Source organism: Rosa chinensis, chromosome 4, assembly GCF_002994745.2.
Source record: "Rosa chinensis cultivar Old Blush chromosome 4, RchiOBHm-V2, whole genome shotgun sequence".
Taxonomy (NCBI): Eukaryota; Viridiplantae; Streptophyta; class Magnoliopsida; order Rosales; family Rosaceae; genus Rosa; species Rosa chinensis.
In genome coordinates this window covers 20,615,380-20,757,240 of record NC_037091.1, presented here as the reverse complement: position 1 = coordinate 20,757,240, position 141,861 = coordinate 20,615,380, and the positions used below count along the sequence as shown (strand labels likewise).

General features: G+C 39.7%; 7 protein-coding genes and 6 long non-coding RNA genes across 49 annotated transcripts; 6 read left to right on the top strand and 7 right to left on the bottom strand.

Moving 5' to 3' along the window:
- The first annotated feature begins 10,691 nt into the window (after positions 1–10,691).
- On the top strand, positions 10,692–13,304 carry LOC121052440. 3 transcript variants are annotated; one of them, XR_005809076.1, is made up of 4 exons: positions 10,692–11,255; positions 11,332–11,417; positions 11,494–11,583; positions 13,223–13,304. It is a non-coding gene; the product is annotated as an uncharacterized LOC121052440 (long non-coding RNA). The 3 variants fall into 3 exon arrangements; XR_005809077.1 differs by lacking the exon at positions 13,223–13,304 and having other exon boundaries at positions 10,692–10,900; positions 11,026–11,255; positions 11,494–11,701; XR_005809075.1 differs by lacking the exon at positions 13,223–13,304 and having other exon boundaries at positions 11,494–11,701.
- Positions 13,305–18,655: 5,351 nt separating this feature from the next.
- LOC121052628 lies at positions 18,656–19,588 on the top strand. The gene is made up of 3 exons (XR_005809647.1): positions 18,656–18,798; positions 19,153–19,252; positions 19,510–19,588. It is a non-coding gene; the product is annotated as an uncharacterized LOC121052628 (long non-coding RNA).
- Positions 19,589–29,536: 9,948 nt separating this feature from the next.
- On the top strand, positions 29,537–45,530 carry LOC112196705 (nuclear pore complex protein NUP160). Of its 5 annotated transcripts, XM_040518031.1 has the most exons (28): positions 29,537–29,654; positions 29,917–30,216; positions 30,298–30,430; positions 30,502–30,745; positions 30,902–30,962; positions 31,661–31,818; positions 33,162–33,247; positions 34,130–34,231; positions 34,339–34,436; positions 34,715–34,850; positions 35,667–35,849; positions 35,965–36,157; positions 36,290–36,861; positions 38,575–38,737; positions 38,833–39,107; positions 39,216–39,403; positions 40,290–40,366; positions 40,467–40,813; positions 41,012–41,080; positions 41,171–41,489; positions 41,928–42,056; positions 42,987–43,095; positions 43,177–43,248; positions 43,395–43,488; positions 43,980–44,087; positions 44,259–44,399; positions 44,856–45,029; positions 45,125–45,530. In XM_040518031.1, exons 2-28 carry the CDS (start codon positions 30,026–30,028, stop codon positions 45,173–45,175), a joined length of 4,473 nt encoding a protein of 1,490 aa, XP_040373965.1. In that variant the 5' UTR covers positions 29,537–29,654; positions 29,917–30,025; the 3' UTR covers positions 45,176–45,530. The 5 variants fall into 5 exon arrangements, with proteins under 5 accessions (XP_040373965.1, XP_024192890.1, XP_040373966.1 ...); XM_024337122.2 differs by lacking the exon at positions 29,537–29,654 and having other exon boundaries at positions 29,683–30,216; positions 41,171–41,456; positions 41,931–42,056; XM_040518032.1 differs by lacking the exon at positions 29,537–29,654 and having other exon boundaries at positions 29,683–30,216; positions 41,931–42,056.
- A 2,625-nt stretch (positions 45,531–48,155) lies between these two features.
- Positions 48,156–50,321, bottom strand: LOC121052649. The gene is made up of 2 exons (XM_040518033.1): positions 50,202–50,321; positions 48,156–49,795 (listed from the first exon to the last, which is right to left on the bottom strand). The coding sequence occupies exon 2, from the start codon at positions 49,572–49,574 to the stop codon at positions 48,429–48,431; it is 1,146 nt and encodes a 381-aa protein (XP_040373967.1). The 5' UTR covers positions 49,575–49,795; positions 50,202–50,321; the 3' UTR covers positions 48,156–48,428.
- An 8,495-nt stretch (positions 50,322–58,816) lies between these two features.
- Positions 58,817–63,801, top strand: LOC112196196 (two-pore potassium channel 5). 2 transcript variants are annotated; one of them, XM_024336503.2, is made up of 3 exons: positions 58,817–58,959; positions 60,007–60,456; positions 62,307–63,801. In XM_024336503.2, the coding sequence occupies exons 2-3, from the start codon at positions 60,032–60,034 to the stop codon at positions 63,016–63,018; spliced, it is 1,137 nt and encodes a 378-aa protein (XP_024192271.1). In that variant the 5' UTR covers positions 58,817–58,959; positions 60,007–60,031; the 3' UTR covers positions 63,019–63,801. The 2 variants fall into 2 exon arrangements, with proteins under 2 accessions (XP_024192271.1, XP_040374070.1); XM_040518136.1 differs by having other exon boundaries at positions 60,000–60,456.
- A 4,936-nt stretch (positions 63,802–68,737) lies between these two features.
- On the bottom strand, positions 68,738–72,084 carry LOC112200397. Of its 13 annotated transcripts, none has more exons than XR_005810109.1 (11): positions 71,797–72,084; positions 71,505–71,624; positions 71,295–71,335; positions 70,945–71,031; positions 70,158–70,335; positions 69,913–70,072; positions 69,693–69,811; positions 69,454–69,590; positions 69,281–69,375; positions 69,125–69,161; positions 68,738–68,975 (listed from the first exon to the last, which is right to left on the bottom strand). It is a non-coding gene; the product is annotated as an uncharacterized LOC112200397 (long non-coding RNA). The 13 variants fall into 13 exon arrangements; XR_005810111.1 differs by having other exon boundaries at positions 71,295–71,330; XR_005810112.1 differs by lacking the exon at positions 71,295–71,335 and having other exon boundaries at positions 70,945–71,036; positions 71,797–72,083.
- Positions 72,085–73,731: 1,647 nt separating this feature from the next.
- On the top strand, positions 73,732–75,201 carry LOC112198964. Its single transcript, XM_024340041.2, has 4 exons — positions 73,732–73,789; positions 74,291–74,388; positions 74,700–74,771; positions 74,886–75,201. The coding sequence occupies exons 1-4, from the start codon at positions 73,732–73,734 to the stop codon at positions 75,075–75,077; spliced, it is 420 nt and encodes a 139-aa protein (XP_024195809.1). The 3' UTR covers positions 75,078–75,201.
- Positions 75,202–78,802: 3,601 nt separating this feature from the next.
- Positions 78,803–84,321, bottom strand: LOC112198336. 2 transcript variants are annotated; one of them, XM_040518086.1, is made up of 11 exons: positions 84,001–84,321; positions 83,580–83,631; positions 82,067–82,123; positions 81,367–81,434; positions 81,020–81,109; positions 80,601–80,663; positions 80,258–80,431; positions 80,055–80,144; positions 79,353–79,403; positions 79,193–79,262; positions 78,803–79,103 (listed from the first exon to the last, which is right to left on the bottom strand). In XM_040518086.1, exons 5-11 carry the CDS (start codon positions 81,102–81,104, stop codon positions 79,085–79,087), a joined length of 552 nt encoding a protein of 183 aa, XP_040374020.1. In that variant the 5' UTR covers positions 81,105–81,109; positions 81,367–81,434; positions 82,067–82,123; positions 83,580–83,631; positions 84,001–84,321; the 3' UTR covers positions 78,803–79,084. The 2 variants fall into 2 exon arrangements, with proteins under 2 accessions (XP_040374020.1, XP_040374019.1); XM_040518085.1 differs by having other exon boundaries at positions 78,803–79,262.
- Positions 84,322–84,457: 136 nt separating this feature from the next.
- LOC112199465 lies at positions 84,458–94,956 on the bottom strand. 15 transcript variants are annotated; one of them, XR_005809767.1, is made up of 8 exons: positions 94,648–94,956; positions 94,462–94,545; positions 94,155–94,329; positions 93,776–93,841; positions 93,631–93,686; positions 92,412–92,514; positions 86,113–86,188; positions 84,458–84,805 (listed from the first exon to the last, which is right to left on the bottom strand). It is a non-coding gene; the product is annotated as an uncharacterized LOC112199465 (long non-coding RNA). The 15 variants fall into 15 exon arrangements; XR_005809766.1 differs by lacking the exon at positions 86,113–86,188 and having other exon boundaries at positions 84,463–84,805; positions 92,412–92,442; positions 94,648–94,947; XR_005809771.1 differs by lacking the exons at positions 84,458–84,805; positions 86,113–86,188 and adding an exon at positions 88,768–88,782 and having other exon boundaries at positions 94,648–94,952.
- A 376-nt stretch (positions 94,957–95,332) lies between these two features.
- LOC121052640 lies at positions 95,333–96,404 on the bottom strand. Its single transcript, XR_005809691.1, has 3 exons — positions 96,280–96,404; positions 95,929–95,985; positions 95,333–95,544 (listed from the first exon to the last, which is right to left on the bottom strand). It is a non-coding gene; the product is annotated as an uncharacterized LOC121052640 (long non-coding RNA).
- A 6,424-nt stretch (positions 96,405–102,828) lies between these two features.
- LOC112200663 (ATP-dependent DNA helicase Q-like 4A) lies at positions 102,829–105,303 on the bottom strand. 3 transcript variants are annotated; one of them, XR_005810341.1, is made up of 7 exons: positions 105,230–105,303; positions 104,454–105,137; positions 104,200–104,373; positions 103,966–104,093; positions 103,664–103,807; positions 103,239–103,343; positions 102,829–103,128 (listed from the first exon to the last, which is right to left on the bottom strand). XR_005810341.1 is itself a non-coding variant. In XM_040519123.1 (5 exons), exons 2-5 carry the CDS (start codon positions 104,814–104,816, stop codon positions 103,792–103,794), a joined length of 681 nt encoding a protein of 226 aa, XP_040375057.1. In that variant the 5' UTR covers positions 104,817–105,137; positions 105,230–105,303; the 3' UTR covers positions 103,350–103,791. The 3 variants fall into 3 exon arrangements, 1 of the variants encoding a protein (XP_040375057.1); XR_005810342.1 differs by having other exon boundaries at positions 102,905–102,991; positions 103,085–103,128; positions 103,966–104,373; XM_040519123.1 differs by lacking the exons at positions 102,829–103,128; positions 103,239–103,343 and having other exon boundaries at positions 103,350–103,807.
- A 743-nt stretch (positions 105,304–106,046) lies between these two features.
- LOC112201165 lies at positions 106,047–107,078 on the bottom strand. The gene is made up of 5 exons (XR_002936620.2): positions 106,810–107,078; positions 106,594–106,710; positions 106,389–106,473; positions 106,194–106,280; positions 106,047–106,061 (listed from the first exon to the last, which is right to left on the bottom strand). It is a non-coding gene; the product is annotated as an uncharacterized LOC112201165 (long non-coding RNA).
- A 9,873-nt stretch (positions 107,079–116,951) lies between these two features.
- Positions 116,952–118,217, top strand: LOC112198962. Its single transcript, XM_024340040.1, has 2 exons — positions 116,952–117,421; positions 117,830–118,217. The coding sequence occupies exons 1-2, from the start codon at positions 116,952–116,954 to the stop codon at positions 118,215–118,217; spliced, it is 858 nt and encodes a 285-aa protein (XP_024195808.1).
- The last annotated feature ends 23,644 nt before the right edge of the window (positions 118,218–141,861 follow it).

Below are 141,861 nucleotides of genomic sequence, written 5' to 3'. Positions count from 1 at the left end.
CGTTTCGAATTCGATCAACTAGATCAAATGTAGTTACTCATATAAATCTATATTTATATATCATACACTCCAAAGAGCAACCCCTATCAATTCAAAGAAAATGGAAAAACTGACCGTTGGATGAGTTTATTACAATAAATTATTAGTGTGGTAAAAAATGTAGCCAATTTCACCATAATTTTGAATCCGATCGGATTGGTCAACCGTAGTCACTTATATGTTTTATTGGTTGACCGATGCCGTGACAACTGCGAAACGTGCTTATTTTTTCACATCACGTTTGTATATATTCCATCAATGGATGTGCGTGGATATAAGATAAAAAAAATTAATTTTAATTACAAACACATTGGTCTATACCAATTTTATTCCTATAGTTGTATGACTTATACATTGCATTTAAATTGTTTAGGTTCATTCAAAAGCAACCATGAAGTAGAAAATGAATTCGGAGAAACCAACCGCTCGATGAAGAGATTGTAATGTTTTATGGTGGTTGTAGAAAATTCAGCCAATTTGGTTCTCGTTTCGAATTCGATCAACTAGGTCAAACGTAGTTACTCTTATAAACCTATATTTATATATCATACACTCCAAAGAGCAACCCCTATCAATTCAAAGAAAATGGAAAAACCGACCGTTGGATGAGTTTATTACAATAGATTATAAGTGTGGTAAAAAATTTAGCCAATTTCACCATATTTTCGAATCCGATCGGATTGGTCAACCGATATGTAGAATATATATATGCACATATTTTATATAGAAGTATAATAGTATAAGAACTTTCACACACACACACACACACACACACACACACACACACATATATATATATATATATATATATCTCTCTCTATATACACACACATATATATTAATATATATATATATATATATATATAAACACACACACACACACACATATATGATATATATCTATATATCTCTCTCTCTCTCTATATATATATATATAAACACACACACACACACACACATATATGATATATTGATATATATATATATATATAGATATATATATATATATATATATCTATATAAACACACACACAAATATATATCTATATGTGTCTATATATATATATATATTTATAAACACACACACACATATAGATATATCTATATATATAACACACACACACACATACATATATATATATATATATATATATATATATATATAAACACACACACACACACACACACACACACACATATATATATATATATAATATTTTACTGGCTTTTACGGGCCGGGTTTTTGAGGGCTTTTTTGCGGGTCTCCATCGGCCCTCCAAGGCGGGCTTTTGCGGGTTTTTTAACGGGCCGGGCCGGGCCAAAAGCCCTGCTGGCCGGCGGGCCTCCATCGGCCCACTTGATCCGCGGGCTTTTTGATGAGGCCTAGACTAAAAGCTCACTTAAACATGAAGCCCAAGCCCACTATAGTAGCCACTTGGCGTTCAGAATCGAAGACTTTTTAAAATAGAAATACGTGTAAAAAAATATAGGACTCTACCGACGGTCTTGCTACCGTGAACAGCACCCAACCACCGTCTGACAAATTGGCGCAAAATTTCCTCAAATATTTCCCCGAAACAGCTTTAACAGAAGACTATCAGAAATATTCAAGGAAACGACGCAGGTGTTCGATCTTGGTCTCAAGAGTTGCCCGAGTGAAATAAAATAAATAAGAAAATAATGAACAATTGGGACACGAAATCTGCAGGCCAGATATACAATGCCAAGCAAGCTCTGCGCACCAGCAGGAGGCAATGAAAAGGAGATTCAGACCCTTCAAACCTTGCGGCTTAAACGCGGTTTAGAATTTATCTGAGAAAAGTTATGCAAGTTCCTCCGAATCGCATAGCAATTCCTGCAAGAACTACTATAGATTTTCCCGAGTCTTTTATGAATATGTTTCTGGGTCTGTGAAGGGTAGTCGAGTAGATAGAACTTGTTGCACTCTCTTTGGTCGGTCGCTCTTCACCATTTCTTCTGTACGTCATTTGAGATCTCATTAGTTTAGTATGTCCCAATCAATTCCCTAGCTTGTACGTGTGGATTTGATCAAGGATGGATTCGTGTGCAGTGCAGCTGTGGGCTAATCCGTATTTTCCGGTCATCTTTATCAACCGACTAGTTTTGAAGTCAATTAATAACATTAGTTAGTTACAGAAGGAAATTCAAATAACTGATGTTCCCAAGGAAGATTATGAGAAATAAGAAGGAAAGCGGGCACCATTAAGAGAAGTAATTTTTCAAGAAATTATGTAATTCTGTATAATTTGCGTTGAACTGTTGAAAACCGGATAGCTAACCATATCTATTGAAAACTGGTTGTTATGACTGTTTGGGTTCATTAATAAAACTCTCTATCGTAAAAGCAATTGAACTTTCTGTTCATTAGGGTTACTCATTATAGTAAAGTTTCCCGTCAAGTTCCTGAACTAATCCCCCAGTTACTAGCAACCCTCGATTAGCTATAAATATCGATCACATATCGGAGAGAGAGTTATTTATCTCCAAAACGAACATCCTTTAGAGTTAAGACACAGCTTAAATCACAAAACCAAGTTCACAGTTAAGCATGCCTTCCGCTCAGGACATTTTTGCGAAGGGTTCGGACGTACAAGGTAGCTCAGGAAACGGTAGTCTCTGTTCTCCACCATCTGGTCAACAGGTACAGGGCAAATGAAAACGAAAACCAGGCATGGCAATTAAGCCATGTTTTCAGGTCTCTGTAGCCTGTTCTTGTTACTTCTGTGTGTGTGTGTATATATGTAGGTTGATCAAACATACTTGGATTCTTGGTAGCCAAAAAATAAATAAATTGTTACCATATGTGTGTGGGCTATATAAACATATTACATTTGCATTTATAAATCATTTATTCTTTGTACACATTTCAATTCGATTCAAAGGCGTAAATATTTAGTTTCAGTTGTTATACATTGTTGTACTGTGAGAATCCCACTTGTAATAGAAAGAAGAAATACAATATATTTATTATTTCATTTTGTTATAAACTACGTTGTTGTTGATTCATTTCAAGTATGAATGTCAATCTATGCCTCTATATAATTTGTATCCTGGCCTCTTGCATGTCATCCACGAAAAGCAAGAGGAAGATCCATTCTAAACTTCTAATCCACAGGAGGTTGACAACGATGGAGGGATTTTATTTAATTTGGACCACATGACATTTTTTTATATGATTCTAGCCGTCTTCTCTCCATTATTCCATCAAAGGCCGTATCGTGTGCTTCTTGGTTTTGATTTTCAAGTTGACATTTTGTTTATGGTGGTCATGACTCGTAACGTTCATCCAAATGCCAACTTAATTAGCCTCAATGGTGTACGTACCTACGTACATAGTGTTGTTGTACGAGATTAAACTCATCAATTTTATATACATCTATATACCGTGTGCATCTTTTGACATAAAATTTCTTAAGACACCTTGTAATTTGAAACATGTATAATTATTCGTCATCCCAATTATTCGTGGATCTCTCTAGTCGTTTTACGGTTTCTAATTTCAAAGTGCAAGATTTTTTTTTTTTCATTCTCAAAAAAATAATACCTTGCACTTTGAAATTAGAAACGGTAAAACGACTAGAGAGATCCACAAACAATTGAGTTTCTAATTAACAAACTAAGGATCGATTAGAAAATTAAATTAAATTTTGGGATAATTAATCACATCGAAATAAATTGCAATATATGCACTAGCCTCCTCCCGGACTTCCATGCTTGCGGTTTACTGGTATCTCTTTGTATCATCGGAAGTGGACCAATTGTGTATTTTTTTTTTTAATTAGTTCGGAGAAGTGGTGTCTATCAATTTTTGGTAGTGGCAGCTGTGTTTGATGGACTTGCGGACAAGCTAGTGTAGGATTCAAAGAGGTGGGACGCGTCTCGTGGCGACATAATATTTTATTTTCTAATTTTTTTAGGGTTTCAATTTTTTTGTTATTTGTTAACTCATAAAAGTTTCTACTTGTTAAGCGAAGATTACAGAGTTAGTTGTGCAGATAGTTTCTATTGGGGATTTTAGTCTGAGTCTTAATTGTGGTCTTTTATTGTATGTTCTGCGAACTTATTGTTTTATCATTGATGTGTTCTAGCTTGTTGTCAACGTGCTTTTGAGCCATCCTCGCACGTAATCTTGAATTTTTGGAAAACAGTGTGAAAGAGGATGAAATTCGTCTCGATGTTGGCTACTAAATCGTACTATATATTAACTATAGGGTATAGTTAGATATGAATTTCTTTTGAATTCCTTGATGCATGAAACCGTAATGCAAATCAATACCATAATTGTAATCTACCAACACAAATATCTTTGACAAAATTAAAAAAATAAAATTGCTTTCCAGATATAAAAATCAAAATGTGCACATGCATGATTAAATACAGTAATTGAGCTTGACTAGTACTCTCATATTTGCACACTGCTATTCCTCATGTTATTCTTATATAGGAGTAAATTTCAAACTATGATAGCGTTGTGAGGTTTTGACAGTTCTTACTTTTGAAGTTTGTCATTAGTCGTTAGTTCTGTCCAAAATAGGAGAGCTAACATTTTTCCTCACCAAAAAGAAGAAAAAAAAACATGAATAATCATTAGAAAGTCTCACTGATTACAAATAGTTTACAAATCTGAGACTAATTTAAGTCCAGAGAAAAGTAATATGTGGCATCAGGGTGGCTTTCATTTTTGATCAGGTTAGGTGATAGGTATATTTTCCTTCACCCGGTGGTAGTTTTAGATGTGCTCATTGTCCTTTAGAAATGTTGGATTGCTTACGTAATGATTTTTTTGATAGTTCTTCACGAGTGAGTTTTACGTATAATTTTAAAACAAAAAATTTAAAAAGAGTCAAGGAAGGTTTTTAATTTCCCATTATATTCCCAAAGGTTGGGAACAAAATACGCGCGAACATAGCGAGACTTTTTCAAATAAAAGCATACGTGTAATACAATATGGCGGGATTGGCTATATTAATAGGTGCTCATCCTGGGTTGCGTGAACAACACCCAATCAACCACCCAGCAGCCATAGTTCTCTTATACTTTGCCGAAACAGGAGACTCCATCATCAAAAGGCAGGCATGCCCTATTTTTGATCTTGTATGTACGTCAAACCAATTGTGTTCTTAACGCGGTTTTATAAACCTCTTAATAGATCCTTCAATACATAATATTTATTCCAGACGCTGTGCTATATCTGTCCGTAGACATTCACAAAGTACGACCTTGTACATCTGTCTGGTTAATTTTCTACGTCCGTGCATATAGAAATTGTTGCTGTTTGGTCGGTACGTCTAGATTAATTCTTTTGTAATATGAGATCTATGTCGATCTACTATTTTGTTTTAGTACTACTATTTTAAAATTTCAACAGTTTCCAACCTAGCTTGCTTCTAGGATTTTGATCACGATGCACTTGTGATTTGTGTGCTGATTTGGATAACGTACATTAGTCAATTACAAGGTTTTGAAAATTCAAATAATAATCTGACTAAGGAAATTAATGAGATGTATGAGAGAAAGCACCATGAAGAAGCTAGCAAATTTATCACGTCGTTATATTTTTCAGCCTTGCATTGCATCCCATGAGAACGTCCTGGTTGGTAGGATAGTTTGGGTTAGTTTTACAAAACTCATCGGAGCAAAATAAGTTGAACTTTATGTATATTAGGGTAGGTAACTCGTTATTGTAAAGTTCCCCCTAACTTCCCTACCAATTAAGCTCATTATATGTATAAATAGGCACATGTTTAAGGACATATGATTTATGTGTCTGGCCCAAACTTTAGTAACTTGTCCAAGTTGTAATAGGGTTAGCCTTACAGATATCTTCGGAGATATCCTAATCATTGTACGATTCAGTTTCCTTGTAAGACTTATATTCTCTGCTTGTAATCCTCTATATAAAGAGACCCCTATTATCAATGAAAGCACAAATCATTCTCTCCCAATTTCTGATTTCCTAAAACACGTTATCAACACGAATCCCTAACCCTGAAAAAAATAACCTAACCCTGAAACAAATAGCCAAACCCTAAAACAAAAAGCCAAAACCTAAATCCGAATACAAAACCTTGCAACCCTTTTTTCCTCCACCACGCACCTTGAAGACCTTCAACCCAGGAGTCCAAAACTGGTGGCGGAATCCCAAGAACTAGCCAGAAAAGTACTGAACTGGCCTCCGGAAGCAGAAATAGATCCTCTACCAGTTCGCCGCCTTCCAGACCTCCTATTGTCACCAAACTTTGTCAACAGCAGCGTCTCGACCTGATGATTTCAGAACTGGCAGTAAAAGCACCGAACCGGCCGCCAAAGCCACCAATCAAGCTGTGTTAGCCTCGCCAGCACACCCCTGTGTCTGTCTCCGCACGCACCCCTGCGTCCCTCCCTGACCACTGTGTTAGCCTCGCCAACGCACAAACACCTCGCCTGCAGACCCCTCCATGACTCGTTTGTTAGCTTCGCCTGACAGGACCCGACCCAGATTTCACCCTGAAATCTGAGGTGGCTCTGCGGGGCCCACCTGAGAAGAAATTCTTCCAAAAATTTGGCAAAATTTCCCCTAAAATGGACTACCCAAAACCTGTAGAAAGGAAATTTACACTTCTAAATCATTCATCCTTATTCTCCTGGAGCCATCCTGCTCCCTAAATCATAACGTTCTCCAATTCACAAAACACAAATCTCAACTTAACAACATTAATTCCACAGGTAACCAGAGCAATTCAACATAAAGGTAAATAAGGAAATCCTAATTCAAAAGCAAACGCGGAAGCCATGCTGCTGACTATGCCTCAACTCCATGTACGCCCGATCTCAACTAATTTCGCCAGCAAACTAGGCATTTGAAACTGAAGGGCCCAGGGGAAAGTATTTGAAAACACGTTAGTGTGAGTGGACAAAAATAAACAATTTTAAACAAAAGGGATTTTATACTTTCCCACATTTATTTCTTTAAAAACTCCCGATGCATGCAATGATTAAGGAAACCAAAACGAGAGAAGTTCTGCCCAAGAAAACCGACTAGCCCCGCTAGTCACAAACAACTGAAAGAAAAGATTGAAACTCCGATAGTCAACAAAACGAGACCAGCCCCGCTGGTTAAACGAAAATCGGACTAGCCCCGCTAGTCAAAATAGTATAAAGAGTAGGGGAAGATGATAGCCATACGAGTGAGCCACCCAGGCTCGGGTGATAGCCTCCCAGGCTAAAGTACTCCCATTACTCCCGTAATATACCCTTACGCCACTATGTGTAGCTATAGGATACTGGGATTTAGAATTACTGTCACAAAGATAGTAACTAGCGCCACAAAGGCAGAGGGCTTCGGTGATCCCATCATCTCGCCACAAAGGCGGAAGATCAATGCTAGCAATGATAATAGTCACCCAAATTATGGCAAAAAGAAAATCCGAAAACCACATAAATCCATAAAGCTTCCCCCAAAATCTCACAGTAAGCTGAAAATATCATCGACGTGTCCCACACGCCAAAAGTATCTCAAAACAATAGCGGAAGGGCAAGATCAAACAAAATCATAATTCTCAAACCGAAATCGTTGTTAAGGCATTCCCAATGCCAAAACCAAAGGTCGAATAAATAAACAAGGAATAATTTCTTCGAAATCCCATTTCGAAAATCTTTCAGAGATCTCAAATCGGTGAATGAAAAATAAATATGAAATTCTGAAATCACCTCAGAAAATAATTCGTCGAAAATCAACATAAGTTATAAATTCGAATCCGAGCATAACAAAATAATATCCGAAATTCACAATCGGAATAAATCATAATCACTTCATGAAAATCATTGTTGAAAGCAAATCCACGAGATAAATCGAAATCAAATTCCAAAATCAATTCATATGCTCGAAAACTAATATGTTAATTAAATAAAGTATTAATTCAAGAAAAATAAACGCATGCATCATTATTTAAAACAAAAGTCCACTCACAGTACTATTCTGATGATCACGTATACGAGTTCCTTCATCGAGCCAGAGCTTAGTACGTCGCCCTATACACGATTATATTCCGTAAGCGACAATTCGACAATTTAATACGAATCCCATAATCAAATCCTCACAAATCATACCTCCACTTGTTCTCGGATTCAACCCAAATGTTATCTCTAATACCAATTCATTATCTTAAAGGTTCCAAGTCAGAACCGAGAGATATCCGACGATCGGATTCTCGTAATTCTATAATCGAAACCCTAAACTTCAAAACTTCATAGTTAATTCCAAGCTTCTCCAAAATTCACCAAACTTCACATACAAGTTCTACAACATTTCTACAATTTAATGGGCTAAAAACTGGAATTAAAACACTGCCCTACACGCCTCCACGCGCCACCAACAGTGACAGCGCGTGGGCCCCACGAGCCACCGGCAACCACCTCCGATGTCCACCAAAATTTGGCAGCACCATCTACTCAACAAACCCAACCACTTTCTCAACTACAACAAGTTCCAATTTTACCTGGAAGAGCTCCAATTTGGCCGGTGAAAAATTTCTAGAAATTCCAAGAACCCTAGAAATTGAAATTGTTAATTCGACCTCTACACTGCAAATTGAAATGAAAGACCTTAGGGGAAATGATCTATGTCAAAAACCGAACCTTCGATGCCAGTTTGGTGGCCGGAGACTGCCAGAATCGGAAAATATCGGCGTTGACTCAAAACTGCTACAGTGACCGTCCTCTTCTTCTCGTTGCTGCACCTTCCACAGTTCATATTAAGCTACGAAACGAACCCATAAATGAAGAGAAGGAAGAGAGCTTTCCAACGACATCATATACGTCAAAATCCGTCGCCGGATGGAGGAGTTATGGCCGGAAGAAGGTGAAGAGGTCGGAGAGGAAGAGAGAATCGAGGAGAGAGAAGGGAGAGGGCTCGGTAAGTTTCCGAAAATGGAAACTTACCATAGTAACTCGGCTATTTATAGAAAATTACCATAAATAGTAACTTTAGTATTTTGGCCATAACTTTCGCATATGAACTCCGATTTTTACGTACCATATATGCACGCGCTCGGTTTAATGTCCTCTACAACTTTCATGAAGAACATTTTCTCAAATTTTGACCCAAACAAAAAGTCATATTTTAGGGCCCCCTAAAAGTACTTAAACAACAGTAAAAGTGAAAGTAAATGTCATTTACCGTCCTAATGATCAGTAAACAGGTAATTTAAGATACGGGGCGTAACATCGCCAGCGATAGCCCCCACGCACGAATTCAGCAGCTCCCACGCAGCCTCACTGACCCCTCATGTCTGACAACTTTTTCCAGCGACCTCTTGTGACTTTTTCAGGCCAATTTTCCGGTGACTTCAAAAAGAAGTATTTTTTATTAAACGTTCCTGTTTTCCGTACTTTCAATTTGTTTTTTTTGTCAGGGACTTGCAACCTCCCTTCTTCTACCCTCCGCTTATTCTTTTATGGGGATCCCTAAGCCGAATTGCGGGGTTCATGCTATCTCCAAGATTGGAGCTTGTAGAGATCTCCAAATTTAGGGTTTGTTGAGAAGATACGATCGACCACATATACATCATTGTTTTGATCTAATCCAATACCTCTTAGAATCAAATTCCTAATTTCTTGGGAGCGATTACGCTCAGAAATTTCTATTGTTTTCATGGTAGCCTTTTCTCTCTGAAACTAATCGTTTTCTTGTTCCATTTCAATATGAGTAACCTGAACAAACTGGACTTTGCTCCATTAGGAACAACTATCTCTGGACATCACAAGTGGGTTCGTCCGCCAGCACCTCAAGGCCCAAGGAATTTAAAAGAAATTCATATGGTATTGATTTGCTGAGGGACAATGAAGAGGGGTGCCGAGGGAAGAAGAGGTGAAATGCCCCGGTAGCCAAAGATGGGAACCTGACTCGAGGTAGAAGATGCGGAGACAAAAGCTAAACCTGCAGATTCTTTTAGAGACAATAGAAAAAATTGTTTGAACCTAGAAGGGCAACAGTTCCCCCTTCAAACTTTCTTTTATTACGTTCACTCCACATGCACAAAAATAAATTGCAAATAGAAATAAACCATAGCAATCTTAATGATTGATTAAGGGTAGAGAGGGTAGCATCAAGAAACAAGTCATGCATCGATGTATCTGGAGAAATATGAATCCTGAATATTTGTTGGAGCCAAGCCCAAGATGACACAACCACCACTCACTCAAGAAATAAGTGGCATGGTTAGTAGTTTCAGGGTGTCTCCGGCAAAGATAACATCTTGAACAGAGGCTGGTACATTGAGCCCCCGGAAATTTTAAAGGAGCTAAAGTTTCATTGTTCCAGATTTAATTTGTAGTCTTGATAAATGTTAAGGACGTTCGGAAAATTTTTCTGAATTTTCAAGGAAGTGGAATTTCTAATTTAAAGGTTCGACAATAAAGTACGTGACATGACGAGCTCGTGGTAATTTTCTTGGAATTTTTCGGACGTCGGAACTATTTATTACGAATCTCGGAAGTTCAGGAATTAACAAATTCATTTGGAATAAAAGAAAATATGTGGAGCGATCTGAGCCGTTCATCGTAATCTTATCAATCTGGATTGTTGATTTCAAATATATAAAGGATCGAGATTGGATCAGCGACCCAAAAAGCCCCATTCCAAGTTAGAGCTCTCGACTCGTTTACACGACCTGACGAACTGCGTTGTGATCGACAGGAACCTCTCCATTAGGCGACGATAGGGCGGCGCACCGGTACCGTTCAGTTCGTCTTGGCGACGCCGACGTGCCACTTGTCACAGATCGTCCATGCAAGGAGCGAGGAGAGAAAATCGAGGCTCGAAAGTTTCTAACTTTCTGCCGATCGTTTGTTGATGCATGAGGTATGAAACATGCTCTTCTCTTCGTGCTCTACATGTTGGTGTAAATGGATTTTGAAATTGATCGAGTTTTGTTGGATTGGTGTTTCTGCTGTTGTCGGCTGATGTCGAGGCTACTGTTCCGGCAGAGTGTTCCAGAGTTCTTTGATTCAATTTTGATGATAATTCTGGTCCTAGAACGAGCAGCAAGAGGTGGGTTGCATTGAAATTCAAAATTGGTGTGGTGGAGCACAGTCGGGTAGCAGAACAAAGAGTTCGCAAGTCCGTGAAGTTTGATAGTGAAAAGTCTGGTTTTGTTCGAATTGGAACAAGACATAGACATGCAAAGGGAGAGAGATTCAGAAGCTTGCCAGAGTTGGTAATTGGGTTTGAGTATTCCTCGGTCAATTCTTAATCCCAATTGGTTGTGCACTGATCTTTTGTTGTGCTTATAGCATAGGATTTCAACTTGGAGGTTTTAAAGACGAATTGTATGATTGGACGAGGGCTGTCCAAGTTCATTTTGAGTTCCACGGTGAAGGTAAGGAATTACTCAAATTGGTTCTATTGCGTTGTGTTAATTAAGTTTGGTTCTGAAACTTGTCTTCTGGATTTAGAACGGGAGTGATGGCGAAATGTATAAAGGATGCAGAGCCTTGGTGCGTGGGCTAAGAACTCCAACAATTGCAATGGAAGAGGTATTCATGGTAAGTTGGGAGTTTGTATGTAATCCTTAACTAATTTAAGAAAAGTAGTAACGTGATTGAGGAGGAAAAATGATATTTGTTTGGGAATAAGTTGTGGACTGTGAGATTAGCATTATTAGTTGCAAAGCTGCGGTTGTGGTTTGATAGTTGGAAATTAAAAAGAAAGAAATTGTCAGAGCTCATGTTACCTTGCACATTAAGTGGCTGCAGTTTTTATTTCAATTATTGGTTACAAGTTGTTTGTGATTAGAAGCTAGAAGTAGAAATTTGGGCATACAGATTATAAATCGGTATTGAACAATTACAAGATATATTTGACCTGGGTGAAGCTTTGTGCTAGTGATGGGCTTGTGAATTCTATAATTTATCGATAACTATGTCGTTTACATACATTTAAAGGATTTGGGTTTCTTGACATCTGTGAATGTTGGAAGTGCACTGAATATATATAGAAGTGATTATAAAGCTAAGAACTTGACAATTGTCAAGTGTTTTCCAAGATAAGTGTATGAGGTTGGTTAATTGATTGATATATATATATATATATATATATACACATATCCTATCCAGTGCGGAGCTCCGGTTTGAAATTAACGTGTGAAGTTCGAGTTTTTGGTCACTTTTCGGTTGCATATCCACATCTTGATCGTTCAGTTTTTAGGTACTAGTGTATAGATCGTCTCTGCAAATTTTCAGCCAAATTGATGATCATTAAGGTATTTAACTCGCTTAAACCAATGGACGGACTGAATCTGTCAACCTGAACTGTACTAGCTTTAAGGCAGTTATCAATACCTTAACGATCATCATTTTGGCTGAACGATCTATACACTAGTACCTGAAAACTGAACGGTCGAGATGTGGATATGCGACCGAAAAGTTACCAAAAACTCAAACTTCACACATTAATTTTCAAAGCGGAGCTCCACTTTGGATAGGATCTGTATATATGTGTGTGTGTGTGTGTGTGTGTGTGTATATATATATATATATATATACAGGGCCCTTCTAGTGAGGGATCCCTATTTTTGGTCTTTTTTAGATCATATTTTCACATCTTAACCGTTCAGTTTTTAGGTCCTAATGTATAGATCACTTTTGCAAATTTTCAGCCTATTTGATGATCGTTAAGGCATCCAAAACTGCAATTTACCATTATAAACATGAACGGTTCCAGTTCGATAGATTCGGTCCGTTCGTGTAAATTGCAGTTTTGGATACCTTAAAGATCACCAATTTGGCTGAAAATTAGCAGAAGTGATCTATACATTAGGACCTAAAAACTGATCGATTAAGATGTGAAAATATGATCTAAAAGTTGGTATAATGCCTATCCCTATAAAAGACCAAAAAAAGGGATCCCTTAGTGGAAGCCCTATATATATATATGGACCAAACCAATTGTAAAGATATTTGATTTGGATGCCTTTCTGGGATGGTATCTAATCATGAATTTGATCGAATTTTAATTTGAAGATGGGTGTCCATAGTAAATTTGGACATGTCTGTGGTGCATTGGAACCTCAAAACTTTAGGAAAAATGACTATTCGAATATCTTGGTAAAGTGAAATTGGTATGATCATATTACTGTCGTCAATTTCAAATATTCAAATGACAATGAATTGTTGTTGGACTTAGGGACTCCAGTTACCCGGAACAAGAAAGATTGTGGTGTTGGCCTAGAAGAGCGAATGGAATCAAAGCTACAATATTCCAGGTAGGGGATTTTGGACTCGCCTCAGTTAGTAATTTTGATGCATATATTTTAAGGAAATTATTGATGCATGAAAAATGTATTTCAATTTTTCTATGAGTTAATATTTGATGACCTGAGAGTGAGAGGAGCGTAGCTGTAACGTCCCGAACCTGAATCCACCGGTTTACTAGTCATTTGGACGGTAAACGACAACTACTTTCACTTTTACTTTCGTTTCCGTACTTTTAGTGGCCCTAAAAGTTGACTTTTCGTTCGGATCAAAATTTGAGGAAACTTCCTTCACGAAAATTGTAGAGGACGTTAAACCGAGCGCGTGCATATGTGGTGTGTAAAAATTGGAGTTCGTATGTGAAAGTTATAAGCGAAAGATTAAAGTTACTGTTCATGGTTACTGTTCATGGTAAGAAAATTATATATATAAGGAAAATTACTGTGGTAGGTTTCCAAAACCGGAAACCCACCTTTCTCTCTCCTCTCCCCCGATTTTCCCCTCTTTCTTCTTCGGGAAATCCTTCTTCCCTTCGATTGGCCGCCGTCCGACCATCACCCGGCAGAAAGCCGGCCACCACAGGGTCGCCTCCTCCCCCTGGTGTGATGCCCCGGAAATTCGTAATTATTTTCCGAGGATTTTCCGGAATTAATTTTATAACAGTTGGATGATTTCGTGGCTTGTGGACGGAGCGGAAGTGTTTCGGACGAATTTTTATTCGAAAAGTATGGTTTTAGGGGGTTTGAAAAGGTTGACTTTTTATACGTTGGGATTCTCTGAAAACTTCCTTCACGAAAGTTGTAGAGCGCGTCGATACGAGTTCGTGGATATGTAGAACGCGAGAATCGGAGTTCGTATGAGAAAGTTATGGCCATTGGAAGGAATTTCCATTTTAGTATAAATAGAAGTTTCCCAAGTTGGAAACTTACTATTTTCATTTCTTCCATTTTCGGAAGTTTACTTTCTCTCTCTTTTCTCTCTCGGCTGCACCTTCAGAATCGAAATAATCCGACTGACCCGACCCGGACCCGGTCGATCCGACCCGACTTTTCCGGCCAACTGCGGCGGTCTCCGGCGACGAAACTTTCCAGATAGGATCGTCTCCTCCATCTGGTCGTCCCTGTGGTGTCCTCTAGCACCGATTCTCGGTGGTAGCGGCGGTAGAAGGTGGTGCAGGTTGGTGTTTTCGAACCCGGCCGGAAAACACAACTCCGGCGACTTCATGGCTTCAACGATTCCTTGGTTGAGCTCAGAATAGCTTCGCCGATCGATCCTTGGTGGTTGTTTGGATCGATTCACGTGAAACTTCGATCAACTCGGATTGGATTACTGTTCACGGCTTGTGAGGTAGTTTTCGACCCCTTATGCTTGTTTTCTGACTTCGATCCAGTTATGAGAATTCACAAGCATGCTTAGATGAAGCTTTTTGATGTTGGGAGTTTTGTGAAATAATGAGTTTTTGGCCGGCGGCGGTGCACCACCGTTTGTGGTGGCGTTCCGGCGGTGTTCCGGCCACTTAAGGAACTGGTTTTGGTATTATATATGTTCTACTCGTTGATACGAGCGTTTTGATATATATTATGCAAATTTTGGAGTTCGTATGGAATTGTTATGATTTTTGCAGTTTCATACCGATCGATTTATTCGATCCTTGAGGATTTGAGCATCCGATCGACTTGTGATTTTGACATATCGATTGTATAAGTGTTCCGGAGACATTGGATGGTCTCGGAAGTGGTTTCGCCTCATTTGGCGTCACTTTGGGAATCTTGGTTCGATTTAGGGTTTCGAACATTATTCCTTGTGTTTCATTGACTGAATGAGAGCTGTAATTCCTTAGGTACGTGACGTAGTACTCCTTGGACGGCTATTTTGTGGATTGGCTGCCTTGTCCTGAATTGAAGACGCAGCGGGAGTTTCGAGGTGAGTAATCTCACAAGGTTCATAAATGAACGAATTACCTTTATCGTTTGGTGAGTAAATCTCACGATATTTGTTATGAGTAGGATCGATATTTGTTATGAGTATGGTTGATATTTGTTATGAGCATGATTACCCTATCGTCTTGGAGTTATTAGGATAACTATGACTATAGTTGGTATTAGTGGTTCTCTGTGTGGATGGATGACTATGTGTGTGTGTCTATATATATATATATATATATATATATTATGGGATGTATATATATACATATATATTCATGTATTAGTGGCTTCGTTGTAAATCTATGTGATGATCGCTATCTATGTGATGACCAGCGAAATCTATGTGATGATCGCTATCTATGTGATGACCAGCGAAATCTATGTGATGATCGCTATCTATGTGATGACAGACAAAATCTCTGTGATGATCGCTATCTGTGTGATGATTGGCGATATCTTTGTGAATCTATGTGATGATCCTTGAAATCTATGTGATGATCAGTAGGATGATGTAAATCTAGGTGATGACCGGTGGAAATCTGTGCGATGATCAGTGTGATGACTGCTCGGTAGCGGAGCTGAATTGTTATTAAGTTAACAAAGATCGAGAGGACTGCTGTGATGGTTGGGGCTACCTACAGACGTCAGAGTGTGGGACTTCGATGACTACTTTGTCTTGAGTTGCTTGACTTAGTGTGACCTCCTGAACTAAATTATATGCAGGGGTTACTATGAATTGTTTTGCTTGTTTTGATATGTGATTGCCTTGATTTCTCCTTGATTCTATTGATTGATGGTTTGATTTACATTAAGAGCCATAGCGGTTATGAACTGTACTCTGTAGTGAGGATAGGAAGGTGATTCATTGTTCTTCACCTTTGATGTCATGTTGATGACAAAAGCTCCTAGGGGGGAAATGGGAAATGAGTGTGATGTTGGAATTCGCCGTAGTGCGTTAGGATGACGTTAAACATTTCTTGAGGAAGTCTTGTTTGACCGAAATTTGTGTAATTGGATGCTAGGATTGAGGTTATGAGCAGAAGGCTTTTGTGAAATTTGTGTAATTGGTTTTGAGTTACTCATACGAGCTTCATAAGCTTACCAGGTTTGTTGTGTGGAACCCGGTGCACTATTCAATGGAATGGTGTTGGGGTTAATCCTGCAGGTCGAGGAGATCGTGGCTGAAGCTGAGGTGACGCCTGTGCAGCTTTATGGTAGGAAGCTATCTTTGTGACTTTACCGTTGATAAGGACTTCCGTTGTATAGTTACTCTGAGCTGCATTTACGTTTTATTTTGTTGTTGACAATTTAATTCGTAAGCATTGTAATATATAACTCTATGGAGCGAGTTTATATTAACTTTGAGGGTTCAGGGCATCAATATCTGTGTAAGTTAAAGGGAAAAAGATTCCAGGTATTTTGTATTGATGACTGGACGTTCACGCATATATAATTATGGGGTTATATATATCGATTTTCATGTGTGTAAAATCAGGGGCGTGACACCTGGTCACGCTAGTGCCCTTAGTTTTCGACGATTTGGCCGGAAAAGCTCGGATCGAAGCAAGGTTTGCTCCGGTTGCAGTTTTGGGGTTTCGCCGATTTCCGGCCATTCCGGCCACCAGGTTAGCATCGAAGGTTCGGTTTTTGATGGTGATCATTTCCCCTAAGGTAGTTCAATCCAATTTGCAGTGTAGATATCGAATTGACAATTTTCCATTTTTAGGGTTCTTGAAGTTTCGAGCTTTTCTTCACCAGCTTGATTCGACCACTTCGAGGTAAAATTGGATGATGTTGTAGTTGGGAAGTTGGTTGGGCTTGTTGTGTAGATGCTAGTGCCGGAGTTTGGTGGCCATCGGAGGTGGTGGCCGCCGGCGCGTGGGGCCCACGCGCTGCCACTGTTGGTGGCGCGTGGAGGCTTATATGGCAGTGTTTTAATTTCAGTTTTTAGCCCATTAAATTGTATATTGTTGTAGAGCTTGTATGTGAAGTTTGGTGAATTTTGGAGGAGTTTGGAATTATTTGTGAATTTCTGAAGTTTGGAGTTTTGTGAAGGAATTGTGGGAAATCCGGCCGTCGGATTTCCCTCATTTTCATTGTGGGATATGTAAATTGAGGAAGTAGTGTTGTGGAAGAGATTTGGGTGGAATTTGAGAAGTAATGGAGATAGGGATTTTCGAGTTTCGTTTAGGTTCGTATTTATTTTATCGGATTGCCGTTTACGGAAACATAATTGTGTACAGGACGACGTACCGAGCTATTGCTCGATGAAGGAACTCGTTTGCGTGGTCGCCCAATAGTACTGTGAGTGGACTTTTGTTTTTTTTTTTAAATAAGTGATGCATGCATTTATTTACTAAAGTACGTTCTATTTAATTAACCTATCACTTTCCGAGCATATGAATTGATTTTGGAATTTAATTATGATTTATTTCGGTATGACTTTCGGAATTGGTTTTGGAATATATGATTATTATTTGGAAATATGATTTACGAGATTTTTCGACGACTTATTTTACCGAGATGATTTTTGGATTACACATTATATTTAGTAGTCAAGTTTGAGATATTCTGGAATATTATTGGAAATGAGATTTTTCCGAAGGAATTTGGGCTCGTACTAATTTTTGGGTTTGGTTCTGAATTTGAGAGTATTTGGCGTGTGGGGTCACGTCATTGGAATATATTATTTGTTTTCTCGTGAGATATTGGGAAAGCCTTTCGGATTTTATGGATTTTGAATGATTTCCTCACCATACTCGGGTCATTCGATTAGGTCTCCTCCTCACTTACTTTGCGTTTGTGAGTGGCAGTTGAGGTAGCTTATTCTCCTCCTCACTTACTTTGTGTTTGTGAGTGGCAGTCGAAGTGATTTATTCTCCTCCTCACGTGGGTGGCAGTCGAGGTTATTAGTTCTCCTCCTCACACAATCTATGTGTGAGTGGTAGTCGAGGGTAGGTTGAGCCTAAGGGGCTCCTTTACCCGTATGGTGACGTTCCTTCCCCATATTCTACTATTTGTTACTTGACTAGCGGGGCTAGTCCGATTCTTTTAGCCAGCGGGGACTCGTATGTTTTCACGAGACTTCGAGTTTTAATGACATACGTTTTATAAATGTTGCATGCATCGGGAATTTTTTTTAAGAAATAAATGTGGGAAAGTATGAAATATTTTTCTTTTTAATTTGTTTATTTTTGTCCACTCACGCTAATGTTTTCGTCTACTTTCCCCTGGGCCTTTCGGTTTCTAATGCCCAGTTTGCAGGCGTTATTAGTTGAGGTCGTGCGTACGTGGTTCGAGGCATAGTTGACGAATAGCTTCCGCACTTCTTTGTTTGGCTCTGATCTATTGTGGGTTACTGTTTTGGGTAGTCCACTTTAGGGGTGACTCGACCAGTTCTCGGTAGAGTTATCACTAAGGTGGGCCCCGCAGGGCCACTCCGGATTTCGGGGTGAACTCCGGGGCGGGTCCTGTCAGTAGCGACTTCCTTGGGCTTCGATCCCCTAAACCTCCGGAGGGGCTGTATGGACTGAAGAGTGTCTGACATCCTTTGAAGTGTGGCACTGCTTCTAGGTGATACGACGTAAGTGGACACTCTCGCTACACCTTGTCGGTTTAAACGATATTAATCGTGGTAAGGTTGTAGTTGGCATAGTGATCGGTCATCAGGTCTGTTTCATTCTTCTGGGCCCTAGTGTGTGTGTGTGTGTGTGTATATATATATATATATATATATATATATATATATATATATATATATATATATATATATATGAACAACGGTTTTGTGTTTTCGAACACGTTTGTTTATATGCATCGTTTTCTCACTTACTTTGCCAGCACCATTGTTTAATTATTTTTACACCTAGCTGAGGTAGAGTCTTATTGAGCTGCAGCGAGGACGAAAGCTCACCCCTACAACAATTTGTGGATGCAGGTACTGTGTATGAAGACGGGATAGCTGGACGACGCTGGGTGTGGCTTAGTTACATTATATTTCAAATTATTTCATCGACGGAGTTAGATCCGCATGACAGGTTTTCTTGTTTCCTGTACTCCCTCACAATTCGTTTATCGAGTTCATAATTGTTCATAAAGTACCCCTCTTGTAAATTTTTCGGATGGTGATCTTGAACCGGACTAATATTCAATAATTGTTTTTAAAGGACTTGTATTTGTTTTTAAAGAATTTTCCGTTGGTTTTATAGTTTTCACCTCCCTTAAACAAACGCTTCCGCGCTCAAATTTTTGTAGTGCACTTATTAAAGTATTTTAATTTCCTTGTTTTGCCTAGCGGGTTCTTAGGATTTGAGTTAAGAATCTTAGCTTGAGTTCTAGGAATCCATAGCACTGTAACGTACTCGCTTTGATGAGGTGCAAATCAGGGCGTTACAGGTATCACGACACTGAAGTTGCTCATCTATAGAAACTCTATTAAGTAAGGTTTTCCATGATACTATGCTCTTTCATGGCAGAATGGCCTGATGCCAAATCCGCTTACACCAAGGAGGTGCTGGTATGGGAGGAGACAAAACCTGGTATGCCTCCTTGGACGGCAAAGTGCCAGATGATGTCTCAGTCCAGATCAGCTGGTCTGAGGCAAGTTCAGACGATATTGGGACTGTACTAATAGCTTGGGCAACTTGGGGAAAGACCCTGCAGAAGCTAGGAGGGAGATTCCACTGACCATTCAAGATGAAGTCACCAACCTTGTCATTTAGGAGGTTCTTGACTTCTTCTTCATAATTTGTGGAGTGAATTAATTCCTCACCTGACCATTTATCTTTCCAAAACCTTATTGTAGAACCATCTCCCAGGATCTATTGCACCCTCATTAGGAGCATCGGCCATAATTTTTTTATGAACAAGCCATATTGCAGATTTCTTATAATACGAACAAGGGTGCAAACCCACTTGCAGAAAGCGATCATGGAGGAACCTTGCTGATGTAGACGACTTTGAAGCCTCCTCTGAACAACGTTTTAATAACAATGATCTATTCAATGCAAAAAGATTCTTTAAACCCAACCCTCCTTGAGATTTTGGAGAGCATACTGTGCTCCAAGCTACTAGGCCCAGACCCATTCTAGAGGATATGTAGTATTTACATGTAAAAGTATTTTGTTGTTGGAGAAAATTATATATACTTCTAATGTCAAATCAAAATCAATTAGAATAAAAATAAAGCATTGAGTCAAACTCTCATTTGGTGTCAACGTTCATTGTCACGTGGTGGTTCAAGACTACATAATAATTTCTCCAAATGGTGGGCAACTCATTGGCAACTTTTACGATTCAATTTGGCCATAAACATGGTAAGCTACACATGAATTTTGATATATACCACGAAAATTGCACCATATTTGTGCATTTTATTCACTTAAGTATAAACTAATTAACTCAGACTAATGAAAATAAGAAACTAATATAAAAGCTACTGATATGGAAGACCTCCTATTTGATATCACCCCTCTACCCCAATGTTTTGAGTAGGTAATATATTTGTTTGTTCCTAGAAAATTTAATAAAGTTGCTCACCTTATGGAAAGCCATACTACTAGGAGAGAAAATTTAATAGTGTCTGCCAAACTGCCCCAGGGTGGATTTCTTGCAACTCCCCCCACATCTAAATCGAGATCTAGAATTAGAGCCACTACTCTGCCCACTGCCAACTGCCAACTGAGGGTCCAGAAGACCAGAACCAGATGTGGAGGCAGCTTTCTTAGATGGACCCTGGCTGGGGTCACTCGTATCTCAAGGTCGATTACCAGACAAAAACATAGACTCTAGTCTCAGAGCGACGTTAATTGGCTCATGATAAGTGTAAAATGGTATAGCTGCAAACTATAATCCGAAATCCGTCAACTATAATCGGTAATCCTCTCCAAGTCCCTTAATGAATCTAGAAATCCTGTCCTCCTCAATGCTCACCAAGTCTGGTACATGCTAGAACATATGAGTAAAGTGCTGCTTGAACTCCAACACTGTCATATCTCCCTTTTACAGGTTCAGGAAATCATCTTTCAACTTGTCACGAATGGCTGGACCAAAATAGCGCATGTTGAAGTAAGTCTTGAACTGGTCCTAAGTCATCTAACCAGCATTCCCATGATCCTGACTGGTCTTGTTCCACCAATCAAAAGTAACACCTTCTAAAAAAATCCACTGCCAAGCCCACTCTCCGGTCCGCAGGACACCTAATCTGAGTGAAAATTCTCTCCATCATGTTTAACCAATTCAATGCATCTAAAGGCTCTTGGGGAACAGAGAAACTATAAGCTCCATGTCTCTTTACCCGTTCCATGCTAAAGTCAGAACTGGAGCTAGGGAGTGCTGCAGTAAATCGATGAAAGAAACGCTCAAATGTACTCACAAGACCACTAGGTGCATTCTCTTCATTATTCCCAGAAGAAGTTTCCCCACATGTTCGGCGATTACGAGGCATATCACTTGAAGCAAAATGTAGATTAGAAGAGTTCACAATACAGAGACACTATGATAGCTATCTTATATACTTGATAAACACACTAGCATCGAAGAGTAAATGATGGCCGATATTAGGTGTCATCAAGTACATAAAATAGCATAAGAAACAGAATCGGAAAACCTAATGCTCTGATATCAAACTGACAGGACCTGTCCCGAATTTCACTCTGAAATCCGAGGTGGCCATGTGGGGCCCATTTTTCTAGAAAATCCTGCTGAAAATTCTGCAAAACCTTTCCTAAATGCGGGCAACCCAAACCTGTGAAAGGAAATAAATCACACTTCTAAACGTTTCCACCCTCAACTCCTGGAGCCGACCTGCTCCCCATAATTATCAACTTCATCGATCACGAGATTAACATGCATCCAAACATGTCCAAACTGATAATTTAAAAAGATCACATCCAACAGTTCAAGTCTACAATATAATCTCCAGAAAATTCTAAGTCGGTCCAAACCCATAATTTACAAGCATTAATAAATAACATCCCATTGTCATCAGAGTAGGAAAATAGAAAAATTACACTAAAGCACATGGAGCATAGAGCATTATAAAACTTGCATCCAGCTTCAAGCATAAAAGAGTGAGATAGCTAAGGTAAAACATTATTTGGCTAGTTACAAATCTTTCATCATTGTACATAGTTTTAACTTACAATTGTGAATGGAACATATACAAATGGGGCGCGGGGGGGGGGGGGGGGGGGGGGGGGGGCTTTTACATTCTACACACCCTTTGCATTTTTTTAATATTTCTTATCAATCCACTATATTTCTCTTCCAAAACTACCCTTCTCTCTCTCCCCCTCCCTCCCTCCCAGTTTCCACTTAGGCAACCCACACTTAAGCTTACTACTTGAATTTTCATCATCAAAACGAATGGTGAAGGCCAAATTCAAAGTACTACTAGTCTCCGAATTCAAAACAATCTTTCGATTCTTCTTTCCTTTTCCCCTCTTAGCTGGTGTCAATGCAATGCTCCTAAACAGCTAGCCCTCCATGAGCAGTATATACATGGCCATTTATAATGGACGTAAGAGGAAGCCTTTCAAAGCATCCCAGGCATTTTCTATACACATGTTTACCTACTTTATCTTTACCATCGTCATCTCTATACTTGACTAGCACTTCCTTCTCAAACCCATAAACAGAAGTACAGTACTTGGATTCATGGTTACCTCTCAAAAGATAAACGCTTTTCAGCATCAACACTTTCCAAGCCAGTAAAATCAAGAAAGTCTCAAGACCCCAAGCTCCTCTGTCAACATAATCCCCATTGAAGACAAAGACTCGATTCTCCGAAGGGTACCCAGCATCCTTCAGAAGAAAAAGAACGTCGTGCAACTGGCTGTGGACGTCTCCGACGACGGCGGTGGAGTTAGGGCCGCAGTCGTCGATCTTGACACAATTGGGTTCTTTGTGGAGAATCTTGGAGGCGCAAAGAGCCAAGGAATCGAAAACTCGGACGGGAAGAACCTCCGAGAATTAGGTTGGTGTTAGATTTCTTGAAGACCAATTGAAGACGGACATGAGGTTCTGGACCCAGTCCAGGCTGAGATTCCCGTGGGGGGGCCATTCGATTGGGAAGTCTAGCTCCGACGGCGGCGGCGACGATGATCCCAGGATCGCTGGTTCTGCAACTTCCGGGACTTGGTTTGGAGATAAAGATTGTTCTTGATGTTGGGATGTGGGTAGCGGAGGATTACAGTGAGATGGGTCAGACTCAGATTCAGATTCAGATGGAAACCGGGAGGGAGGGAGGGGGGGGAGAGAGAGAGAAGGGTAGTTTTGGAAGAGAAATATAGTGGATTGATAAGAAATATTAAAAAAATGCAAAGGGTGTGTGGAATGTAAAAGGGGGTGTGCAAATTTCACCCCCATACAAATAAGATAGCTAAGGTAAAACATTATTTGGCTAGGTAAGTAAATCTTTATGTAGGGGCGGCCGGAGTCGGATCCGCCCACAAACTCTTTTTCCTCCTCCTCGATCGTATGTGTTAGGGAGGTGACCCTAACAGTGGAGAACTAGAGAGGAAGCTACTGAACGAAAGAAAATACTAAGGCAAAAATGATCATGATCCATTTCTTCACAGGTCTACAAGTAGATAAGGGCCAGCTACAATACACATGTCAAATGGACATGGAAGACTTCCACCTAACATATTCGCTAAACAATGATTTAAACGGTGCGTATTGACCAACCAATAAACTAAACGACGACTCTTACTTGGAGTAGGAATAGTAATTCTGGTTTCCTAACAGTTCATCCCCCTACACAAATAACTTGTCCTCAAGTTAACACAACAACCATCACACGCAATAGTACCTCCCAGTGCTCAATGAGCTAGCATGAGCTTCACTATCTGGATCAAAGTTTGGAAATCGCAGCCGGATCTCATCAGCCATTTCCTAGGTAGCTTCATCTGGTGAAGTACCAAACCCATGTATCAGCCACTGAACCATATTCAAATTATGTTTTCTGATGACCCGACTTTGGAGCACAGCAGGTAGTTCCCATTTGGGGTTGTCAGGATCCATAATGACTGGAAGGGAATATTCGATAGGTATTGAATCACCCAACTTCTTTTTTAACAAGGAGACATGGAAAACATTGTGGATTTTAGCTGAAGCAGGAAGCTTGAGTCTGTAAGCAACATGTCCAATGTGGTCCAATACCTCAAATGGTCCATAGAACTTGGGGGACAACTTATGAAAAGCACCTTTGTGTACTGAGTGTTGCCTATATGGTTGAAGTTTGAGATGCACAAAATCCCCAACTGTAAACTCCCTTTCAGTGTGTCTTTTATCATAAAAAATTTTCATTCTCGATTGAGCTAGCTGCAGATTACGCTTGAGCAAGGCCAATAGTTCATCCCTACTTTGCAACTGCTGATCCACCAAGGAAACTGAAGTAGAACCTGGCAAATATGGAATGATGGAGGGTGGAGCAAAACCATATAGAGCCTGAAAAGGGGTCATCTGTATAGCTAAATGATGGGCAGTATTGTACCACCATTCAGCCCATGGCAGTGCTTGTACCCAAGTATGGGGCTTCTCTCCTACCACACACCTTAAATACTGCTCAAGAGTCCTGTTGAGATTCTCAGTCTGGCCATCAGATTAAGGATGATAAGCTGATGACTTGCTTAATTTAGTACCTTGAATCTGGAAAAAAGACTCCCAAAACAAACTGAGGAACACTGGATCTCTATCAGAAATAATATTCTCAAGCATACCATGTAATTTGAAGATTTCATGCACAAATAGTTAAGCCATAGAAGAAGCAGAATAGGGATGTGCCATTGGAATAAAGTGTGCATACTTGGTGAGTTTATCAATAACAACCCAAATGACAGTCTTACCTTCAGAAGCAGGTAATGCATCAATAAAATCCATGGAAATGGTGGACCAAGCTCTATCAGGAATAGGCACAGGTTGAAGCAAACCAGGAGGCAGTACAGTTTCATAATGATTCTTTTGGCAAGTATGGCACCCTGCAATGAAGTTCTTGATGTCTTTGAGCATACCTGGCCAACTGAAAGTTCTATTAACCCTTTTATATGTTCTGGCCCTGCCAGCATGCCCCCCCATTAGGCCATCATGGAGTTCACTTATTATCTTCACTCTCCAACCATCAACCTGAGGCACAAAAATGCTATTTTTGTAATATAATTGATTATTTACCAAAGAGTAATGCCTTCTGCCCCCATTTCCTTGAGATAGTTCAGAGATGATAGTTGTAGTATCCCTATCTTTCAAGCAAGCTTCCTGGATATCAGACACAAAACTGTGTAAAGGTTGGGATATCCCAGTTACGTTGAGCAATTCTCCCTTCCTAGACAAGGCATCTGGGGTCACATTGTTTTTTCCTGCTTTGTACTAAATGGAATAATCATATCCCATTAATTTGAGAAGCCATTTCTGTTGAGAAGGTGTGGTGATCTTCTGTTGCAGAAAGTACTCAATTGTTCTGTGATCTGTAAAAATCTTGAAATGATGTCCAATCAAGTAAGGTCTCCAATGCTCAACAGCAAATACAACTGCAAGCATTTCCTTGTCATAAACCGATAATGACAGGTGCTTTGGACCTAGAGCTTTACACAAGAAGGCAATGGGATGTCCCTCCTGAGATAAAACAGCTCCAATGCCCTTATCTGAAACATCACATTCCACCACAAACTCCTTGTTGAAGTCAGGTATTGCCAATATAGGTGTAGAAACCAAGGCTTCTTTGAGTGCCTCAAAGGCTATTTCTGAGTCCCTAGTCCACCTGAAATTGTCCTTCTTAAGCATATTAGTGAGAGGCTTGGCTATTATTCCAAAATTCTTAACATATTTCCTATAATAGCCAGCCAACCCCAAGAATCCTCTGAGTCCTTTCACTGTCTTTAGTTTGGGCCAGCTCTTGATACAATCAATCTTGGCTGGATCAACTGCAACACCATTAGCACTGATGATATGTCCCAAATATTCCACTTGGGAAACCCCAAAATAGCACTTGCTTTCTTTTACCTTAAGTGAGTGTTGCAATAATCTCTCAAACACTAACTGTAGATGGACCAAATGACTTTCCAAATTTGGACTATAGATCAATATGTCATCAAAGAATACCAGCACAAACTTTCTCAAATAATCCCTCAAAACATCATTCATAACTGATTGGAAAGTCGAAGGAGCATTAGTCAAACCAAAAGGCATTACCGAAAATTCATAATGGCCTGAGTGAGTTCTAAAAGCAGTTTTACCAATGTCCCCTTCATGCATTCGGATCTGGTGATAACCAGACCTCAAGTCCAATTTGGTGTAGATAGTGGCCCCATGTACTTCATCAATTAGTTCATCTACAACAGGGATAGGATACTTATCCTTGATTGTGGCAGCATTGAGTGACCTATAATCTACACATAACCTCCAAGTACCATCTTTCTTTTTCACAAGTAGGACTGGTGATGAAAATGGAGACACATTAGGTCTAACAATGCCATTATCCAAAAGTTCTTGCACTATTTTCTCAATTTCAGTTTTTTGAAAATGGGGATACCTGTATGGCCTTACATTAATGGCAGAGGTGTGAGGTAGTAATTCAATTATGTGGTCCTGCTTTCTTGAGGGAAGAAGTGTTGTAGGGGGTTGAAAAACAGCTGCATAAGTATCCATTAGTTTGTTAATGTCAGAATGAACATTCCTTGTCGCCTCCTTACCTGCAACTATGGGACTTAGTTGTACCATTATTGCTTCTTTTTCCTGTCTAAGAAGTTTGATCATTGCCTTACAATCAACCACAGTAGCATGGGAGTCAATGTCACCTTGTAACAAATATTCATTGCCTTTGAAATGAAATTTCATCTTCATGGTCTCAAAGTTCCAGATAATATCTCTCAGGGTCCTTAACCAAGTTGCTCCCAAGATCAATTCACTTCCAGATATTGGCAGTACATGGAAATCAGTAGAGAACAAGAAGGTTTGCAGTTGTATTTCCACTGTAACCAACCCTTTGGTTAGCATTATTGCGCCACTGGCTAATCGAACCCTAAGAGGATTGGTGTCCAAATATTGCACTTTTTGATTTTTAAGCAAGGCAGGATGTATGAAGTTATGAGTGGTAGCCGAGTCAATCAAGACATGCACTGACTTTTTATCGAACACTCCCTTAAGCTGCATAGTAGTGGTATTGTTCTGATCCTCCAAAACCTGTAACTGAATGATAGGGTCTTCATTAACCTCCTATGGCTGCAGATTTGGACCAATATCATTTAGCACAGGCTGAGGGAGTACAGTTCATCTTGTTCAACTTCTATTGCCATAAATTGACCTCTTCTACAGTTATGACCTGGTCTAAACAACTCATCACAGAAGAAACACTGGTTTTTGGCCCTCCTCTCTTGATACTCAGCTTGTGACAGCCTTCTGTTGCCTCTATTATGGCCCCCAGGTGTTACATTGTTTGGGGGAGGAGCTCTAACAGGTTGATGCTGAACCCGGGGCACATTGTTGGCACCCCCCAATTGATTAGTCTGTGGCAGTCTAGGTGTGGGACCAGAGTTGTTCCTAACTCCCAATTGTATCCTCATATGAGATTTGTGGGAATTCTCCTTCTCTTCATATATCCTAGCAAACTCATAAGCATCATAGAGTGATCTAGGTTTCTGTGCTTTAACATCTGCCCTGATGCCATCTTTAAGACCACCCAAAAAGCAAGCAAGTAATACCTGCTGTGAGAAACCAGGTGCTCTTCTAGATAATTTGGTGAACTGCTCCATATACTGCTCAACCGAGCCAGTTTGGCTCATTCTAGCCAAGGCAGCCTGGTAATCACTGAGGTTGTGTCCACCAAACTCTCTCATGAGCAGGTTAGCCAAGCCAAACCAAGTTGGTGGAAACTCATGTCTGAACATGAACCACCTATCGGAAGCTTTATCAGCCAAATGCATGGATGCAATAGCCAACTTTCGATCCTCAGGTATTTGGTAGAAGTCAAAGAACTGCTCAGCCTTATTAAGCCATTCTATAGGGTCACCACCACTAAAGCTGGAGAAATCAAGCTTCATCTGCTTCATAGTTGGCAATGTCTGATCAAGCATATGGTGAAGTGGAGGTGGAGGTGGAGAGTGTTGTTGGAATCCAAATTGTAGTGGAGGTCCTTGTGACATGGTATAATGTTGGGGAGTCTGAGAAGCCTGAGTTGCCACAGTAGAGTAAGGATGCAGTGGAGGCCCTTGAGACATGGTATAATATTGGTGAGCATGTGAGGCCTGATTTGCCATAGCAGAGTAAGGAGATGTTGTATGGGTGGAGTTGTGCATGTTCAAATAAGTAGGTACTGCAAATGGTAGTGAGAACTGAGGTTGTGAAGGAAAGTTGAGTGGAGTATACTGGCATGGCCCTGAGTAGCTCATAGTGAATGGGTATGTGTCACTATAGTGTGTAGTAGGTGCAAAATGGAATGCAGACTGAACTCCACTAGAACAAGGAGCATTAAAGGGGCCAACAAAGTGATTAAAGGGTTGGGAACCAAAACTAGAGTGCTGATAATAATGATGCTGCGATTGCTGTTGTGGTTTGCTGATCATCTTATCCAACTCACTAGCAATATTATCAACAATCGATTTTGAGATCATAGCACCTAATGATAGTGTAGAATCTGAGGTTGACACCATCTCAGCACTAATTTCACTAGCATAGCCCAAAATAACATCACTATCATTTAGATCTAAGCCATAAGTAGCAGTAGGTCTAGAAATACTACCCCCATTAGTTGTAAGTCCAGTGGTAGCCATAGCCATGGTGGAAGATTCAGATCCGGAGGCTGCACTGAAGGTTGGAGGTTGAACTGATGCTGGAATCGATCCAAACTTGAGAGGTGGTGGACCTTGTAGCTCCTTCACAGCAGACCGCATAGACCTCTATCTCTTCGAGCATTTCCGAGCGGATCGAAGCAAGAGAGTCCTGCAAAGAAGTTTGTAGCGCACCCAGTTTTGCTGAGGTTTCATCCTTATGGACTTGCAGCTCAAATTCCATGTGGCTCAGCTCACCAGAGGAGTGAGGAGGTACCCCACCCCCCTTTTGCTTGACCATGGCTGGTCTCTGATACCAGATTGTTAAGGAGGTGACCCTAACAGTGGAGAACTAGAGAGGAAGCTATTGAACGAAAGAAAATACCAAGGCAAAAATGATCATGATCCATTTCTTCACATGTCTACAAGTAGATAAGGGCTAGCTACAATACACGTGTCAAACGGACACGGAAGACTTCCACCTAACATATTCGCTGAACAATGATTTAAACGGTGTGTATTGGCCAACCAATAAACTAAACGACGACTCTTGCTCGGACTAAGAATAGTAATTCTGGTTTCCTAACAGTATGCTTCTTCATGGTTGAAGATATTGATAGCTAACTGACGGGACGGTAATTGAAATAAAACCTTCATCAGGCACCTGGCTTGTGCTTGGGTAAGGGCGGCAAGAGAGCAGCTAGTGGCAGTTTTTATAAATATTGTTATATAGATAATGCGTGACCTAAATTATCATAGGCTATTATATTTTTACCTAAACTATCATTTGTATCATCAAAATCACATCTTTTATAATTTTTCCGAAAACCAAAAGAGAATCAATTTTTCAATTTGCCCCTTTGGCATGGTAATTTATTCTGTCATCTAATTTGTTCTGTATAGCCGAAAAGAAAAATATATATATTTTTTTTCTGATACAGAAAAAAAAAATTTGTTAGTTCGGGAAGTGAATAAACCCCAGGGTTTAGTGGGGCGAAGGGAATAAACCCTCTGGCCTGGAGCGAATTCGGGTTGAGGCCTTCGGCAGGCATGGAATTGGATCCGGAATCGGTAGGCATGGAAGTACCAATCCTCGGCAGCGATTCAGTGGAATGGATCGAGGTCCCTATTCTTTCATCTAATGAATTGGCTGCCACCGCCGATGCTGATACTTGTGCCCCTCTCACTCACGATTGCGCTTCTTCCATCGCCATTGGAGACCCTCCTACATATCTCATATGGTTCTTTCTCACTCTCTAACCTCTTTCAAATTTCTCCCACTATATGATTATTCATTTTTTTTTCTCGTCTATATGTACCAGGATAATCCACAAGGATTTCCCCCGTACTCTCGAATTACTCGAGCTCTCTGCTAAGAAAGAATTTCCAAAAGTCGGACTGCGAATCAATTTTCCAGAAGCACTCTCTTCTTCAGTTTTTCTTTGCAAAAATGAGGTATTCATGCTTTTAACTTGTCTTTTTCTCAGTGGAGTGCATCAGTGACTCATACAATATATGAATTGCAGATTGATATCGGTTCCAGGAGCCACCCCTATTTGCTATATGCATTGACCGTGGCCGGAGTCGCTTACCTTTTGAAACTTGGGACCACCTCTAGCTATGCACCCAGCTCTGTTATTAGAGAGTTTAACTTGCATCCCTACGGACCTATTAGCAGTGCCGCAGCAACGCCGACCGGATGTCTCGTTGTAGGTCAGAATGACGGTTCTCTTGCTTGCTTTCAACTCACACTTGAATCCACTGCCCCTGGTATTATTCTTTTGGCTCTCATTCTTGTGTTGTTCACCTTTGCGATTGTTGAAATGCTCTTAGTTTGACAATGTCGTCATGTTTGTATTCTGGATTTAGTAGCATGCTGCTTTATTGCACTCCCTTAATTTGACATGTTCTTTCCTACTTCCGTAGGTTTTCTGCAAGAGCTACGGGATGATTCAGGAACTGGTAGTTTCTGGGGTTTCATGTCAAGGTAGGTTCACTTAACTATAATACCCTCAAAGTGGAATTCTTGACAAGTAGTTTGATACCATTTATGGTGTCATCCTAGCTTTCTGTTTTCTTGATGAACTTTGAATCTAAGTGTGTGCTCCCAATTGTGTGGTAGACTTGGCATCCGGATGCCAAATACCAGAATATGCAGGCTATTTGTTTTTCTTCTCATATCTAATTCTCAGACTAACAATTCTATTCTGCCATACCCAATTTCAGTTGTGTGGGGGCAGGGCTTCAAAATTCCCCACTCCTTAGATAAAATGATTTCCACATCGTTTGCACTGTGACGAGAGAGAGTACATATGTATTTTAATCAATTTTATCATCCAACGGAAAAATAGGAATTACTTGAAATAAACAATCTGTGTATACAATTTCCAGTTATATGTTCATTAGTATTTCATGTTTGGAAAATGTTATAGGTTAAATGACACGTAGAGATATTGTAGTGACTGAACTAGGTGACTCCTCTTGAGAATGAACATCTGAGAGTGCCTGAAATGGTAGTTGTGTTGTGTAAGCAAATGATTATTCCTGAAAACACGAGGATCATGTTATTCATTTGCCTTTAACCACATTATTTCTAGGCATATATCGTAACATACCTTCTTAATTATTCTGGTCTATCCTCGGGCAATGATATTCAACAAATGGTATTTGAAACATATATTGCAGGGGTAGGACGGTAGGGGCTGTGCAGGACTTGGTTATATCTATGGTTCATGGGAAACCACTTATATTTGTGATTCATACGGATTGGGTGTTAAGAGTATGGGATCTTTCATTTCATGGCAGGCTCTTTGCCAATAAGATGAACGGTCCAACAGTGGCAGGCAAGTACTACTATTTTTCTCATTCTTTTTGTGATTGTTTTTATGTTATCCTTAAGTAGTCGCTCCTCATTACCCTTAATAAAAATAGAGATATCTCAAACCAAAACTTCTTATTTTTAATACCCTTGTATGGTACTTCTTGTACATGAATGAACTTCTTAGCAAATACTTTCTGTTTGTACAATCAGCACTTTATGCTGGAGAAATACTATAGAGAATTATATATACTATGGTCAGCAGTTAAATCTGATAGGGATACTTTTAACAGGTTTTTGGGTTTGCAGTGTCCAATGAGTGTGTCTAGGATACTCGCTGACCAGTAACATATTAAGAACGGATGGGGTTTTTGGGGTTGTCTCATGTTTGGCTTATAACTATAGTATTCTGTTTTACAGTATAATTGTTAACCATTTACTCATCTTAAGGATTTGAAGGTATTGTAAACTGCTATAAAAATTAGTCATCTTTATGTGCGTAATTAAGCGAGCAATAATGATGGGAAAATGGCTGCTAAATGTTTTCTGCAAATTATGTCAGTAGAATTCGTTAGACATAATTTTCACGTCAAGTTCCATATTAATGATTGATTATGGTGATATAATGACAATGGAAAGCTGGGAAGCCTCATATGTAAATGAAGATTGGTTGTAAGAATGAAATTTGGAGACTATACAAATATATGTTGGTTTTCATGTATAGTTTACGGGAATGGCTACATGTAGTGTTTGGGCTGGGATACCACAACCTGTATCTGGTTGATCGACTTCGATACATACTGAACCCTCCACATGTTTTCTCTAAAATCAAAACGTTATCCAGGTTTTTATTTTCAATTCCACAAACAAATAACAAACTTAATAAAGGCTATTGATAGATTGACTTTTAAGATATAGGTACAAGCAATATATATACATCTATAAAACATTGGAATCTAATTGACAACATCTCAAATCTGTCCCAAGAGAGCAGAGGTTGGTTTAATTAATTAATTCTGAAATTTCCTGGCATGGAATTTGGGCAATGAAATGATTTGATCATGACCTAAAGGTTTTTTGATGTTTGCTCATAGGTTGTATAGTTTTGTAAGATCATATTTTTTTTTTCCTTCAAAATTTCCCTTTGAAAATTCCATAATCTATGCTCTTCAGTGACAAGAAAAAAAAAATCAATAATCTATTGCATGCATTATTTATGTTCTTCACTTAATCAGAACATTCTTGTTTATTCAAAATTGCAAAATGATCCTCTACCCGCTTGTGTTCCCTTTTAAAATGACAAAACATTCTACTTGTATTTTATGATTTTTTTTCTTTTCTTTTCTATTTTCTATTTGTATGGTGCAGGAGCTGCATCGGTAAGGTTGTGGGTTGGTCAAGCTGACAATGACTCGAGCATAATTCCTGTGGCAATCTTGTACAGGCATAATTCGGTATGGAGACACAATACTATTGCTAAGATTTTAAATTTTCTAAAGAAGGCAAAATTTGAATGTGATATGTCTTCCATACCCTCCTTCATTGACTTGTTTTTTTTGTATATGTGGGTGTTTCTATGGATCGTAGTTGGTTAGGATTTTTCTATTTAACTTCTCCTCATCCTCAAGATAAGCTTAACAAATGAAATATAAAAGAAATATGGAGATATACAGAAAAGTCTGCTTGAAAAATAAAAAGCTAGTTGATTATCTTTTCCCATATCTTCTTTAATTAAATCTTTGAAACTAGTGAGAAACTGGGCTTGAAGTTCTGTGTCTTCCATTTTTGAAGCGATTTCTAAAAACTCATTTTTTGTTTTTTCGGGAAATCATTTGAATTTTTAATTTATTTTTATGGAAGTGCACAGAAAGATTAGTTGTGATTGTGGCCTAGGTTTGGCCTGGTGCTTGTTTGAATGGTGGTGGCTTAATGTAAAAGCACTCCACTTCTTCATAAGTTCTTGCAATTCATTTTCTCCTTAAGCACTACATAAGAGATCACATTCTAATATGATGTCTGAATGTGGCATGGCACCCACAGTATTTGCAATTCTTATTACTTCCAAGCTAGGGATCATTTCAAATTTCGCCAAGTTGACATTTAGGATCAAAACTGCTTTAAAGCAACACGCAGCAGAAACAATGGTGGATCACATATGCACCCTCCAAAAGATTAAAGTGGCAGTAGCTAACTTGGTGAAATTTATCATTTTCATATTAAACCATGGTTCAGTTCTAAACTGCAGATAGAAATCAGTAATATTCCTCTAGCATGCCTGATATTATATTTGCATTTTCGGCTCTTGTTTTTATTGATTCCTTGGTGATTTCGTGAAGGATATTAGCTCAGAGACAATCTACGTATATAGGCTCCATTGTAACGTGAGAGACAGAATTGAATTATTGATATATCGTTCAAAACAAATAATTCCTATTGAGGTAAAGATTTTTCTTTTTGTCCATCCACTCTGTGTTTCATAAGTTTTGTGTCTGTGTGGAGCTATATCTCTTACACCTAGAGTGTTATAAATTTTCTTTTTCCATAGGATGGATGGATTGATGTCAAACTTATTTCCAACAAGATATGCATATTGAAAAATCACGGACTGGTGTTTCTCAAGTTGTTGCATATAAATGCCGAGACGTAAGTGAACTCACTCCTATTAATTTTATTGACTATGGTTTAACCATTATTTTTAGTTTCCTTTTTAAGTGTTTTAATCTCAACCCTTGATGTTAACTACAATGGTAGGTGACCATGAATTTTTTGGTCGCCAGGTGACTGAGAACAGTTCACATTATCAATATCTGTTTATCAGGAATTCTTGTCATTTTGTGTTTGGGTCCACTATACAGTGTACGTGACTATTTTAAATTTAGATGAGTGCTCTCTTCCTTTCTTATTTGCATTTGTATTTGTAGGGTAGATGCAGTTTGGGTAGATGCAGTTTGTTATCCTTTGCAAGAGGACTTTGTTGCAGATCAACTCTTTCAAAGTTCAAAGCATTCTTCGGATGACCTTCTTTTGATAACTCATTCAATATTTTCATCTTCAAGGGTATGCTGTCTGAGTCTGATATTGTTTGTTTGTAGACTAGCATCCTATTTCCTTCACAGGATGGTCTGATTCTTGTTCGAGAATCTCAGATTTGCCCTGCCTGAAAATCTGGTGTACATGTAGAGATGAATTTGAGCTTGTTTGCCAGTATTGACTAAAAAGAGGTGGTTAGGCTAGAATAAAGGTCATTATCAGTTTAATTATGGCTCCAATTAGGACAATCAACATAATCTGGGAGGGAGCCGAAGACATTTTACAGAAACTCTTATTCTTTTCTACTTTTGCATATCTAATCTAATTCTGGATAATTTCAAATATAATTTATGTAGATGACACACAAATTTGGGATTGAGGATGTAAAAGCGTAAGGGGGTTGAGTTTAAACATATATATACAAGGCCCTTCTGGAGAGGAACCCTTTTTTTGGCCATTAAGGCATTCATAACTGTGATTTACAATTATGAACATGAACGGTTCAGGTTGGACAGATTCGGTTCGTCCATTGATTTAATCTTGTTCGATACTTTAACGATATTCAATTTAGCTGAAAATTTGCAGAAATTATCTATACATTAGGACTATAAACTGCGCAGTGAGATGCCCAAATGTGATCGAAAAGTGGGTCCCACAATGGATCCATTAAAATGGCAAAAAAAAAGGATCCCTTAGTGGAAGGGCCCTACACACACACACATGTATGTACATGTAAAATAAACGTTTATGAGCTTTTTAAAAATGCATGCTTGTTCTAAGCAAGATGTTACTATATGTTAAAAATGTTGCTTACCATGCTTTGATTGATGTGAATTTGTGCAGGATCATATTCTACCTGTTGTATCTTCCATTTTCTTACGTAGGCTGCTTCTTCCTGGCATTCATCATAATGCTGCTTTGCGCGCAACTTTGTTGGATTATAATAGGCACTGGACTGAGTCAGATTTCCACTCCTTAACTGCTGATGGGTTGAAGAAGGAAATTCTTTCCCTGATTGAACATGAGGTTTTCCTAGTGGTTTGAATTGATTATTTCTCATACACACGCACATGCACACACTGGAGGAGGGAGGGAATCACTTGGATTAGTAACCAACTGCTAAACTTGTATATTGTGATAGGCTCTGACTGGTAATTCATCGTCAATATTTTGCTGCTGGGAAATTTTTTGTGCTCGCTATTTCCAAAACTGGTGCAAGAGCAATGCACCATGTGGCCTGCTTGTTGATTCCTCAACCGGCACTGTTGGTTTAATTAGAAAGAGTTCAGTATCTTTTTTTCGTTCTTTGGAGGATATTGAGCGGGTTAATGATGGTATCTTACTGATCCTTTATGTGAAGTAGAGTCAATTCTTGCTTCTGTTTTTCTGAATTTTCTTTTTCTTGTTTAATTTTTTGTCGTCTGTTTCAAGATATGGTTTCTCATATCCAAATTCATGCTTGATAGGCTCTTTGGATGAACTTGGCAATATTCCAAGCTTTGGGTTGGATTCATTTGGCAAGGCTGATTGTAAGCTACTAGCTGAAATGCTCAGGTGTGTCACTAATGTCAGCCAGCAATTGGGAAAAACAGCTTCTGCTATATTTTACGAATTACTCATTAGTGCACCACCAGTTATCTCATCTAAAGAAATTATTCCACGCCTATTGAAGATATTAGAAACTGGATATAGTTCAACAGCAGCGGCGCTTTGGATAGCAGATCTTGGAACTGATCTTGCCTGGGAGAAAAATCCAGCAGATCACAAAAATTTGAGGAAATTTTCTTTTGACATGATGAAGTCTCTTCATGCTTTGCACGAGAAATCTGGCACATGGAGCCGTATTTTAAGTGTGATTGAGAAGTATCTTAAGTATCTCATACCTCGAAAAATTATACAAAAATTTGATGCTGAAGTAGCATTGGATATTAATGCCTCCATCTTGGTCCCAGCTACGTTTCAAGTTGCAAAGGTTATGTTTGAGTCTGCATTGGATATTCATCTGTTTCTAAGCTATCTAGTGAGCATTAGCAGGCAGGTCAGTTCTTTCTTTAATCTTTTTACTTAGTAAGTTTCTAAGATTCTTTCACTTTTGGTCAATAATGAGCACTTTAATTTATCAAAACTAGAAATTCCCACACACCTGATGGGTGTGAGAGTGGAGGTAGTGATACGAAGAAAGTGGATTGTTATGCAAATTCTAATTATCTATTTTTATTTCTTTGCTATTTGTGGTCTGACATTTTTATCCTTAATCAGAAATTGGTATTTAAAGCATTTTTAATATTTGAGGGGTACTTGTGTAAAAAAAAAAAAAAATCTGTTTTGGTTGACAAACCCTCTTTTCTTAAATAATAGTATAGATAAGTAATGTATGTTCATAGATGTATGCTGCCTGTCTCTGTAGTATGCATGTAGCCTGTTAGAGGTCTGTCCTGTTCAATGTATTGTTCATCCTATTATTACCCATCTTCTGTTTTCACTCCAGCTTTGTTTTGATCAGGGTTTTTGTCCTAGTCCTTCCTCCTTTGGTTTAGGGACAGTGTAAGGCTGTAGCAATCCCATAATTCGTTAACTGATGAAGAGAATGTTAGTGCTTCAAGGTTTTTTATATTAAAAAATTTCTTTATCGTTTTTCTGTAATACCAGGTGCGAGAATTTTACTGCTTCTCTTGATAGTATTGCTTTGAAGACTAAATTTGTTATGTGAATAGGATAACCATTTTTTTTTACACGTGATATGTATGACTTGATTGATGTGTTTTTTATTGTAATTTCCCACTTTGGCTTCATTTAACTGATGAAAATGTAGTTTGTGGCACAATTTTATTTTTGCTTTTGTAAAGTGACTTGCTATCGAGCAATATTTCACTGTGCTTGCACAATAAGTATCATACAAGTTTTTGTTTTTTCCTGTGACCACTAAACTTTTATGAGGTGGTGATAGCCTAAAGCCATTGATTACCGGCTGTGATTTGCTAATTGTGTTACCACCAAACTAACCGTCAACTTAGTAGCGAGGGTTGTTGAAGGGGAACGATTGTGGTGGTCAATAAACTACTTCTTCCAGAAAATGGTCTACAGTGATTGAAAGGATAGGTGTTATATGGTTTACAATATTAGAAAACAAAAAATAGGTAAGAAGGATGTGATGTGTACTTTTCATGATTTTAATGGGGTATATGTTTCTGATGAGTTTGGTGACAAATGTCTAGAAGGGCTTGTGGAAGGTTTTATCCTTGGCATTGATCGACATAGGTATATACTAGAACGATTTTGGCTTTACAAGGTGTCTGTTACTGGATTTGGTGTTATTGGATTTGGTGGTGGTGGTGAAAGAAGTGCTGGAAGAGTATTTTATGAGAAAAGACGAAGGGTTTAATGAGTTAATTCTCTAAGATTTATGTTGAAAGGGCGTACAACTGTTTGGGTGGAGGATCTCTAGATCTGTCTCCTTCCACATATCAATTGATTTATAAGTCACTCTGATGTTTGCTTCCTCAACTTTAAAAGTTGATGTACATAATGGTTTGCTGTCTATTCTCTTGCCTTTAGTATAGTTGCACTTAAACGAGAGGACAGAACATGGAGACATTGTGGTCCCTGAAAGTCAGCCAACTAAATAACACATAAAAGAGAGTTTCACCAACTAAAATATTACAGCAGTTTAATTTAATAGAATCGATTGAAAGATCAATCCAGTAAACTTCTAATAGATTTTTTTTTTTTGGCCCTTTCTTTTTGCATGCAGATCAATATGCTACATGATGATATATCCAAAATACAACGTGAGTTGGTGCCAATGATTCAAGAAGTCATTTATGAGTGGCTTCTCCTGCATTTCTTTGCCACCACACCATCTGAATCAGTTGCATTTGAAGATTTCAGCTCTCAACTTTCATTGTTACAAATTGGTATGTTAATGCCATTGCTGGATCCTTTATAAGCTTTAATCTAGTGTTGCTAGATTTATTGTTGCCCTGATGATTATCCAATGTTTATGGTTCAGATAGCAACACTGGTAGAAGATTATGTAATGAGAAGCTTGGGAAGTGCGAGTTCACTCTGGCTTTTATATTCTTACTTAATGTTAGAAGTTCCTCCAAAGACCAGAACCACTTTTCTCCAAGAAGCATACCAAGCGTTGAGGACATAATTGATTCAGTACGAGAGTTTGATAGCTGGACCATGTGGGGCCAGGATGGGGAATCCCTTACTGTCCTGAAGCGTGTAGTGGATCTTGCATTGATCCTGCTAAGGCATGGGCAGTATGATGCTGTTGAGGTTATTTCTCTACATACAGTTTCATACTAGTAGCCCAGCTTTTATTATTGACGAATGCTTTGTTGAACTGTGTACTTATTTCAACTGTTATTTATGTACTGTGTAAAGCACTTACTCACTATTGTGGAGGCACATTTAGAAAAGGAGGAGACTTCTCACGGTATTAGAGCTACAGATGGTGGATGGTGCATACTTCACCATCTTTTAGGATGCTGCTTCCTTGCTCAGGCACATCGTGGAGTACATGGGGTTCTGAAAGAGAGGAAAGTTCATGAAGCTGTTCGTTGTTTCTTCAGGTATTGTTTTCTGTGTTCTGTATCTATCATTTATTACCTCTCCTAGTGAGTTATCCTCTTAAAGTGGCTTTGGATTTTTTTTCCTCAAAACGAAACGGCTTTTATTGATCAGATCATAAAAAGCAGTAACAACAAAGAGTTATTTATTTTGGCCTTAATTATATTCCTCATGTCACCTCTTGCGTATATGCTTGCACCGAATCTTCAAAAATCTATTAAAAAAAAATTATTGAGAAAAGAATAAAGGCAAACACTGGGATATTGTTGGAATGTGGTCATATAGTCATTGATGTTGTTAGGGCTGTAGCATATAACACACTCCGGATTAATAGAATAGGGAGTCCACACGCACATATTTGTGTTTATGTATTAGGGCCCTTCCATTAAATCTTTGCACATAAAATATAAAAGAAAAGAAAAAAATTATCAACAATCAGTCCTGTTCGTATCCAGAAAATTTCATGGATATCAAGCTGTAGAGCTGAAAAAGAAATCTATAACTTTTTAATGTCATATAGAGAGCTGCTTGGTGTGCATTTAAACTATTCTACAGCTTACTCCTATTGTATTTCCCATTACTTGAATGTTCATGTAATAAAGAAGAAGTTTTTAGTTTCGAGCATTTGCCTCAACAGGTTTTTAGTTTCTAGCATTTGCCTCAACAGCTCTACTCTTGATCGCTCTTGACCATAGTATGAATGAAAAAGTATTTTGTTAAACCAGAAAAGGGGGGAAGATAATGTGCATGCAAAGAAAATAGTGAAGGTTCTATTAGAATAATCATGTGTAATGCTGTTATTTGCTCTTGGGATTATTAAAGGTCCAATTTCCAAATGCTAATTTACTTAACTCTGATGAAAACATATATTGTAATTTATCTATTCAGAGCCGCATCTGGAAGCGGGTCAGCTCATGCTTTACAAAGCTTGCCTCAGGAAGCGTGGTTGCCACATCTTGGTATCGGTGAGTTTATTACCTTTATGCATTAAACAATAATTATTGTTATGAGTTCTGTGTTTTTCCCTTTTTGCTGTTTTCTTTGCATTACCTTTCTTTGGTTCAGATGGTAGCGTATCAGATGCTGCATGGAGGCTCCATTACTATCAGTGGGCAATGCAGATATGTGAGCATTATAATATTAGTGAAGGTGCATGTCAGTTTGCTCTTGCTGCGCTTGAGCAAGTTGAGGAAGCTTACAGTGCAAACAATGATTCCCATGACAGAGCTCCATTTAATGAATCAGTATCCACCATCAAAGGAAGGCTTTGGGCAAATGTTTGCCAATTTACTTTAGATCTCAATCTCTATTATGATGCATATTGTGCAATAATTTCAAATCCAGATGAGGAGAGCAAGTACATCAGCTTGAGGCATCTTATAAATGTTCTTTATGAACGTGGTGCCATAAAGGTCTCCAATCACATTCCTAATTCCCTGTTGTTTGCTTTCAATATTTTTTTCCTTTCTACTTTACTAGTTTGAAAGTACAGATCCCTTGAATTGAAATTAAGGGATTGCGGCAGCTGATTTCTTATTTCCACTTGAGCTTGCAATGTATTACTGGCTATTTCTTATATAAAGTTTTTCTTCTATTTTCATTGATTGCAGATTCTATGTGGTGGTCAGCTACCATTCATTGGTCTTACAGAGAAGGTAGAACAAGAGCTTGCATGGAAGGTATAACTTAGTAAGACCTGTTGGGTATTATGTTTTATATAGATCCGTATTTTTTTTTTTGTTCTGTGATCATTTTTCTTTCTTTTACAGGCAGAGCGGTCAGACATTTTAGCAAAGACAAACTTATATAAGTTGCTTTATGCATTTGAAATGCATCGGCATAACTGGCGAAAAGCAGCAAGCTACATGTACCTTTATTCTGCCCGTTTGAGAACTGAAGCATCTCTGAAAGGTTACCAACAATTGTGGCGAGTACTGAAGGAGATACTGAATGGGCTCTCTGCGGCTATCAACGCACTTCATCTTGTTCATCCAGCATATGCTTGGATTGATCCTCTGCTTGTGAGAAGTGCTCTTCACAACGAGCAGTATCCAGGTAGAGAGATTAGAATAACAATTGAAGACCAGCGTAAGTGATGGAACAGCCAAGAAATTTTGATTTTATTTTTTTCTTGTCTTCATATCATGATAAAATAAGTAAACTATATGCCCATAGTATTGATCCTCAGTTTTCTGAGGAACAGAATAAATGCTCACCAACTGTTAGATCAAAATTCAACGGCTGATATTGAAAACACTAATTACTACAATTCTATATTTTATTCTTTTGAATGGAATTTGGCCCTCACTAGTAATATATCATTTTTTGAAAGATAATGAATGTACTCACAAAATAGGAGACATGAATGTACATATATACACACATACATGGAATCCCTCAAGTTGTGCAATTCGAAGGATCAGATACTGGAAGCTCTGTACATTTTTGTGATGCGTGTTTGTGAATATATAGATCCCTTGTATAAAACTTTCTAATCTAGTGCTTTCTTTTTGTTTTGTATTGCAGCAGCAAACAATGATGTTCATCCTCGAAGTTGGAAATCTTTTATGGATATTCAGAAAATTGAGAATGAGTTTGTGCTTACTTCAGCAGAACATCTGCTTTCACTGGCACATGTCAAATGGACAAATACAGGTAACTTTTTGTGCTAATTAGGTTATATACTTTTTCAAGCAATTAACCTGAGATGATCATAAACCATAATCCCCACCCTAATTATCTTCAAAGAAAAAGGAAGTACAATTATATAATTTATATATATACCTACTTGAGGAAAAAAGAAAAGGAAAAAAAAAGACGTCTGAGTCATTTACTTTCCTAGTCTCTCCCTAGCCTGTGTGTTTTCCACCCTGCTAGCAAAGCATTAGGGAGGGAAAGATAAAGAACAATCAAGTAACTACCTCCTAGAGGACCCACTAGTGATCTAAATAGTCAAAAGTTCTCTTGGAAATCTTCCGGTCCTCTTCTTAGCTTTTGTCTTCAAGGTCTTGAAGAATAAATGAAGCACAACTACAACTTCATGAACAAGATCAAAACTCTTTTATAGAAACTTTTCCTGAATGTGATGTAAGTTTGGATATGGGGTTATGGACCGATTGTAGTCATGTGCTCTTCTGTTTACAGCAGTACAATAACACTGTCAGTATTAACCCAAAAGAAAAAAGAAAAAATGCTACTGTTATGAACTAGTGATCATAGTTTATTCATCACATGGTTAGCAGCTATCATGAATTGTCTTTCACTCTTTCCTTTGCCATTCATCATATTCTAACTCTAACCCTAGGAGGAAAATAGAGAGCAAAGAACAGCTTTTACAAGCCTTCCTAGGTAGATTGCCCATCCCTTTCGTTTTTAAGTTGGCCAATATGTCCCAACCTCTCTGAGCACTCCTCGTAATTGAGATAGAGATCCAATGCTTGAAGTAGGAATTTTGATGTCTACATCTCATAGTTTGGCTTGACGAATTTTGTTGAAATGTTTGCTTTGCCTTTTTTATTCACTTTTTATTGTTTTGATTATATTTTATTCTTTTCTTCAAGTTGAAACCTCCTTGATTTCTTTCAGGAACCCAGACAGCACCATTAGAGTTGGCTGATCTTTTGATCCAGACAAATCTATATGATATGGCATTTACAGTTCTTGTAAGATTCTTCAAAGGTTCAGAGTTAAAGAGGTACATGTCTATATTATTTACAACTACAACTTGTATTTCCTTTATATCCATTAAATGTAATCTGAGGTTGACTTTTTTCAGGGGATTGGAAAGAGTTTTCTCAGCTATGTCACTAAAATGCTTTCCACATATAGTTGATTCTTCAAGGGTTGGGTAAGATAAGTCTATTCATGCCATGCAATTAGCTTCAGTACTTTCAATTTTTGTTCAATCAGGATCATGTGACAGTTACTTTGTTTTACAGCTAGGCTACATAAGTCTTAAAATTGAAGCTAAATGATGCAATTCCTAACTTTCAGGGATGATCCCATCGTTCATGGTTCACCAGATATGTCTTCAGCAAATCAACAATCCAATGGAATAAATCAATGGGGAACTCTCGAGCTTTATCTTGTGTGTAACTTGTGCATCTTTTCTTCTCCATGTTTGGTTCATAAGATGAAAATCCAAATTTGGGATTTTAAATGTGTTGCTACACAATATGTAGTTGATCACGGACTGGCCAAATTTTTGCAACGAAAAAAAAAGAAAAAAGAAGTAAACTGTGATTATCATTCCAACCCATAAGAGTATTTGGTTCTTGGTTTTTATTTGAGGTGTGATCTGCTAGCAAAATTTTAAGCGTGCAAGTATCCTAACATGATTAGAGGTTGTGAACTTATGATATTCTCAACACAAATGTAGGTCAAAGGTTAGCTACCTTTTTTCTTTGTCAAATTAGTCATGTAAATATATTAAATGAAACCGGAACAATGTATGGATATTCCATTTTACAGGCTACAATGTGTTTTGTTCATTCTTCATGTTTTCTCCGTTCTCTCCCTTTGCTACCTATATGTAATCTTCTTCGTATTTTTAAATTGTTATACATTCACAATATGCAGGACCGGTATATAGTGTTCCATGCACGTCTACCACTAATTGTTGCCGAAACTCTTCTTCGTACGGATTCTCAAATCCAACTGCCTCTTTGGTTGGTTAAATTATTCAAGGTAACTGTATAGGCTGAACGGGACCAAAAAGATACACTGGAGGCTGTATATGCAATGTAGTTCATCGATTTCCAATTAACTATGTTTTCTTGTTCTTTCTTAATGGGATAGCTTCAGAAGACACATTCTCTTAACGTGATTGCCTTATGACATGCCCTTGAGTTTTGACAGGATGGCAGGAGGGAAAAGACATTGGGGATGACTGGCCACGAATCAAATCCGGCATCGTTGTTTCAATTATATGTTGATTATGGTCGACATGGAGAAGCTATAAATCTGTTGCTTGAGCACGAAGGGTGTTTTGGATCCATGGTAAAGTCCAGCCTTTTTCTATCTTATGTTTCTGAATTCTTGCTTAGCTGATATTATCTGTACCTATGTTATATCATTAGATATTTTTGTGTTTGTTGCAATTTGCAATATGAATATGGACAGTTGATCCAAGAGACACAAACAGTAGGTGTTGCTTTCATGTTGTTTATATTGCTTTTAGAGGAGGATATTTATGTCCATGGTTATTTGATCATGAGATATCAGTAGATATATCATATATTGGTGGCTCATTGTGGGTTATGTAGACAAACTTGAAAGGGCACTGTCACATTGAATATGTAAAGAGCTTTCAACAGCTCACAAAGTGGTAGAAAATGGGTATCTTGAATCCTCCACCAGTTAATGGCCCATTATTTGCTTATGCTGAACAGGCATTATAGCAAGTGTGTCTATGATTCTTGTCAGTTGTTTAACTTAAGATGTTTCCATTAACAGAGACCAGCCAACATCATGAATCGTAAAAGACCATTTGGAGTTTGGTTTCCGTATACAATGATTCAGCGCCTCTGGTGCCAACTTGAGGAAATGATAAATTCCGGTCACATGGTAGCTCAATGTAAGCAGTTCAAAGATTTGCTACACAGAGCTTTGCTGAAACATCTCCAACTGGTAATCTATATTCAATCTTTAGCTACTCGAGGGATGGACATTTAGCCTTGTCCCCGTGTATGAAATGCCCAACATCTTTCATCTGTTGTTTTCAGGTAAAGATGGACTCGGAAGGACTTTGTTTTATTTCAGAAAATAAGATGTAAACACTTCGGATGCAATCTTGAAGACGAGCATCAGTTGCTGTAAAGATATGCATCAGCTAATACCTGGCAAGACTAACAAGGCAGTAGTGGGCCTCCTCCTAACGTAGAATATGATATGCTCGACTCTTGGTACTCATTAGAGTAACTGAAGGGAGCCTAAGTCTTCTAAGGCTGAGAAACACTAGAACTATATAACAAATTGCATTTTCGATTCCAGCAAAGGCATAAAACCCACCTTTCTGTGCTTTTTGTTGGTGATAGAAAACTCAAGACGTAATATCAGATGGACATATCCCCCCTCCCTTTCTACATATATATATATATATACTCACAGATTTGCTCACTTTACGTAAAACTCAGATGGACATATCCCCCCTCCCTTTCTACATATATATATATACTCACAGATTTGCTCACTTTAGGGACAGTTTTAAGGGACTGTGAGGGACAAATGTATCTCAAACACATGTATTAAATATAAAAGCATAAATTAAAACAACTTAAAACTGTGCATTTATTTTCAGCCGTCAGATTTATTTGTCCCTCACAATTCCTTAAAAACTGTCCTTAGGAGAGCAGACCTTTATATACTCATTACATCATGAAATCTATATTAACTATAGATGGGGAATATATTACAGGATTATTTGTGTACTTCTTGGAAGTTCGGTTTATACTGTTTATACTGGTAACAAGCACTTTCTTTTGTTTTTTGTTTTTTTTGATTAAAGGAAAGTTCTCTATTAAACTCAAACAAGTAATACAGGGAAAGCAAATACAATCTCAGAAACTGAGATCAGCCCCTAACATCATTTGTTGCCTCAACTAACTCACTAAGCCAAGGAGGACCACGCTCCCTGCAAAACATGGACTGGACACTCTTCAAAGCTGATCTAGCCAATTCATGAGCTACTTGATTGGCTTTTTTACGAACATGTTTCCAATTCACGAACTCAAACTCCTGCAGCAGTAGACGAACTCCCTCCAACACAGCCCCAATCTCAGTCAAATCATTTTCAGTTTGTGAAAGTGAATTAATGATACATAATGCATCTCCTTCAACTTCCAAATTCCTGATTCCCAACAATCTGGAGTACCTCAGCCCTTCCTGCAGAGCCAAAGCTTCAACTGCACTTGGTTTCAAAGTCGCTGCAAAAGGCACTGCTAAAGCACCCACCAACTCACCCAACTCATTTCTGATCACTGCACCCAGCCCAGAATTTCCCCCATTAGCCTCACAAGCTCCGTCGAAATTCAGTTTACACCATTGCGGTGGGGGCCTTTCCCATTTCACCTCCAACTGATTCTTCGACCTAACATTATGCTTGTGTGCTTGTTTCTTTTCCCACACTTGCTTCAGTTCTCTCTGCCAATCACTACATTTTCGAAGCAGCTCACTTGGGTCCAAAGATGTTTGCCTATGAATAAAGTTGTTTCGGTCTTTCCAAATCCACCATATAAGGAGCCCAAACAGTTCCACCTGCTCAGCTTGTTCTGAAGCCAACACGTGGGCAAACAGGTCCATAAATGAAGGTTCCTTCCAGATCTTGTAAACTGGCCACATCCAAGATAATTTCCAGATTTTTCTAACCACCCTGCACTCCCAGAGGCAGTGAATCACAGTCTCATCCGCCTCTCCACATCTTGCACACACCGATTGGGAACAAATCCTGCGTTTCACCAAACGCTCAACACAAGGCAAGAACGAGTGGCAAGCTCTCCATAAGAGTAACTTGACTTTAGAAGGAACTTGTAAGCTCCAGATCTTACTCCAGAGAGAATTGGAGTTTGAAACACCCATTCTGCCACTACTCCCTGCTCCCAACTTCATCTGCTTCCATTCCATCCCCAACCAGTACCCAGATTTGACTGTGTAATGTCCAGTCTTAGTGTAATGCCAAATAACAACATCCCCAACAGCTCTGCTACTCAGAGGTATAGATAATATCTTCTCTGCATCAATAGGTAAAAACTTTTCAGAATGTAGTTAACGTCCCACGTACCTGGCTGCAGCATCAGCCTCTTAACCCTGGTGTCCCTTGGTAAAAAAGCAGGTGTTATGATTTGAAAGCTCCAAGGTGATGGAAGCCATTTATCCGTCCATATCCCAACTGCCTCTCCTGAGCCAATCCTCCATCTAGTGCCACTGCAAATCAAATCTCGTCCCCATAGCAGACTCTTCCAAATAAAAGATGGTTTTGCCCCCATTCTTACTTCCGCCCAGCTCGAACCAGCAAAGTATTTGGCATAAAGAATCTTGCAAGCAAGCAACTCTGGGTTTAAAATCAACCTCCAAACAGTTTTAGCCAGAATGGCCTGGTTGAAGCATCCAATATCTCTAAAGCCCAACCCCCCATCGTTTTTATGCTTACAAAGAACCTCCCAAGTACTCCAATGAATTCCACGTTTACCTCCACTGTTACCCCACCAGTACTTAGCAACTTTTGATTGATACATCCGACACACTCCTTTGGGCAGCATAAAAACAGACATAGTGAAAGTCGGAATCGCCTGAGCTACTGCCTTTATAAGAACAGCCTTGCCCGCTTTTGAAAGTAGCTTGTTCTGCCACCCCTTCAAATGATGGTCAAGTCGTTCATGCATCCACTTAAACATTGCCTGCTTATTCCTTCCTGCTACCGTTGGTAACCCTAGATAGCGCTCATGGAAAGGAACCACTGGAACACCCAACATCTGTTTAATTTCTTCTTTCTGGTCCTCCAAGACACCAGGCCCAAATGCCAAAGCTGATTTTTGAAAATTAATTCTTTGCCCTGCCGCACTCTCATAAAGCAACAGACATTGTTTAACATGCGTCACCTCCTCTAAATTAGCTCTTCCAAAGATTAAGCTATCATCTGCAAATAAAAGATGTGAGATAGACGGTGCCCGAGCAGCAGCTCTCACTCCACGTATGAAACCCTCATCATCCGCCCTTTGTAGCAAACCAGATAAGTCTTCTGACACCAGTAGAAACAGGTGTTAAAATTCTGAAAGCTGAAGAAATCTAGAAGAAAAGCTATGGAGGCTATTGAGAATGAAGAAGAAGAAGAGAGAGAGAGGGAAAAACTGATTATTGGAAATTCAAGGTAGTTTTAAAAAAGATGACATCCCTACAGTAAAGCAAAGTTCCTATTTATACTAACTTGATGTTGACCATTTCTACTTTGACCCTATACTCTTAACATCCCTCCTCAAACTAGTGCTTGGAGAACCAAGAACTAGTTTGCAGCAGAGTCCTTTGATAGTAGTTTCAACCAGGAGAAATGAGTGGTAATTGCCATAGCTTCATAGGCCGACAAGCCTGCCTACAGTTCAGTAGAGGTCTTTCAAGAGAAGTACAAGGAAGCTGCCACGTGCCTTGTATCAACAAAGTGTCAATTTCTTTGAGTATAGCTTGTTGCCATTTAGAGGGAATTGAATATGGAGGGATAAATGCCTTGTTTTCTGCAGCATCCTTATTCAAGTCACTATTTTCTTTCTCCTCTGATCCTGCCCTAGAACATGAACAGATTGATGTTGTAGCAGACGAATCAACTTTCTTGTTTTTGAGATGTGACAACCCAACTCCTTGAGTATTGTGTTTACTGTTCAACAACTTGAAATGATTCAAACCCAGCATCCCATCATGATCTCGGACAGCTTGAATCGCTTCCCATCTTACACCATTCACCTTGTGGGGCTTGTACATGTCATTGCTCATACTACTGGAGCTGCTCATATCACTAACGTCATTAATGGCTTCACTTTTGTAGACCTGAGAAGAGTTTGCATCTTGGATTCCAATTTTTGAGTCCATCGGCTTACTAGAACTATCAACTGCTGCACTTAGGCTTACTCCATCAGCTTTGACTTGATTTCGCTCAACCATATCCTTGTAATCAACCACTGTAATTAAGCTATCCTCATCAGGCAAGCAAAGTTCAAATGGAAAAGTGTCTTTTTCATCAGAGCTCTCCTCCATAAACTTCTCTGGCTGATTTCCCTCATCACCATTCTCACTTTCAGACTCAATCTTCTCCTTAGAAACCTCCTTTGAAACCACTTCCTGTTTTTCTTTACTTGTACTCACATACTCGTCTTGTGAAACATTTTGAGTATTTTCAATATTGGTTTTACTGCCATTGTCATCTTCTCTTGTTACAGGAATCTGAGAGTAGCCCTGCACTTGAGGACCACCATAGAGTACTTGCATTTCCCCCGGTTTTTCACAAATCTGACAAACAACTGAGCCCGAGTAACTTTGACCGGTGTTGTAACTTTTGTTGTTGCTGATGTGTGGTCTACTGAAGCTGTTCTTGCCATTGTTATCAGAATAGCTTTGCTGGGAGTAATTCTCACTATTAGTGTAGCTCACATGTGGGGAGAAGTTTTGATGTGAGAAGTCATGTTGCTGCATTAGTCCTCTATTGGGTTGAAAATTGTGTTTTTGCTGAACACTTGCAGTTTGTTGAAATCCTCTAAGATTGAATGCTCCATTATGTTGAAGTCCACCATTCCCATATCCATCATAAGGCAGCTGCACACTTTCACCATTTTGAGCAATAAATCCAGTGGGTTGAGCAAAACAGCTACTTTGTTGACTAAATTGAGATGACAGGAAATCAGATGTATTGCTAGCTGAGGCATTATTCATCATATAGGTAGGTGAGGAATTGGCAAGACTATTTTGTGCAATCATAGCAGCAAGAGAGGATAATGACAAAGCATTATGCTTTAATTCAATCTCATACTCAGCAGATAATAACAAACACCTAACTTCCTCCATTTCAATATCATTTTTGCCTCTGATAATCTGTCTAGTGGGACCATATTCAATAGGAAGACCGGCAAGAATCAAACCTTTAACATCTTGATCTGATATTGTAACACCAACAGAAGCTAATTGATCTCTAGCACTCTTAAATTTCAGCAAATATTTTTCTATACAGTCGGAACCCTTCTGAATACTTTGCAATGTAGACTTTAATTTCATAATATGCAACTCTGAAGTACTAGCATATCTTTGTTTAAGAGTAAGCCATACCTCCATTGATGTCAGACAACCAACGACTAAAGTAAGAGCGTCCGGAGAGAGTGTAATGATAATCAGAGAAATAGCAGAACTATCTTGCTCCATCCATTTTTCTCGAGCAACAGAGTTATTCTTGAGAGAGCCATCATCAATAACAAGAAATTGAGGTGGACAGGGATGAGAGCCATCCACAAACTTTAAGAGACCATGACCTCTAAGGTGATGTTGCATCTGAAAGACCCAAGTCGGGTAGTTGGTCTCATCCAATCGGACTGAGATAGTATTGCAAGTTTGACAAGGAGACGCCATTTCTTCAGAACTTAATTGATCTAAAAGATTGAATCTTGATGAAATTTTTCTTCAATTATCACAAAGACCCACTAATTGTAGCATCAAAATTGCTCAAGAAGATTATGAATAGCCCCAAAATCTCGATTCATGAATACCTTTCCTTGAATTGAAGACAAACAGAGAAGATCTAAGAGTATGAATGAGATTGGCGAACTGATACAGATAGCAGCGGAAAAAAAAATGGCGGTGAGCGATGGTCAGGCCTCCATGGGCTCTGATACCATGTTAAAATTCTGAAAGCTGAAGAAATCTAGAAGAAAAGCTATGGAGGCTATTGAGAATGAAGAAGAAGAAGAGAGAGAGAGGGAAAAACTGATTATTGGAAATTCAAGGTAGTTTTAAAAAAGATGACATCCCTACAGTAAAGCAAAGTTCCTATTTATACTAACTTGATGTTGACCATTTCTACTTTGACCCTATACTCTTAACAACAGGTAGGGTGATAATGGGTCACCCTGGCGTAAACCTCTGGAAGGATGAATTAATCCTACTGCTTCTCCATTCCATAAAACACTGAAGGACACTGTAGAAACACACCGCATAATAAGGGCTACCCAACTTTCTTGGAAACCCAACCTTAACAGAATCCGCTGAAGGAAACTCCACTCCACTCGATCATACGCTTTGCTGATGTCTAATTTGAGTACACAAGTAGGATCATCCTCCACTAAACCAGCCCGAATAGAGTGTACCACCTCAAACGCTGCCATAACATTATCATGAATGCATCGACCTGGAACAAATGCACTCTGGAAAGAAGAAATAACCTTCGGAAGAATGGTCTTCATCCGATTGACGATTGCTTTAGCAACCAGCTTATAGAGAACATTGCACAAACTAATAGGTCGATAATCCGTCAGCTGCTGTGGGTTCTCTACCTTTGGGATCAAAGCTATCAGAGTATGATTGACCTATGTAATGGCAGCCCCCTCATTTAACACCTGTAAGCACCACTTAATTACTTCCTCCCCTATTATCTGCCAATATGTTTGAAAAAACGGGACTGAGAAACCGTCAACCCCAGGAGCTTTGTCTGGAGCCATCTGAGCTAGAGCCTCCTCAATGAGACACTTTCTTTTGTTGGTAGAATGAGAGAGTTTTATTTATTTATTTTACTACTACTACTATCATCATGATCATCATGATCACCCACGTGCAATGTCCATTTTTCCAGAGTTTTAGCGCGGACTAGCAGGGGACCAGAAAAACTTTCGAGGAATAGAACCAATGGGGGATGTATGGTGACGATTTCGAATCCGTTTTTTAATGGAGGATGATCATTTACTCAATTATAGCTTAAAAATTGCCCATTTATCCAAACACTTTAAGAGATTATTTCCCTATTATCCAATTAAGTAATTTTTTTTTTTTGGGTCAATTTTTCCCTCTCCTTCTTTGTCACTAAGAGAGAGAAGTGATAGGAGACCTTGCGGGACTCCGATGACCAGTGGCCGGCTGCAGACTTCGACGACCGGTGACCGGAATCCTGAATCCTACTAACGGGACCGGTGACCAGATTCCGGCGTCTGATTTTATTACCCCCCCCCCCCCCCAAATAATACCCAGTAATCATATTATTACCTCCCAATAAACATATTATTGCAATATTGCTCCTCAATAACACGGTTATTGGGGATCAATAATTAGTGAAAAATGAAGATGTTTTGAATTTTGAAAGCTTTCGAAGGTTTATCAAAATAAATAATTTTATTATTGCCCCTCAATAATCTTATTATTGCCCTAATAAACATTTTATTGCCCCCCAATAATATTTTTATTTGTTTTGTTTCGGGTTTTCATGGAGGCGGTGAAAACAGACCGACACCTCCTTCAATTGTTGCCGACACCTCCATCCTGGAACACTTCAGAGAGATAGAAACAGAAGAAGACTATCTAATTCTTAGAAAAAAAAAAAAAATTGGCCACCTAGATATTGCTCTGGGCACCAGATCGGATCCGGGGACGAAGACACTAGCGAACATCTCATAAGCTTTGATAAAAAAAGGCTTCTCCTCCTAAAATCTTGAAAACCCTTTCTTCATTCTCACACTGACCGAGTATGGGAGACCGAGAAAGAGAGCGAGACTGGGACCGAGACAGAGATAGACGCCGTGATAGAGACGACAGTGATCATGACCGTGGCCATGATCGCTACCGTACCACTCACGCTCCCTCTCCCGTTCCCCACTCCAGAAGACCGCTCCCATCGCAGCTGCCATCACCACCGCAGCCCCTCCCCACAGTTGCGGAAGCTTGCACGGCGCGAGTTGATGGTGGAGGACAAGAAGGATCGGCAGAGTGTGGTGTCAGAATTAGTGGAGGGGATTGCGAAGGAGCAGTAGAAGCAGAGCAGCGGTGGAGAGGGCGGTGCAGACGAGGATGAGGTTGAGATGATGAAGAAGTTGGGGATATAACATGGCGGCTGGAGAGAGAGAGAGAGAGAGAGAGAGAGAGAGAGAGAGAGAGAGAGAGAGAGAGAGAGAGAGAGAGAGAGAGAGAGAGAGAGAGAGAGAGAGGAGTGTAATTTGTTGATTAAAATGAGGGAAACATTGTCAATAGATGTTAGATTGGGTAAATGGGAGCACAAAACTCTTAGTGGAGTAAGTGAGAAATTTTTAAGCTGAAATTGGGTAAGTGGTCACGACCCATTTTTTAATGTGTATTGAATGAAAATTAAGATGAGAGGGTACATGTTCGGTCTTGCTTTGTTTAGCATGTAGTAAGCTAGCTACTACTACTCAACCCGATAGTACAGGCTGGGCCCTATTTTTTTTCCAGACAAAAAGGTTTGAGCCGGGCCTTAATTCTCACATAAACGGTTCGGGCCGGGCCTTGAATTTCAAAAATGAAAAAGCCCATTAAACCTGTATTAGATTAAAAGAAAGACAAGTGTCGCTATATTACTGGTTATAAGATAAGGCTCAAAATCATCATAGGTATGATCTTTTTGAATCTGATCTTCAACCCTAAAGGCCCAAACCTAATTTCACTACTTCACTCCACTCTACACATCTGTTGAACCTAGCCGCCTCTCCAGCTCTCCTCGACTCCTTTAGTCACCACATTCACCGCCTAGTGTAGCTGCGCTGCGATTCCATCGAGCTCCTCTTTCGTCAATTCCATACATGCGCAGTCGATTCCATCGAGCTTAGAATCCACATTCAATGGCCTGACCTGAACCGCCTAGCGTAGCTACGTACCTGGCCTCTCTTCGGTTTCCCCCTTTAGTCGATTCCATACCTGAGATAGTTCCATATAAGGTATCCAATCAAGCTCCTCTTTCCGTTTCCGAGCTCAATACACTTGTGAATTCTCTCTGCTTCGTTTTGGTTCGGTAACTTTTGGTTCTCATGCTATTTGTTCCTAATCTTACAAGATGGTGTTGTCATTCCAATTATGCAGTACATTTCGATTAAGCCTTTGGGCGATAGAGTGCTTGTGAAGATCAACACCGTGGAGTAGAAAACTGGTGGTGGGATCCTCAATCCTCAATCCTATTAGGATCCCCAGGATCCAAGCCCAAAAATGACATTGCAAAGGAATGGAAATAAGAGAAAGCTAAGGGAAATAAGAGAAAACAAAAGCTTCAATATTCTTCAATGATCCCTGTTACAAGTCCTAGTGGTTATTTAAGCAAAGAAAATATCTAGAAGTAGTGGACTCCCGAAACATAAAGCCCAAATAGGCCCATACAAGAATAATGGCCCATATAAAGGTATAGAATCATAACATTTCCACCTGCTCAAAGAACAGGCTTGACCTCAAGCCTGAGTTACCTTCCAAAACTTGTCCATGCTTCATCGTCTATATCACCAAAAATTATCTTTGACATATGAGGATCCAGAATTGTAGATATTGCTAACAGAGAGAAGATTTTATCCCAATACCTGTCAAAAGCATGGAGTGAAGTTCCAAGAGCATAATCAAGTATGCTGACTAGTTGGATAGCCATCATATTGTCAAAAGCAGCCCCCCAAAAACAAGAAGCAACCATAAATGGAGATAGTAGAGACAAACTCAAAGTAGAAGATGATCAACGTGATACCCCAATGAAGAAAGTAAGGGAACAAGTCATCTTTCTCTTCAAGGTTGGTCATTTGTGTGGCCCTGAGAACATAAGCTTTGTCCCCCAAGGAATGAGATACTTTTACTGCATCCACATTCACAGTTGAACATTCAGAGTGAGCCTGGAGCTTTGATAGCCAAGTAACTACTATGAGGTTTGCTTCACCATTAGTTAATAAATGGAGAAAAAGATGAAGCCAAGCAGCAACACTTGTGTTCAACATTCCAACAGTAGTGGTGTTAATGTAATGAAGATCAGCATTGAATTGGACAAGTCTTTTTATCTCTCCATTACCATAATTACTTAATGGTGTATGTGCATTAGCATGATTGAGTTGAGAGAAAATTTCAATGACCTTGTCATGTAGCATCTGACCTTGAGTGGTAGGTCCTGAAACAACCATATACTTAAGATCCACTACTTGGTTCAATTCCTTCAGAGTTGCAGCTTGCAAAAAATAGTCAACTCCCACTATAGTATTTGCTGCAATATGGAGTTTGTTCCAATCCCATCTGTCTAAAGACTGCAATATCCCTGACGCTGTAATCACTTCAAATTGCTCCTCATACTCATTAACAAGACCTCCGAAACTCGGTTGCCCACTGGACACATGCGGGTTGCAAGTCTTCTAAGATATTGTAGAGATACCAAACGTGAAATTTCAGAAATTTCAGAAACTGCAATAGTGATAAGTGCATGGGGCCAACCTTGGTGACCTTCACAGATCATATAAAGTTTGGTGGCATGCTTGCAAATGTTTCCTTGCATCGACCACACATAGTCACAGAAGGAAAATTTCGATCCAAGAATCCACACTAGATGTATAATGTTACTGTTCTTCTGGCTTGAAACCTTGGCAAAGAGACTGCCTTTATCATCCAAGGTAACAGCAGAATCAGAAATTTGCAGGGCCCTGTGCCAAGAATTAGAAGCAATATCTTCTTCATTGATGTTTTGAAAAGAATCACATTTATCAGCATATTGATCCAGCCAGTAGCGTGAGTGCAGCTCTGTTATCAGCTTGTGTACTAACGAATCAACTCTTTGGAATGCCCCAAAATGTGAATCAACAAACAATTTCACTTTCAACTCTACGTGATATGCTTCAATAGCATCGGATGCCTCCTGAATTGCAATATTAACTACAGGTGCGAAAAGAAAGTGCAAGATCTTCAGAACATCCACTTTACATTCAACTTGAGGCACAATGCCAAAATCATGTGCTTTTTGAAACTTCGCTTGAAGCATAAGAAACATCATTTTCTTGTAAAGAACATAAATATCCACAATGGCAAGGTAAGGTGTCTCTTGGTTGCTCAGGTCATCAATTTGCAAATTGGTAGTAGTATCTGTCAAGGCTGCAAGTTTCCTATCTTTTGGTTTCTCTAAAAACTCAAAAATGAATCCATCTGTATACATCAAGGCATGTATAGCATTCCAGCCCACCATCTGATCATCAATAAGATATGCCAAGCTTGGTATTACACTTGCAGCTTCTCTCTTAAACTTTGTATTAGGAAATGCAAGCAACCAAAATAAAAATGAAATTCCAACGCCATCCATCTTGACATGTAACTCAATGGAGTCAATGCCCTTTCCACATAATGCAGCAAAAATTGTATCCATTATACTAACATTTGAACTCACGCGCTCCTTACTAACACTCCTGAAAAGTATATTGGCAAGCACGTTCACATATTCATGAAATAACTATTGGCATTCCTTACCATTATCCCAAATGTGTCATTAGGAAGCAAATTCCCAGCATTGTCATCAGAAGAGACAACAATGCCTCCACTTAAATGACTTGACTAGAAGATGTCCAATTTCTCGTTGAAATCAGGTCGTTTGACATCATTTTCCTTATCATCAGACCCACAACCATGTTCATTAACACCAAACTCGTACATCCTTTTTCACAAACACCCAACATTCTTGACAAGGAATCTGCACACTCTGTTTGTCCTATCAAAAAATGCACACTGCACACAATGAATGCCATATTTTATGTAATCAGTTTGTTGGCTGCATCACCAACAAGTTGTGTCTTCATTTGGCGGCAGAGATAGGCAGAAATTGCTTCCTATATATTCTTGAGATTCCTATCAAAACCAAATTCATGGAATTGATTCAGAATTTTTTTTAGCATAACCAATGAATAAAATACCTCTTTCCAGAAAGGAATGACAATTTCATGAAGAAAACCATGAGTGACAACATCAATGGTAGACTGCAAGGTGCTTTCATTAACTTGTAATACACTATTGAAAATGCTTGTGGAATCCTTTCTTCATGACTTTGATTTCAACTAGCAACCCTAAAGCTTGAGCTGCTGCACCCCACAGTTGCTGTTGACGTGTTACCATCAGTTTTGCAACTCTAATAAGAGGATCATACATCTCCGAAAAAACTAGCTTGAGTTTAATAATTGCTTTCAGAAGTGTAAGAGCAACAGATGAGGGGTCCTTTTCAATATCAACAAATGACGAAGCAGAATGAATAGAAATCCCTCTCCTACACATCAGCTTAAACATTTCCAAAGCCTCCGCAATTTTGTCCATCTGCTTTAACCCCTCCATTCCAAGGATATGGCATTTCCTACCCTTTTCCACATCAAACCACCTTTCACACACATTGAACAAAATTGCTAATGTAAAATGTGTAGGCACCATTCCCTCCAAAATCATGGCATTATAAACATCCAATGCCTTTTCCTCCTGACCATTTAGGACCAAGGTACTAATCAGAGTCTTCCAAGAGACAATGTTCCTCTCAGGCATTTTTAGAAACAATTCTCTAGCATCCTCTATAGTCTCCAAGCAATTTACAGAATTCATGGCAGACCTACGACTTGAAAAATTCTCATTCTTCTCAACAATCAGAACAAAATCAAGCGACGACAAGCACTCATCAATTCTAACAACTGATAATGGTTGATACTCTGATGGTGCTCTAATACCTGATGCTGGAATCGCCACTGACCTCAAGCTCATCCAGTAGGCTCCTCCAATTTGAGGTGAAGACTGGCGGTAAATGGCGCTGTTAGGTACTTTGTTGTCGACAACCGCATCCACTAGGATTGGAGCAGGCTCGTCATTCTCATCCACAGTGTCCTCGTCTGTTAACTCCTGGAGCAACTGAACGTCTGTAAAGTTCTCATCCAAGACCGGTGAGGCACGGTTGACCTCCTCGGTTAGGGTGACGGAGAGAGGCTGGCGAAGTTTCTCAAGCTCATCCACCATAACGGAGATGGCGGGTCTGGAGTTCAGGACCTCATTTTGCTCCAGAACATCGGAAATTAGTGGTGGAGAAGAGGAAGAACCAAACATTAGCTGAGCCTGAAATGGCTATAGATACAGTTGGCCCGAATGGGGATGAGTTAGCACCCGAGGGCTGCGTCGATGAGGATGAGCCAAACTCGGACTTAGATGGGGTTGAGCCAAACATGGGCTGTGATTGAGTTGAGCCGAGGGAAGGTGTAGAAGCTGCGGTGGTGGTGGTTGGGGCGTTGGAAGATCTGACTCCGAATGATGGAAACGGATTCTGAAACTGGGTTTGGGGTAAAAAGGTGGGGACTGGTGGTGACTGAAATATTGGAATCAATGGATTCATGTTAGATGCAGGCTGAAATGAGCGATAATCTGGGTAGATGGGTTCGACCACAGATTGAGATTGTGCGTAAATGGGTTGACTGGTGGACGTATCTGTTGGGTTGGGGAAAGGGAATTGTTGAGGAAAAACATACCCATTGATGATTGTTTGGGAAGGTGGTGGTGGTGGGTAACTTGGTTGGAATGAAAATTGAGAAAGAGGTGGTGGATAGCGTGGTGGCAATGGGAATTGGGAAGGAGGTGGAGGGTGAGAAGCATGCGTGCTGCAAGAAGAGCCGAGGATCCCACCGCCGTACCCCGCCGGACTCACTGGAAACAGGCCCAGTTGCGGGCTCTGATACTAGTTGTTAGGATCCCCAGGATCCAAGCCCAGAAATGACATTGCAAAGGAATGGAAATAAGAGAAAGCTAAGGGAAATAAGAGAAAACAAAAGCTTCAATATTCTTCAATGATCCCTGTTACAAGTCTTAGTGATTATTTAAGCAAAGAAAATATCTAGAAGTAGTGGACTCTCAAAATATAAAGCCCAAACAGGCCCATACAAGAATAGTGGCCCATATAAAGGTATAGAATCATAACAAATCCCCTCCTCGCTAGCGGCTCGTTTAATATCACTCTTCCCCTCCTCGCTGAGACCGAAATCAGAATTAATCTCAGGGCTTATTCTCCTCGCGTCCTCGGTTTTTTTTCTAGTTCTCCTCCATAGCAGCAAGCCAGCAAAGCTTCAGTTGTGAATTCCAGGTTAGGTCTTGCTAGTTTAAGAGATTTCATTGTGCTTTTGTTTAAGAGATAGTATTGTTTTACTTTTATTCTTGCTAATTTTTTGTTCTTCTGTCTAATCTGCATATCAATACGCATACATTTTCCCTACATTATGGGGTACAAAATAAATTATTTTTAGGAAGGAAAAAGTATTTTCGTGAAGTGGGTTTTGCGATTCATGTGGTTTTTTTTGTTTTGGTTAAGCATGTTGGGATTAAAGATCGTAGTTTTGTGGATTTGAGCAAGTGCATTTGAGTTTTGAGTTTTGATTGTGGGATTTGTTGGAATAGAGTTTGATTCTGTGTTAATTTTTGCAGAGGGGTTCTTTGTTTTGTTAACTTGAATATGAATGAGATATTCTAGTAGAAGATGTAGAAGGAACTGATCATCCAATTACTTTTGGTTTTCGTATCGAATTCCTTCAATGAAAATGCTATCATTTTGAAAATAAAGGTTACTGAACATCCAAAACAAAGAAAGCTAAGTTAGCTACAGAGGTTAACTCGCTTTCCCTGTTCCGATTTCTCCCTCTCTCTGATATCAAAACCATCATATTCAGATTTCCCTCCTCTAGGATTTTTGAACAAGTTGAGGCCAAATAATTAAATTAAACTTTGTAATTGTTTTTTATGTTCTGGGTATGTTCTGGTTAATTATATTTCTTACTTGTGATGGAAGCATTGGCCATAATTGTGATTTGTTAATGCTGATGCTAGGAATAGTTTGCACACAAATTTGACAAGTATAGCTAGTTAGTGAATGAGGGTCTTGGCATGTTTGGATTTAATTATTTAGTTTCGGTTTGAGCTCAGTCAAGAAGAAATGAACATCTTTTCAAGTGGATTAAGAAGAAAAGTAACTATTGGACACTAACTTGTTGAGTTTGCTGTGACTACCTGTTGAGTTTGCTGTGAACCTTTCTGCATGATGTTTTAATTGCTATGAACCTTTGTGTATCCAACTTGTTTTGCATTTCAGCCACAAAGGCTCTCCCACTTTGTGTATCTAATTTGTTTAAGTTGCTAGGATTTTTTTGGAAGGGTCCAGCGTGATGATGCCAGAACAAAAGCAGCCTGATGCTTGGGAAGGGGAGCGGGCTAACCTTAACAGCCAGATATCCGTGTTGACTGCAAAGGTGAAGAGCTTAGAAAATAAGCTGGTTATTGATAACAATGCATGGGCAGCGCAGAAGGTTCGCAGTGAGGGAACTTACAAAGCCCAAATAGAGAATTTGGGGGCTATAAATCTGAAGTTATGTGGGGATATACGCAAGCTTGAGCAGAGGCTAGTGAAAGGTAGTAGCGATGCTGCTCAGCTTTATAAAAAGGAGAAGAAGCTTGAGAAGATAGAGGCGCGTCAGAAGAGGGAAGAAGAATCACTTGGGGACAGGAAAAGGGTTCTTGAGCATCAGCTTAAAGCATTTGAGAGGACGACTCAGGCGGTGCGCTCTTTCGCCTTCTTTGGCCGTGATACCCCGTAAGTCTTCTTCTTTAATTATTATTAAGATGGTGATTCTCGTATCTGGTTTAGTTTAATTGCATAGTTTTTGGTGAATTACTATAGCAATTACTACCGTGCAAGAGTTACTGCTGTAGATTGTTAAGGTCTTTGATGCTTAATTTGAACAAAAGATTCTATGTTCTGGTTCTTGGCTTTATTAGGTATTACAAGTGATTAACTCAACTTAAATGGTTAGATTTTTGTATAGAAAACAGACTTTTAATGGCCTGCCATGTAGATTCTCCATCATTAGAGCTTAAAACACAGATTTTGTAGGATTGAAATAGAAAATATGAATTAGGTTGTATTGGCGATTGTTGTTGTTGCTCTATTTTCCACTCCTTGAACTTGGTGAAAACCTCTTATCTCCCTCATTAAGTAGACCTAAATCTTCCTCGAAAAATCATATAGAAAAGTAACAATAAACTTGAAGCCTCTTATAGACCTTACTGGTGTCGGGCCCCGTACATCTACGTGAATATAATCCAGCAATCCTGTCTTTGTTCTCATGGTTTGCTAACTTGAATGCCGCCTTCTGCTTCTCAAGACTACAATCCTTGCAAAAGTTTTGCATCTTCTAACTTACTTTTCTTGTGGAGTCACTTCACTATTCATGTTGTTTTGTCTTCTTCCTGTTTCAATTTTAGTATTGTTATAACGACCGTGCAACAGTATAGGATGACGATGTGAGATACCACAACAAGATAATAAAGAAACCATGACACACATGAATATAAAGTTTTATAAAGGTTCGACAAAACTTAGCCTACGTCCTTTATATGATGTATCTTGAGAATTACTAGCACTATGGAGAATAACAACTTTGATTACAAGTACTTATTGAACTCCCTATGTTAATATGTTAATCCACAACACCTTTGCTAGATCTCTCTATCACCCTCGTCTCTCCCTGCTCCTGTGTTTGTATGTAACTGAGAACTTTCTATTTGATCTCTTCTCAGATCTGAGAACACATTATGTGACCTCCTAGCAGCCTATTTATAGATTATAGGTGCTAGTTCCGATCTTGTCACATTAGGATTCTTAGACTATTAGAAAAAGGAAAGAGAGCTTGCTTTCTTATTCCTTATCTTAAATGGGAATAACTCTTCCTCTTCCAAATCCATTAGGATATTTGAAGAATTCCTTTAAGCGCTAATCTTCCTTTACCCATCTGGTTTTGCCTTAAGGAACCAAAAACACAACAAACCCCATTTCGCCTAAGTTGCTTGAAGAGTTGCTTTCCAGCTAAACGATCCTTCTCCACAAGTAATAGCATAACATTTTGTAGACCTCCTCCTATCTAAGTTTCGCTTAATCCGAATCAACAAAACCAGCCACGTACGCTACATCTTGTTTTCTCTCAAACATGATCCTAAGTTGCCTAGTCCCTGTTAAGTAACTCCTATTATGGTCTTTACTGTTTCGATTCCCATAATTCTACAAGGCCCACCAACACCTTTGCAGTGTTTCTCTCTTCATTTGTCGTACCAATCTCTAGGTGCGCACATATGAAATGTGCAGGCTGTATCCAATATCCGCAAGAAGTTCTCTTTCATCACTATTATCTCCAGTAACGACATTGGCCAACTTAGAGCAATCTTCTAATATCCGTGCCTTCTTCTCTTTCCCTATTTTGCATTTCCTTTTTTAGTGGTTGGGTGAAACACATTTGAGGAAACCATTTATTTATTTATTTTTTACGCTTTACCTTAGATTTCAACACCCCTCTTGCTATTATCATAAAAAAAAATGTTTCTTTTTAAAATTTTATACTTTTACCTGACATTAGTACATCATATTTACATTACATTTGCATTTTTCAGGGATACCGACCTAGGATTCATTTCATCTGGGTGGATCATTTTTATGGCCTTTAGTCATATGATGTTTGGATTGGTATGTTTTGGATTTTTAGGAGATCGCACCTATGACACTTTTGTCGCTGCATATTATACCTCATCTGTTACGGTGTATACAGTGGGATTTGGTGATGTTACCCCTCCGTTAGTCTACGCTTGGATTATTGATTTGATGTCGATTCTCGCACAGTTTGCTCCCATTATCGTTTCTTTCTGGGTGCGTCACGTAGCACAGAGATTAGACCGGAGATATCTATCTGATATACAGACTGCACAGCGGAGGCATCTCTTTCGACTATTTGCAGCTTTTTCCACGATCATGGTGACCATTGGTTTGACGATGCTGGGCATCTATGTTTTTGAGAGAGATCGACCCATAGTTGATCCATGTCGTTCATGTTCATGTCCATGTCCATGTCCATCTCCATCTCCATCTCCATCTCATTCCGGCATTTCTTCTACACATGACTTGGGCATTTTGCAGATCATTCACTTGGCTATGATGATCGTGACTACAGTGGGATACGGAGATCTTGCTTTTTCGACTATTTCTGGGAGACTATTCGCCACATTTTGGATTCCCATCTGTGTTCCCTTGTTTGCTGCAGCGACATCATATCTTGTGGAGGCTATCATACACTATTCTAGAAAGCGACCTATGATAGGTATCGTTTGATATATGGTGCCCCACAGTTGAGTATTGAGTAGCGACACTAATCTACCTTAGCAGTTTTTTAGATGTATTTTTCCTGTAAAATGTGCCTCACTATTTCCACATTAATGGTAGTATTGGCATCGGGAAGTATTGCTTTTTTTTTTTTTTTTTTTTATAACAAATCGCTGAAGTTTAATTGATGATTATTATTGAATTTTTCGGAACCCAAAAGTGACATTTTGCCTTTAAATGGAGTGATACCCACCCCCCACCCCACCAAAAAATAAAAAAAATTGTTTGAGTCGATGATTGTTGTTCTAAAACGCGCCTGCCCAGGCCGCCTTGGCGCTGTGTGCACCCTCATCGCCCCTGATTATGAGCTAGGCGGTCTAAGAAAATCTCTCGGAGGTCGGTCCTGGGTGCTGGGCGTCGCTCTCTTTTTTTGTCTCTCTCTCATCAAAACTAAAAACCCACAACTCCACTCCATGTCTGCTCTGTACCTCTCAAAACCCTGAACTCTAACTGTTCTCTCTCTCTCTCTCTCTCTCTCTCGCATCGATGGTCGACTCACCCACACATCTGTTAGGACTCTTGTTCTATAATTACATATTGTCATGGGCTAATGTGTTGAGCTACTTAAGTGGGCTGTGTTTCCAGCTTAGGCTTTCTATGTATATAGCTGATTGGACTCGGGTCGGGTCATCAGGTAAATTGGTGTGTCTAGGGATGTTTGCAAATAGAGCTATATAAGCTATCAGCCTGCATTGTATGACTCAGTCAATGAAAAATCATCTTTTATCTTCTTATTTTCTGTAGCTTTCCTTTAATTCATTTCCTTGCGATGTCATTCCATGGTTTCGATCCTGGGGATCGTAACAACTGGTATCAGAGCCCACACCTGGGCCTTTTCCCGGCGAGTCCGGCGGCTTCCGGCGGTGGGATCTCCTGCGGGTATTACAACTCTCCTTATCACTCTTACGGTAGCTCTACCTGTGCGTTTACCCAATTTTCATCGCCACCTAACCCTTACCCACCATTGCAACTCAACCCTTCTGCAACCATCATCAATGGCCACATGTTCCCTCATCAGTTTCCTTTTATTGCTCAGCAGCCTCTCACCACCACTCCTCGCGACCCATACATCCCTACTTACCACTCACCTTATCCTAACCCAAATCTCTGGGTTCCTCTTTCAATTTCACAAAGCCATTCACATGAACCATCCATTCCCAGTGTTTATTCTCAGTTTGTCCCCACAAATACCATGACTACACAACCTATTTCCCATTCTGCTTCTCCGCCTCCAACTTGTGGGCAACCACATACAATTGCAGATCCAAAACCACTCTGTCCCATACCCGAGTACGACCGAATTTCTCTTGAACCTGATCGGTTGTATAATTGGGAGGTCCCAATTGTTGATTCTGGATGTTACTCTTTCACACCAGAGCATATGACCGCGCTTACGGGGGCTGAGAAACCACAATCGCCACAACGAGGTTCCAGTGAATTGAAAGTTCACAAAGATCACACAAATGCTAAGTTGTGTGAGATGCAAACTTCTTTTAAGAGTTCGATGGAGACCTTCATGTCTGAATTCAGGGGGGAGCTGCGGTTGTTAAGGTCATCGCAATCTCCGGTAATCCAAGTTGATAACACACCTCCTACGGTTGCTACGTCTCTTACGGCGTCGGGGAAGCCATCATCGTCAACTACGGCTACCTCTGGAGGTAGTATTCGAATCTCAGAACCAAATTTTAATCTATCACCTCATGAAGCAATATTGGATTTGAATAATGATATTTCTGTTGTGGTGGTGTCTGGAAGTAGTAATGAGGATAATATTGTTGTTGGTATGACTGAAAAACTTGTGTTGAATATTGATAAAAATACTGCTGGAGGTGGTACTGGAATGAAATTTTCTGGTAGTCACTGTAGTTATGTTGCCAAAAGTATATTGTGGAAGAATAATGCTCAATCCCATCGTTTCCCTCACACTAACTTTGGTAATGGATCATCTGTTGGGAATTTGCTTCTCTATTGTGAGGTTCATACTTCCATGGAAGTTGGCAACGGATTCTTGGATGATAATTTTGGTGAAGAAAATGTTTCTGTTGAAGACAGCTTTGAGAAAATGCAAATGAAGTCTGAAAAGGTGTTGGTCCTCCCTATGAGAAAAGTGATGCATGGAGCAGGTCGATATATTGGGTGGTTTCAACGTGCTTTTGGCATTTATATCTGCAATTTGTTTGACACGGGCCAGGCCTCAAGGGTATTGAAATTGGAGAGAGATATTTTGGACTATCTTTTGCATCACTTTTTTGATGTTTCTGCCAGAAAAGACGACCATAATACTAATGGATATTATGATCATTCCTCATCCTCTCAATCCATAATTGCCAATGTCCCAACTGCATTTCAATGCCCCAAAAGTGGACAGAAGCTTATTCACATGGCCGTTACACCTAACTATGCACTGAAGCGTCTATTGCATCAATGTTCCAGAAGTTGGATCAGCACCATCATATTCATATTCTTTTGCATTTCTGTTGAAAAAGCTATAGCTGATACTATGAAGTTAACATCTGAGTTTCTGGTAGGTTGTCTTGATGTGATTCCGGCGATTAAGAAGTATTTGAATGATAAAATTGAACCTTGGTTGGCTGGGATTTTTTGTGAAAATGGTTTCTTGCATGATAGTGATAGTAAATGGGCTGGCATTGTGACTAACAAAAAATTAGCAGATTTGGGAGCAAATTACAATGATCACCATTACCATTTAGGGTACTTTATTTATGTAATTCCAGTGACTTCTAAGATTGATCTAGCATGGAGGAAGAAGTATATGTCTCAAGCTTATTCTCTTGGCCAGAAACTCAATATTCAGCAGGGGTCTTCTTATTTTGGCATAGTTCCTGTCATTCTCAAAGAGGTTTTCAGCTTCTCTTCTGAAATGCATTGTTTCAGCCTCGTCCCTATAATTTTCAATGTTGGTATGGTGACTACTGTGCAACCCTTTAGCCTTGATTGGGGGTTTCAAGTTCATCAACTTTGGCCACCCTTGATGATGATGAGGTGTTTTTCTCTTCCACTGTCTCTCTTGGGTAATGATTATTTCAAGTCCACATTACTTATCACAGCTGTTACGGGATTTGACGTGGTTGCACTACATTTCCTTTGCCAAACTAAAGCTAGCTGCCACCCAAGAAGCTTCATTGTTGATGAATTTTTTGACTTTTTGAAAATCAATTCAAAGTTATCTTTTGTGAGGTACACATGTGATGCACTTCTTTCAAGTGATAATTGTGTAGGCTTTTTGACTAATATGCACAAGTTTTTTCAACACATGGTGGGACATGTTCACAAAGATGAGTTTTTCTTGGCAACGTGGTCTTCCACTTCTTGTCCTCCATTCCATGCCCTTGTGAAGAAATTGTTTCTTTTATCACCTGTGGTTGCTATCCATTCATTACAACCACTTTTGGCTGACATATTGAGAGATGATGCACAGCTTATCTTTGGAATTATGATGGTTGTTTCTATGAATGAGCTGATGTTTTTGAGGTCTAAGAAACAAGGGCTTCAAATTGGGTATAGTGATATTGATAATGGAAATTATTGTCCTTCTATGAGCTGTTCTCTTCACTTGCCTCATTTCATGATTACATGGTTTTTTGAATTCACTTCTGTAGCAATTGACTTTGGAGATCTTGCATTAATTCCCCCACAATACTTTTCAGTACCTATTATATTGTTGTTTAGAGTTGTACACTCTCAGGCAATTGAATTTGTGAAATCAAGCCATATACTACAGGGTCCCAATAGAGAAGCCCTGAGAACCTCTGCTACTTCTCATGTTGGTGTTCATCTATGTGCGCTACTACATACTTGGCAAGTTACAAATGATGAAAATGAAGCTACTGCTGTGGCATTTGCACTGATCAACTCTGTTGTTGCAGTGTGTATTCAGCTCAGCTCACGCAAGGCTGCCTTTGATACAGATATATATGTTGCAAGTGCGCTTGTTGACATGTATTCTAAGTGTGGTCTGTCTCTCAATTTTCAAGAGAAGGAAGCTTTCACTTACTTTGAGAAGATGAGGCAATATGAGATGTTTCCTACGCCATTCTCTTATGCTAATTTATGGAGTTGTTGTGCAAAGCTAGCTTCTTCATTCCAAGAGAAACAGATTACTACATTGACATTAATGAAAATTTCACTTGCCAAAGTGTTTGAAATTGAAAGTGATGGTGGGTTGTCACACAATTTGGAGAAGATGTGTTTGCTTATTGCTGGACATGAGTGGGCTGCTGATGTGATATCTTCAGATGTTCCTCTTCCTAGTGTGGATGACCTCGCAGACCAGCTTGTTGAAGTGCTTGATTTATTTGGTATAATTTTAACTACACCAACTTACCGGTTGTCGACTCCTTTTGTTACGGACGAATGGTTGGTTGAAGCAGATATGATCATTAAAGCAAGGCAAGAGAGGAGAATAGTTTTTGCTGAAGTTTTGGCTCAATTCCCTTTTCTTATATGTTTAAGGCCTGAGGGCATGCCTTATTTTAAGGGGGGAGGAATGTTAGGACTCTTGTTCTATAATTACATATTGTCATGGGCTAATGTGTTGAGCTACTTAAGTGGGCTGTGTTTCCAGCTTAGGCTTTCTATGTATATAGCTGATTGGACTCGGGTCGGGTCATCAGGTAAATTGGTGTGTCTAGGGATGTTTGCAAATAGAGCTATATAAGCTATCAGCCTGCATTGTATGACTCAGTCAATGAAAAATCATCTTTTATCTTCTTATTTTCTGTAGCTTTCCTTTAATTCATTTCCTTGCGATGTCATTCCATGGTTTCGATCCTGGGGATCGTAACAACATCAGTCTTTCTCTATCCTCAATCCCACGGGGTCCTTGTCTATCTAAAAGTACAGCAAACATCGATGTAGAAGAAGATGAGACGTGGTGGTCTATTAAGTTGAGGACTCCTCTTGATTAACTCGCATGAGCTACTAACTGGTGTGGGGCCATTTTTGTTTTTTGTTTTTTTTTTTGGTTTTTATCACAGGTGGGGCCTGAATTTTTTTGAACTGGACAGAATGATACCTGAACTAAGGATCAAATAAGTACTTGAATTTCTAAAACCACATCAATAAGGTTCCGTCTATATTCTGCTATCCCTCCGTTAAATGCGGGGGCAAATAAGACATTTTACTCAAATTGACCGCTAAAATGACTGTCATAACCCTAACACTATTCATGTGAAAATTTTCATCATGTTTTACCTCCAGTTATCATAATAACGGCAATAATTCCAACATCATGTTTTTTTGAATAATTTTTATTGTTCTTCAAAAATGATTGCAATTAATTTTTACCAAGTAAAATTAAGGAACAAAAAAAAAGTGATTATACAACAAAGTATTTTATTGTCAGTTAATATGCATGCCTGGCTATTAGTGTCATTATGCTTCATTTTTTCAGAATACTTTGTTGTATAATCACTTTTTTTTTTGTTTCTTAAATTTACTTTGTAAAAATTATTTACAATTCTGGGCTAGTTTTTGAAGAACAATAAAAATTATTCAAGACAACATGATGTTGCAATGTTGGATATTGTTATTATTTATCAGGAGAATAATTAGAGGTAAAATATGATGGAAAGTTTCACATGAATAGTGTTAGGGGAAAGAGTAAATTGTTTTTGGAGGAAAAATAAGCTATCCTTTCTATAGAAACTAGAAAATGCACCCGCGCGATGCTGCGGGAATATTGTTTGATTCGATGCTACTGAATTTAGAAACATTGTTATATTACATTGTTAAATTATATATTATATCGTAACTACTAAATTTAGAAACATTGTTATATTACATTGTTACATTATATATTATATCCTCACAACAGTAGGTGTTTATGTACAAAGTTTGATTCGTCATTTGCAACAAATGATAAGTCCTCCGAAATTTCAGCTGAGCTGTTGTAATTGGAAAACATAAGTAATAATGTCAATCAATAAGAAAGAGTGATTATTTGGTTCTGTAAATTGAAATCATTGAAATGGTTTTGTATGGAGTAAGCACAAACATTAATCAATGAGGCATTGGAATGTAGAGATGAGGTTACCTATAAACAACCAGTTGCATATGACGTGATCAGAGCTCTGCAAAATACTGATGTGAAGTGAAACGTAGGAATGTAACTTATTTCAACAATAACCTATGTCAACAATAACTAAAAATAGGAATCAAATTCTCGAATTATCAGAAAAACAAAACGGACCTTACTAACTTTTGTGTAGAAGTCTGTGGGGAGAACGAATCAAAGGGGGTTTGATTAAAATCCAAGTGACATCCATTGGCCATAAATGCTTTCACCTGTATATTAACATCAATCCTCTGAGATTATTGCTAATGTGCCAAAAATTTAACTCAAAGTAAATAAATTGTCCTCACCTTCAATGTCTTTGTCACTACCAAGGTCTTTTTAGGATAAAAAATCTCATCATTTGAGCCCTTGTGCATAAAGAAGGCAGGGCCTCATCATTGGCTCTAAACATCCCATGCATGAACCATCGTGAGTTATCACATCCCTGTCATAAAATTTTATGTGCAGTTAGGTTATATCTGTTATCGGTCAAGGTCATTGACATATTATCAGGTTCTAATCAGTTTCATGAAACTGGAAAACTAACCTGCACATTAGACACAACCATTTGAGCTCCATGCATCCATTCAATATGTGGTTGGTAATTTGAGGAGGCAACTTTAAGTTTCTTTGGGGTAAATCCTTAGAATGTTCCTCTGTGTGAACCTAGAGATTATAACACAACACCAAGTATCAGAATCATTACATCATGACAATTGCTAGAGAAGACATATAACAAAAGGCTTACTCAAAATAAGATGTCTTACTTTTTCACCGACCTATAGAGCCTGTTTGAAACCATTCTATGTTCTTCTAGCGTAACTTTTTTTATGTTGCACATACTTGGCCACTTGGGTGCTTCAAAGTTCGTGCTGGATAGGTTTGATGAGCTGCAGTTTTGTTCTCAGTTTCTCTACCACTGTCACTCTGTACCCATTAAAAGAAGTAATGTAAAGAAGCACACGCTTATAAACAAAATTGGGGAGAACATAAACTGTATTGCTCAGCTCACCCTTTTCCAATTTTTCAGATGAATCCTTGTCATTACCTTTGCCAACTTTTGGTGGGTCCGATGTTTTAAAGCTTCAGGTGATGGAAATTCTATCATCGGGTGAGGGCTATTGCCCCACTTAGGTCAGCTGTTATTTTAGCTGCTTCGATGAGTCTTCTACCAATGACTTTTGAGCAATCTATAGTGGAGAAAGGGCATTGAACTTATACAGAACAAAAGATCATTTTTGTATAGGAAACAAAAATGAAAGACCAAAGCATGTTGAATTTGTCTGAGAATTTGTTTCTTAGTGATTTTCACGTAAGAGATATAGCTCTTCTGTTAGTCTTGCCAATATTTGGCTTTTAATATGATCAGTGTACTGCCAATCCAAGGGTTATCCTCGAAATAAAAATTACAGCCAATCATTTATCATATTTGTTTGATATTCTAAGAGGCAAACAACTAAAGTACTTGGATTCAATATAGTGTACTGCCAATCCAAGGGTTATCCTCGAAATAAAAATTACAGCCAAGCATTTATCATATTTGTTTGATATTCTAAGAGGCAAACAACTAAAGTACTTGGATTCAATATACTGTCCAGTTTGCGCAATAAAATGGAAATCCAACTACTGTAGTACAAAGCATTTATCAATGCTTATATTCAAATTAAATTATCTTTGATATTCTAAGAAGGAAACAAAGAAAGTAAATATACAAATATGATGTGTGTACACAATATTCTAAGCAGTACATGAGAAATGTCAAAGTATCAATTAGGACATATGCTACAGAATGGACGTACCTAACATCTCTTCAATTGCATTGGCAAGGGTTGTGATCTGAAACTTAATCTGAAGAACACCTATAACTTAATTTGATGTTCTAAATCCTGCACTTCAGAAATTCCACAAAACAAAAAGTAAGAGAAAAGATATGCTTATTTGTACAAACAAAGTAGAAAGAACTAACGAATTGGGGTAAAAACAGCTATATAAGCATTTCAGTTCAACAGATGACTTGATTGAAGACTCTGTGTGGTCACGTTTGTGGCCTCTCAATGCACTGAACAAAGGACCAATTACTTGATCATTTTTGAAAGAAAGCAATGTACTTAGATTAGAGAAGACAGAGAGTATCAGATTGAAGTCTCACTTTTGAATTAGGAGATGAAACTGATTTGCCTTCTTCCTTTTCTATTGCAGTGCCCAACGTTTTGCAAATTATGGAAAGCTAATTTTAGATCAATTGATTTTTAGACAAATAAAAAGTAGTTTTGAAATAAAAAGTAATCTCTACCAGGGATTGACTTCTCAGTAATAGTGAGATTATAAGCAACCGATACAAACCCAAATCAATACATACCTCTTTTCTTGCTGAAAACTATTCCCCAAATCTGGCAAATAAGCTAATAAAACGAAACTTATTGATACTTCGTGTGAGAGCGAGAGCCTGCAACTTGGTGACCTTGCTTCAAGTTTTGAGCTGAAAAGAAAACCCAAAAAGGCAATTAGCTCTAAAGAAACTGTACATATTTCCATTGAAACAATTTGTTTCCTGTTTTCCAAATACCATTCAAGCTTTAATTCAATTAAAAGAAGAGATTTATAGTGTAACAGAATTGATAAAGCCGAATAATATGGAAGTGAAATTTTACCAAGCTTTTGTTCAGACTGATTGTGATGGATAAGCTTGAAATTGCCTAACAACAGGCATTGATATCGATGGAGACTACTGGAATTGAGAAAGTGATGGAGATATCGCTTATATACCCAGGGATTCAGGGCAAAAATGTAATCACAAACTTAATCCCTTTTGAACACTGTTTGTTTGTGATGTAGAATCATCTGCAGTGTTCATTTTGTTTGGACTCTTGCTGATGATATTCTGGTTTAGCTTCACTGCTTCAGTTGTCTGTTTCATATCATTTTCATCAATTTTCAATGGTATAGGCTGAAGGCAATTGAGACTCCATTGTTTTACACTCAAATTATACACATTGAAACGAATTGCAAGTATAGCTGGGAGCATGTATTGGGTTTCTTCTCTTTTAGTCATGTTGACTTTTATCAATTGTTTATTTTATTTATAATCAATTGTGTCACATGGAATTTGTGCACATTCATATATTAAATACGTATGTTAAAGTGTCATGAAAAAAATATTGTATGTTAGAGATGTAAAATATGTACACTTTCAGTATTTGTATTGATTCGTTTTATTTGTTAATTCAAATCGTAAGATGTTTTACAATTTCAAAAAATGTGAAGTATTTATAACTCAGAAAATAATTGAATTTTTGTAAATAAAAAATTGAAATATAATAAATTTTAGCTTGGCATCATAATTTTGTTTTTTTTTTTCTATTTATAAATTTAGCAATACATCTTTATAAACTATATTTTTAGTATATTTATTTGGTATATTGTTGTTGTTGTTTATCAAAATTTTCAATCCATTTCTTGATGTAACTCTCGAAAGTGCAACATATAATTGTCCATGAGTAAAAACAGGTTCCGGTAAATATATGCCAACTTGATTTAGTGATTGACTTTGACTTTTATTAATAGTCATAGCATAACATGGTCTTATCGGAAATTGTCGCCTTTTAAAAATAAACGGCCATTTGTTTTCAGATGCAGTAAGAACAATTCTAGGTATAAAAACTTTTTGACCTATGTTGTCTCCTGTTAATATTTTTGCTTCTATTAATCGATCAAATAATTTTGTTACTATTAATCTTGTACCATTACATAAGCTAGAAACTTGATTTAAATTTCTTAATAACATGATAGGCATTCCTATTTTCAAAATTAATTTATGTGGTGGTAATCCATTAAATTCAAGTTTATTCAAAAATTCTATCGGATATAAAATCTTCATATTTTCATTATTTCCAGAATTCAATACAATATTGTCTGCACTTAAATAAGTTGTTTTGTTACCTGGTAATAAGTTTATAGCGTAATCATTTATATCTCGAACTGTTGCATTTCGTGGTGTAACAATTGCACGTTCTTTTAAATAGTTAAAGTCATTGTAATTGATGGTAAAATCTGAATAAGTTGCAAGAAAAATTGCTTCTATTGGATTTGTATAAGTATAAATAAGTAAATCGCTTGGAATTTCAACCCAATATGCATCTCTATCATTCTCATCATTAATTGAACATATACAACCTTCTCCAATTTGTAATAACCAATTTGCAAAAGTTGAAATATTTATTTTTTCTTCATCAGTTAAATTTTTTTTTGATAGTCTCATATTCTCTGTTAGGTTGAATATTTTAAATGATGACCATAGGTATGAACTATTTAATGAAGCTTCAATTATCTGTTCTTTGGTTCCTCCTGTAATAACAGGTAGAATCTGTCGAAAATCTCCGCCCAATAATATAGGTTTACTGCCAAATGGTTTGTTATTTGGATCTGATAGAATATCGCGTAAAGATTTATCTAGTGCTTCAAAACAATGTTTATTACACATTGGAGCTTCATCCCAAATAATTAATTCTGCTTTATCAATTAATTTTGCAAGATGAGTACATTTTTTTATTGGACATATTGATAAGCTATTGTAGGGGTGGGCAAAAATGACCGAAAGACCGAAAGACCGGAAGGGACCGATCCGGACCGGCCGGTTCGGTCCGGGTTTTAGAAGGAAAATAAGTGTTTTTGGGCCGGTTCGGTCCCTATAATCAGTGTGGCGGTCCGGTCCCGGTTCTTGAAAATAAGTGTGTTCGGGCCGGTTCGGTTCCTAAGTGTCCTTGGCGGTCCGGGTTCGGTTCTTGACTAGAGGTGATTGCGTGGACCGGAAAACCCGAGCTTATGTATGTGTCGTACAATTATAGGTTTGTTTTCGAAGTATATTATGTTAGTACGGACACCATCACATGTGATTAGTTAATAGACCTAAAATCTAAAACCCGTAGTCAATCTTCCTCAGCTCTCGCAGACTCCGCCAGTCCGCCTCCAACTCTCTCGGTCTCTCGACTCTCTCCCAGAAATCGATCTTCCTCAACCTTCAGTCAGTCAGCCGGTCAGCCCCTCTGTTCCTCACAATCGGTCTTCCTCAGCCCTTAGCCCTCACCTCTAGAGAAAGACGATCCGATTGAAGATTCAATTTCGATTTCGATCCGATTGAAGATTGAGAAATCGATTTCGATTTCGATTTCGATCCGATTGAGAAATCGATTTCGATCCGATTGAAGATTCAATCTCTGTGGGCGCTGCTTCAATCATCATTTCAGGTCTTCTTCTTCTTAGTTTTTCACTGTATATTTTTTTTTTGGGTTTCTAGCATTACCAGTTATTATGCAGCTATTTTATGTCTTGTTGTTATGTTATGCTGTGTTTGGTTTTTGGAGTATTGATTGAAGATTTGGGCTAATGAAATTATTGAACTCTTGGATTGATTTGAGGAATTACTTTAGGTGTGTTGATTGATGTTTACGAGATTCATTTATTGTTTTAGGATACTCTGCACCTGTGGCTTGGCAAATTAGATTACTTACCGGAGCTATGCAGAATCTGCACCGTCTTATATCTCGTCTTTCCTCGGGTCTGTGAGAAGCTTGCAGCTCAGTTGCACCACCAAGTTGAGAATAAGAGAGCTGAGGTCGAACCCAAGAAGGTAGCTTTATCATCTGGGTTTTGTTCTATTGGCTTTGTTTGAGGAGTTGAGTAATGGCTTGTGGAATTTGATTGTGGGTGTTTGTTTGTTTGTTTTTTTTTTTTTTGGAGGTAGATCTCGGAGTATCAGATTATTGAGATTACGGAGAATGTTTGTAATCTGAAGAAGGCGGAGGTGGATTGGATTTTGCTGATTGACATAGTTGAACAAGGAGATAAGTTGCAGGTAAGAATTTGTGCTTCATTGCTTTGGATCTTGTGGACTGAAAGTTTAGAGATTGTGTTTTTGTCAACAGAAATATACTGAGTAAGAGACATTGTTTGATATGAGCTGAATTTTGGTGGTTGGTATGAGATTTTGGAATCGAAGTTTGGGTTATATGTACAAGTCGGGGTTTGAGTTGTGGTTGGTTTGGTTTCGATCCCATAAAGCTGTGTGTTGGTATGGTTGTATAATTTGTGATTGCATATTAGCTTCTCTTAGCTTTGGAGACTACACTCAACGTTTGGTTTCAGATATTTCATTGGCTTTTGTTTTGTGACATAGCGTCTTGTTTATTTCTTTGACAAGTAAAATGAAAGAGATTGAAACAATAAAGGCCAGTGAAAAGACGCGAAAAGACCAATATGTATTGAAATGTAAATTGTTTAGCAAGTGTATTAATCTCATAACCATTATTTAATCATGCAGCACGGAGGACTGGAGGAGCAGCTGCATGGCAGCATGGAACTGATGGAAGTTTGGTTGTTCACTTGTTGTCTTGTCGAACATTGTTTTCGTTTTTAATTTGTTATGTTGTTAAGACAATATGTGTTGTTGAACTTGCTGTGTAACTATGTTGATTGAAATCATTGAATGACTGTTATTTGCAAGATGGATTTATTTGCAGCCTTGCTGCTAGTGCAGATTGCACTTTGCAGAATGGTTTATTGGTTTTATTTTTTGCGCTTCAGCCTTGTTGCTAGTTCATAGAATCATATTACATTACTCTTTATACTCTCTAAACAGAAGCAGGTCAAGCAGCAAAATGCAGCAGTGCTGCAAAGATTGACTGGAACCGGAAACCCGAAAAAGGGGCCGGTTTTGTCACGGTCCGGGTTTATCCCGGTCCCTGTTATCTGCAACTACAGTCCCGGCCCGAATTAAGACTGCCGGTCCCGGTCCCGGTTCCTGTAAAACAATTACCGGTCCGGGTTTAGGCCGGTCCCCATTCTCTGCATCTGCAAGTCCGGTCCAGGTTTAGCTTTGCCGGTTCCGATCCCGGTCCCTGTAAAAGCAGTGCCGGTCTGGGACCGTGCCCAGCCCTAAGCTATTGACTGTTAGAGGTATTTTAAATCGAGAATGAGCAGTTCTACCATTTGGAAGTAATAATGAAGCAATTCCAGATGAAGCAACAGCTAAAACAATTTTTCCTTCATATCTTAATTTGCTTATTATTGTATGCCATAAAAATGTTTTACCAGTTCCTCCATAACCGTGAACAAAAAAAGTATTAAATGTTTTTTCTTCAATTGCTTTAATAACTTCATCATAGACAATTCTTTGACATGGATTTAATTGAGCTACCAAATTTATATGTTGATATTTTAGCTGAAGACAATCATAATCTAATTCTTCTCTTAATAATTTGTTATTCAATTGTAATAATTTATCTGTATCAGGCATTGGTAATTTATGGTCTTTTAATGAACTTGATAATTTATTAAATAATTGTTCTAATTCAAATAATAGTTCATTTTTTAATTCTGATTCTGACAAAATGAGATTTGGATTTCCTAGTTGAACTCTGGCTTTATGCAAAATATCATCACACATATTGAACCAATGTGAATCTAATAGCATTTGAGGATTTGCAACTTCACAATATAAAATTATTGTAACAAAAAGTTGACGGATTTCAGAAGCTGTTGCAGTATGTAAAGAATCTGTTAATGCTTCAATCCATTCTTTATCATCGCCTAATAAACCTAAAACTCGGCAAGCTTCCTGATAAGAAGTATATGTGATACCATTTATTGTTTTTATTGAATCATAATTGTGACAACCTTTTTGAATATTTAATAACATTCTCATAAAATATAATTCACCTTTTGCTGGATGTACATATGCTATTCGACCAGTTGTTTGACATTGTTTTCTTGGTTTCCAAAATTTTTTATTATCATCCCAAACAAATTTGGTGGGAAATTGCGTATAAGTTAATTCAGATGCATTTGAATAAGTTGAATTTGCTTTAAACCATCCAGTGAGCATAGTATCTTCTGTACTTTTTTGTTTTATTATTGATTGTAGAGATTGATATTCATTAAAAACGATATTTTGTTGTAAAGGCAGATGAATTTGTAAATGTTGGACAGCTGGATGTCGAGAATGAATTGAATATTCAAATAATCTCCAGACAGATTCGTGGGCAGTTAAATAACGACAATTAAGATAAATTGTAATTTCATCATTTAGATTTTCATAAAATAAAACTCGGGCTCTATCCGGACCTTTATTTATGTATTTAAATAGATATTTAATTAACATAGATTGAGAGCATAATTCAACGTTAATATGAGCATTATATCTTAATAATAAATTTGAATTATAGGGCACAACAAAATTATTTCCAATTTGTACATTATTTTTTACAACAAATTTTGTATGGTCATTACGACGTCTGTATATTGGAGGTGCATTTGTTTCAAATGTAGTATTTGTATTATATGGTTTTGGAAAAAATTTAGAACGTTTTCCGTCTCTCATGCAAGGAGATTTTGGATTTATTTGTCCGCAAGGTCCATGAATCATAAATTGGCTAACTATTTTAAAAAGTTCTGGATCAATATTTTTATCTGGCAATTCTGCAGAAATAATAGAATCAATATCAATTGGTGTATAACATTTATAATCTTTTTGTAACCAAAACAACATATGAGCATGAGGGAGTCCTCTTTTTTGTAATTCTATTGTGCAAACATTTGCGTCAATTTGTCCGAAATGTTCGCTGGATTTAATATAAGCAATCATATTTTGTAATTTCATATTAAACATTCTCGAAATTATGTCAGGTCTGTCTTCAACTTTACAGTTGGGATTGTTCTTAAAATATTTTTGTATTTCAGGCCATTTAACATTGCATGTAAAAGTTATAAATAAATCAGGATTACCGTACTGTCTGCAAATTGCCATGGCATCTTGATAATTATTTATCATATCTCTAGGACTGCCAGTATGAGAACTTGGTAAAATAATTTTTTGTCCTAAATCAAAACCTCTTTTAATTCCAGCTGAATCTGCAGTATAAATGTCTTTAAAAACTTCACTTCGAAAATTACTTTGATTTTTTCTAATCCAATCTAAGCAATTCTTCAACCGTTGCATAAGCATCGACTAAAAATTGTTGAAATAGTCGTCCACCTTTTAATAAAGTGTTTGTTATATTATTTCTGTCTTGAATCTGATATGTAATATAAGCTCGCATTGATACTCTTTGTCTTTTCTGTGTACGTACGATTTTCTGTCAATTGTTGCATTAATAAATTTATTTTATATCCATCTTCACCATATGGGAAAAGTATTGGATATTGTAATGACATATATTTTGGATGTATTTTAGAAATACGTTGTAAATGTCTACTGAATCTTTATTTGAATTGTGTTCTCCAATATCACCAACTATCAAACCACTAATTTCATCACTTGTTGGTTCTTCATATTGCTTACTATCAGTAGCTTGGCGATTAAGTATACTCATATTTAATGAAGGCAAAGAATGAATTTCAAATTTATCTCTTATCATTCGAAATTCTTTAACTAATTCATTAGTCTCATCAAACATTTTAATAAGTCATTCGACAATATCTGATTTGATATTTTGATTAACATGATCTAGATCAATAGCATTGATACGATTTGAAATCTCATTTTTTGTATCATATATGTATAACTGAGCATATTTAAGACATTCTCCATCAGAAGGTAATATAGAACTCATTAAATAATGGACTTGACCACTAATTTTAAAAACATATGGACCTGATCCACTATTTATCTTATAATCAATTTTTACTCCCATTGATGTAAAAGAGAACATCGAATTGTTAACTCTTATATTTTCTCTGAAAAGTTTACTTTCTGAACCATTGTTTGGATCTAATAATCTTTCAAGAAAAATTGGTGTTGGTTTTGGCTGCTCAATTTTGATTTGACCTCTTTTGCAACATTTTGTATAAATGAGAGGCTCATTTGAAGATGATTGCTTAACAGCTTCTCCGAACCAAAAAGATGCATTGCAATAATCACATTCATGAACATTATCACCCGAATCCTCATATTTTACAATTGATCCTGCAATGAGAAATTTCACTTTTGTTAGTCAAACAAATATGATAATTATTGGCTCATTTGAAGATGATTGCTTAACAGCTTCTCCGAACCAAAAAGATGCATTGCAATAATCACATTCATGAACATTATCACCCGAATCCTCATATTTTACAATTGATCCTGCAATGAGAAATTTCACTTTTGTTAGTCAAACAAATATGATAATTATTTTTTGAAAATAATACGTAAGAATTATCACATGCCAATAACCTTGCTTGCTTCTTTGATATGATGCCTGACCAAATGGATGAGAGTATTGACCTGCATACAAAATTTGTAAACAGTTAGTTACATTGTTCATTAAAATTATAATGATGTGATGACAGTTGGTTACTATCAGTTTGCAGAAATTCAGATCTGTATCAATGCTAATGCTGCAATATTTTAATTTATTGAACTATTTAATAAAAGCTATATGCTGAAAACTTAATGCTGCTGTATCAATTAATTCAATCAACCTGAAAAATTTCTCCTTCCTTTAATCATCAGGGGAAATAAATTCACTAATAGAAATGGCAAATGTATACCAAGTCTGAACAATTACTGCATCTGAGTTTAGAAAAGATGAGTAACAAAAACACAGAAGCTGTGTTGTGATATGAGCATTACCGGCAAAACTTAATTAAGAGTGATACAGGAGACAGAACGAAACAAAACCAACTGAAATTAACACCTAATTCGGTTCCAAACTAAAGACTTCAGAAGTCATACTTGTAATACTCTGTTTCTTATTGAAGACTAAAATTTGAAACCAACTGAAATTTGATTGAATAAAAATAGAGACGACAAAACTGAATAATTTGAAAACAAAATTGAAGTAGATATAAAGTTATTAGTACAGGAAAAGGAAATACAGCAGAACAAAGTCTCGTTAAAATTAAGGCCATAAATTAAATTAATTAAAAATTTTACCTTCTGTAATCATATGCGGATTTTCGTTCGCAACTGCAGTGATATTTTGGTCGTTGCTATTTGATACTTCAGCAATTTCTGGATAAGACACTATAATCAAAAATCAAACAATGTCAATTAGTTTATATTTCTAAAGAAAGAACAGTTTTTGCTAAAAACTATTTGCATAGATCAACATTTCAAAGGACATAAAATAGACCCACCTGTTTTCCATCTACGTGATTTAACCTGATCAACACGATTACATCTAGTTCTTGTTGCAACAAAGCCCTCACCACTGCAGATTCGTTGAATTTTCTGTTGATTCTGACGATTTTCAGCATCACACTGTTCTAACAATCTTTTTGCTCCTCTCATCATAGTTTTTGGTGCCATCACTGCATTCAAATATGTAATCCAGTTTAAATTTCAGACAATTATCTCTAATAATGATAATTTGTAAGTCCATTCATAGTCTCATAGATAGACACACACTAACAATAACCTATTAATCACCTCTTCCATAACATAAACTGAATATCAGTGGTAAACTGAATACAAAACTACCTGTAAAATTTCTATCTAAACCCAAAACAGCAAAAGAGACTGACAGCACGCTGTCCTCTAGATCTGCAGAATGAAAAAAAAAAATATTTACACTATATGATAACACTTTAGACACAGAAACTATAAATGAATCACCGATGAAATAGAATAGAAGTTTATATCCAATTTGAATCATTCTTACCATTTTTAGAATCAATCATGAGATGATCCAAAAAATCATCAAATTCAAACTGAAAGTAATACATTACGTAAACACAGCATGAATCTAAGTACAAACTTTACATCATTTTGAATCAGAATGTAAAAAACTGAACCAAATAGCATCCCCAAACATATCATCACTAAATTACTAACTAATTTGCATTAATACCACTAATGAACATCAATATGAACATATCAATTCTATGTTAACTACATACCTGAATAGCAATAAGACAGTGAGATACTTCCAAACAATGTACAGAGGAACAACGGCAGAAGAATAATACACACACTTCTTTGCATATAATCTGAAAAACACAAACAAAAGAGCAATCAAATTTGAAAATTAATCATTAAGCTGCCAAAAAACATAACCAAGGTATTATAATCTAGCAATCACATTGTTTGGTACAGAGAAAAGGAGGTATTATAATTTAGCTTCCAAATAGAGTTTTGTTTGGTATTATAATTTAGCAATCACTTATTGCTCAACAAAATGTGTAACTTTCAACAACTACATAAATGAGGTTGGTATAGATAATCAGAGGGAGAATGGAATCAATACCGAGCCTTCAAAATTAGATTTCCAAAGTCTCTGGTTTTATGTTTCGGCTCTTCAAGAGTAAGTCTCACCTGCAAAACCAATATAGAGAAAAGGAGGTTTGATATATCGGTGTGGATTGTACACAGAGTGTAATAAAAGGAATACATATTGAAACTGGACGTCAATTTGCTAGTTATTCACTTGTGTATAAAATGCATCTACATCTCATTTACATCTCATCATTTTTTTGTGTATAAAATGCATCTACATCTCATTTACATCTCATCATTTTTTTGGTTATGATTAATCTGTTTTTGCTATGGGATGATATGCAGTTATCAAAGAATGAAACTTATGAATTAAGAAGGTCTATACAGAAGTTGGAAAGGAGGTTCAAGTAGGTTACTATATGCAGTGATATCTACAGCTACGTGACTCTTTCTGTCTTTCAGATTAAAAATATCAAAATCAGTTAAGAATACCCAAAAAAAAAAAAATTATATATATAATTAAAAAATATCAAAATGTACTTTTATGTGCTATAGTGTGCATCCAAAGAATAATTAACCAAAGGCTGAAAGTAACTCCCAAAAAGCATGTCCAATTCAAAACTGAAAAACAGTAATCAACCATGACCACAATAGGGAAAAAAAAAAAACACTTTAATATCTTTTTCAAAACTTGAATCTGTACAAAACTAACCAAATTAAATGATATTTACCTCCAACAAAGACTCCAAAAGCTACACCTCTTTCTTCTTCACTGAGAGATCAATGAACTGACAAAACATAATACCAACCAATCACATGCATTGACAATCAACACCAACCAATCTGATCAAAAATAACAAACTAAATTCACGTAATCAAGCAAGCCACTATTTAATGTCTGAGAAATTCAGAAAAAAAAAGAGTTTAGAATCTAACACAACTTAAGAACATCCAAATCTTACCACAAATACAAACTACCCCATACCCACTGCAATTGACTGGCTTTAGTTCAAAAAACTTCTATACCTGTCCAAGAATACCCATTATCTCTTTTCCCTAACCCATTCTTTCTTCGTCAATGAAGAAGATAGTAATACCCAACTTACCTCAACCTATATAGATATCGATTAACAATTTAAAGGTCCAAGCAAAACTTAATTCCACAAATAAGACATAGACTAATCAGATACAAAAATGCTCAAAAAGAGGAAAACAATCAAAAATACATGGTATGCCACTTCAAAACAGAAAAAAACAAAGTAGCTCAGATATTAAACTTAATAAACAGGATTTTAATCCTAACAAAAATGCAATCACATCTCATTAATTTGGTGATCCTGCAGGATTTTTGGCTAAGTTACCCATTTTTTGGAAGACTCTAAACAAAACTGCAGAATATCTCTAAACATTAACAAACATCCAATCATATGAGATTATTTTGTTTAATGAAAGTTAATGAGATGTGTCTTTCCAAATCCATAAGTTTCTTTGAAATTTCCAATACTCTATTTCTAGCGCTCACCTATATACACTATATACTGAAACTGACCAAACAGAAAGAAACTGAACTACATTGCAAAACTGATACACAATACACAAACAATATAAAACTAACCCAAAATTTTCAAACAAAAAAAAAAACACACTGAAAACTCTATCTTCTAATTTTTTTCAATCAACCATCAAAATTGCAAAGCCCAGGGGAAATAAAATACTAAAAAGATCAAAATCTGTATCTGTCAAAAGGCAAAGTCCAGAAAATGATCCTAAACTCAAAACTAAAGCCAAAATTGCAGAAATAACATGGCAGTTAATTGTACTAAAACTAAGCACCCTATTCAATACAAAAGCATATATATAAACGATCCCTAATTTTATCCACTCATCAATCCAGTCGTAAGGTGCAAACACCAAATTTCACTTAATGAAAAAAAAAATAGCACTATCTAATCCTAAGTAGAATTAGAGAACAACATGTAGAATACAAAATCTTAATCTTTTGGTGTTACTATGCTAATGAAGTTTTGGTGGTGTTACAGTTGGTACAAAACGAAATTATGTTTTTGACTTTCAATAACATACATAGGCTTAATGGTGAATTTATCTACTTAGGATTGTTTTCTGAAAGCAACTTTTGTTGGCACTGTGCATTTGAGAAATTGCTATGCTGAATTTAGAGGCTCTAAGAGCAATGGCAAAAAGAGGAGATTTCACCACAGATATACCCAAATCAAACACACACACCTCTTCGACCAAAATCTTCAATCTCTCCTCTTCTTTCTCGTACCCCAACGATCTACCATCAAAATCAAAAACCTTATATCAAATCCAAAGGAAAAGAAACAACCATATTACAAAACTTCACTTCAGTTACCATTTCAATTAATCATATTAGCCAACTCTTCAATTAAGCATAAAAACAGCAAAGAGACTAACTGAATATAAATTTCAACAAACTCAGAATCGAAACTCTGAAATTATAGAATCAAATTCAATCACCCAAGAAAACCCCAAATTCAGTAACCCTAACCATAAAAGCTAATCAAACCCAACACAACAAAACTCAATTCGCAATTTCCTAACCCGCAATCAATAACCTGAATCAGAAGAGAACAACAAAAACCCCAACCAAAACGAAAAAACATAGAAATCTGGGAAACAATACCTTCGATACGAAACGCTCTTCTCTCCACCGATCTGAATCTCACAGACTCCAGTCTCGTATAAAACTGCTTCGACTTCTTCTTCTACTGAATCAGAGGGGATCGAACTCGATGATGATGAGATTATGAGAACAAACTTTGGACTCTGGTAAATGATTTCTATTGTGAAACACCACCACCATCAGACTAAAACAGAAACCATCGCGTAAGAAGGGTGTAGAAGAATGGCAAACTTGTAATTGACGGAGACAGCAAGGGCAAAAGCGCCACTTCATTTTGCACAGTGATGAACAGTTAACCGGGCTTTAGATATATGTACTGGAAATTGTACCCGCGCTTTGCTGCGGAATTTGTGCTTGCAAACAAATGAGATCTATGAAATACAAAAGGGAAATTACTGCATTCTATTGAAATAGCGAAATTTCAATTTAGACTTTACTTGCTATTGAAGCTGGTTCAAAAATGCTAGTTGCACAAAAAGATTAGTTGCTCCTTTACAAAAAGTAGCAGGTGGAGTGTCACGTCCCGAATTTTGAATAACCAATTCAAATCCGAAACGTGAATAATAACTATTACAAATAAACGTTCTGAAATTTTTTTTTCTGAACAACCACACCACAAGCCACTCAAAATTCAAATCTCGAAAACCTCGAGTTAATTATTACAACTCACTCATACAAGTAAGATTGTAAAGCTCTAAATGAGCATAACAAACCTCTCAATAGAAATTCAGAGTATCACATGCAGCTACTCTACACAGCTCGATCGCCTTCCTGATTCTTCTGTCCTGTAGGATTACCCGCTACACTGTTTGAATAGTGTACCGGGAATTGCAACAACACAAAACCCGGTAAGCTTTTTGCAAAGCTCGTGAGTAAACAAGAAGGAACTGTTGATTTATTAAATTACAATTCTTACAGTTCAAGTAAAAACTCAACAGTATTACGTCTGCAAAGAGACATCAATCCATTCATGGAAAACCACAAGGAATACATTTTCACTATCCACAAATCACAATACCCACAAAGCAATCCACAATCCCCAAAATCAGTCACTAAAATCACCAACTCTAAATCACCAAAGATTAATACGGGGTCTAAACTCACATCTTTCTTCTCAAAACCCCGAAAGCGTATTTATACAAATACGGTGACTGACAGACTAGAGTTCTATCTGAATCATAGCCCATCACCTGGCCTAGGTTATGGCACTCTACATGATTGTCAATATCGCAGTTCATCAACATATGTTAGAACATCCGATACTCATACTCAAATAACCGTAGCCCGTCATCCACTTAGGATTAGAGCATCCGGTATGCATACACAACTAATCGTAGCCCGTCATCCACTTAGGATTAGAGCATCCAATATGCATACTCAACTTAGCCCGTCACCCGATAAGGGTTGTGGCATCTCCTACACTCAACCAATCGTAGCCCATCATCCACCTAGTATTAGAGCATCCGATTCCCTCATACTGGTCACTACGTCGACCCTAAACTCAACCAATCGTAGCCCATCTTCCACCTAGGATTAGAGCATCCGATTCCCCCATGCTGGTCATTATGTTGACCCTAAACTCAACCAAAATCGAGTACAATAATATTCTTCACACAATAGGATCAATAATTCCATGGTACGTACTATTATTGTGTATATATGTACTCAAAATACAACTCCAAAAATCACCAATCCATACTCAATCATATCATCACTCAATACCACGTCATACATGAATTTTCAATATAATTCCATCAATCACTATTATCATAAGTGAATATGGTAATTCACGTTTGCGATTTCACATCAATTAAATTATTATAAAATCACACATCTCCATGTCATACCATTCCATATATAATCACGTAAATATATATATATATATACGTAATCACCCACTCAGGAATGACCACTAATACCAACTATAGTTCACACAAGAAAATCATGAAATTCATTTTGTATAATAGAAATCATTTTACTTACCTATGGACCGTAGTTGATCAAGTCCACATAATTTAAAACAAATATTTATTCCATAAATATTTTCACACAATTACGACAAAAGTAATTAAATAATCGGTTCGTAATATGAACCACGTGAGGTTTACTCACCTCTAATCCAACTGCGTCTTCTTAGCAGCACAACCACGATTATACGAATCGTTCGCCAAATCAAACCGTCAAACACCTAATCATAAATGACTTGAATTTAGCCAACAACTCATAAACAAAATTAAACGACGATCCAACGGTCGGATTCGAAAATAAAGGTGATCCAACGGTCGGATCGAAATTATATGATGATCCAACGGTCGGATCCTCACGGATCGCCCTTAGGATCATCCTCCAAAATTATCACGAAGATCCAACGGTCGGATCTTCCTGAATCGTCCTTATAAACATCTCCACAAAATTTCATGAAAATCCGACGGACGGATTCTCACGAATCGCCTTCCGAATCACTATTTCACAATTATACGAAGATCCAACGGTCTGATCTTCGCCCGTGACCTCACAAAGTCACCGGGACAGTCATACGATCAACATATTAAAACATGAAGTAAAACCGATGGTCTGATCTTCACAGATCGTAAACGGAAGATAAAACGTAAAAAGGTCAAAACGTAAATCCACTATTTGTCAACTTTTTCTAAAATAACCTTGTAATATATCAAAACGCTCGTATGGATGCATAGATGAATAAACTGAAAACAGAACACTAAAATAAGGCCGGACGCTCCGCCACGCGCCGCCACAAGCGGCGGGTCAACCGGTGGTCAACGGCGGCGGTCAACGCCGGGTCAACCACCTCCGATGCAAAAGTCGTCAACTACAAACTTCTTCAAAATAACAGGGTGATCAACTTTCATACCTGGAGCTAAGTCTGGTTCGGCCTAGATCGTCCTAGATCAAGCTTTGAAAGTTGGATTAATCTGGTGCGTCCGATCTGATTGCAGATCGAATCTGGGACGTCGAAATCTTCAACTCGTGATCTTTCACTCCACACTCAAAATCGTCATGCAAGGAGGATATGAGGATGATCAGGGGGAGGAGGAGATCACGAAAATGGGAAGGATCGGCCCATGCATCGCCGGAAAAATAGTTTTCCGGTCGGGTCCGAATCGACTGGTCTGGCTCCTTCGATCCACGTCTGGGGGCAACGGCGGGGCGAGACGACTTCAGAGGGAGGCTCGGAGTGGAGCGGCGATCACGGGGAGCACCGGGTCGTGGCCGGAGGAAGAGCGACGGAGCCGCTGGGGCCGGGTCGGGTCGGCGGGTCTGCCGGCCTGGGAAGGGTTTCCAGCGCGAGAGAGAGAGAGAGAGAGAGAGAGAGAGAGAGAGAGAGAGAGAGAGAGAGAGAGAGAGAGAGAGAGAGAGAGAGAGAGAGCGGGGGACTATTCCGCAAAAAGAGAAATCTTCGTCCTTAACTAAAAAAAAACAGAAATCTCATATTTATAGAAAAATCCCAATTTTCAAATATTCATAACTTATTCGTACGAACTCCGAATATTGCGTTCCATATATGCACGCGATCGTATCGACGAGTTCTACAACTTTCATGAAGGAAGTTTTCCCAAATTCTGTACGTATAAAAAGTCGATTTTCGCGTGCCCCTAATTAACGTACGTTTTCGAAATAAAATCGTTCGAACTAATTACACACTTCTCCAAGCTTCGTACATTCTCCCATGACCACGAAATCATTCTAAAATATTGTCGGAAAATAATTTGGATTTTTCATTGTTGTTTTGTTTGGTTTTTGTAGCGTTTTGGATCCCATGAGGGCTACAAGATGCAAGTAGCGTTTTGGATCCCATGAGGGTGTTGTTTATGCTTGGTGAGGTAGCAAACTAGCCTTGCTAGTAGAGGTATCTACAAGTCCCCGAAGTCCCCGAGTAAGAGGAGCTTCTTGGTTGGGGAGTTATAATCATGAAGTCATCAAGCATAAACAATGTCCGAGAGGCGCCTAGCCCCTACAAGTCCCCGAGCTCCGTAAGCAAGAAGGGACTCTTTTAACCTACACAATGAGACAAAAACGCGCATATGTAGAATGCTTGTTGTATTGGTTACCGCTCGTATTAATGGAATGCGAAAAGAATTCGTTTTGTTGTGAACAACAAATGGTAGAAGAACTCAATATTCCATTAATGTGTATGAACATGTAAAATATTAGTAGTTGTATATGTGGATCTTATGGCCATATAACACGCACAATAGATAGTGGCAAGTGTAATGGGTGTCCAAAGTAATTTTGTGGGAGTAGTCCCGGTGACATAGAATGAAGTGTTTGTGAACTTGGGGCTTAAGTAAAACATGTTGGACATGATCGAGCAAGTTGGGTTGTTCGAGCAAGTTGGGTGTAGTTGAGTGTGTAGGCGCTGTGCGAGCATGCGAGGTGTGGCCCAAGCGCAAGTCGTGGCCATACTCGATACCCAAGCGAGTCGTAACCCGAACAAGTCGTTTATCCGAGCATGTTTAATTAAGTCGTAAGTGTCACAAGCTTCTAGATCCATGTCACAAGTAATTGAATTTAAACATGTATGTGTGTAGCATGTACTTGTAGTAAAGTTGCTAATAACATGTTGTAGGCATGCTTAAGGGTTATAGAGACATGTATAGTCATGGCATCGGCGGTAGCTCAAATTGTAAGAGCGTAAAGATAAGAGGAAGGCACTTATCTTATGCCGATTTGAGGTTCATTGCTTGTGGTGGATAAAGTACTCCGATAATGTATGTCAACTCATAGTTGAGGTTGAATGCTCAATAGAAATAGTTGAATTTCCTTGAAACAAAATAGATGATTAATATGTAGATTTGAAAAATCAACACTAATAATTTGCATATGTACTTTGATAAAATTGTGAGCAAAGTGTATATGGCACAAGTGAGATAATCATGTTGCATTGATATATATATGGTGAGAAGTATGAGTATCCTTCAAACAACAAAAGCTAGAAATGCATAGCAATTTTGATGTCACCATGTACATAAGTTAAAGACATATATGCATATGAGGATATGCAAGAAGCAAAGAAAGGATGCTTTAGGTCGTTGCTTTCTGTGTCATGAGGCATGTGTTAAAAAGGGCGAGTAGAGATGGCGCATGCGACCAGTTTAACAAGTATCCAAAGTGGGATATAATCATGCATGACAAAGCTAGCATGCATGAAAGCAGTAAATGAGCTTAACGTGGTAGTTAGGGGACTTTGTTTGCACATGTATGTATGTACATATATTATAAACACTTTATGGCATACAATGACACAACATGCTGTCATGGACAGATGATTATTGTTTGACTTGTGCAAAGCCATGGGTGCGTGGTATCCACATTAAGCTAAAAAAATAGATAAAGAAAGAAGGAAGAGAAACTCAGCTTTGTTGGCCTTTCTGTTGCAAGCGGCATGGAATCGATGGAGAAAGAAGACCACTGCAATTGTTGGCGAAGGAAACTCGTTCAGCTGAGAAGTTCGACGGAGGAAGCTCTTCAGCGGAGAAAGCTCGTCCAGCTGAGAAGTCCGGTGGAGGAAATTCAAAGTTCGGCGGTGAACTTCCAGCGGTGAAGTTCGACGGTGAAGTTCGAAGTTCGGCGGTGACCTTCTAGCGGTGAAGTTCGACGGTGAAGTTCGAAGTTCGGCGGTGACCTTCCAGCGGTGAAGTTTGACGGTGAACTTCGAAGTTCGGCGGTGAACTTCCAGAGGTGAAGTTCGACGGTGAACTTCGAAGTTCGGCGGTGAACTTCCAGCGGTGCCGCTAGGCAGTGACCTTCCAGCGGTGAAGTTCGGCAGTGAACTTCCAGCAGTGCCGCTCGGCGGTGATGAGGCTAGAGGAGTGGAGCGTGGTTAGCAGATGTCGGCCAACGGAGCTCTTGGCCGGCGGACTGTGACCAGCGATGGTAGGCCAAGAAAGGTCTGCCGGCGGTAGCTATGGCTAGCGGAGGTGGTGTGCCTAACAATCGTGGCTGTTGGAGCTTTCTTAGCGGTCGTGGCCGGCGGAGTTTGGCTTTTGTCCAGCGGAGCGGAGGACAGTCGGCGGAGGGACCTTGGCATAGGGGCTGTCTCGGTGCTCAGCGGAGCACTTGGCTGTGACTTTGAGCTCGGCGGAGGCTCGGAGTGTGGCGGAGGATAGCTAGCGGTGGCAGCTGGTTGGCGGAGCGGATCCTTGCTCGTGGTCTTGCAACCTGGCAGAGCTTGGCGGAAGATGTCGGTGGTGAACAGTCCAGCGGAGCGGAGCATGGTGCTCGGCGGAGCACTTGGCCGATGGAGTCTTGGCTAGACTTGGACCTCTGGCCAAGCTTGGCGGAGGGTTAGCCGCTGGATACGCGTGGCGGAGCATTAGCCGCTAGGGCTGGGCTGTCCGTGCCGGAACTGATGCTTGACGTTTGTCGGCGACAGGCGAGAGTCAAGAACCGCTAGGTGATGAGCGACAGGTGCTGGATGACGAGTGAACTGCTAGGCCTTCTTGTTATATTAACGCCAATGTTTGGAGTCAAACCCTGCAATTTGAACACTAGCGGTAGGGGTTGCTGGCGGTGCGGAGCTTGTGCTGTGGTGGCGCTGATGCTGGCACTTGCCGCTGGCGTGCTGGCAATGGGCGCTGGCATGCTTGCTCTAGGCTGGGTTGGCGGAGCGGAGCCGCTGATGATGATTGCAGTTTGGTGCTTGGGCGCCCAGAGAAGATTTATGGGTGTCCAGAGTAGTTAGCGCCAATTTTTTTTTTTTTTTTTTGTAGGTCAGCGTTGACCACTCCAATTCGGCGTTGACCGACCTTGACTAGGCGTTGATCGACCCTAATGGGCGTTGACCAAGCATGATGGGCGTTGACCAAGCATGATGTGCGTTGACCAAGCACTAATTTGATGTTTACCGAAGTTCATGGTACGTGACGAAGCCATTGTGTTGGCTTCCCACAGACGGCGCCAATGTTAACGCTTGGATCCGTTGGGGATCTAATTAACGATAAGTAAAGAGAGTGAGAGAGAGAGGGTGACACGAGATGTATAGTGGTTCACCTCCCGCCTTAGCGGGAGACTACGTCCACTTGAATGTGTACTAGTGTGTCGAGCCTTGCGGCCCAAGGGGATTACAAAAGATGTAATGGGATGAATTGAATTGTGGGAGGAGGCATTCCTTTTATAGGTGAAGGAATGCTTCTCCTTTACATTGTTTTCGATGTGGGACAAGCAAAGATAACTATTCTAGTGTAGAAAGCCTAGTTGTGAGGGCATGTTGGCAAGGCCGGGAAGGTGGCTTCCCGGCGACGGATTTGCCACTTCTGGATACCGTGGCGTAGCTTGCACATAGGGCTACAAGATGCAAGTAGCGTTTTGGATCCCATGAGGGTGTTGCTTATGCTTGGTGAGGTAGCAAACTAGCCTTGCTAGTAGAGGTATCTACACGTTCTATATCAAAATCAACCAGAGAATAGGAAAAAGTGCATACTTGAATAAGAATAAATGATTGAGATGGTGCAAAGCAACAAAAAAAGGAACAACAGCAAAAGGAGTGAGATCTAAACTCCTTCGCATGAAATCTACAAAAACCAAACAAAACAACAATGAAATCCTGAAATAAATCGTTAAGTCACCTACTTCAAAAGAAAAAAGAGTTTTTGTTTTGGTAACAAAAAAAGGAATCAACTATACCTCAAGAATAAACCGAGCAATAGCAAATTTGAGACTTTAAGCAAAAAACACATTTCTATTTTCTTACAGTAACAAATTTAACAAACAAAGAGAGTTTGTTTTGGCAACCACAAAAAAAAAAAAAGGTTCTAGGTTTCAATTGTTAAAAAAAAAAAAAAAAAACCAAAGAAGCAATCAGAAAAATTTATGCTAAAAATAGATGATCTCTTGTTTAGTTTTCCAGTCCTTTTCTGGGTTTTTCACTGCCTACACTTGTTTAGAAGCCTGATTGGAGAAGCAAAAAACAGTTTGTGTATGAAAGACTTTATCTTTTCCTTTCAACTGTATTTTTTTTTTTTAACAAAATTCATTTCAAATATTAAGGAAGATGACAATTAACATTTCATCTTGGATATCAAAACAGTTATTACAAAATGTATGATATCAATTTGTAAGTTCTCACGGATAGAAATACATTCAAATACTGCCATGAAGGCATCTCATTAAACCAACAAAAGTTTTTTTTTTTTTTTTTTAAATTACTGCAAAAAATCAATAACGATAAATATTCATAAAGCTGCTAGTTAAAAATGTCAGTATGCTTACCAGCGTTAGTTTAAGGTGTAACCTATCGATTTATTGAAATTTGGTAACATGCAGCAAGAGTACTTATAGTTAGAACTTAGAACTCATATTCATCCTCAACCAAACACTCTATCCACAAACAATTATATCATGCTATCATCTACAGAAACTCAATGCAACAATGAAGAAAACAAAGTTTTTACCAGCCAATATGTAGAGTCCTATATCCTGCTTCTGCAAAAGCCGTCAATGAGATTGGTAAGTGAAGACATCAATCAGTATGACCACAAACACAAAGGGAACACACTACAGAGTACAAAAGTAGTGAAAATTAGATGCATTTTTGTAATTAACATAATACAATTAGGATTGAAATATAGGGTCTATGAACAGCTGGCATTAAACTATCTATGAAAACCACATTTGGATTAAAATCTCCTTGGTTGTGGAGCACATGATGTATTTTGTATTTTCTCTTTCATAGACATGAAATTGCACTGCATTTTAATTGGTAACGTGCATCTTGATCTAGCTTAATAGTGAGTTTAAATGTATCAGTAGATAAAGAGAAAAATATGCTCAGGTGTCAACCATAATGCTAACTGCAAGTTAACTGAACTTCAAAAGTTCCCGTCATGTGTAATCTTATTGTCTAATTTCTTCAGAATGTAATTATACTCTCTAAATGGAAATCATATCTAAACAGAGTTCATTGATCTTCAGAATGTAATATTATTGTCTAATGGAACTCATATCTAAATGGAAATCATCAATCTCAGAACGTTATCTTCATTTGAAAATATTTGTTTCAGAAACAGTATAACTAAAAAGGAAAAAGAAAAGAAGAAAAAGAAAAAAGAACTCATGAACCCAGTATTTTCCACTCAAAATCATAAACATTACCATTTACTAAACAACAAAAAAGATTTAAAATTACATTCACCATTTATAAACAAAAACAGTGGATGGAAGTCATGAAACAGAAGCCAGTTCAATGTTTGCTCTTTGCAAGATATACAGAGAGGTTTCATTATAGAAAAGGTCACAACTTTAGTCTAATTAAGGTTATCCGGAATGGCATAGTCCTTAAGGTAATTAATGTCGATTCATCTATCCACCCAAACAGAAATAGACTTCTAAAATTAAGTACTATAGCACGCTTTGTAACAAAAGGTTTGAGTGGTTGACTGGCAGTTTTGCCAATATATATTTAACAACAACTTAACAGGACCAATTCCGGACTTTTGTCTCAATTGTCAAATTTAAATGTCCTGTATGCAGGTATCAGAAGCTTCATTTCACTACAGAGATTTTTATAAGGTTTTTATAGGGATCTCCATTTTGAAATGATACATTTCCCCAATAATACAAAAGGAGAAAGTTAGGAGGAGCCATAAGAGGTAGAGATAGAAGAGACTATACCCTGTCCCCGCAAAGAAGGTTAAAGGAAATATGAGCTCCCAATCATTATAGTCATGCTGCAAAAATTAAACCCAATTATCAAACACAGTAGAAGAAAGACTGCAGAAATTTCAGAGAGGCTTGTACTTGGAAATTAATCACATACCAAATAGATGAGGCATCCTCAGCCATAGTTGCATCACTCAAGTATCCAGTCATCAATATTAGGATTCTGAAATACCAAATAGAGACATGACATATGATAAAATAAAGAAAGACCCGAAAAACATTAAACACAAATTATCAGAGCTAAAAATAGATGTAGTAAGTCAATAATATCAAACAGAGGAAAAAATATCAAACGGAGGAAAAAACACAGATGTGCTACTTTTACAACTTGAGAACCTATTTTTACTTGAATACCATCTCTAAAGAACTTTTCTTCAGCAAATGTTGTAACTCGTGTCAAACATGTAAGACCAAACCAAGCACATAACAGTTGACTTAACGAATACATCAATTGCAATAGTTAACTTGACCAATACCTTCAATTACAGAAATGTATATGCCTTACTCGGATGTCCAAAATATGAGAGCTTGCTTCTATTATAGTAATGGATACATCATCTTTAACAGAAGGGTACAACTTGGCTTTATCCTCAACTACAAAGTCATGAATCTCTGCAGAAAACTCCACACCTGCTGGACGGCCACCAACAACTACAAAACGCAAAAGTCGAAGAACCACGACAATCAAACTACTTGATCAATCATGAAGAAATTAACAAAGAATCAAAATTCAACCTATTGGGAAATTCAAGATTCAATCACCAAGAAATTGAATTAGTTTACCTTCGGGTTGGACTGCCCGGGCTGATGATTTCCCTGAGAGCTTCCCGTCCCCCTCCTCTTCTTTTCTCCCTTCTTCCTCTCTCTCTGTCCCTTGTTCCAGACACAAAAATTAATATATTTATTGGTACTGACAGAATTCAAAGATGTAGCTAACAAATTTGACTCCATCCATGCCATAGAAATTACCTGATGAATTTGCTCGAAATCGACAATGATGCACTCATGTGAACTTGAATAACAGTGGAGAAGAAAGATTTATGGAAGGAGTTATGGAGAGGATTTGTTTGTGATTCGAAATCCCTTCTTCTTCTTCTTCTTCTTCTACCCAGATCACTCGGCTCTCTTCGTTCTCTCTCAACAGATGTGAACACGCGATTAGGGGTGATATTGATCCCTCTCTGGATTCTTCTGGCGACAATCGAATCAGAAGGTTACAAAAGAATGGCAAACTGTAATTGAGGAAAGTAGAAAGGCAAAAACGTCACTCCACTTTGTGAACAGTGATGAACAGGAAACCGGTGCTATTGAGCTTTAGTAGTTTAGTATATTGTATAATAATATAATAATGTGTTTATTCACATCAGATGAGGTTGTGATAGTCATTGTAGACTAGGGGTGGGTTCGGTACGGTACCGGATCTTGAAGCCCAATACCACGTACCGTACCAAACTAAGTTGGTACACAAAAAAGCCTACCATTACCGGCCACAGAAGTCGGTATACCAACTTTTCGGTATATCGATATCTCGGTTCGGTTTCGGTTGGTTGGGCCTAGTACCGAGTTTAAAATTGGGCCAGATTTCAGCTAAGTCCCAACTAAAATTTTAAAAGCCCAAACCTGTCAACAAATGAAAAAACTGCAATCCTCACATCAATTTGAAGGGCCAACCTGGAAATGAAAAATAAACTAAAAACTCTCATACATCAACTTCACTACTTGAGTTCATCACTTATTCACTCATACATCAACTCCCTTCATCACTCCATAGTTCATACAATTTTTAAGTCAATAATTCATAGTTCACAGTTCACCCAAATGAGGCCTTGATTAGTTGATTCTGCAAATTCAGTTGAGTACCTATAGCTGCAAAAAAGAAGAAGATAGAAACAAAACATACAAACATCAAACATAAATATAACAGTTCATAATAGCTTTCAGTTTCTGTCAAATGCACCTATCATCAACCTAACGAGGATATTTTATTCCTACCATTTCATAAAAATGGAATCTTTCACTGTATTTCATGCTTTTTCCTAAGCACACATTTGGCAACAGACACAAACCAACTTCAACTTCTTCTACAAAAGTTCAAAACTTCAAATATCTTAGAAAACCACAACACAGGTCTATCATAAAACTAAAAAATCCACAACCTTTCTCACAAATTCAAAAATTTTGATGCATTACAAAGCAAGAAACGAAAAAAAATAAAAGAACAAGCTTTACCAACCAAAAAAAAGCACATACCCAGAGCTGAGGCTTCACTCATCTGAGAGCTCCTCACGTCTCTCCTTCTCCATCAGCCTAAAACAACCAACAGCAAAAAGAGCACATAAAATTAGTAAAACTATTAGAGAATCCATAAACAACCGGGTGCTCAAGCAAAAATCCAAAAGGGTATTCCAATTCACAACACCCACCAAGCAGGCAAGTAGAATCAAGAAAAACAAATCCTGAATCTAGAATTGAATCAAAAAGATTAAGTCTTTGGATATCAAACTGGTATAAAGGGGACAAAAAACACAAAAAACCCAGAAAAAAGAAACTTATTACTAGCATCTTCATGAGTCAAACAAAGATCTGAGCAGCAGCACTAACCAAAAAGAGAGTAGAGGACATGAATCGAATGAATTGATACGAGATTTTCTGGGTTTGATTCGAATCGAACTTCAAAGGAGAGGTCCAGAGGCGGAGAGTTCTGGGTTTGAATCGAAAGAACTTCAAAAGAGAGGTCAAGAAGGCGGAGAGGCGGAGATTTCTGGGTTTGAATCGAAACGAGAAGCAGAGAGAGGGCGGAGCCGCGGAGAGGCGGAGATCGGGAGATGTCTGGGTTCGAGCCTTCGAGGCCTCGAGGGAAAGAGTGGCTGAGGGGAAGAGTGAGTGAACTGGATTGGGTTAATAGGTTCTGTACTCTAATCAACGGTTATAATAAGATTTGAAATCAAACTATTAATGATCAACGGTTCAGATCGAAAGATGTAAAATATATTTAAATAAATAAATAATATATATAATATACGGTACGGTACGGTATACCGTATTTATCTGAAAATCAGTACCAGTACCGTACCATTATCTGGAAATCGGTTCGGTACTACCGTACCAAAGTCTCGGTAACCAACATAGTTGGTTACCAACATTGTTGGTTCGGGTGGTAATCGGTTGGTTGGTTTGGATCGGTAGAATTTGCCAGCCCTATTATAGACAGGCCTGGCATTTGAACCCGTAACCCGCACGAAACCCGTACGCTAAAAGCCTGCACGAACCCGCTCAATTATTAATTCGGACTGAGAAAAACCCGCACGTTAAAAACCGGCAAATTAACTGGTCAGGCCGTGCTAGACCCGTTAGGCCCGTTGAACCCGTTAAGTTATTTCTGAAAATTAAAACCCGTTAGGCTCTCTATCTTTAGCTTTGTCTCTTGTTTGTGTTTTTTGGGTATGGCGGGTCTGATCGATCTGAACAGCACGACGGAGGAGGAGGAGGAGGAGACTCCGTCTTCTGGGTCGTCGACCAATTCCTCCGACTCTAATGCTTTGATTTCTGGGTCTGTTTGCTTGGAGCTGTGGCACGCTTGTGCTGGACCACTGATTTCTTTGCCCAAGAAAGGCAGTGTGGTGGTTTATCTTCCACAAGGGCACTTGGAGCAAGTGAATGATTTTCCGGTGTCGGTTTATGATCTTCCTGCTCATCGATCTCTTCTGCCGAGTTGTGGTTAAGCTCCATGTGAGTGTCTGTAGTGCTTAAAGTTTGGGTCTTTATGGGGAATCTGCATTGGGCTCTAGCCTAGAGGTTTCCTCGTTCTCTTCTTAACCGTTAATCACTGTTCGAGCTTCTTCCACTGCCTTCAGTTTCAGTTTCAAAGCACTGGGCTTTTGGTTCGTGTGTTATTGGTTCAGTTTCAGTTTCAATCTCTGTCTGTTGGAAGGTATCTAACTGGGGTTTTGGCAGAGGGGTCTTAGGATTGAAGATGAAGCTCTGGCCATGAACCATTGGGTCTTTCTAGCTATAATTGCAGGTTGTGTATTGAGTAAATACCGTGCTTCTACAATTTGAATTTTGTTGATGCATGTTTAGTTAATTGAACACCCAGTTGACAAAGAGATGGAATTTGAATATGGTTGACAAAGGAAAATCGTTGGTCTGTGAATATGACTGTTGAGAAAATGAGGTGGGATATTCAGATTGTAGTCCTTGTAGCTGTGCTATTGTCTAAAACATACTCTTTTAGCTCTCTGAAATGGTGTAATCTCTTTTTCCCCACTTCAAAAATTATATACATAAATCTTAACCGGTTATAGTTGCTTTAAAAAAAAAAAAATTTGTTTACGGGTTTTAACGGGTTCTATCGGATAACCTGCAAACCCGTTAACTCAACGGGCTTTTTACCGGGTCGGCCTTTTAAGAACCCGGCCCGTTAAGAACTCGCTCGGTACTTGCACTATACCCGCACGTTGCCAGGTCTAATTGTAGTAATTAATTTGAGTGAAATTTCTGATTTGCCCCTGCACTTAACGAAGGGATAACGAAATATAGACAGAAGCACCTTGTTGATATGGTTTTGGAAATTCAAGTACCTATTTGATCACTTTGAAAGTTCAGACCTCACCTAATAAAAAGTTAAAAACCCTTTTTGTTTTGTTAGAAAGAAGTGGTGTGGTGGTTGACCAAGTTCAGTTATAAATTTTTCCAATAAGATTTGGGATAAGTTATGCATGATATTAGGTGATTAATAATTGTCTAATAGTATTTAATAATTATTTTAGTGTTCTAAATGTAACTAATCAAATAAATTATCAAGAAACATGTGAATTATTTCATCAATTTGTGTTTATTATAAAAAAGATTAAATTTATATTTAAAAAATAAAAACCACTTAAGCATCGCCTAGGCATCCGACTAGGCACCTGGGGCTAGTCCCCTGGTGACCGCCAGACTACTGCCTGGTGGTTTTTCGAACCTTGTCGATAATTATTGAATTTTCGGAACCCAAATGTGACATTTTGCCTTTTAAATGGAGTGAGTCTCTTAGATTGTGTTTATATTGTAGATGCCTCTAAAGTTTGTTGAGCTTGTCCATACATTATGCTGCTAGGCATAATCAATTAGGACTGCAGGCAACCTCCAAACGCCACCACCACCACAAATTCCCAACAAGGGAACCAAACCTTCATTCTCCCACCAACAAGCAACCACCATGCACCACAAGCCAAACACTACCTTATTGTTGCTCGGTGCAACCTGATAACATTGCAGCCATGGAAGCTTAATCTCAAGGTAGAAGATGAAGATGAGCTAAAGAGAAAAGAGAGAGAGTATCTATCTGAGTTTTTCCAATAATACCAGCGTGCAGAAAATTATTACAGACTTTATAGTACTCTCTAGATTAAGCCTTAACAAACTTTGGTAATTAACCTTTACAGAAAGTAACTCCAGCTAGGTAAAAGCAATTAACCAACTATGCCACATCTGCTCGATGCATTCTCCAGCAAACTTTGACTAGAGGCACAACATTGACTCGTTAACACCTCCCCTCAATCTCAGTGGGGGTGAACACACTGAGATTGGAGCAATGTATACTGAATACAAGGCTTGTGTAAATCTTTGGCAAGAATATCTTCAGTATGCCCAATAGTAGAAACATCTTCAGTATGCTCAGTAGTAGAAACAAATTGAAGTAACAGCAGATCATACCTTTGCACTCTTTCTCTAACGACATGAAAATGCATTGCATACCAGCTCTTGAGGTAGCCATACCAGTTCTATGAAGCAAATCCTTTGCATATTTTTCTTTACAGAAGAACATCTCATTACTCCTGTAACTTATCCCTTGCTTTCTGAGGCCAAGTTCTTTATTCATAGTAGAATCCCACTCTGATTTTCTAACAACAGCTTTAAAGGTCTTTGGTTCTGTAGCACCTTGAATATCTAGTACAGAAGTAAAGCCATTGAAGTATGCAGACTCATCATAAGCACACAAATCTTGAAATGTCAGCTTCTTGGTAGTTTCATTTTTGGCCCTCGTAAGCATGAAATGCTGAATATATGCTTGATCCATAGGAATACCATGAAAGGGAATTTCGGTCCTTGAGCCTTAAACCGCCTTGGATACGACTACCGCCAAAATAGGAAATATGCATCTATATTAGATTAGCTTCCGACACATGAGATTTGGGTGAAGGAATCTCCCTAGCACCCAACATTTTCATTTTTATTGTTTACATTTCATTTTTATTTTTATTGCTTTACATTTCATTATTATTTGTTAAGTTAAAATCAAACCCCAAACATTAAACTCTTCCACTCATTTGTGCATATCCACCACTAGGCTCTTAGTTGTGATTAGGCTTTGGTGAGAACCAAAACCGAGCATTGCTAGGGCTTGGTGCCTTAGATTAACATTTTTATTTATTTTCTTTTTCTTTTCTTTGTTTGCTAAGTGTCTTTATTTCCGATTACCCAAGGATTGTGGGTTAGCCACTAATCCCCGTGGTACGATAAACTTTGGGCATAATATTTCCCTATCTTGACAATGATACGTACGCTTGCGTAAATGTGTATTCAAGTCACAGCTCTTGAGGTAGCCATACCAGTTCTGTGAAGCAAATCCTTTGCATATTTTTCTTTACAGAAGAACATCTCATTACTCCTGTAACTTATCCCTTGCTTTCTGAGGCCAAGTTCTTTATTCATAGTAGAATCCCACTCTGATTTTCTAACAACAGCTTTAAAGGTCTTTGGTTCTGTAGCACCTTGAATATCTAGTACAGAAGTAAAGCCATTGAAGTATGCAGACTCATCATAAGCACACAAATCTTGAAATGTCAGCTTCTTGGTAGTTTCATTTTTGGCCCTCGTAAGCATGAAATGCTGAATATATGCTTGATCCATAGTTTCCTGACCAAAATCCAATTGAGGTTGTGTCTGGACTTGCTCAGTTCTTGTAGCCATGCGATTAGAGAAGTGTTCAGCTACTCCTGGTGAATCAAACTTTTGCTTCTTGGAGCCACCTTTACCAAATGTGCTTGGAGAAAGTTCAACCCTTGAAAGCACCTCCAGTTTTCTGTCTTTGTCATTTTCAATTTCAGAGAATCCATTTCTTGTTGCAGCATTTGTCTTGGGTTGCAAAGATGATTCTAGCATGGTGGAGTGAATAGGCACATGACCAACACGAGACAACACCATAGGGTCCTTATGATTTGAGTCTTCTTGTGCACAAAGGATATCATCTTTGGAAGAGACAATGGCAATTTGGCTACCAACTTTGGAAGGGACAATGGCAATTTGGCTACCAACATAATGCACAGGATCCTTACCACTTTCATCAATTGGTGCAACAGAACCAAGATGAGATGAAAAATTATTGATGCTATTATGAGCAACTATAGCTATTGGAACATTCTTGTTTGAAGCTTGTGAAAAAAAGAGCGAGGCAATTGCAAGTGCACATCACTGTGATCATTATTTATCACATTCTGTTCACCCCCCTCAACCACAACAGGAGAGACTCCAATGTGGGTGTCAAGAGAGTTATTCAAAATAGAACTGATTGGAAGAACCACTTGTAACTGATGCAGACCAAGGACAGGCATCATGCTGTGTAGAGCAGCAGAAGAAGGACAGGAAGAACCAGTACCAACAAATGAAATACCATGTGCAGAAGCAGAAGCAGTAGACGCACTAGAAGAATTAGCTCTATTGGTATTACATGCAAACATTGCAGTAAGAGTAGAAGGTGATTTAGCTCCGTGAAAAGAAAAGTTAGACCTGTAATGACAGTCCGAGGTTGTATGTCCTTTCAGGCCATAGATTTGGCACACCACAACAGACAAGCTCGGATGATTATGTGGGATATGATTCCTATAAAAGCAGTTCACAACTGTGTGGCCTTTCTTTCTGCATATTTGACATTCTGCAAATGACTTGCCTTTGTTGCTACCATTGTTTTGAAATGTGGAATTGTAAGGCCAATTGTGGAAGCTGCTGCCATTGTACCTGTCATTGCCAGACCAATTCTTCTTATATTTCTCTCTATTATCTCCTCCATCAGACGCATAAAACACTACTACAAAAAGGTCATCAGACGACGGTGGATTTGTGTTGTGTGATGACCAAGCTCACCGTGGTCTAAGTGAGTGTTGTGTGATTGAAAAATCAGACAACGGTGATTTCACCGTTGTGTGATAATAGTTTGCTCAACAGAAATACCTATTTCCGTTGTGTGAGTTCTGCGCAGCATGTGCCTGGCATGGCATGGGCGGCGATGCCTCGGCACATTCAGACAACAAAAGAAAGAATTCACTGTTGTGTGAGATTCATAACACACAACAGATATAACTCATTCTTTGTTGTCTGAGATTCATAACACACAACAGATATTACTCATTCTTTGTTGTCTGAGATATGTAACACACAACAAATATTACTCATTCTTTGTTGTCTGAGATTAATAACACACAACTGAAGTGAAATTATATCCCTTGTCTGTTGATTACTCAGACAACGGAGATGATTTCATTTCTGTTGTGTGTTATGAATCTCACACAACAGAACTTTGTTTTCTTTTGTTGTTGGTTGTTAGTTCACACAACTACTCTATTTGGTTTCTGTTGTGTGTTATGAATCTCACACAACAGAACTTTGTTTCTTTCGTTGTTGGTTGTTTGTTCACACAACTACTCTATTTGGTTTCTGTTGTGTGTTATGAATCTCACACAACAGAAGTTTGTTTATTTTGTTGTTGGTTGTTAGTTCACACAACTACTCTATTTGGTTAGCTGTAGTGTGAATATTGTAATCAAATTGAGTAACAAGCCAGCGACTATTGGACAGTAATTACCACATCAAAAGTACTCAAATCCATATCATTCCATTACCATTTTTCAAACATCCATACATTCAAGTGACTAGGTAATGTACCAAACAAGAAAGCATTCCTAGCTAGCTACACATGAATCAAAAGCTGATATAATATCAATCCAATCCAAACCAAATCTAACAACACAATGCAGCAGGGGAAGGACACAAAAAGCAGAAGCCCTTAGAGTCCAACCCAAACCAAGGAACAAAACCTGCGATCTAACAAAGTGTAGTCTCTCTCTGTCTCTGCGCTTTGAAACTGGAAAAAAGAGTGTGCATGTTCCAATCCTACGCACACACTTTCTGTATAGGGGGGTGATTCCGTTGCAGCTTTAAACTGTTTCGAACAAACAGGTAGCAGGATCATAGTTTGGAAGACATTTCAAGGCCACTCCAACTCTGTCTTCTAGTTTTCCATCCTCATCCACAACAACAACCCCGGTTTCTGGTTCTGATTTCACATCACATTCAATCAGTCAATATGAATAAAAAACAAATTCCCTCTCAGACGAAAACAAATAACAATATTTCAAAAGCTTTCAACCTTGAGATTGACTTCAAAAGCTTGCATGTCTTCGAAATTGAAACCTGCATCCATTCAGGGGAATTTGTTAACATAGTTCATAACATATACAAAACGCAATCATCTCACCAATAATATGGCATTAGTAAATTCTTTTTCACAACAATCATCTCACCAATGCATCCTTTGCTTCTTCTCCAATTGCTTCCTTCATTAATACTGTCTTTCCCTCATCAAGGCTTTCTATGCTTTTATCTGTACAGTCATCTTTCAAAGAGCTCTGAAACAGGACAACCAGCACTAAATTATAAAAAAATTTGATCGGCTAAAGTTTGATATATAACCAAGTGTTGCACTCTTTTATGGGTTTAGTTCTCTTTCTTATGCCCTTGCCTTTTACGGCTTTAACCAAACTTTAAGGTCTGAGCACTATCAATGGTTATATTCTTAAGATGAAATAAAGGCTTCGAAGTCTTTACAATTCATGTACAATTCAAAGGCGTTGCTTACAGATTTTCCCTTTCCACAATGCAAAACATCTGAAAGACTGAAACTTGTGTACAGTTTAAAAACAAAAGCCTAGTTACAGTGATGACTAACCTGACAGATGATTGGTTCTTTACCATTGCACTGATGATCATCAAATGCCTCCTTTTCACTATATTCAGCAGGAGCATCAGTTTCAACTGCCACATTGTCTTTCAGTGCACTATCCAACTGGTCAACATTTAACTCAGGCTCACTCTGAATATGCACAACTCAACCCAATTAATATAAACCTCAACAACTACAAACCAAGAAGGAATATACACTACTAATAAAGTGCTGCTATTGATGTAACATAGGGCACAAAAATGAATATGTTTGCTAGGATACAACTACTGTAGGGAACAAACACTCACTTGGCAACTTTTTCAGGGGTGACATATAACAGCTTGTATTTATAATATTCAGAACTCGATGCTCTAAGAATCTCCTGTTGTTCACTCCACTCCATATTGGCACTTAGGTAAGCAGCAGGAATATTTGCCTAGCAGATATGAGAAGACAAAGGAGGAAGGAACATCATTGTATATTGTTCAATAGAAGAAAAGGTAAAATCCAAATGAAAATAAAGTCTGGAAGAAAAACATTACCTGAAACAAGTCAAAAGAGTCGTGAGAAAAAGATTCAAGTACCTGATATGTCAGGCTCTTACCCCCTCCAATTGGCATTAAAACGAAAACATCATGGCCACTCATTGTAGCATTAATGACCTCTCTTTGGTTGAGGCGGAAAGAGTGGTTACCAAACACTCTCTTATTATTAGCCTGTAAGTTGGCAGCAGCCAGTCAATAATTCGGGTGACAAGTAATGCAAATAAGAAATATGATATAATCGAGGTAAGCACCTCCAGTTCTTTAGTCCACGGGAAAGGACCATCCCTCCACTTCTTGTCATTTGAACCTTCAGTATAGTTAACTTCAACAAACTTTGGGATGTAAGGTTCTCTCTCAACAGGAAAAGAAGAGAAACCAAACTTATCCGTAGAAGAGGATGAAACTGATGATGAATTCCACTCTGCATATCCTCCTGCCTCATTATGTAGATGAACCTCTGAATCAAATCTCACGGGGTCATTCCTGAATGCAGCTGCAAAGGAAAGAAGGCAAAGTTCATTGACATCATCAAGCAGTTCATTTGATATGGCAATTAGCATGTCCTTCATTTCTTGCAAGTGATTTGCAGCTTCTGGGCAAAGTCCTATCTGCATTAGATTCAAGGATTGTGTGCTTATCAAGTTGAGTACAGAATTAGATGGAGGCGCAAAACAGAAACTAAATCATATGGATACCTTAATAGCTCAAGACATTGTGAATCACATTCTAAAAACTATTAAATACTGGGAACAGATAGGAGAACATACATAAAATCGCCGCCCAGCCAAAACAATGCTACGGATCTCACTGCCGCTTGCTACATCCTCATAGCATTCATAGAGGATGTCCATGCAAGGATAATAGGAGGCACTATATGCAGTCTCAAACTCCTTCTTGTCAGCTTCAGACAAAGAGCTGTATATTTCCAACATGCCCTGTAGAAGAGGAGTATAAAAATGAGTTGACTTGTTACCAAATGCATATAGAAGCACACATAAAAGTAAACAGATGCTAATCTGAGCAGAACCTTAGTTGATATGGTTCTTGACACAATTCCAGTAACACATTCAATAGTATTTTTATAAGCAGAATGTCTCTTCTGTGTGCATGGTTTTTGCATTTAGCTTGAAAATGCGTCATAAGAACTCGAGACTTTGTTTTTAGATTGTTAATATCGCAGACAAAGGAAAGCAGCCCATTAGGGGAACAAGTCAAGCTTTGACAACACAACATGCACAAGCCCTCTATCAAATGCAAACACCAAGAAGTTAAGAGTTTTTATGCCTAGCAGAGTTACTTGTTTTTCTCGTAATCCACTATTTCTATCCTAGTGTAATAGTCATTTATATCTTACAATAGAAACAAGAACTGCAATGAAATCCTTGTTCATGCTGATTCCATCAAGTACAGACAACAACATTGCATAAACAAAAACCCCACGCATCTAAAAATCTTCTACATCCTCATACATAATTAAATACAAAGTTAACATAATACTGATAAGAAACAGAAGCAGCAAAATAATAAACAGTCAAGAATCGAGAAATTACCGAATATCTACTTACAACAAGCAGCCTCTGTCATTTTCTTCTCTTCCTAAACCTCCAACCTCGTTTTCTTCAGACGCTTCTGTATATATATGATGATGCAATGACTACTAGTTAGCCCAAGAAATAATAGATGATGATGCCATCTGATAGACACCAAAAATCAAAGTAGTTTCACGTAACATAGAGTCAGCAATAAAATCAAACAATACAAGACAGAGAATTTGCCCCGTACTTGATGGTCATGTGAAATCATTCCCTTGGGGTACTAGCAAGATTTTGTCCACTGTGTTGTATCTCCCAACATCAAACCTGAACAAAGGCATATTATTCCTAAATCATAATCACTACTACAAAACATATTGCACCAATTAAATTCAATAACTATCTTACAGATTAAGAGTCAATAGCTTTTTTAGGAATAAAAAGCGAAAGAATTGAAACCTGGTTGACCCAGGAGGTGGCGACAAGGTGATTGGCTTTGGGGATGAAGCTGAGGCTCGAAATGGAGTCGTTTGGAGGTTCAGAGACCTATTGATTGAATCCAAATTACACAAAATTAACAAATATATATATATATATATATATATATTCATGAATCAAATCAAAGAAAATCAAAAAGTTGAATTGAATTTAGACCTCAAACTTGTTGGGATTCGTGTTCTGATCGATTGGCTGTTGGCATGAAACTCGACATCGGAGAAGCTAGCTGCTGCTTACTGCTCTGAAACAAAGATTATAGTGGCAATTGGTTAAAGGAGAAACACACAGACGAACAAAGACAATAGCGATTTAAATCAATTTCAGGGTTGCTGTTTTATAGAGAAAGAGATAAGCAACTTACAGAAGCCGGTAGCGGAAGTGAAGAGCAAAACCTAGAGAAAGAGAGAGGGAGAACTAGTTTTGCTTTAGAGATGGCTATGCTTTCGTCACGAACCCAACGAACCCAGTCCTTGATGGCCTAGACCCAAAACACCAAACATCATGATTCACAAATCTGGACAACCCATTCCCAATTATCAAACATCATCAGCATGGGTACTGGGTAATCGATGTTTACCTAAGATTCAGGGATTGAAGCCTTGAAGGAGTCGCAGAGATCAGAGATATAGACTTGCAGTGAAGGTGACTCGGTGGCAGAGGAGGTGGCTCAGGCAGACTGAAAGGGGAGGTGGCTCAGTGGCTGGAGCTTGGAACTCTGGAAGGCGGAACCAAAATGGATCCGAACGGGGAGAGAAATCGCGACCGGTGGAAGATCGAGAGAGAGAAATCGCGAACGGTGGCAGAGTCGGGACCGGCAGCAGCAAAGCACGATAACAACAAGCCAGATTGAGAGAGAGAGCTAAGTGCAAGGGATATGCAGTCGAGAGAGAGAGAGAGAGCTGAGTGTCGATGTAGTCGAGAGAGAGCTGAGTGTCGAGAGAGAGAGAGAGAGAGAGAGAGAGAGAGAGAGAGAGAGAGAGAGAGAGAGAGAGAGAGAGAGAGAGAGAGAGAGAGAGAGAGAGAGAGAGAGCTGAGTGTCGATGTAGTCGAGAGAGAGCTAAGTTCTTTCTTTCTTTTAGACACGATGTGGGAATCAAAACCTAGCTAAAAATTTTCTTAAATTATTCACACAACGGAAATATATCTCACTGTCGTCTGAATGTATAAAATGTGAAATCATGGAGGGAAACATGGCGCCTTCAACATTTTTGGTTAAAATGTTACCGCCAGTTGCATGTTCACACAACGGAAAACCTTAAATCTGTTGTATGATTATTGTAGCTTGCACTAGCCCTATCTCGGTGAAGACATTCAAGCAAGCATCCTTCAACTTTGGTGCTTAGTTTTTCAATCACACAACGGCAATAATAAAACCCGTTGTCCTAGTAGCCCAGATTTCAGCTTTTCAACATCCATCCGAAACTCCGAAGTGGAGGGAAATCTCCCGCTAAATTTTTAAGGCTCAGACGACGGACCATGCTTAATTTCCGTTGTGCAATGTAGTTCCTATAAAAAAGTTATCACTTTGTTGGCATTCACACAACAGAATTCAACCAGCACCGTTGTCTGATTAAACTGACTTCAACACACAACAGATGATTTGTGTTCCGTTGTGTGATTAGTGTTGTGTGATTAACTTTTTGTACTAGTGAAAATGAGTTCTTTGAGAGTTGTTTCTTGTTACCAATGCTGACATGTGAGGATGAGTTTGGAAAAAGCCTTCAATGTCTTTCTCGGTAGCTAACAATCGAGACCTGAGATTTTCTAGAGAGATGAGAGTATCTCGGGCACGAATGACAGTTTTAATCATTGCATATTCTGCAGGTAGCCCATTTAGAGTCACAACAACTATGTCTTAATCTGAAATAGTAACCCCAACAGAAGCTAACTAATATCTTGCACGCTTCACACGAATCAAGTACCTCTCAATAGAATCATTTCCTTTCTTGATTGTTTTAAGGTCAATCTTGAGCTGCATTATGTTAGCTCTAGATGTGTTAGAGAATCTCTGTTGTAGACTGAGCCATGCCTCCCTTGAAGACTTGCTTCCAACCACAATGTCCATTATTTCATCATCCAAAGTTGCAACAAGAAGACTAAGCAAAGCCTTATCTATTTTCTTCAACATTTTGTAGGCTGCAGTGATCTCACCTGTTACTCCCTCACTATCACTGATCACATACTTTGTAGGACAAAGAGTATTGCCATCAATATAACCAAATAGGTCATGTCCCTCTAAAAGAGTTTGAAATTGATAGCTCCAAGTAATGAAGTTATCGTACTTCAATCTTCTCATCATCATACCAAGCAACATATAAATCTGAAACGAAGTTTGACTAGTGGCCATATATACTCTAACTAGAGTTTGCTGACACAAAGTAACTTATGTCAAATAATCCAACTCCACAATGAATCAAAGGAATTCCAAATTCACTACTCACCAAATTTGTTTTTTTTTTTCCTTCTTTCAAATCCACTGTATGACTTTGTTTTGTTTAATTCAAGATTTTGTCCTTAAGCATCACCATCCAACCCTCAGTAACATCACCAATCATCATAACTCTATTTACTATTTCAAAAGCTTCAGCACTTTATAGAACAATGCAAGTTTTTCAATCATAGTAACATCCATCATATGTAGGAAGAATCCAACAACATCACACATGTATAGCATTGTAGATATTCCAAATACCAGTAAGCTAGGTGAATTGAAAAGATAATACCATGAATTTGCAAGCCACAAGAAGAGAATGACTGAAATATACTACAAGATGGTTGATGATAAGCCTGATAGAATAATAGTCCCTTCAACATGAAAAATCAGACAATCGAGCCTCTAGAATCCATATCCAAACTCAAATATGTACAGCAGAACCACTTGTTATCAATCTATTATGTTATCACAAATTCCACAGCTTATGAGCTAATATATCATCACACTTCATACATTAAAGATCCATATGATGCATGAACAGCCAGGAATAGCTACAGTACTCAGATCCAGAATATCAAAGTGAAAATTGGCGATCTATAGTGAGAATTGAGCTCACCAGTAGGAGACATGACTAAAATGAAGCTTAGAATGAAAAATGAGCCTGATTCACAGAAACAAAGCAGAAATTGCAGATCTAAGGTTTTTCACCTGATGAAGAACAACGAAGCTCAAATGCGGAAGCTAGAAGTAGACGAACACTTCTACAGTAAGAAATAGTTCACAGAATCAAGAGCCATAGCTCTGATACCATGATAAGATTGCAGCCATGGAAGCTTAATCTCAAGGTAGAAGATGAAGATGAGCTAGAGAGAAAAGAGAGAGAGTATCTATCTGAGTTTTTCCAATAATACCAGCGTGCAGAAAATTATTACATAACCCCTATTTATAGTACTCTCTAGATTAAGCCTTAACAAACTTTGGTAATTAACCTTTACAGAAAGTAACTCCAGCTAGGTAAAAGCAATTAACCAACTATGCCACATCTGCTCGATGCATTCTCCAGCAAACTTTGACCAGAGGCACAACATTGACTCGTTAACACAACCAAGAAGTCACCTCGGTTACCCGAGGCAATAATAACATAGCGTGAAGAGTTGAGGAGATGTGCAACCGCACTCGAAGCAATTAGCAATGTCTGTTTGAGCCCAAAAGTATTTTTGGCAAGATCCTTTGGTGGGTTCCAACCAGTGGGCCGATACCTGCGGCCCAAAAATAAAACTACTCAGGTCTGGATTGTAGCTTCGCCCATTCCGTGACTCATAAGGAGACGAAACCTTTTGGAAGACGAGTAGTAGAGATTAAATAGGAAACTTCAATTAAGAATCCTTCTAAGGCAAGGAGTAGTCGAAACCCTAGGGTATAAGTACAGGGTTAAGTGGCGAAATCAAGGACCTCTCTCGAATCAATCAATCGCAGCGATTACAAACCTCCCCGGAGCAAACCTTCAACCTCGTTGAAACCCGGTGACCGCCCGCCAGTCCTAGTCTCCTCGCGAACCAACTGTCAGCATCACCAGATCAACCCGGCGACCGTGCTTCCAGTCCTAGTCTTCTCGCGAGCCGACTGCCAGTACTACTGCCACCGACACAACCAGCGAAGCAAGGGTAACGCCCTAGCAACCCAGCGAAGCTAAAGTCACGCTTTAGCAAAACCCGTGCTTTCTCACAACTTCCCAGTGATTGCTCTGCTCAACCTACAACGTTGAGTATCGATATGGTGAACGCGAAGAGATCACACCCAAAGTCCTTATCCCGTAAGGCAAAAGTCCTTTCCCGAAAGGCAAGAGAAGAACTCTGTGACGAGGTTGGTGCTCTCCTTGTCCACAGCGCTTGAAGAAGAAGTCAGGTCAAGGGATTACCCTAACGACTGCACCCCGTGGTGCTGGCACGCTTGCGCAATCACAAGCTCAAAAGAGACTGTTTGCACACCAGCTGGTTTTGGAGCCAAACATTTTGGCACGCCCAGTGGGACCTCAATAGTGTTTCTTTGTGAACGCAACCATTGGGAAGTCTAGCGATAACCCTTATAAAAAAGGCTACGCTAACTGCTCAAAACATAAGACCTCCAGTTACAGGCCGCATTCTCGCGCGGACTGTCGTGGTCTTTCTGAAGAACAAGTGACGCAACGATTCGCTCATCAGCCCCAGTCACCCGGTATGTCAACTGGACAAGATGAGAATCGCTCGACCGCTACTGAGGGTCAGAGCGTCAATGTTAACCAGGCCAGCGAGCCTGTCATCCCCACCACTGTCAACACTGCTGTGGGTGTTGGAGAAGAAGAGGCTTTCGTTGTGAAGCCTATTCTAGAAGGAGCGACCTTCGAGGAAAGGTGCGCGATTATCATGGAAAATATCGAGAACCATCGCAAGAAGATGAACGCAGATTTTGCTAGGGAAACTGCAAAGGCAGATAAGCTCTTACGCGAGCTGGATCAGCGTATGACTCGACATACAGAGGATACCCGACAGCAGATCGCACAATCCGAAAGCGCTTTGAAGGCACACGCCGCAGGTATCGCTAGTGAGCAGGATCAACGTCGAAAGGCAATTTTGGAGGCTATCGCAGGCCACACCAAGCAGACCGCGTCGGATATGGTGGGTCTTCGCAAAGATGGGGCTAACCTAGCAACTGAGGTGGCTATGCAGAGAGCAGAATTGAATCAAGCAAGAGAAGTATTGAACAAAGCTTTAGGGGATCCTAATGCTATCCTTGGCTCTCTTGGCCAACCATCCGGTTCAGGCAAGTACGTGCCGCCAAATCAGCGCGAGAAGGCTAACAACAATGTTGGTTCTTCCTCAGCTACTGTTACTGCTACACCGGCGAAGAACAAAGAACAAGCGCTGGTTATCAGTGGCAGCAAGGAAAAAACTGCTTCATCAAGCGGACACACCACCAGACAAAGGCATCAAGCCTCAAAGGTCCGAGCCCGTTACGTTCGTTCAGTACGACAGTGACGGGGCAGAGATGGTGTATCAGGAACTGCCGGGAAATTATTATGGGCTTGACCAGACCGGCACCCCGATCAAAATAACAGCTCTGTCAAAGGAAGAGATTACGCCAGTGGTGACTCTCCAGCAACAGGCTACTACCCGCATTGTGCATGTCGGGGAAGGGTCGGCAATGGTGAACCAGGCAGTGCCTGTGCAAGCTACTCACGGGACTGCGGCGACACCTCCTCCTCCTCCGGGCCCAGATTATGTGAGACGTGATGAAGTAGAGGAGATGATCAGATTGGCCAACCCTAGAGCCCAGCCAGATGGAGTTTATGAAGGACCTTTCCCGCCACACATCATGCTCGCACCTTTCCCTCGGGGCTATAAGAATATCATTTTTTCTACTTTTTCAGGGGAGGACACTGAAGATGCGGCAACACATCTGGCCAGGTTTAGGGTACAGTGTGGTCAATACCAGAATGATGATGTCCTCAAATGCAGGATCTTTGGCACTTCTCTGTCTGGTGCCGCCTTCAGATGGTTTTCTAAACTTAGACCAGGAACAGTGGCGGATTGGCCGGCAATGGAACTACTCTTCTGTGAGACGTTTGGGACTATTGAGCCTGAAGTAGACCTAGCCTCGCTCACTCAGATGGCACAACAACCTACAGAATCAGCAGTTGCCTATCTTCTGCGCTTTCAAATCCAGAAAGCCAAGCTGAACGTCATCCTGCCCGAGAAGGAGTTAGTCAAATTGGCAGTCAAGGGTTTAGAGCCCCGTCAAGGAAAGAAGCAGCATGGCAGCATGATTCAGTCGATGGGGGAACTCATCACGGAAGTGGGCAGTTTCGAGCATCTCCTCAGAGAAACAGATGCGAGGAAGAACGCCTCCAGAGGGACGTACGTGCCAGGTAAACATCGTACCGTAGCGGCCCTGAGCTATCAACCGGTCACCTACGACCCTTATTACCATCATAACGCTGAAGAAGTGGGCCAGGGAGATGAAGAGGACGAGGATAATGATATAGCGGCCTACGAGTTAACCGGGAAAAAGAATCCGTCCTTGAAACAGCTGAAAATTTCCAAGGAGCCTGTTAAGCTCAAGTCGATGGCTTTCACCAAACCGGAGTTCGCGACATATACTTATGATGCCAATAAGGCTCACGAGATCCTTGACGAGATGATCGCTGCGAAGATGGGGAAGACTGATTTTGGACCTTTTCCGCGGCCAGAGCAGTTAAAGGGGAAGAAATATTGCAAGTTCCATAATCTCTGGAATCACAATACCAAGGACTGTGTAAAGCTCAAAGACCAGATTCAGGTATGGCTTAATAACGGTAGTTTGCAGGTAGAGGCCCCAGTTACGGCTGCGGCACTAGTGGACGTAGATCCCTTCCCAGATACTGGGATCAACATGGTCAATGTAGATTGGACCAAACAGCAACGACGTAAACCAACTCTAGATTTGGGTTCGAGCGAGCAGAGTGAGAAGCCCATCGCGGATGAGACACTCGCCAAGGGCAAAATTGAATCAACCAATCAGGCCTCACCCGTGATCTTGTGCTCGCGATGTAAAGAAGAATGCGGCATCCAAGTGTCGCACGAAGAGGTCGAGCAGACATTTCACTTTGGCTCCCTTCCACAGATCCAATGGGCTTCGTCGTTGCTGAACTATCAGCCTTCCAGTCTAAGAGAAAGGGAGAAGACGGAATCACCACCATCCCCCAAGGACTCCAACTTATTCATGAAACTGAAAGCAGCCGCAGGCGGTTCGAAACAAGAGAAGACCAGGAGCGAGTGCAAGGACAGTCTGAACAAACCCTACATACCACCTGCTTCAGTTAATCCTATCAAGGAGGGCAAGTGGTACACCAGGGAAAAGGGCAAGGATGTGGAGATTAGCCTGTCCAGAAAAAGAAAGCTACAACGCAGGTTTGGGGAAGCCAAGGGTGCTCTAGAGGCTCTAGATCAGGGCCTGATCAAGCTTACACAACTGGTCAAGTCACCAGAGCAATACCAGAGAGAGATGGAGTTGTTGGCTGCTAAACCGTTGAGGCCTCCCCGTAGTTTTAAAAAACAAACGCATTCACTGACAGGGGCCCCAAAGCCCAGTGTTTTTTGCAGGATTACTGAGGAGCGCTCACCTCCTCCTACAAGAATGGAAAACTCATCACCGCGGCGGCCACATGTCAAGCGCAGGCTTTTCCGTGAGGAACCAGTGGGAAAAACTTTGGTCTTTGACAGATTGGGGGGCAAGGACAGGGCGAGCGACACCCTACAGTGGCGGCCCAAGAAATTCCAAAGTGTAGTCATCTCTGCCTCAGCGGAGGACATGAAGCCGGAGAACCCTAAGCCGGCTGCCGTGACACAAGAGCTTAAACATTGCGAGGTAAAAGGCTTTACAGAAGGATCGCTGGTAGATTGTTTGGCAAAGCAATTCCAAACAGATATCCCGGCCGCGGAGCCTAAGCTCAACTTGGAAGACGACATGGAGGAAACCGCGACAACTGACGTTTCTTGCAATATGGTCTATGTGCTCCCCGCGAGATATGCATTACCAGTCGCTGCTCAGGACTGTGTGGGGGTTGAAGAGGAAAGTGTACCACCATTGCAGGTCACATCAGTAGCTGCGACACCTGTGGAAGACACGGTCCCGCTTCGAACGGAAGAGGCTCCGAACAAGGGGTCACTCATGAACTTTTCCAAACCAACGCCAGCTATAGTCCAACACATGCGCCCATTATACATCACGGCAGACGTTGGCGGTATCAAAGTTAGTAAAATCATGATCGACACAGGAGCCGCCGTTAATGTCGTCACTACCAGGACCATGCACTTGCTCTGGATCAAGTGGGAGAAAATCCAGTCCACATCCCTCGCACTCAAAAATTTCGCGGGTACTGTAACAAAAACCCTGGGATTATTGTTCTTACGTATTAAGGTAGGACCAGCAGAGGGGGTTTATGCCTTCTTCGTGACGGATTGCTATGCGGCCTACAGTGCCATCTTGGGCCGAGACTGGATCCACAGGAGCTACTGCGTTCCCTCAACTCTTCATCAAGAGCTGGTTATGTGGAATAGGGAAACAGATACGGCGGAGGTGATCAAGGCGGATCCTCGTCCATTTCCAGTCTCCGCAAACTATGTAGATGCCAGATACTATTTAGAGCCTATCACTCCATTACAGGCTAGTGGCATTGATGATAAGGGCCGCCCCACAGGGGTGACGGCCTCTGAACTGGCACAGTGGGGGCTTACGCTCGCAAAAGAGGGCTTGGAAAGGCCTGGCCACGCTGTGCCTAAACCTTCAACCGATTAATGAATTACAACCTCTCAGCAGAGGAGATAGAGGCCTTCCACTCGATACATGAACGGTTATCATCATATATGGTGGAAAAAGAGGCTTATGATCGCATCGCGACCTTAGAGGTCGTTAATGAAGAACTTTCTGATCTGGAGCGCGAAGATGAAGTCAGCATTCAACTTGCCCCAGCAGCGCTAGACGATACGCCTCCTAAAGTTAGAGACCCTACTGAGAAAGTTAATCTGGGAACACCGAGCGAGCCTATGGAGGTGTCTATCAGCGCGTACTTAGAGCCTAGCGAGAAACAGAGGCTCACTGAATTGTTATTAGAATTCAAGGATTGCTTTGCAGAGAAGTATGAAGACATGCATGGCCTGTCACCGGATTTGGTTTGCCATCAACTACCAAATCTTCCTGACAAGAGGCCCGTCAAGCAAGAACCTCGACAAATGAATTCGGAAACCCAGGTTCTTGTAAAGGAGGAGGTAGAGAAAATGCATAAGTCCGGCATTATCAGGGTCGCCAAGTATAATCAGTGGCTATCTAATATAGTGCCTGTCCGGAAAAAGAACGGCAAGATGAGGGTCTGCGCAGATTATAGAGACTTGAATCTTGCTACACCTAAGGATGTGTACCCCATGCCGGTCGCGGATATGTTAGTAGATGCTGTGGCAGGACATGAGTTGTTATCTTTCATGGATGGAACTGCAGGATATCACCAGATTCCAGTCACTGAAGAAGACAGACACAAGACCGCTTTCCGCTGCCCTGGATTCGCGGGAGTTTTTGAATATGTGGTTATGCCGTTTGGTTTAAAAAACGCTGGTGCGACGTATCAGCGAGCCATGAACTTGATCTTCCATGACATACTGGGAAAGGTTTTAGAGGTGTACATCGATGACGTGGTAGTCAAGTCTCAGAAGAAGGGGAACCACATCACAGATCTCAGGAAAGTATTTGAGCGCATGCGACGCCATAGACTTAAGATGAACCCGGCCAAATGCGTGTTTGGGGTCCAGGCAGGAGACTTCCTGGGGTTCATAGTTCATCAGCGAGGAATTGAGGTACCTGAAGACAAGGCGAGCGCAGTCATCAACGCATCTCCCCCGCGGACGAAGAAGGACTTACAGCGTTTGTTGGGTAAGATCAATTTCCTCAGACGTTTCATTTCTAACTCTGCAGGTAAAATCCAACCTTTCTCGCCGTTGCTGAGGTTACAAGGGTAGAACGAGTTTGTGTGGGAGCCTAAACATCAAGAGGCTTTCGACAGAATCAAGGCCTACTTGGCAAGCCCGCCAGTCCTGGTTCCGCCTAGAGCTGGGAGCCCATTAAAGCTATACATTTCAGCAGCTGAGGCCTCCATTGGCAGCTTGCTCGCTCAGGATGATGAGGGAGGTATCGAGCATGCTATATTTTACCTCAGCCGGACCTTGACAGAGTGCGAGACGAGGTACACCCCTATGGAGAAGCTGTGCCTAACTTTGTATTTTTCAGCGTGCAAATTGCAGCATTACATGTTGTCCTTTACCACCTGCATCATCGCTCAAACTGATTTGGTCAAATACATGTTGTCACTGCCTATCTTGAGAGGTTACATTGGTAAGTGGGTATTGGCTCTCTCAGAATTTTCGCTCCAATATGTACCTCAGAAAGCTGTCAAGGGGCAGGCCATCGCAGATTTTCTCGCACATCATCCTACGTTGGAGATACCCACTATGAAGGAATTGGAAATAGCATCCACCACTGTGACCCGACCAGATTTGGCGCGCATCCCGGAATACGCTGTTTGGTACCAAGCCACAGTCTACTTGCAGCCCTGGGTTCTATTCTTCGATGGCTCAAGAACAGACACTCTGGCCGGAGCAGGGATTGTTCTGGAAAACCCAGCCGGTGACCGCTTCTCTTATTCCTTCCAACTAGAGTTCAAATGCACAAATAATTAGGCTGAATATGAAGCTCTTATTATTGGACTCGAAGTCTTATTGGAAATGGACGTCCGGAATGTCCAGATTCGCGGCGACTCTCAGCTCGTCATAAACCAGCTCCAGGAGAAGTATCGATGTGCCAGTTGGCTGCTTGTACCATATCTGAATCGCGCCATCGAGCTTCTAGACCAATTTGACGACGTCGATCTGGAGCATATTCCCCACGAGCGCAACTTTGCAGCTAATGAGCTCGCTCAGCTTGCCACAGGCATCACATTGAAGTATGGAGTGCACGAGCGCATCTTGAAAGTCGAACGTCGCACATTAGCTTCTTGGCTTGCAAGACCTGATCCACCAGATGATCCCGTGGTTGCGGTGCTAGAACCTATCGATGTGGATTGGCGAATCCCGTTGATTGAATACCTCAAACAACCAGACCCAAGAGCGGACAGGAAGATTCGCTTTCTCGCGCTAAATTACTTCCTTAGAGGTGATGAGTTGCGGCGACATGGGGAGGATGGTATAGACTTTCGGTGTGTCTACGGCCGCGAAGCTAAACGATTAATGCGCGAAGTATACACAGGGATATGTGGGGCCCATCAAGCGGGCCCTAAGATGCGTTGGCTTCTGCGACGACATGGTTATTATTGGCCCAGCATTTTGAAGGATTGTATCGCATTTGCCAAAGGCTGTGAGGATTGTCAAGCGCACGATCCAGTCCAGCATGTTCCTAACATTCTTATGCAACCTATTATTAAGCCTTGGCCTGCGCGCGGCTGGGCACTGGACTTGATTGGGATGATCCATCCCCATTCTTCCCTTCAACACAAGTTTATTATCGTCGCCACTGACTATTTCACCAAATGGGTCGAAGCTGAGCCTTTAAAAGAGGCTTCCGGTGCCACCATTTGCCAGTTTATTTTCCGTAACATTCTCTGCAGGTTTGGTATCCCCGAGGTGTTGGTTTCGGACCGGGGGGCAGCGTTTATGGGGGGCCCCGTCGAGGAGCTTGTCAATGATTTTGGCATCCAATTCATCCACAGCAGTCCATATTACACTCAATCTAATGGTCAAGCGGAGGCTAGCAACAAGACAATCATCACCTTACTGAAGAAGATGCTGGTAGAAAACCCTCGACAATGGCACGATACCTTGTATGAGACTCTTTGGGCCTATCGCACTTCTAAACGGAATCCCACCGCGACCACGCCGTATGCCCTCATGTTTGGTCATGACGCTGTCTTATCGTTAGAAATCAATGTTCATTCCCTACGCGTGCAAGAACAGCACCATCTGATCGGTGAGGATTACGTTCAGGCAATGTGGTAGGAACACGAAGATTTAAGCGAGCAGCGTTTGGCGGCTTTGGATAATTTGGCAATGGAAAAACAGCGTATCGCCCGCGCCTATGATAAGAGGATGCGTGGTCGTAGTCACAAAGAAGGCGACCTCGTCTGGAAGGCTATCTTGCCCCTTGGCGAAAAGTTAACAAGTCGCGGTAAATGGACGCCGCGATGGGAGGGACTTTTTGTTGTCCACCGGATCTTGGAGCGCGGGGCTTTTCACCTCAGAGACGTCGATGGCGACATCCATCGCAACCCTATTAACGGCCGTTTCTTGAAGAAGTACTACCCTAGTGTTTGGGAGTTTGAAGATTCCCCTAATCAATTTCTTGCCCAGGCTGGGGGGCAAACCTAATCTTCATCGGCTCGCATTATTTCTCTATAATCGTCTGGCCTTTTCTTTGTGGCCTCTGATTAATGTCTCTGCTTCCCCGATGAACATTGGGGGGCAACGCAATATCTATTTGAGCCTTATTTGAGGCCAGACGTATGTAATAGCCTATACATGAGGCTTCATTATTGTATTCATTATCCAAGTTTCTTTTTCAACTTTTCAACATGAGGCTTCATTATCCAAGTTTCTTTTTCAACTTTTCAAATTTCACATTTTGGCAAAGTGTGTTAAGAATAAGTGTAAGAGCCTATACAAGTGGCTTTGTTTTTAGACTGACAAATTTTTGCATTTTTTGCTCAAAGCAAAGGTTCCATTCATAAAATGGCTTTGCGGCCAGAAGCATACAACAGAACAGATCAATACAATTACACATGCAATTACAAGGCCAAAGGTGGCTATGAAAGGAACGTAAAGCTTAAGTGACTGGATCTGGTTGCGGGGAGAAAGATCTGGGCGCTAACACTGGCATTCTTCCTCTCTTCACCCAGATCCTCCTCCGATCTGAGTCGCCACTGCTGTCATCGGTACCGGAGGAAGAGGGAATGAAACAATCCATCATATGCCCTCCTTGAGCCTTTCCTCCGGGCAGGAGTTGGGGTCCAGAGCGAGTGCGACTCACAACCACATCTACCTCCTGGGGAAAAACAGAAACCTCGTAACCGGGCCCTGGAGGTAGATCGCTGGAGAAGAACAGTCGACCTCAGAGTGGCTTTCCGCCCTTCTTCCCTATGCTCCTCATGGGCAGTCTGAAGAGACAGGCTCCTCAGAATCTGGTTCTGCGGCGGTGGGAGCGTGGCATGTTCTCGGTTTAACTGAGACTGGCAAGTTCATCAAGATTTTCAGAAACTAAAGACATGCTGCTGGACCTGAGATTAAGCCATGAGGCCTACCCAGGTCTTGAGATTAAGCCATGAAGCCTATGAATCTGTGGCTAAGGGTGAAATGATGGAAGGAAGATTTTAGAAACTGAAGAAATAGCAGCAGGGCTTGCGAGGTTATCTTTGGGGAAGACATGATGGTTTGGTTGCATATGTCCTCTGACTACCGGTATTTATAGTGCTGGTTGTAGTGATCCCAGCCGCGCGTTGGGCCGTTGAAGTACTTTCAACGCCATCAATAAGAGAATCAATGGGGTTAAATGCTACAATCTAGGAAATGGAGGATATTGAAAACGCGTGGGAAGCGGGGCAGTCTTCAAGGAGATAACCGCCCAATTTGGGGTTATCTTTTCAACGGTTTTGCCTGTCATTAACTACTGGAGTTTAAATGATATTTGGGCCAAGCAAGGTGGGCTAAATATTAAATATTAATATTAACATTGTTCATACAAAGCAAAATGGGCCTGAGATAAGAGGCCTAAAGTTTTCGACCCGCATGGGTCAAGCGAAGCAAATGTTCATCCAAACGAAAACTAGCGTCGGCAGCAGCTCGCTCTGCTTGTCGGACTGCTTCACGTGCCTGAGCTAAGTTCTGAGACATCGCTTCGAAGGCCGCTAGGGGTTGCTCTAGCTGAGGTTCCTCTTGCTCAAGTTGGGCCGTCACCGCAACTAACTGGGTCTTTGCTTCGATCAACTGGGCCTGAAGCTCTTGAATGTGAGTCCGAAGGTGGTTCTGCGAGATCCGCAGGTCCCTGACGAGAATAGCTCTATCGCCCAAAGAGTCACAGGATGCTTCTGCTTGTTGTGCAAGGCCACGATGGTGAGCCTGAACCTGCCTAACTTGCGCGGTCGTGGTCGTTCTTTCATTAATCTGCGCTGGGAGGTTTTGTAATAGCTCATATATCTCGACAAACTCAGCTTCGGTGATAGTCCGTTCACGGCGAAGCACCATCAAATATTCTTGAGCTCTGGCAGGCGCACCCGGTAATAAAATGTCAGGACCCAGAAGTTGCTGCAGCCCGTCCCTCGCTTCATCTATAACCCCTGCAGGAGCCACTTCGAGTATGCGAACCAGCCTTTCCAGCCTGTTAGGAGGCTCAGGCGGGGGAACATTAGCGTTAGCATTAGTATCAACAGCGGCCGCAGCAGGGGCTTCTTGAAGCTCGACGATGGGGGCCGCGTCTGGTTCCGGTTCCGCATTTATCCCCTCTTCTACTTCAAGAGCGCGGGGGGCAGGCTCTTGGGCCACCATGTCTTCACCAACAGGCTCAGCGGGATCAGCGATAGCGTTTTCCTCAGCAGGAATATTACTCTACGATTAAGGAAGGAGTATCAGATACACAAAGATAAACAAGAATTGAGGCATTGATTTCGGAAAGGGAGTACCTCTCTGACCGGGAGCTCGTCTGTAATGGTTGTGGGGACAGGCTCTTGAACTGCCTCACCGAGATTGGGATCAGGCGATACATGTGCTAAGGGTTGTACAGCAACTGGTTCCTCAGGCGGTGCATCCGAAAGGGCTATACTTTCTTCCAGCTCGGGCGAACTATCCTCTATGATCTATATAGGAATCGAGGCCGAATGTACATCGCCGACGGTACTGGCAGGAGGTGGAAGGTTTTCGGAGTCTGCGGGTGCCTGCGCTTGTGGAGCAGATGTTCCTTGACTAGCAGCTGAGGAGCCTTCCCCAGCATGTCCAGAGGGCCGGCGATGAACCTACGAGTGAAGAGGTTAGTGGAGCATGGGCGAGAGCATAGATAATTTTTAGTGTGAACTCCTTGTTTCTTACCAATCGATCAGCAAGTGGTTCATCTCCTGCCCATAGGTCAGCGCGAGGGTCCGAACGGCCGCGCTTGCGAGCCAGAGCAGCTGCGACCTGTCAAAATCAAGAAGTTAGAACTTAACCCACAGAATATGATCCAGGGGATAGAGGATTCTTACGGTTTGTGGATTGTCGTCATTAGAAGAAGAAGAATCTTCGGCTGCAGGTTCAGCAAGCACCGCTTTCTGTTTTCCAGATTGTCCTGCGGCCGGGGAAGCACTGGTTGTGCGGCGACCAGGGCGCGGCGCACTCCCCTGATACAAAGAAGTATGAGTGAAGGGAGGGCAATGAAGAAACTTGCAGAGGGTAAAGTTACTATACTTACCTCCGGCGGGGGTTCGCGAATTACGATACCAGCCTGGGCTGGGCGAGGGGCTCGCGTTGGTCGTACCACCTGAAGAGGCCGGGGTCTTGCGGCATCTTCAGAGAAGCGAGCGAGCATCTCAATATCGGCAGGATAGGGGTTCCTTAGCTCTCCAAAAAGGGCTGCAAAGAGTTCGTCGTCTGGTTGAGTCTAGCAATTGACGAAGACCTCTGCCCACCAAATTTCGTATCCTTCTTCGGTTCCTTCCACGGCGTCGATGGTCTGAGCCCAATCAGGAAGATCAACTAGCGCGAGCATGCTCTGTGCCGGCGGGGGCCCTGAGGGGGGCCCAAGTCTGCGCCAAGAGGTGTTGTAGTTCCAAGCATCATATAGAGGAAATGGTACCAATTGGACAAGACCGAACTGGCGGGCAAAGTGATTGGGGGCATAGAGCTCGTAGCTGAGTTCTTCGGCGGCTATCCTGATGTCTGAGCAGGAGACCGCGCGGCGAAAAGCCAGGCGAGCGCGGTCGGTGTAGCGAGGATCGCCAGGAAGAAAACCATACTCAAGCAAAGATGGGAATCTTCTGCCCAGAATTATGTCGCAATATGGCATTTCATCCAGGAGGTACAGATAAGAGAAACACTCCGAATAAGAAGGGGATGAGTACTTTGCCTCGCTGCTAAACCATCGCCCCAAGAGTTGATCGGCCGGTGGGAGTAGCAGGATGTCATCACGGCGGAAGAACGGAAAGTAAGTCTAGATCCAGAAATCCAAAATCCAGAAGGGGCCAGATATTTTGGTCTCAAATGGATGCATCGTCGCTTGGTATAGCATGCGGTAGAGGGCTCCTAGTACCGGTTGCCCGAGTCCGACATTACGGCCGTTGTAGAGGGTCGTCGCTAAGGAGGTCCAAGTGCTAATGGGCTTACAGGAAGAGGTGCAGAATATGAACTTACAGAGCCAATATTCAAGAAAAGCAATTCCGCCGGTCGCATTGTGTTCCCGGCTGTAATATGCCAACCATCGTGGGTAGGAGCCACTGTGGGCGCTACGACCGTGCTGGGTCATGGTCGAGGTGAAGTTGACGGAATCAAATTGACCATGCACGTAAGGTTCGCCATCGATGGGCAGGCCAGTGATGGCGAGTATATCCAACAGAGTGATGCTCATTTGACCAAATCTGAAGTCAAATGTGTTGGTGGCGGTATTCCAGAAACAGAGGAAAGCAGCCAGTGGCGAGCGGTTGCCACCGCGAGGAAGGTGGAAACACAGGTCGATAGTGTGTGTGATACCTGCTGCATTCCAGCGAGCCAGATCCCGCACCCGTGTCTCGCGATACCAGGAAGTCTCCGGTACACTAATGGAGGATGGCCAATTCCCTATTTTGCTCGATGGTTTTGGGAACCCCAGCCACTAAAATCTCCAGGAGTCCTTCGGAGGACTGGAATTGGTCGACGGATGGGTAGGCCGTATAGGGCGATAGCGTCGTCTGGGATAACACCTCGTGGCACTGGGCCCAATCCGGTTTGATGGTCAGAAAAACGAAGGAGAAGGGGTCGATGAATAGATGAATGCGAGCACCGATGTTGATGCCCCAAGTTCGAGCGGCCTTTTTGTTTAACTCTTCCTCCTGATCGATGATGATTTACTTTGGGGGAGCCATTTCTGGTTGTCTGTAAAGGAGATATTGGAAGAAATGGTTGTTTATGGGTTTGAAAGACTGGAAGGGTTTCTGATGTGACAGGCTTTGCGGCTGTGGGTTTAAATAAAGGATTTTGTGAGGGAAACGATGCTACAGAAAGCTTTTTGCAAATGAAAGGACGCGACCTTCATTAATGGCATCGTTTCAAGCGACCGGTGAGTCGTTCTAGTCCCCTTCAATCAGTTACATCTTCGCGGGCCTGATTTCGGGGCCTGAGGGGCAATGTTTGAGCCCAAAAGTATTTTTGGCAAGATCCTTTGGTGGGTTCCAACTAGTGGGCCGATACCTGCGGCCCAAAAATAAAATTACTCGGGTCTGGATTGTAGCTTCGCCCATTCCGTGACTCATTAGGAGACGAAACCTTCTGGAAGACGAGTAGTAGAGATTAAACAGGAAACTTCAATTAAGAATCCTTCTAAGGCAAGGAGCAGTCGAAACCCTAGGGTATAAGTACAGGGTTAAGTGGCGAAATCAAGGACCTCTCTAGAATCAATCAATCCCAGCGATTACAAAGCCTCCCCGGAGCAAACCTTCAACCTCGTTGAAACCCGGTGACCGCCCGCCAGTCCTAGTCTCCTCGCGAGCCGACTGTCAGCATCACCAGATCAACCCGGCGACCAAGCTTCCAGTCCTAATCTCCTCGCGAGCCGACTGCCAGTACTACTGCCACCGACATAACCAGCGAAGCAAGGGTAACGCCCTAGCAACCCAGCGAAGCTAAAGTCATGCTTTAGCAAAACCCGTGCTTTCTCACAACTTCCCAGTGATTGCTCTGCTCAACCTACAACGTTGAGTATCGATACGGTGAATGCGAAGAGATCACACCCAAAGTCCTTATCCGTAAGGCAAAAGTCCTTTCCCGAAAGGCAAGAGAAAAACCCTGTGACGAGGTTGGTGCTCTCCTCGTCCACAGCGCTTGAAGAAGAAGTCAGGTCAAGAGATTACCCCAACGACTGCACCCCGCGGTGCCGGCACGCCTGCGCAATCACACGCTCAAAAGAGACTGTTTGCACACCAGCTGGTTTTGGAGCCAAACAACACACACACACATACACACGATATTTTATCAGTTTAATCAAGAATGAAGTTATTTTCAATTATATCTTTCATTATTATAGATTATTAACAACAACAAATCCCGCAGCAGAGTGCGGGTACCATTTCTAGTATATATAAAACCTGACCACTGTTCATTCCCCTCTACCCTAGACAAGGCCGACCTCTCCCTATATCACACAATTACCCACTCTCCCTCGGTAACACAGCCACACCACTATCTTTCACTTTTCTCTCATGCTACTACATCAAATGCTCAACAATTTCTCAAGAGATTTCAAGGAGCCCCAAGATTTGAGATTGGGTAAAGTGAGAAGCCATAAATCAAGGCTTGTCATAATTGCTTCATAGCAATTTGTGACTTGTTCTTGTTACTTCTCACTTCTCTTCACATTTACCTCTTTAATTGATGTATATTGTTGTTGATTTGTTGATGGTTTGTGAGTAGTCTATTTAGGACGCTAGGGTTTGAGCCCTAGCATGGATTTAATGTAATAAATATGTTTTGATTTCATGGTTTTCAATTTCGTGTTTGGCATATGTTCTATTCTATAAAATTTGGCTTAGATGCCTGTTTAGAAGTTTGATTAACTCTTGAATGTGTAGATGAGCATGTCTAGAACAAATTAGGAGACCTAATCACTTCTCTAATTTATGGCTAGGACACTTTTTTAGAACATAGTTAGTTACAATACCAATTTTGATTGCCGTATTGGCTAGCGTAGAAACCTTGATTCTAGGACCCTTCACCTTTTGGTGCAACTAGAGGCCCTAACAAGACTCTAAATTGTCTCAATTGAGTTTCTACGACCCTTGATCCGGAGTAGGAATACCTTTTAAGGAATCTAATGACCCATGAGCCTTGAAAAGCCTTGGGTACAGTTCTTGATGCCATTATGAATTGAATGACCATTGTTGGAATATATTTGTGCATTAAATTTGGCTAGAAGGATACCCTAGTAACCTAAGTTCCATATCTTGATTAGTACCTATTATATTAATTTTTAGTTGCAATTTTAATTTTCAACTTTTAATTTTATTTTGGATTAATTTCAGTTTAGTACCTTGTGGTTTGGGGGTAACATCATGTCAGTCCCTGCTCTTTCAATTTGATCAACAACACCCCTGTGACTTCAATTTCAATCAGCCGTGCCCAAATTTTACTGTTCCGTCCAAATTTTACTTTGTCAATCCAGTCAAAGTTAACGTTCAAATTGGACGGAACAGTAAAATTTGGGCACGGCTGATTGAAATTGAAAGCACAGGGGTGTTGCTGATCAAATTGAAAGAGCAGGGACTGACATGATGTTACCCCCAAACCACAGGGTACTAAATTGAAATTTTTCGCAATCAAACTCAATTTTCACAAGCCACTTTCATTGTCCATATCACTTCATTGTGAAATTCCGCATTCACTTATGGTTCTCTTGACCCATTTTAGGCTTGGTTGTTCTGGGCCGAGCATGTAAATAGTTTGGTGCTATTTTTTAGGTTTTATAATTGTTAGTGACTTAGTAATCGGCACAACCAAGGATTGTAGTTAGCTTTTCAATCCCCGTGGTACGACGATTTTGGGTCCAAATATTTCCCATTTCTTTGATGACCGTGCCCTTATTGCGCTTAAGTTGTATCTAAGCACCAAATCAATTTTTAATTCTGTTAAAAAATGAGGGCATGACAATATTGTCAAAATAATAAAGATATTTTAAGATTTTCTCTCTTCAAATTCAGCAAACAGGGACTGTGAGCTACAAAGAATGTATCTGGACTTGATTCCATCTTTCCTGAATGTTGTAATCCCTTAAAACTCTCCAAGATTCCATCAAGAAAGTCACATTCGAGAACCCTCTTTGCATTTCACAGCAAACACTCGTAAATCAATTAGAATTCCTTCCTTTTGCATCCAAAAACCCCTAGTATATTTAAGTCTCTTTATTTGCCGCAATATCCCAAGTTTTCTAGAATATTCTTGAGTTCTCTTGAGTAATCTTGAAGCCACGCATGGTGTCCTAGTGCTCTTAGGTATCCTAGCCTCATCAAGACTTCTCATGTCATCAGGATCCTAGTTCAACCTGGAACCTTTTGGAACCTTCTTTTGCTTTCCTAGTGCAACTAGGACTCCTTGTGTTATTAGGATTCTTTTTTCTGGTAGGAGAAAGTTTCCTAGTCTAACTAGGATCGGCATTTTTCACCATTTCTCATCATTTCTACAAGCTTGTTTCCTAGTTGACTCAGGATTCCTACTTTGACTGGGATTCCTTTTCCTAGTTGGATCTGAAATACTTCATTCCTTCATTTATGCGTCCCTTTTGCCTTGCCTTTGTCATTTCCAATGTCTCACCTGCTTTTCATGTGCCTTTAAGCTCATCTCTTTGTCATTTGCTCTAATGCCCCTAGAAAATAGAAACTATTTTTGAAATGATAATGTAACCTAACTAAGCAAAATATGAGGAGTTAAATATTAAAATGTCACATAAATATGCTCCTATCACTTAGTGGGAATATTTTGGCGTGTGGGACACGTTGTTGAGTTTTATTTGTTTTCTCATGAGATTTTCCGAGTATGGTTGGAAATCGTACCCATGCCTTCATTTGCAAGATTTTGGGGAAGTTTTATGGATTTTACGGTTTTTGAATGCTTTCTTCACCATACTTAGGTTGATTTATTTATTTCCTCCTCACATGGGTTACAGTCGAAAGTTTTGTTTAGGTGTCCTCCTCACTTATTTTGTGTTTGTGGGTTGCAATCAAGCATAGTGGGAGGCTCCGACCCAAGCATGGGAAGCTCTTTTATTGTATGGTAATATTTATCTTCCCCATGCTCTATTTTTTTCTTAGCCAGCAGGGCTGGTCTGTGTTCACAAGATTTCAAATTTAAAGACAAATGTTTTATAAATGTAGCAAGCATCTAGGCTTTATAAGTTTAATATGTGGAAAAGTATAAATTCCTCTTTTATTTCATTTATTACAATTATTTATTGTCGTTCACTCACGTTATCATTTAATTTACTTTCCCCTGGGCCCTTTGGTTTCAAGAGCTCAGTTTCCAGAATAGATTAGTTGAGGTCAGGCGTACCTAGAGTTGAGGCATAGTCAATAGCACAGCTTGCGTATATTGATCTTATTTTTATTTTATTTTCTTGTGTACCTTGTGGATTAGATTACTCTAATAACCTGTGAGATTATTGTTATTAAGTTGAAACTTGTATCTGGTTATGGAGTTTGTTGTGGAAATGGGGAGCATGTAGGCTCTAGGATTTGAGAATGGTTATTGATTTGAGAAGTGTTAAATCATTTTTACAAGTTTTGGGCTGTCCATTTTTAAGAGTGATTCTGTCAAACTTTTGGTAGAGTTCTTCCTGGACGGAGATGTACAACTATATTATGATTTTGGGCTAACTACTGTTTAGTACCATGTGGTTTGAGTCCAAAATCAATTCAGTCCCAAGACTTTCAATTTCATCAAACACACCCTCACTATCATTTCTCATCCAATAGGTCCCTCCGTCATGATTCCATCAAATAGAGTCGTCAAGTAGCTGATATGGCATGCCAACTTGGCACTGGTGGGACCCACATGGCAGGCAAAATTCTAAAATTCTAAAATAAAATTTCAGAATTGATTCTCTCTCTCCTCAATCTCTCTCTCTCTCTCTCTCTCTCTCTCTCCTAAAAAAAAATTCTCAAAAATTAAAATTAAAATTCTCTTCTTCTATTTAACACACTCAATTCTCAAATAGGCAAAAATAGAGAATAAAGCCGAGACAGAGGGATAAAGTTCAATCACAACAACAGAAAGCAAGTTATTTGAGGTCAATTTCCAGAATTTAAGACACATAAATAGCCAATAATAGAAAAGCAAAGCCAAAAACTTGAGGGATGAACAAAATCACAACACCAAAAAACAAGTATTTTTTACATTAACTTCTCTGAAATCTCTTATCACACCATTGATCGATGAACTTGAAACACATTAAGGACCAGTGAATCCATTGACTATATCACCAAGAATAGTGATCAATCTTCTACAAAATACCCCTACTTACAGAGAAAAACACTAATCAATCTCTACAGAGATCAAAGCAAAAGCAGCAACCCAAAGTGAAAATCAAGCACTGAACCTAAATCACTGTAGCTAGAGCAGACATATAGCAGCATTACCACGCAAGAATAAAATAAAGCAAAGACCAAGAATTTCTTCAAGAAGCTGAAACCCCTAAGAACGCTATCAGAGCCAGAGCTGTAGTCAATGTTCTTGTACTTCTTGGTCATATTCGGAAACAAAATCCATCCCAACTTGTATATGCCTAACGATCTCTTCAATTACACTGTTGAAAGGTCTCCGAAGCGGAAACAACTGGTTATGCCGGCATGGAACAGATTAAAGAGGGATGGAATCCGCAAGGCCATTGCTTGTTGGAAAGACCTTGAATCCCTCAAAATAGAAGACATTGACAACAAAAGCTTCTCATACCTCATCCACCAGATTTTGAACAACTGCAAGAACTTCAGAGAGCTGAGGTTGATGATAGCTTCTAAATTTCAGATAGCTTCAACACTAGATTGGAACTTCAATATTACATTGCCTTATGATGGAAACTCTACCGGTACCCCCTCTAACATATCAGAACTGGGCTAACCTGTCTCCGTCACTATCAATGGAATGTTCTCGTGTCCGGCGATGGCCATGGCGGAGATGACGGCGTCGACTATTATGTCAAAGAGATTCCGGTAGGCATGCCGGTGGTCATGTCATCTCGAAAACTGAACGGGTGCTCTTGAAACAGAGGAAACCCGATTGAAATTTCGCTTCAGTAGCCTGTAGAGACTGTAGGGGTGGACGTTGATGAAGAAGGAGGAGTTGGTATCGTGCAAGAATTGAAGCAGAGGCCTGATCACCGTCTAGAGCGGTGTATCCTGAAACTGCGGTGCGGAGGGAGGAAACGGCAGAGTGGACGTTGTTACAGGTGAGAATTGGGAATTTTAGAGAGAGAGAGAGAGAGAGACAGAGAGGCGTATTGTACTGATAGAATCAATTCTGAAATTTTATTTTAGAATTTCGCCTGCCATGTGGGCCTCACCAGTGCCAAGTTGACATGCCACATCAGTTATTTAACGGCTCCATTTAACGGAATTATGACGGAGGGATCTATTGGATGAGAAATGATAGTGTGAGGATGTTTTTGATGAAATTAAAAGTTCAGGGACTGAATCGATTTTGGACCCAAACCACAGGGTACTAAACAGTATTTAGCCTTATGATTTTTCTTTCATTAGATTAATGGTCCTAGTACGCACACTTTTTCTTTAGTCGCGCAATTATATTAAACTTCAAGGGCAAAACAGATATCTCACTATTTATTCAATAGTAAGCTTCCTCATTTTGCTTTAGTGTATACTAGAAATAGTACCCTGCGCGTTGCCGCAAGACTTAAAATTTAGCAGAAACAGAGGTGCAATGCGAAATAAGAGGAATCTCAGAAGTATATGAACCTACAAACTATAGCAACTAAAGCCATAGGTAGAGAAACATAAAACTTCATTGCAAAGTATAAGAAAACTTGTTATTGTTTCTTTCTATGCATAAAATTGTGAAGTACAAATCGAACTGAAAAACACAAATCTAAGTGATTGTCAACCATTAACCACCACGATAGTCTTCAACTTCCAAAAAGAATTTTCCTTAGACGATTTGATTTCCTACAGTTGACCTGCAAAAGTAGATAACTAACAGCACCGTTAACATGATTGATGAGAAGTATTGTAATGCAAATTATTGGCAGGTTAATTTTCTTATGTAAACCTCAGCTTTTAATGTATCCAACAAAGTATAATGTATTATTTGTAGGCCTGACAATGGGATTGAAAAAAAGCAACCCAAGAACTCAAAAAAGTAAATATCAGGACTGAAAAATGCAGGATTATAACCAGATCGAAACTATAAGTATAAGGCTCCAACTGCAGTTTAGTTCTCTACTCTAAATAGAATTATACTCCTGTAGATAGCTACCGCTAATAAATGCAGCAACAAACCAGGGCATGTTTTAGAAGTTCTATAAGTTCCTCTTTTTGAAGTTTTTTTTAAAATTCTTTTTCTCTTCTTTTCTCGGGGACTTGCAACCTCCTTTCTTCTACACCCCCCCCCCCCCCCCCCCCTCCTTCTTCTTCTTCTTCATCCAAACTTAGAGTTTGTTGAGAAGCTATGATTGTAGACCCCCGTACTTTTTTCTTGTTTGTTTTATTTTGTCGTACAACATATGGGACTATGTATTCGTGAGGTACAAAAGTATTCGCGCTTAGGTAAGACTATGAGGCTATTTTAAAAGGATCAAGAATTTAGAGAAAATTCAATTTGGGTCAAGGAAACTTTTCTTGAAGTACCGAGGCTTAGGAAAACCGGGAAAATTTTCCCAAAAAGATTCGGTGAAGTATAAGAGAAATAAAGATGTTTGGAGTGGTATTCTCGAAGTAGGCACTAGTACAAAATCGAAAATAGACAACGTTACCTAGATAACGGTTTAATAAAAAACGTTGTGATTCTTTTTTTTACAACGGTATAGTCGAAACCGTTATCTATAGATACTAACAAAGTGTTGGTCCCTTGGTTAGAAGTTTTCTCATTTAACTTTTACAACGGTGCGATCGAAACCATTATCTATAAATGCTAACAGAGTGTTGGTCCCTTGATTAGAAGTTTTTTCATTTAACTTCTACAATGGTGCGATCGAAATCGTTATCTATAGATGGTAACAAAGTGTTGGCCCCTTAGAAACACACTACTAAAAGACTAAGTTAAAATTTTTCAGAAACGCGGGGAAGAAAATTTTTTATTCCCGCGCACTTGGTTCTTTTTCCTACTTTACCAAATTTGATAACTGCCCGACCCATTCTCTGAGACTCCTGCTACTATCTCTCTCTCATTAACCGCCTCCGCCCCCTTGCTTCCACCGGCAAGCTCGCTCTCTCTCTCTCTCTGCAATTAAGACACATTTTTAGCAAAGCAAACTCCAACAAGTGTCCTTCTCTTCAAGATTTAGGGTTTCAAAACCCCAAATCCAATCCCCATCCCTACCGTCACCGTTAGGATTTTGGTGATTTGAATTCTAGATTGATTCGCCTGAATGACCTCCTTATCTCCCTCATCAACGGCTCTAAACCTTGATGGCTCCTTGCTTGAGGACGACACCGTTTTGTTCTCCACCAGGGCTTTTGCGCAGGACACCTTGTTGCAATTCCAGTTGAGGAAGTTCGATTAGTGCCTCACATCCTTGCAGGAGTGCCTCAAGAGGAAGGCCGGCGATCCCAAAGTAATTCTCTCTGAAATCCAATCTCTGATTTGTTTATCAGGATTTTCGTGTGTTTATTTCTTGTTTGAATTCAATTTATTTGTTTCGGTGAAGTGATTGTTTGTTTTTGAGTGTTTTGGTGTATAGTATATACGTATATGTATTGTGATTCTATTACTGATGGAACTTTGGCGACATTCTTGAAGAGTATGCATAACCAATTTTGATACTTTTTTCCCTTTTCTCCTCGCTGTCAATGTTCCAGAAATATGGTGAGTAATTGAGGCTGATGAGACTTATGAGAGAGAGCAGGTGATAGGATCATTTTAATGCGACGTTTTACTTGCTTTTCCCTACATTTTCTGCGTTATTTCCTTATTAAAACTCTGTTTAGGAAAGTTTCCATTCTTCGATTGGGAAAGTTCCTATTTGTAGAAAGTTTCTATTTTTGTAGTTTCTATTTTTCTTTTTTAGAAAGTTTCCATTTTCAGTTTAGGAAAGTTGCCATTTTTCATTTTAGGAAAGTTTCTATTTTTCTTAATAGTTTCTATTTGCAGGACCTCGGAGCTAAAAAGTGGAAATGAACTCATAAATGGAAAGAGGAGCTTGCGAAAGTCAAGGGGAGCAAAAATGAGAAACAATGGACCACAGAAATGAGCAGAAATGAAGAAAAGAAGTTTTCCTGCTTCAACCAGGAAACCCTGCGAAAAGGAGGAAAGCTTACCAATGAAGTTTCCAACGTTACCATGAAAAAGAAATGGAAAAATGAAGTGTTACGGCGTTGGAAGGTGACAAGGCTTGAAGTTGAAGCAACAAGGCCCAAGAACTCTCAAGACTTATTGGATTTTCAGCAAATTGGATAAAAGCCCACAAGAGCCCATGGAACTAGGGTTGTGACGCAAGAGTAAACCCTAGAGATGTTGTTGCCGTGAAATTCTAAGAGATAAACAAGGAAGTTGGCGTGAAAATCAGAAAATAATAAGAAGATTTCGATGGAGATTTTCTAGGGTTATTTTTATGGAAAGAAAATATACTTGGAGATAAACCCTAGGAGACTCCTAGCCGTCCAAGCCAAGAGGAAAAGAAGGGATTGCCGTGAAATATCAAGAAGAAACCCTAGAGATTTCGGCAAAGTGATATCCTCTAGAGAGTTTTAAGGAAAGAAAAATTGTGTTGAACACAAAAAGCTCTCAAAGGAGTCTAGATTCGTCCCCTATATTCTCTAAATATATTGTTGCCGAAATTGGTGAAGAAAATCAGAAAATATCTCTATTTATTTCGGCAAGATTATTTAGGGAATTAACATTGGAATTTTGTGATTGGTTGGACTACTTCATAGGGCTTATGTGGCATGCTACCATTGGAGGAAATTATGTGGAGTTAACAAGCAATTGCCGTGAGGATTCTCAGAGATGTACACGGCTTGGAGAGCAAGGAGGACGTCTCCTATATATACTTCCTCTTTCTCAACGTCAAGGGTTCCTCTCTTTGACGTTCACACTTTAGAAAAAAATCAGAAAAGCTCTCTAGCATAGCCGTGAGTTTCTCCATCCTCTAGTCATCTCCACGAGTTCAAGCAAGGCCAAAGGAAGAAGAAGAGAAGCCGTGAGCATCCATCATCCACCACCATCCTTGAAGCTTGCTTTCGAGATTCAAGAAACCACAACGTGAATCATCCATCTCATCTCCATCTCACGGTGTAATCCGATTCTCCTTTGTAACCTTTGCTTTGAATTTCGTTGGTTATGAACTAGTTGACATATATGTATGAACAAAGTATTATTTCTGGAATTTCTATGATTAATTGATAATTTCAGATTCTTATATTGCGATTTATGGTTGCTTTTGTGTGAGTGTTTGATTAAATTTGCATGATGGATTTCTTTTGTATTTTAATCTTAAAAGGTTCGAAACTTTTAGGGTTTTTATATGATTGGTGCTACGAAATTAAGAACATGAATCAACTTTTTGGTTTTGTGTTCTTAAATCGACAAGTAGTAAAGGTTTTGTGCAAAAATCGGATTTAATCAAAGAGAATTGCAATTAGGTGGACTTTTTCATACTAAGTTGCACACTTGAGTTGATAGCCTTTCTAGGTGTTTATTGCGTTGAACATGTTATGATTGACTAGCTTTCTAGGGCTTGAATGCATGTTTGATAGGATTAGTCTTTGTGCTTTCAGTTAGATTAATTAGCATTGAAAAGTAAAATATGGGAAATTGTTTGCTTTTAACGTTTCACATGATCAACTCCTCTTGCATGACTTTGATGAGCAATGCTAGAAATTGAATTGATTTTAATCATAGTTTCGGTTTTAATCTTTGTTCTCTCATTCCATTTGTATTTTTATGTTTTTGCATTTTAATTATTTTCTTAACTTAGTTTATTTTTCGAAAACCAAAATAAAAAATATTCCCCCTTTTTTCGTAAATAGTGTATATGTGTGTGAATATTATACTTTGTTTTAATTTTAATTGTTTAATTGTTTGACAATGACAGGTGTACCCTCAATCCCCGGAATAGAACGATCCCTATTTGCTTATACTACTAACGATCTTTTCAGGGTTAAATTATGCTCTTGCTTTGAGCGCATCAATTTTTGGCGCCGTTGCCGGGGATTGAAAAATCACTTGTTAAATATGTGAATATTTGTTTTGTTTATATGTTGTCTTCGAAAAAAAATAAAAAATTACTTGTTAATTGTTTGTAATTCTCTTAATTGTTAGTTAATTAGTGAATTAGTTACTTAGGTTGTTATTTATATTATTGAATACGAATTTTAATTGTGAGTTGTAAATTAAAGAAGGAATAGGTGAAGTCGTGTTTGTTAATATTGGCCTAAACCCCTCATTGGTACCTAGTCCAGGTCCCTTAAGGTTGAGGGCGGCCTTTATTAACATTCATTGAACTGTCTTCACACTTAGGACCTTTTTCATCCAAGTAAGTATAGCCTATGTGGGATGGTGTCTAGGAAGGGGACAACGCTCATGACTGGTTCTTGAATTCAGAAGTGCTTACAAATGAGCCTAAACCACAATGTGGGAGTAGCTCATGCCAAAATGGATTCTACCTCTTGTGGTCGCCCTCCCCTACCTGGCCATTTCAGTAAGGTTGCCCAAAGGATGTAGGAGGGACTTTGTGTCTAGACGATTATACTTTGGCCGCATGTCCTCTTGATTTACCACTTGGAATTTAATTTGAAATCAATGATATATATAACAAATGAAGATATTGTGATTCACTAAGGTATATTGGATTAAACATAGTCTTGAAAAGGGTAGCTGTTTCAGTCCCATTGCACATCGAGACTCCCTGTTCCCGTACCTAAGTGTTGAAAATAATTGTAAAGAAAAGGAAAGAATAAAAATTTTTGTAAGTATTTTCGTAAAAAGTAAAAAGAAAAAAAAGAAAAAAAGAAAAAAAAAAAAGAGTGTGACGTTTTGTTTGTTCTTGTTTGAAAGTTTTTGTAAAATGTGTCTAATCTTGTTATACAAAAGAAAAGAAAAGAATTAATTGTAAATATCGTTAAATTCTTGATTGTTATAAGTGTGTAAAATCGTATGAGTAGATAATGGCCCTTTTGTTAATATTGGCCTTAACCCTTCATTAGTGCCTTTCTAAGGTCTTATGAGGTTAAGGGCGGCTTTTATTAACATTTGGAGAACTGTCTAACACATGAGTTCTTTCCAAGCTGAGTAAGGGGCATATAGGTGGTGTCTTAGGTTGAGACCCTGGGTGATGGGTTCAAATTGGATCTCAGAGATACTACAGACTGTGCCTAAACCACAATGTGGGAGTAGCCGATAGGGGCCTAAACCTCAATGAGGGAGTAGCCTCCGTAGTGTCACCAAAATGAGTCCTCCCTCTCACTTACCTCTTAATCTGGCCATCTAGCCTTCTGAAACAAAGGAAAGCTGTCTAGGCGACTATCCCTAGATCGTATCTCACCAATAGTAGTGGTTTCTATTGGGCTCGACTTACAACTTGTAATCAACTGAGATATTAACTTTATTTTGTAAAGATAATAATACACTTGAACTTAACCTCCACATGTAAATTGTGTTGTTTTGTACATTTTATACTTGTATAAACGTCTTTTGTGGTATAGTTGTAAAGTTTGTGGTTATTTTGTAATTTATACTTCTCTTTATACTTGTATAAATTCGTGAATAGTAATTCATGAATAGTGACTTTCTTGTATAAATCATTAATTTGTATTTCTTTTATTGTATAGTTACTAACTTCTCTAATTCTTAATGATGTTCAGGATTTCTATGAATGACCGAGCCTTCTAGACCCTCTACAATAAAAGAAATTGAAGCAAGGCTCGCTCGTTTGAAGAATCCTTCACTTCTTGAGTACACAAGCCCCTCCCCTTCGACATACAAAGAGTACACATTTAACGAGCAAGGGAAGAGGATCTACTCTTCTGAGGAGTCTACATCACCTACACCGAGTCCATCTCCTCCTTCACGTTCACCTTCACCTGTGGTTTCGTCCAACTCTACACCACCACCTTCACCACCACCTGAAGAAGTCAAGGAAGAGAGAATGGCATCTATTAGGGAACTCTCCACAGCAACTGTCGAAGGAGGACCTCCTTCAGGCATCATTTACCCTGCCCCTGCAGCAGGAAGACAAGCAGAGTTTGAGCTTAAGAGTGGATTGTTGCACAAGCTCCCTATGTTCCATGGCCTCAATATGGAGGACGCCAACAAGCATATCAGAGAGTTTCAGTCTGTGTGTGCTAACATGCAACCACAAGGAGCAGATGAAAACATTCTGAAGATGAAGGCATTTCCATTCTCTTTAGCTGACAGAGCTAAAGATTGGCTATATGAGCTTCCTGCTGGACGTATCACATCATGGGAAACAATGAGGAAGGCCTTCTTGGAAAAATACTTCCCAGCTTCCAAGGTCATCACACTCAGGAAGAAGCTCAGTAGGATAGAGCAAGCCCATGATGAGTCCTATGCTGCCTACTACGAGAGGTTCAACTCCCTACTTGCACAACGTCCTCAACATCAGATGAAGGATGAGACCCTACTTACATGTTTCTACGAAGGACTCTTACCCTTGGAAAGGCAAATGCTTGATGCTGCAGCTGGAGGAGCTTTTGTGGATAAGTCACCTGCGGTTGGGAAGGAACTTATAGCTAATCATGCCCTAAACACCCAACAATATGAGGGGGTAGGACACTCTACTCGTAGGGTGCATGAGATGAGCAAGAATACTGCCATTGAAGACCAACTGAATAAGCTTACTCTCCTCATGAACCAAGTGATAAGTTCCAAGGGACCAAGTGCAACAATAGCTTGTGGGGTATGCTCTATGCAAGGGCATGTTACAGATCAGTGCCCTCAACTTAATGACAATGGAGGATGGGAATCTGCAAATGCTATTGGAGGATATCAAGGAGGGTACCAAGGAGGACCTCAACGTCCTAGGCATGACCCTTATTCCAATACTTACAACCCAGGATGGAGGGACCATCCCAACTTCAAGTGGACCAACAATGAAAACGTTCAGAATCCTCTTGGTGGGAACTTCCAACGTCCTCAAGGGCCTTCATTCCAAGGATCATCTTTTCAAAGGCCTTACATGCCTCCTCCTCAACAGAACTCAGGGAACTCCAACTCTCACTATGATAAAACGTTGGAGGCCTTGACTAGCTCTACACAAGACTTGACAAACTCTACTCAAGCTTTGATTCAAGGACAACAGACCCACACTAAGGATATTGCAGATCTTAAGAAGCAGATGGGCCAAGTGGTGGACTTCATGAGCAAGATTCACGAGACTGGGAAACTTCCTAGTGTCACAATATCTAACCCTAAGGGTAATGTGGAGAATGCATTAGTGGTGACTACAAGAAGTGGAAGACCATTTGTGGATCAATCCAATCAACCCAAGAAGGCCCAAGTGAGCATAGAGGTTGAGGAAGATCAAGAACCCACCAAGTTGGGTATTGAGAAGGACCCTGCAACGTCCAAGGAAGAGACCAAGGCGTCCTCACCATTAAAGGCAAAACCGGAAATTAAAGGTAGTAATTCTAACTTATCAAATTCGGTTATTGCTAACCCTTCTTCTTCTTGCATGCCCTTCCCACGCAGGTTTGCCCAATCTAAGAAGGATGAAAGTGACCAAGCTATCTTGGAAACTTTCAAGAAGGTGCAAGTGAACCTACCCCTCCTAGAGGCCATCAAGCAAGTTCCTAAGTATGCCAAGTTTCTCAAAGAGCTTTGCACTACTAGGAGAGTAAACCGTGAAAAGGAGTTGATAAAGGTAAGTGAGAATGTCTCTGCCTTGATTCAGAGGAAAATTCCTCCAAAGTGTAAGGATCTTGGAAGCTTTACTATTCCGTGTACTATTGGTAACTCTAGATTTAAGAATGCCATGCTAGACCTTGGTGCATCTGTTAATGTTATGCCCTATTCTATTTATGAAACCCTAGGTCTAGGGGAACTTAAATCTGATAATGTTATAATTCAGTTAGCTGACAGATCCAATGCATACCCTAGAGGTTTGTTGGAGGATGTGCTTGTACAGGTTAACCATCTTATATTCCCAGCTGATTTTTATGTGTTGGAAATGGAGGACTCCCCTGTGAGTTCCACTCCATTGCTTTTGGGACGTCCTTTCTTAAGGACAGCTAGGACGAAGATTGATGTGTATGCAGGCTCTCTCACAATGGAGTTTGATGGTGACGTTATAGGCTTCAACATTTTTGAAGCCATGAGGTATCCTCTTGATGTAAGTGATTGTTATTCTATTGACATTTTGGATGATCTTGCACAGAGAATGTTTGATGTCATGAATGAGGATACCCTAGCCACAACACTTGCACAAGGAGTAGGGTATACAAAAGGTGGCATCACTATCTCAGAGGAGGAATTGAAGGACACTTGTGAAAGAAAGATCATTGAAAACGTCTCATTCCTTGAGGCATCCCCCTATATAGGTAAGTCTACTTCTCCCTTGTCCATTCAATTATCTGCTAACAAGACTTTACCTTCAGTGGTCCAGGCCCCAGAACTTGAGCTAAAACCTCTTCCAGACCATTTGAAGTATGTCTACTTAGGGGACAAGGAGACCTTACCAGTGATCGTGTCCTCTGCACTTACGACTCCACAAGAGAAGTTGGTGGAAATGCTGAAGCAACACAAGACCGCCATAGGATGGACATTGGCGGACATCAAGGGGATAAGCCCTACAGCTTGCGTCCATAGGATACTTCTAGAGGAGGGGTCTAAACCCACTAGAGAGGCTCAACGTCGTCTCAACCCTCCAATGATGGAAGTGGTGAAGAAGGAGGTTATCAAGCTCCTTGATTGTGGGGTAATCTACCCCATTTCAGACTCCAAGTGGGTCTCCCCAGTTCAGGTTGTGCCCAAGATATCTGGGGTAACTGTGGTGAAGAATGCTGAGAACGAACTGGTGCCCCAAAGGACAGTCACAGGCCACAGAGTATGCATTGACTATAGGAGACTCAACGCAACCACAAGGAAAGATCACTTTCCGCTGCCATTCATTGATCAGATGCTTGAGCGCCTAGCTGGACATGATTATTATTGCTTCTTGGATGGCTAATCAGGCTACAATCAAATTACCATAGCCAATGAAGATCAAGAGAAGACAACCTTCACTTGCCCCTTTGGGACGTTTGCCTATCGACGTATGCCCTTTGGACTTTGCAACGCTCCAGGTACCTTTCAGAGGTGTATGGTAAGCATCTTTTCAGATTATATTGAGAAAATTATAGAGGTATTCATGGATGACTTTTCAGTTTTTGGAAAGAATTTCGATGACTGTCTTAGTAATCTGGAGATAATTTTGAAACGTTGCATGGAAACTAACCTTGTACTTAATTGGGAAAAATGCCATTTTATGGTTAAACAAGGAATAGTTCTAGGACATATTGTCTCTGCTAGGGGTATAGAGGTTGATAAAGCCAAGGTGGATATTGTGCGTTACTTACCCTCTCCCACTTCTGTGAGAGAGATTCATTCTTTCCTTGGCCATGCAGGTTTTTATAGGCTGTTTATCAAGGACTTCTCCAAGATTTCGAGACCTTTATGCCAACTACTTCAGAAGGATGTGACGTTTCACTTTGACAAGGAGTGTCAAGAAGCTTTTGACAAGCTTAAGGTATTGTTGACATCTGCCCCCATCATGTTACCTCCAGATTGGTCTTTGCCCTTTGAGTTGATGTGTGATGCCTCTGACTATGCAGTTGGAGCTGTTTTGGGGCAAAGGAAGGACAAACGACCCTATGCCATCTACTACGCCTCAAGGACTCTAAATGATGCATAGATGAACTATTCCACCACGGAGAAAGAGCTCCTTGCAGTTGTCTTTGCCCTTGAGAAGTTTCGTTCTTACTTACTTGGTACCAAGGTTATTATCTATACTGACCATGCAGCTTTGAAATACTTGATGACCAAGAAGGAGGCAAAGCCAAGGCTTATCAGATGGATCCTACTCTTGCAAGAATTTGACGTGGAAATCAAGGACAAGAAGGGTAGTGAAAACGTGGTAGCTGACCACTTGAGTCGTTTGGTCCATGCAGAAGACCCTCTCCCTCTAGTGGAGACGTTTCCAGATGAGCAGCTCTTTGGACTTCAGGTAAGTGAACCATGGTATGCAGATATTGTGAATTATATTGTTTCTAGAAAGATTCCTGATACCATGTCACGTGCTCATAAAGATAGGCTTAAGAAAACTGTTAAGCAATATGTTTGGGATGAACCTTATCTATGGAAATATTGCTCTGATCAACTGATTAGGAGATGTGTGCCTGAACATGAACATAATGCCATACTTTCTTTTTGCCATTCTAAAGCATGTGGAGGTCACTTTGGGTCTAAGAAGACTGCATTTAAGGTGCTAGAGTCTGGGTTCTATTGGCCAACATTATTTAGGGATGCACATGCCCATTGTTTAACTTGTGATAAATGCCAAAGAACAGGAAATCTAGGTCCTAGAGATCAAATGCCGTTGTCTAATATCATAACTGTTGAAATATTTGATGTCTGGGGTATAGATTTCATGGGACCTTTCCCTTCATCTTTTGGGTTTCTCTATATCTTACTTGCAATGGACTATGTTTCCAAATGGGTGGAAGCAAAGGCCACTAGAACTAATGACTCTAAGGTTGTTGCAGATTTTATCAAGTCTAACATCTTTAGCAGGTTTGGAATGCCTAGAGTTCTCATTAGTGATGGTGGATCCCACTTTTGCAATCGGACGATTGAGGCTCTCTTGAAGAGATATGATGTGAGACATAAGGTTTCTACACCTTATCACCCCCAAACTAGTGGGCAGGTTGAGGTCTCTAACCGTCATATTAAGGGAATATTGGAGAAGACTGTGAACCATAATAGGAAAGACTGGTCCTTGCGTTTAGAGGATGCTTTGTGGGCTTACAGAACTGCATACAAAACTCCCATAGGTATGTCACCATATCGACTTGTCTATGGCAAACCTTGCCATTTACCTGTGGAGTTAGAGCACAAAGCTTGGTGGGCTGTGAAGCAGTTCAACATGGATATTGATGCAGCTGGGCTTCATAGGAAGTTGCAATTGCAAGAGTTAGAGGAGATTAGGAATGATGCCTTCGAAAATGCTAAGATTTACAAGGACAAGACTAAGGCATTCCATGATAAAATGATTCGAAGGAAGACTTTTGTTGTGGGCCAAAAAGTTCTTCTCTTCCATTCCCGTCTCAAACTCTTCCCAGGTAAACTTCGTTCTCGTTGGATTGGGCCTTTTGTTATCACTAATGTGTTCTCCCATGGAGCTGTGCAGATAAAAAGTGAACAAACAGGTAACGAGTTCAAAGTGAATGGCCATCGCTTGAAGCCTTACTATGAGGCATTTGTGGAACATGAAGTGGAGGCTGTACCCCTCCAAAACGTTCCAAACCCTGAGGATTAAATGGAGGTACAAGTCTAGGCTGATAGACTATAAACATTAAGCGCTGCTTGGGAGGCAACCCAATTCCGAAGTAGCTGTGGAGGAGTCATCAACGCAGATTTGTTTTCTCTTCCCCTTTTACTTCTCCAATTTTTCTTTGTTTTAGTAGTTATTTTCGTAAATTCCATCCTCATATGCTTAAGTGTTTCATTGCATGCTTATTCTTGATTACATTGAGGACAATGCAATATTTAAGTGTGGGGGAAGGGA

What these genes read in the sequence shown, in the direction of transcription:
- LOC112196705 (XM_040518031.1), top strand. Translation starts at nt 30,026, where the DNA reads ATGGAATTGGATCCGGAATCGGTAGGCATGGAAGTACCAATCCTCGGC. An exon ending in AACAAATAATTCCTATTGAG is followed by an intron (nt 34,232 to 34,338) that starts GTAAAGATTTTT and finishes CTTTTTCCATAG; the next exon opens with GATGGATGGATTGATGTCAA. An exon ending in GCTGTTCGTTGTTTCTTCAG is followed by an intron (nt 39,404 to 40,289) that starts GTATTGTTTTCT and finishes TTATCTATTCAG; the next exon opens with AGCCGCATCTGGAAGCGGGT.
- LOC121052649 (XM_040518033.1), bottom strand. Translation starts at nt 49,574, where the DNA reads ATGCAGCAACATGACTTCTCACATCAAAACTTCTCCCCACATGTGAGC.
- LOC112196196 (XM_024336503.2), top strand. Translation starts at nt 60,032, where the DNA reads ATGATGCCAGAACAAAAGCAGCCTGATGCTTGGGAAGGGGAGCGGGCT. An exon ending in TTCTTTGGCCGTGATACCCC is followed by an intron (nt 60,457 to 62,306) that starts GTAAGTCTTCTT and finishes TGCATTTTTCAG; the next exon opens with GGATACCGACCTAGGATTCA.
- LOC112198964 (XM_024340041.2), top strand. Translation starts at nt 73,732, where the DNA reads ATGACCGAAAGACCGAAAGACCGGAAGGGACCGATCCGGACCGGCCGG. An exon ending in GACCGGCCGGTTCGGTCCGG is followed by an intron (nt 73,790 to 74,290) that starts GTTTTAGAAGGA and finishes TTGAAGATTGAG; the next exon opens with AAATCGATTTCGATTTCGAT. An exon ending in CTGAGGTCGAACCCAAGAAG is followed by an intron (nt 74,772 to 74,885) that starts GTAGCTTTATCA and finishes TTTTGGAGGTAG; the next exon opens with ATCTCGGAGTATCAGATTAT.
- LOC112198336 (XM_040518085.1), bottom strand. Translation starts at nt 81,104, where the DNA reads ATGCAAAGAAGTGTGTGTATTATTCTTCTGCCGTTGTTCCTCTGTACA. An exon ending in TTTAGATAGAAATTTTACAG is followed by an intron (nt 80,432 to 80,600) that starts GTAGTTTTGTAT and finishes ATTTGAATGCAG; the next exon opens with TGATGGCACCAAAAACTATG. An exon ending in TCCGCATATGATTACAGAAG is followed by an intron (nt 79,404 to 80,054) that starts GTAAAATTTTTA and finishes TTTTGTATGCAG; the next exon opens with GTCAATACTCTCATCCATTT.
- LOC112200663 (XM_040519123.1), bottom strand. Translation starts at nt 104,816, where the DNA reads ATGCAGATAGGACTTTGCCCAGAAGCTGCAAATCACTTGCAAGAAATG. An exon ending in CGTGGACTAAAGAACTGGAG is followed by an intron (nt 104,374 to 104,453) that starts GTGCTTACCTCG and finishes GCCAACTTACAG; the next exon opens with GCTAATAATAAGAGAGTGTT. An exon ending in ACTCTTTTGACTTGTTTCAG is followed by an intron (nt 104,094 to 104,199) that starts GTAATGTTTTTC and finishes CATATCTGCTAG; the next exon opens with GCAAATATTCCTGCTGCTTA.
- LOC112198962 (XM_024340040.1), top strand. Translation starts at nt 116,952, where the DNA reads ATGGACGTCCGGAATGTCCAGATTCGCGGCGACTCTCAGCTCGTCATA. An exon ending in GAGGATGGTATAGACTTTCG is followed by an intron (nt 117,422 to 117,829) that starts GTGTGTCTACGG and finishes CATTCTCTGCAG; the next exon opens with GTTTGGTATCCCCGAGGTGT.